The sequence below is a fragment of the Lactuca virosa genome, chromosome 2, assembly GCF_052849685.1.
Source record: "Lactuca virosa cultivar CGN04683 chromosome 2, Lactuca_virosa_CGN04683_v6, whole genome shotgun sequence".
In the NCBI taxonomy this organism is placed as follows: domain Eukaryota; kingdom Viridiplantae; phylum Streptophyta; class Magnoliopsida; order Asterales; family Asteraceae; genus Lactuca; species Lactuca virosa.
Genome location: NC_136427.1, coordinates 134,030,977 through 134,175,155, shown reverse-complemented (window position 1 = coordinate 134,175,155; position 144,179 = coordinate 134,030,977). Strand labels below are relative to the sequence as shown.

At 39.5% G+C, this 144,179-nt stretch overlaps 4 protein-coding genes, 1 long non-coding RNA gene and 1 pseudogene across 5 annotated transcripts; 2 read left to right on the top strand and 4 right to left on the bottom strand.

Annotated features, from left to right (window-relative positions):
• The first annotated feature begins 49,523 nt into the window (after positions 1 to 49,523).
• Positions 49,524 to 51,610, top strand: LOC145159509 (putative serine/threonine-protein kinase PBL22). Its single transcript, XM_079078513.1, has 3 exons — positions 49,524 to 50,616; positions 50,793 to 50,950; positions 51,032 to 51,610. The coding sequence occupies exons 1-3, from the start codon at positions 49,660 to 49,662 to the stop codon at positions 51,579 to 51,581; spliced, it is 1,665 nt and encodes a 554-aa protein (XP_078934639.1). The 5' UTR covers positions 49,524 to 49,659; the 3' UTR covers positions 51,582 to 51,610.
• Positions 51,611 to 64,844: 13,234 nt separating this feature from the next.
• Positions 64,845 to 65,461, bottom strand: LOC145156516 (uncharacterized). The gene is made up of 3 exons (XR_013736756.1): positions 65,404 to 65,461; positions 65,195 to 65,303; positions 64,845 to 65,049 (listed from the first exon to the last, which is right to left on the bottom strand). It is a non-coding gene; the product is annotated as an uncharacterized LOC145156516 (long non-coding RNA).
• A 27,988-nt stretch (positions 65,462 to 93,449) lies between these two features.
• LOC145157775 (uncharacterized) lies at positions 93,450 to 95,679 on the bottom strand. Its single transcript, XM_079076771.1, has 5 exons — positions 95,398 to 95,679; positions 95,199 to 95,316; positions 94,613 to 95,066; positions 93,944 to 94,373; positions 93,450 to 93,785 (listed from the first exon to the last, which is right to left on the bottom strand). The coding sequence occupies exons 1-5, from the start codon at positions 95,677 to 95,679 to the stop codon at positions 93,450 to 93,452; spliced, it is 1,620 nt and encodes a 539-aa protein (XP_078932897.1).
• Positions 95,680 to 95,859: 180 nt separating this feature from the next.
• Positions 95,860 to 96,750, bottom strand: LOC145157774 (uncharacterized). Its single transcript, XM_079076770.1, has one exon. It carries the CDS (start codon positions 96,748 to 96,750, stop codon positions 95,860 to 95,862), a length of 891 nt encoding a protein of 296 aa, XP_078932896.1.
• A 2,873-nt stretch (positions 96,751 to 99,623) lies between these two features.
• Positions 99,624 to 100,307, top strand: LOC145157773 (uncharacterized). The gene has a single exon (XM_079076769.1). The coding sequence runs from the start codon at positions 99,624 to 99,626 to the stop codon at positions 100,305 to 100,307; it is 684 nt and encodes a 227-aa protein (XP_078932895.1).
• Positions 100,308 to 106,645: 6,338 nt separating this feature from the next.
• Positions 106,646 to 107,547, bottom strand: LOC145157772 (uncharacterized; annotated as a pseudogene).
• Positions 107,548 to 144,179: the final 36,632 nt, after the last annotated feature.

The window sequence follows — 144,179 nt, the reverse complement described above, 5'->3', positions numbered from 1 at the left end:
TACTTTCCAATTAAGTGCTTAATACTCTACTCCAGAAGCTACAATCATAGAGCCAAGTCCTTTTCAACGTCTTAAACCATAAAGTTGCTTACTTGATGGATTTTCATGACCCACATAAGTTCAAACTCCAAAAACGATAATCTACTTCCAAGGAAATGGTCTTAACTCATGCATGAATCCATTAAGACTTCCAATATGGCAACTTTCTGCCTTAGGGACTCATTTAACATTGAGAGTGGCAACTCAAGGCCAAAGAATTAGATTTCAACCATAAAGTTCCATCCTTGGGACCAAAATGAACTAAAACTCACAATGGTAGATCTAAGAGATGAATGATCAAGATCAAAGCTTTATACCTTCATCAAGCTGAGAATGAGTCCTAAATGCCAAATCCACAAGCTCCTCCTTGATTCCCATCTTTGCAACAAGTTCCATCTTCTTGAAATGCACCAAAAACTAACCAAAATGCACTCACAAAGCTCACAACTCTCTTGGATGAAGCTACCACTCGAAATTAGGGTTTAAGGCTCTGGAAATGAACGAGAGGTGCACGCCCTTGGACTTAAGGTGCTTTAAATAGTGAGCCAACCCAAAAAATTAGGGTTTTAGAGATCATGGACATACGTTGGGCGTAATCCCCGTACGGTGGGCATACGTCCTTCGCACCCGCATGTAACACCCTGTTTGAAAGTACTCGGTTGGGGTCTCGGGAACCAAAGGGTAGGGGCGATTCGGTCTTTTATGGGTTCCGGGTTTCATCTGTAAGGTTTTGGACTTGGAGGTGTCAATGGGAGCGTAGGGCTTCCCGCCACCTTTTCGTGGCTATAAAGTTCGTCGGAAATGAACTTAGAATGAAGGATTTATGACTCTCTGAAGTTATGGGCAAAAATGGCCCCTAATGGAAATAAATGACAAGGCATGACCATGCATTCAAAGTGGAAGGCGCGTGGGTACGCCCAGCGAAGCTGGGTTACGCCCAACGTATAAAAGGGAATGGTCGCGGGTGTTTTTGGCATACGCCCAGCGTATGTCCAATGTCCAGACACCCTAACTTTAGGGCCAACCACTATATAAAGAACTGGATGGCTCAAACCCTAGCCTCCTTATCCGTCCCCCAACCTCAGAGATACCCTAGAACACCTCATCCCCTTATTCTTCTGTCGTTTTAACCTTAAGAAGCTCATGTTGGTGGTGTAAGATTGGAAGAGGAAAATAAGAACTTGGCAAGGAAGAACTTGGGAAGTTGGAGCTCATAGATCTGGGATAGCATCATCCTTTGGGACTCTTTGGAGGTATAAAGTTCATAAATTTACCTAAGAATGTGTAGAGCTAGTGTAGTTTAGTTTTGGAGTCATTTTTGGTCCCAAGAATGGACCTTGTTGAGTCTAAGAGATTGCGTCATTGGGCTTAGCTTTCGGTCCATTTGTATTCTCGGTCTGGACCTGTCCAGCCGTGTTTTGTTTTAGGGTTTAGTATATATAGTGCATGCATGCATTATATGAAAAATGCTCTTCTTGATTATTATTTTGATAGATCTTGTGTTGTAACCCTAGCACACCTCTACAGTAGCAATTCACGTTGAATTCTTCTGAGGTGGAGCATATTAATCATTCGACACTCGTTTGATTCATCTTGATGTTTATCATTATCTATTACTTGTTATCGTTTCATTGATATCTAATTAAATCTATCGATCTTAGAGAATAATTTTCTCATCAATTGGTATCAGAGCAGGAGACTGTGTAATATATACGCATCTCTTCTGTTGGAAGAACAATTTTAGGGTTTCCGCTTTTATTGAATATGTAGGAGCCGTCATCTCTTCATTGACGTTGTTTCTTGCTTTTGATAAAACCCTAATTCAATCTTTACGAGCCTGATTCTTAGCAGATATCTGAAAAAGGTCATCATGTCTCTCGACGATTCACAAACCAATCCGATCAACATCTCCAACAGCGTTGGATCCACAACTAGAATCCCGATTCTATACACTCAAGATTATGAAGTTTGGACGCATCACTTTGAAGACTACATCGTTGGTTCTGAAGACAACGATTATCTTATCTGGGAAGCAATAACATTGGGTCCTTTTGTTCATTCTAGAACGAACAGAACCATTAAGACTCAAACGGAGTACAACAAACTCTTGACTGATGTGGACAAGATTCCTCAAGACGAAAAGGATAAGTTGTTGTGTGATGTTAAAGCCATGAGAATGATCAGATTCGCTTTACAGTCCGATACTTTTTGTTTGGTAACCCTATTCGCCACGGCAAAAGAGATCTGGGATAGAATTAAAGAGCTGTATTCTACTAATGAGGACCTAGAACATTCTATCCAAACTCTATTGCTCTCTGAGTTCGGCGCTTTCCAACAAAATCCAGATGAAAAGCTTATTCATACATTCGATCGTTTCAACCATCTTTTGAGCAAGATGATCAAGCATGGTATTGGAAGAGAAGTGATCGAACAGAAGGTCACATTTCTGAATGGTTTGAGACCCGAATGGATGGCTGTGGCATCAACTGTGAAGGCTCACGAGCTGTTTAAAAGCTATTCATTGGCGAAGATGGTGGGTATTCTCAAGTCTCATGAAAATTTCGTGACAAAGGAAGCAAAAGTGGTGTCTAGTATGGGATCCTTGGCCCTTATCTATAAGGCGAAGAATGTGATAAAAGATGAAGAAGAGTCAGAAATGTCGGAATGTGATCTGACAAGCGAAGAGTATGCAATGATGGTTTCCAACCCGAAGCGATTTGCTCGCAAAAAGTTCCTCGTTGCCAAGAACCGAAACTGACAGGGAAGCTACAGCTCAGAAAAAGCGAAAGAGGATATCAAAAGCAATCCTCCGAAAGAAGAAGAGAAGAAACAGAGCAAACTGGTGGGAGACTCTGGATACGATTACAACTTCTGCCATGGTAAGAACCACTTTGCCAATGATTGCATGTTAAGAAAGCTATCGGAGAAGGAGGATGAAGATGATGAAGCATATCATATGTGCAAGCTGGAGGAGATAAAGAAGAAGAAAGCCACTAACAATTCTATGAATGCTTTGATTGTGCAGGAGAACGTTGTTGATGATGAGTTCGGTGGCGTGGAGGTCTGATCTACAGACTCTGAAGATGAAGAGGTACGTAAACCCACGCATGGCAGGGCATTTGTGGCAAAAGAAGATAGTACTGAGTTTGCTGGGAGATGCTTGATGGTGACAGCTGGAGTGTCACAAATAAGGGGCTACACAACCGAAGGAGAGTATGATGAGGAGAATCGGAAGGAAGATAAGTGTTTTGCTGCCAAACCTGTGAGTGAAAGGATCAATGACTGCGATCAGTTGATCAAGAAGGTACAATCCATTCTCGAATCACTTAAAATACCTGTAACAAACTATGAAAAGGAATTAAACGAATTAAAATTCAAATTTTCTAGTTTAAGTGGAAGTCTAATGCAAACACGCCTCACAAATGCTAACTTAACTGATCAACTTAGCAGGGTGACATCCAAGAGTGAGGAGCAAAGGATGTGGATCGAGAAGACGGAGTTAGACTTAGTTAGAACGAGAGATGAGTTGATATATTTACAACGTGACAATTTGAAGTTTTTAAAACAAAGGAATATTTTTTTTAATTGCTAAACGTCTTTACACTAATATTACTCAGTTACATTTGAATTGTGACATTGGCAAAAAGGTTCACAAAATGATTTTTCCGTTTCTTGAATTTAAAGAGGATGAAGTCGATGTAGATTGCTACAATTGTGAATCTATTGTATCATCAGATGAGGTTTCAGATGCTTACAGGATTGGTCTGGACAAAATTGAGTCCTTTATTGAGTCCAAAGACCATAAGGACATGCTTAGGAATTTATTGGACGAAAATGACAAATTGAAAATATAGACCAAAACCATGCAAAAATTTGATTCATTGAGTACCAAATTAAGTTCAGAAAATAAGATGAATATGGAAAATACTACTGAATTTGATGAGGACAGTGATATGAGTGAAATTTCTGAATGCGATTAGGTTGACTGCTCTGAATTCCTCAAAAGCAAACCCAAATCGGCAAAACCACTCATATCTGAAAACTCAGTTGCATTCGCTCGTATGTCCAAGGACAAGTCCAAAGTCCTTAAAGAAAAGGCAGTGGTATATAAAAAAGTGCAAACAGTGCCGAATCAAGTCTATTCCACCACAGGAGTTACCAAGAAGCAAACAGTTGAGCTGACTTCTTTGGTAGATGAAGACAATGCTGATGGGTGTGATAATTTTTTCTGTTCTGCTCCCATTGACAATGCAGACGAAACAGTAGGTCTGTCGGAGCAAACCTCATGGAGAGTCAAGGGTAGATATGTGGCTGAACCTCTAAACAAGCCTTCAAGCTTTGATAAGCCAAGTACAAGCGGTACTAAAGAAATTCAAAGTCAACCGGTAAAGGCTTCAAAAGAATCATCTCCAAGCGAAGCTCATAAAGATGAACCGAAAGCAAAAGCAAAAATTCACAAATCTCAAAAACAACTTGCTGAGCAAACTCGTCAAAGGAACAGAAGGTACCAGAAGAATCTCAAAGAGAGAAAGCAGTTTTGGAATTCTCAAAACACTAATCACGTTCACAAGGTATCGAATCCATAGGCGAAAGTAAGCCCTCAGACAAATAAAGGTCCATGTACTCACTGTCAGTCTTGCAGCCAAACAAACAAAAGAAAAAATTTCGGTGCCGAATCAAGCAGTAATATGAACCGAAAGACCAACTTCGATCCTAAAGTCCATCAACAACCGAAGCCGAACCCAGTAAAGGATATCGAAGGAAAGGGAAAGCTAGTCTCGCACCCTGAAGTTCATACCAAGAAGATGTCAGCTAACCCTAGGAATCTAAAGACTAGTTTAAATAAGAATCAAGGTCTTTACCATCAAAAGAAAAGATGAAACCACTTTAATAAAAAGAACATATTTGGTTGATCTTTCTGTTGTAATTCCCTGCCCTGTAAAAGGCTCACGAGGACCCAAGAAACTTTGGGTTCCTAAATCTGCTTAATTTTTGCAGGTTATAACTGACGAGCAGTTCGACGATGAATGGTACATTGATAGTGGCTGCTCACGTCACATGACAGGTAGGAGGGAAGACCTAAGGGATTTTCGGTCCCTTAAGGATGGTGGATGTGTCAAGTATGGAAATAACTCTTATGGCACAATCAAAGGCTATGGAATGATCACAAACGGTGAATTCTTAATCCGGAAGGTAGCATATGTAGAAGGATTGCTGCACAATCTCATCAGTGTCTCTCAACTGGTTGTGGGAACTGGCTTGAAGGTTTCGTTCGATGATGAAGGTTCAGAGATTGTTCAAAAGAAGAGGAAGACTATACTGTTAAAATCCAAGTGAAAAGGAGAGATGTATCCTCTAAATCTTAACCCAATTCGAGGAAAGCCAGGTGTATTCCTTTTATCAAAAGCACACTCTGACAAAAGTTGGCTATGGCACCGAAGGCTCTCACATCTCAACTTTAAGGACATCAATAAGTTGGTTATTAGTGATCATGTACGAGGACTTCCACTTCTCAAATTTGATAAGGAACACTTGTGTGCTGCATGCGAGATGGGAAAGCAAAGCCGAAAGAGTCATCCCACACATATTAACACAAAGATCATTGAACCACTTGAACTTCTACACATCGACTTATGTGGTCCTTCAGAATTGAAAGCATCGGTGGTAGTAAGTACATTTTAGTAATTGTTGATGACTTTTCACTTTTCACCTGGGTTTTCTTTCTTAAACAGAAATCAGAGGCGACTCCAAAGCTCAAAGCATTTATAAAGCAAGTGGAGCTTCAACTGCGAAAGGTGGTTAGAAATGTCCGAAGTGACAACGGGTTAGAATTCAAAAATCAAGAGTTCGAAGAATTTCTTGTCGATAAGGGAGTATCTCACAACTTCTCTGCTCCCTACACTCCACAACAGAACGACATAGTTGAAAGGCGAAACCGCTCTTTGTGTGAAGCAGCACAAACCATGCTTAGCTTCACTTCCTTACCCTTGTACTTCTGGGCTGATGCAATAGCTGCTGCCTGCTATACCAAGAACCGATCCTTCCTCAATAAGCGATTTTCCATCACTCTATACAAAATCTTGAATAATCGCAAGGCAAATGTCAAGTTCTTCCATGTGTTCGGTTCAAGGTGCTTTTTTTTCAACTCCAAAGAGAACCGAAACAAGTTCGATGTAAAGGCAGATGAAGGGATTTTTCTTGGTTACTCGGTAACTTCAAAGGCATATAGGGTTCTGAATAAGCGCTCAAAGAAAATTGAAGAAACCTATTATGTCACCTTTGATGATGATTACGTGAAGAAACTTCAATCAAGTAAAGGACCAACGGAGGAAATCTTTCCAGCATCAGGTTAAGTCTCGGTCCCAATTTCCAATCTATTTGAGAATACATGTTGCTCTTTGATGAACCAGATAGAGCAATTCATTCTGAGACAAAGGCAGCTGACAACAAGATCGACAACTTGAAGAAAATTATCGATGAAGCAGCAAAAGAAATGGAAAGAAAACATCAAGGACCAACCAAACAGCCAAGTCCAAGTGAACCTCCAAAAGAAAGTTCTATATTCCAGGGGAGGGTTCATCCTCATCAGATAACTCTGATTTGTCTCTCCAAAGTGAAAATCCATCAACAGCAAAGACCCATGAAGTTCCATTCGAGGGGGAGTATTCTGAACTTGAAGTTGAAATCGTCTCATCATTCGAGGGGGAGAATCATAATATGAATGATGATTCAGATTCTCAATCAGAATTGGAAGAAGAAATTAATGCCGAATTGGATCCTGCCTATGATCCAAACTACCATCCTCTCACAAAATGGACAAGAGATCATCAAAAAACTCAAGTTATCAGTGAATCATCTGAGGGAGTTCTTACTCGGTCTCAAATAAAAGCAAAGCAAACTGCTCTGTTCTCTCAAGTAGAATTTTGCATGTTTAATTCATTCGTCTTGAAAATAGAACCGAAAACGGTTAATATTGCACTTGATCACTCCGATTGGGTACAAGCAATGCAAGACGAACTCCATGAGTTTGAGCGAAATCGAGTTTGGAGATTAATTCCCACACCGAAGGATGCATCTGTAGTTGGCTTAAAATGGGTTTTTAGAAACAAAATGGACAAAGAAGGGAATGTGATTCGTAATAAAGCAAGGTTGGTTGTGAAGGGATATTGTCAGGAAGAAGGTATAGACTATGAAGAAACCTTCGCTCCTATAGCAAGGTTAGAATCAGTGTGAATGTTTTTGGCATATGTTGCACACAAAAACTTTGAAGTGTTTCAAATGGATGTCAAGTGTGCCTTCCTGAATGGAGAACTAGAGAAGATTGTATATGTTGAGCAACCACCAGGTTTCGTGAACGAAATTTATCCTGATCACTGCTATATTCTGGATAAAGTCGTCTATGGTTTAAAGCAAGCTCCTAGAGCCTGGTATGAAACCCTTACTCGATTTCTAAAAATGTCCAAGTTTAAACAAGGTTCGGTTGACCCAACCTTCTTTTGCAAGAAAGAGGGTGACCACTTAATGATCGTCCAAATTTATGTTGGTGAAATCATCTTCGGTTCCACGAATCCTAGCCTAACAGCTGAATTCAGGAAGTTGATGGAGACTAAGTTTGAGATGAGCTCAATGGGTCCAATTAACTTTTTCATTGGCTTGAATATTAGACAGGGACCCGAAGGCATATTTATCAATCAGGAGGCTTACACGAAGACCCTACTAGCTAAGTTTGGCATGATGGGAGATTCCAAGGTGAAGGTTCATATGGCATTTGGAACGAAGTTAACACCATCTTTGGAGAAACCGGCTGTTGATATGACTCTCTATCGGCAAATGATAGGGTCTCTAATGTATCTAACAGCTAGTAGACCAGACATTATGTTTTATGTTTGTTATTGTGCCAGGTTCCAAGCTAATCCACACGAACCTCATATGGTGGCTGTTAAGAACATCTTCAGATATTTGAAGTGAACCTCTTCTCTCGGTCTGTGGTATCTTGCTAAATCAGGCTTTTTCGTTCAAGCATTCTCTGATGCTGATCTTGGAGGATGCGGTTTACACCGAAATAGCACTACAGGAGGATGTCAATTCCTATATGGTAAACTCGTCAGCTGGCAGTCCAAGAAACAAACATGCGTTTTACTCTCTACAGCCAAAGCTGAATATATTGCTGCAACATCTTGCACTTCCCAGGTCATTTGGATCCAAAGCCAATTAAGAGATTATGGCCTAAATATGAAGAAGATTCCTCTTTATTGCGACTCTGAAACCGCCATCATGATCTGTCATAATCCAGTGCAGCATTCCAAGACAAAACACATAGCACTCAGATATCACTTCATCAAGGATCACGAAGAAGATGGGAATGTAGAAATTCACTTCTTTCGGTCCTCTGATCAATTGGCTGACATCTTTACTAAGGCCTTGGCTGAAGCATCGTTTAATAAAATACTACAAGGCTTAGGAATGATGGAAGCTGAGTCCATTCCAAAACCACACTCATTTCATTAAGTATAACTTTCGCTTTCGCTTTCTTAAAAATTCTCTAACAACCGAAATGAGTCGAACGCTCGGTCTATTTCGGCTCCTGATTTTTCGGGAACCGAAATGAACCGAAGGCTCGGTCTATTTCGGCTCCTGATTTTCCGGGAACCGAAATGAACCGAAGGCTCGGTCTATTTCGCCTCTTATAATTTTTCAAAGCGAGCGATTATTTCATCTTATGGTTTGGAACTTACATATCCTTTGTATATTATGTATATCTTTTGCTTACTCTACTTTATGTCTTCAATTAGTTCATAAAACTCAAAAATATTTTTCTTTTCTGTTTTTCCTTTTTTTCATAATTACTAAAATCAACAAAAATATTTTTCTTTTACTTAGTTTAATTCTTTTTCTTTTCTTGAGTAATTCGAAAATTCCTAAAATATTCTACTTCAGTATCACAGATGCACTTACCTGATGGAGCTAGGGCATGTATAATACTCTTTATCTATATACTAGCTAAGTGTCCCTAGAAGCATGCTGCTGCATGTCGACCGAAGCCTCCAAGACTCTGAGTGAAGCCTTACTGATTCGATCAATACAAATCGTTTCTTCCCAACAGGCTGATAAAATCACTCAAGTCATGAGCTACCTTACTCTTCTTACATTGAGTTAAGAGTTATCTGCTTGGTCCATCTTAATAGCAGAGGTACTTTCGGTTCTTTAAACCCCTATTCTTATTTCTCCATCTCATTTCGGTTCATAATCGTAACCCTAGAGACTCTCAGCATTTACCACTGAGGTTTATGGTTACACAACATCTGTGTTGATGATCTTAGTTTCGTTGCACCACGTGCTAAGTGAGACCCAAAATCCAATGCCTTAAACAAATTGACGGTGAACACTCCACAGTTCTAGTTTCTCACCCATGAATTAACGAAACCACTTTGATGGTATGTACCTTGAAATTATTATTTTTTTGTGTGATCTTGATGAATTTGTCTAACACCAAGACTTTTCTTCCCAAAAGATCTAGTTTTAAATTTTTTTTAAGATTTCAACATAAATATCACCAAGTCACTGAATATATTATCTAACCTACTTGTTTAATAGGCCACACTGGTCTCACAAGTATTTCATCCAACTTTCAGTCATATGTCAAGTACTGCAGTTTGGTTGAAGTGAAGCCACCCCTTATAGCCTCAATTTGAAAAGATGCCTTTCAATGTTTCTTAATAAACATTTTATCGTATTTCAAAGGGAAACCACACAGACACTTCTAAGTCTCTCTTGACTTTGAAGGAAGCGATTCATGCCCGGGATCCATAGTTTCGTGTCTAAATAGATATCACTTAAATCCCACGAATACTTTGCTTTACTTCTTTTCTATTGGCACATTCTTGCATGAAGTCTTTCTGATTTTCACAATTCTTGTTCATGGTACTAATGGCAATTTTTCAGATTTGATGCTTCGGCTATAAATGCTATAGTGGTATATTATGTTTAGGTGCGAACATTGTCAGCCTTATATGAAGCGAAATGGTTTGTCACAGCTTCAAAAAGAATTTGAAATGTTTTCGAAATTGGAAAGGTGGTAACAAGATAAGATTTCAAATCCAGTTACGGAGCCAGTTGTTACTCCGCAACAAGGGGGGGAAGATTTGCAAAACCCTCCCAAACAAACTTCTACAATTCTGAACGGCACTACTAAACAGAAGGGTAATGAAGCTTCGGGTTCTAATGTGAAGGACAAAGCGAAGGGTATCATGGGTCAGAATGATGATGAATAAGAAACCGAAGAAGAAAGGGAGAAAAGAGAGAAAGATGCTCATGACACTTTGGTTTGTAGACAAGCTCTCTTTCCACTATGGTCATTAAAGAAATTGATCAAGGAAGCGATTGAGTCCCCTAACACTCATTGGCTTGAACCAGTCGTTTCTTTTGACTGTGAGAATACAAGGGATTCTCAGTTTGACATGCCTATCACCCGTAAGACCTTTGTATTTCACTGTTTCGATTCAACTGTCAACGTTCCTTCTCCTGATCCGAAGGTTTATCGAGAATTAATCAACTACTACCTTGAATTCTCTCAACCACAATACCTGACATGGAGTGCTCAAAAGATTACATCAGTTAAGGTGTTGAAATCGACTCCTGCGGGTTCTTTTATAAATATCAAATTCAAAGTAACCAGAGGATCAGACAGTTCGGTCTATATGATCTCACTGGCTGATCTACCGAATCTGAATCCACTTGATTGGATCATTCTCAACAATATTTTGCTAACTGATCAACAGCAGTATGAGCCGATTATTTCTCACATCAAGAGAATGTTAGCCTCTTACATCATGGAGGTTGCAAAGATGGATCAAGAGATTACAAATGTTTTGAGGAAGAAGCCAACCATCAAAACATGTGGGAAGACTGGCGATGTGAACAGAATGTAGATGGGCAAAATTGATTCAAAGTATAACATTGTCATGTTCACTAGAGGCGAATGTCAAAGATTTGTGTTAGCTCTCGATGATAAACACTTGTTCTCCACTTCATGTTAGGAGCATATTATTTATATCATACATAGGTTCAAACTGAATAGTGAAAGTGATAAGAAGAATTTCACGGATATGCTTTGGTGGTACATTTCGTTTCGACAAACTCTTCTTGCCATCATACCGTTGTTATTCAAGACGGTGAAGAAAAGTACTCTTGCTAAACCAACTCGATTTCTCGCTCCAATTGACGGAAAGGGGGATATTTTTTAGTCTAAGTGATTGCGTCATTGGGCTTAGCTTTCGGTCCATCTGTATTCTCGGTCTGGGCCTGTCCAGTCATGTTTTGTTTTAGGGTTTAGTATATATAGTGCATGCATGCATTATATGAAAAACGCTCTTCTTGATTATTATTTTGATAGATCTTGTATTGTAACCCTAGCACACCTCTACAGTAGCAATTCACGTTGAATTCTTCTGAGGTGGAGCATATTAATCATTCGACACTCATTTGATTAATCTTGATGTTTATCATTATCTATTACTTGTTATCATTTCATTGATATCTGATTGAATCTATCGATCTTAGAGAATAATTTTCTCATCAGACCTTTATGGTGAAATCTCGTTGTGAGCTTAGGGTTGCCACCCTCAGGGCTAAAAGGGTCGCATAAGCAGTAAAGTCTCCATATTGAATGTCTTAATGGGTTCATGCATGAGATCTAGCCCTTTTCATGGAAGTAGAACATCATTCTTAGAGTTTGCGCTTGTTTGGTCCAAGTAAAGTCACCAATTCAGTGACTTTATGGATTAAGACGTGGAAAAGGACCAGGATCAGTGATTTTAGCTTCTGAAGTGAAGTATTTAGCACTTAATGAGAAATGGACTTAACAGGGGGTTTACGTTGAGCGTACGTGAAGGTACACCCAGCGTACGCACCACTTAGTCAGTACGCTTAGCGTACGTGGAGGTACTCCCCGCATACTCTGTCAGCTGGGCTTCGTGCTATTGGGCCACGGTTTGGGCCATGCTTTGGGTTTTGGGCCTTATTTTTGGATCATACTGGGCCAGGGGTAAAATGGTCATTTTACCCCATTCATGGATTAAGGATCGTGGTATGGGACCCAGTTGCTAATTGGGTATATTGATCGGTATTGATGATTCAGGAAGTGGGCGGGGCAGCAGCTAAGGATTTCTTCAGGATGTTTCTGCATTCGAGGTGAGTCTTCTCACCATACCAATGGGTCTAAGGCACCAACTCCGACCCATTTTATGATAGTTGGTATACTTGTTTTGTAGAGGTGTGTGGCATTGTTATGCATTGACATGTGGTAGAGATCGCTTTTACAACTAGTGGTAGAGATAGCCTTAAGGGCTAATGGTAGAGATAGCCTTCAGGCCTAATGGTAGAGATAGCATGTATGGCTAAGGGTAGAGATAGCCTTTGTTGCTAATGGTAGAGATAGCTTTATAGCTAATTAATATGTGTTATGTGGTAGAGGTAGCATTTATAGCTATTTGATAAGTATTATGTGGTAGAGGTAGCTTTATAGCTAATTGATATGTGTTATGTGGTAGAGGTCGGTTTATAGCTAATTGATATGTATTATATGGTAGAGGTAGCTTTTAAAGCTGGCATGCTATGTGGCTTGTGTGTGTGGGGTATGCTCAGGGGAACTCACTAAGCTTCATGCTTACAAGTTTGTTTATGGTTTCAGGTACTTCAGATTCCAAGGGCAAGGGCAAGGCATGATGGCACGGCGTGCACTCTCTCCTAGACATTTCTGGGACACTCTGATGATCAGAATGAAAGTTGTATTTGACTTATGCTTTGAAAACAATTATAACCGGATTTCTTAATGTATGACATTATGTTTGCTTATTCTAAAATGAAAATTTTACTTTCAAAATTGGGTCATTACAAGTTGGTATCAGAGCCAGGTTTGAGGGATTCGGGCATACCCTCGGGTGTGTCAGGACTCAAACTAAGAAAATAGTAAAATTATTTTCAAAAATAACGTAAAAAGCTTTTGAAAGAAAGGAAAAGATGAGAGTGCAATGCGCGTGATCAGTCGAGCCAAGTAAGTAATTCCCCAATGTGCTAGCCATGTTATTTTGATATTCGAGCTTTGATGACCATATGGAACTTGCTATGTGTATGCTTTTAAAATTATATACGGTTAGGGGCTTATAGCCTTAGAATGATTGATTTAGCCTTATTTCCTGTTCCTTGTCTGGTTGTGGTTCTAGGGTAGAATCTTTTATTTGAAAGTCTATTTGATCCTTTTCTGTGTATAATTTGCATGCATAAAGTCAACCTATTATGATTGGTCTGATTGATATGAGTAGAGCAAATCTTAGGACAACCTGAGATTGATGTATGCGACAGTATGTGGAATATGGTTTGGTTTTGGGACGAACTGGGGTTATTAGGTAGGGCATTGGGGAAAGGTACAGGTAGGTATGGAAGGTAATATTGGGCCCGTACTACTGAAAGCACAGGACCTATACCCGAACCAATGTTAGATCTGACGACTTCAAGGAGGACCGGTGTGGGGAGATCCCTTTTATGGAAATCCTAATCGTTATGATTTATGACATTTCAGTTCAGCATGGTGATGGCACGATTGGGAGCAGGGGGATCAAGATCGGGATCTGGATCCGGGGCAGGATCAGGAGACACTACCGATGTGATTGATGAGAGGTTGCGCGAGCTTATTGCAACCGAGGTTACCAGGGGCATCCTTGACGCTACCCCAGTCATTTTTTGGATGGTCAAGGAGTGAATTATGGAGATCATGGAGGAGAGACTCAGATCATTCAGAGTCGAGATTGTCGCGGGCCAGATTGGGGCTCGAACTCCCTCGTTCCGGCAGTTCAAGGCGTGTGGGGCACCAGAGTTTTTCGGGGCCAGGGACCCCATTGTTAGTCGATGCTGGGTGGCGGATATCGAGAACGCCCAGCACATGAGTTCTTGCCCGGATGCGGCAAAGGTGGAATTTGCTTCTTGCATGCTGAGCGACGGGGTTCGGGATTGGTGGGGCGAGGTTACGAGTCAGGTGGGAGCAGCCGGTGTGGCTGAGATGACCTGGGCCGAGTTTATTCGGCAATTCGACTTGGAGTTTGTACCAGCCATTGAGGTGCAACGGCTTGTAAGGGAGTTTCATGACCTGCAGCAGACCACCGAGACTGTGGCGGAGATCACCCCCAAGTTTCGGGAACGAGCTTTGTTGATTCCGTAGTATGCTACTGATGAGGAGATGTGGAGGATGAGATATCATTCCATACTGAGGGATGACATCCGGGAGTTTGTGAGATTTACAAGGTGCAAAACCCTGAATGAGATAGTAGAGAAGGCCTAGGAATGGGAAATGGAGTTGACTTCCGCACCAAGCGGAAGGCGGAGCAGACGCAGGAAGAGGGGGGTCTGGCTAAGAAGACAAAGACCCCAGATACTTCCAGCAAGGTTCAGCAAGGTCAGGGCCGGTGTGCCAAGTGCAGTAGGGTGCACAGTGGAGCTTTTCGTATCACAGGCACGGGATGCTATGCATGTGGCCAGCAGGGCCACTTGAGCAGGGACTGCCCCACGAAGGGCTTGATTTGTTTTCACTGCAACCAGATCGGCCATAAGCGGGTCAATTGTCCGAGGTTGCAAGGAGGAGGGGGAGCGGTGGCGGTGTCTGCACCCGCCACTATGAGGATTACCGACGGACACCCTGCAAAGGCGGATACTCCAACGATAAAGAGTTGCGCATTTCATTTTACCACTGAGGAGGCTCAGGCAGCGCCAGACGTTGTGGCTGGTACGTGTCTATTATTCCCTGCTCTTTTTTATTCATATGTATGATGTGTACGTTATGCTGGTATAAGGACCTTTTTGGTCGATGGTATGTCGGTACATGTTTTGCTTGATTCGGATGCTACCCAACCGTTTGTGTCTCTTGCGCTTAGCAAGAAGTTCCGGGATGCGCCGGGAACCTTGGTTTCCCGATCGAGGTAGAGATTGTAGATGACCGCACGGCGAGTGTCGTGTGAGTGATATTAGTTGAGCAACTAGATTCATTGGCATTGTTGGGATCCTAGAAGTTCTAGATGGTTTTTAGGATTCATGTTGATTGGAAGGGTTATTCATGGTGCTCTAGCTCTGTTAGGCGCCGGGTGTCAGCAGACTGTCAATTGGACGGGAGAGGGTTTGGGGAATCCTCCAATTCTCGCATGCCGAGCGGACCTAGTTGAATCTAAGTGAGGGAGAATCATTCAGATATCTAGAATGGAAGTGAGTGTGAGACGAGGATGCATTTCACATCCCTGTTGGGGAGGAAAGGCGGCCTTAGGGGCTGACTAAATATAGGATATCAAGGGATGGGAGTTCGGGAAACTCCCCAAAGTTGGAATCGCGTCTTCTTGACGCCATATAGCAGGATTTGGAGGAGGGATCCAGGTAGAGTTCCAGTAAGTATTTGAGTTCAGTTGGGAGGATACACCGCGTGGGCGCTCAGCACTGAGATGCGTTCGGATTGATTGGCGAGCAATAGGGCTTGTCAGTGATCATGTTTGTACGGGAAGTGTTCTAAGTCTACGGATGTAGCTGTAGCATTCATGGATTAGTTCAGATAACTTAGACGAGGGTAGACCAGATCGCAAGGTCATGGGGAATCCACAGTTTAGGTGGAATCAGGATTGGAAAAGATTATTCGATCAGATGTCTGTGGGCGAGCGGGATGATTATGAAAATTTGGAATGGAATTGGTAGAAACTGTTAAAGAAAGGGTTTGGACCTTGAGTTTCAAGATCTTGTGGATAAGAGGTACGTGACTCAGGAGGGATACGGCTGTATGGTCCTGATATTTGACCTCTTGGGAACCTGGTGGTTGGACCAGGTGCGAGACTGGTAATCTTGGGGATCGGCTAAGGGTAATCTTTTACCGGTCAGGTGAGGGTAATCGGATATTATGTTGCATAATGGATCTTGAGGTAGTCGCGGAGTATCGACCCGTTTCGGAGAGGACTCCGGATCGGGGTTCGCGCAGATTCGGTACAGGATTTTGATTCCGCGAGATGGAATTCGGGAGCATAAGGATGCCAAGGGCATCAAATGCAAAATACCAGGGAAATGAGTGGGTTGGTTCGATGGTATCTCATGCCATCACAATATGTCTCGAGTGGTTCTATCAATAATGGGACCACGACATGTTGGAACCAGGAAAAGACGGGTCAGAGGAGGTCGGGTATGATGTAAACTATAGTTGTTCTAGTATCATTCATCTTCGCGTTGGGTTTAGTGGCGACGGGTTGTCAGCCTATCATGATCGTATGGATCAAGGATGGAAGGGGACGAGAGAAGAGGTATCGTCAGGGCAATTATTGTCAGACGAGGTGTCCTTTGGAGGCCAGATGAGGTTGCTGAATGCGTGTCTCTGGCTCAGCAATCGGGAAGGTGACCGGTGTTTCGGATAGTTGGCAGGCGAGTTGGGACCGGGATGGTCCCGACCGTTCTTCAAGAAAGCATCCATGTGGCCGCCATAGGAGTAGAAGTGATCTTAGTGATTTGGAGTTTGTGTATGGAATTGGGGGGGGGGGGGTCATTCGGTAGTCGAAGTTGGTCGGTGACTTTTGTTCTCTAAGAAGCCTCAAGGTATTATGAGTGGGAGTATTCTATCTAGACAGGTCTCTGGTGGAATCCGTTCAAGGATGATTCGATGTGGGCAGTCTATTAGGGAGACAGATCATCTCGAGACTTTAGGTTTTAGATGGAGCGGATGTTATCAATTTGCAAGTAAATCGTTCATCTTCGGGTTCTAGAACCCTGCGAGGGTTGGTTTTGACTGTCTTAGGAAGACTGGGGTATTCCCGGTTTGTGGTCGTGATCCTCAGGTAGCCTGGTATGTCGGGGATGGTGTTGCATAACTTCGAGGACGAATTCTAGTTTAAGTGGGGGAGAGTTCTAACACCCTGTTTGAAAGTACTCGGTTGGGATCTCGGGAACCAAAGGGTAGGGGCGATTTGGTCTTTTATGGGTCCCAGGTTTCATGTGGAATGTTTTGGACTTGGAGGTGTCAATGGGAGCGTAGGGCTTCCCGCCACCTTTTTGTGGCTATAAAGTTCGTCGGAAACGGACCTAGAATGAAGGATTTATGACTCTCTAAAGTTATGGGCGAAAATGGCCCCTAATGGAAATAAATGACAAGGAACGACCATGCATGCAAAGTGTAAGGCGCGTGGGTATGCCCAGTGTAAGCTGGGTTACGCCCAACGTATAAAAGGAAATGGTCGCAGGTGTTTTTGGCGTACGCCCAGCGTACGTCCAGTGGCCAGAAACCCTAATGTTAGGGCCAAACACTATATAAAGAACTTAATGGCTCAAACCCTAGCCTCCTTATCCATCCCCCAACCTCAGAGATACCCTAGAACGCCTCATACCCTTATTCCTGTGTGGTTTTAACCTTAAGAAGCTCATTTTGGTGGTGTAAGCTTGGAAGAGAAAAAGAAGAAGTTGGCAAGGAAGAACTTGGGAAGTTGGAGCTCATAGATCTGGGATAGCATCATCCTTTGGGACTCTTTGGTGGTATATAGTTCATAACTTTACCTAAGAATGTGTAGAGCTAGTGTAGTTTGGTTTTGGAGTCATTTTTGGTCCCAAGAATGGACCTTTATGGTGAAATCTCATTGCGAGCTTAGGGTTGCCACCCTCAGGGATAAAAGGGTCCCATAAGCAGTAAAGTCTCCATCTTGAATGTCTTAATGGGTTCATGCATGAGATCTAGCCCTTTTCATGGAAGTAGAACATCATTCTTGGAGTTTGGGCTTGTTTGGGCCAAGTAAAGTCACCAAGTCAGTGACTTTATGGATTAAGACGTGGAAAAGGACCAGGATCTGTGATTTTAGCTTCTAAAGTGAAGTATTTAGCACTTAATTAGAAATGGACTTAACAGGGGGTTTACGTTGAGCGTACGTGAAGGTACGCCCAGTGTACGCACCACTTAGTCAGTACGCTTAGTGTACGTGGAGGTACGCCCCGCGTACTCTGTCAGCTGGGCTTTGTGCTGTTGGGCCATGCTTTGGGTTTTGGGCCTTAGTTTTGGATCATACTGGCCAGGGGTAAAATGGTCATTTTACCCCATGCATGGATTAAGGATCGTGGTATGGGACCCAGTTGCTAATTGGGTATATTGATCGGTATTGATGATTCAGGAAGTGGGCGGGGCAGTAGCTAAGGATTTCTTCAGGAAGTTTCTGTATTTGAGGTGAGTCTTCTCACCATACCATGGGGTCTAAGGCACCAAGGCCGACCCATTTATGATAGTTGGTATACTTGTAGTGTAGAGGTGTGTGGCATTGTTATGCATTGACATCTGGTAGAGATCGCTTTTACAGCTAGTGGTAGAGATAGCCTTCAGGGCTAATGGTAGAGATAGCCTTCAGGGCTAATGGTAGAGATAGCCTTCATGGCTAATGGTAGAGATAGCCTGTATGGCTAAGGGTAGAGATAGCCTTTGTGGCTAATAGTAGAGATAGTTTTATAGCTAATTAATATGTGTTATGTGGTAGAGGTAGCTTTTATATCTATCTGATAAGCATTATGTGGTAGAGGTAGCTTTACAGCTAATTGATATGTGTTATGTGGTAGAGGTAGCTTTATAGCTAATTGATATGTGTTATGTGGTAGAGGTAGCTTTTAAAGCTAGCTTGTTATGTGGCTTGTGTGTGTGGGGTATGCTCTGGGGAACTTACTAAGCTTCGTGCTTACAGGTTTGTTTATGGTTTCAGGTACTTCAGATTCCAAGGGCAAGGGCAAGGCGTGATGGCGCGGCGTGCACTCTCTCATAGACATTTTTGGGACACTGTGATGATTGGAATGAAAGTTGTATTTGACTTATGCTTTGAAAACAATTATAACCGGATTTCTTAATGTAGGACATTATGTTTGCTTATTCTAAAATGAAAATTTTACTTTCAAAATTGGGTCGTTACACCGCGATTCCTTATCCAACACTACGCCGGGCGTACTCACCAGGCTGCCACCTTGCATGCATGGGCTGAAATTCAAACTTTTCCATTCATGGACTAATTCTGCCAACAACTTCAAAGTACTATAACTCATTCGTTCTAAGTCCGTTTCTGACGAACTTTATATCCACGAAAAGGTGGCATGAAACCCTACGCGCCTAGCTACACCCAAAGCCTTAAAACCTTCTGAATAAAACCCGAGACCCATAAGAGACCGAATCATCAGATTACGCTTATACCCTTGGCCTCCGAAGACACAATCGAAAACTTTCAAAACCAGGTGTTACAACTCTCCCCCACTTAAATTAGATTTCGTCCTCAAAATCATGCATCACCATCCCCGACATATCAAACAACCTGATCACATCTGCTCCATCTGGAAACTGAAGTTTCGAGTTGGTCTGACTCCCTGACAAACTGCCCACACCGAATCAGCATTGAACTTATTTCAAAAAAAACCATCCTAGATAGAATACTTCCCACTCATAATACCTTGAGGCTTCCTGAGAACAAAATCACTGATCAACTACGACAAGCAATTCCACACACAGACCCTAAATCATTGAAGTCGCTCCTACTCCTCTTGCTGCCACATGGCGGCTTTCCTGAAGAACACCCGGGGACCTCCCTGGTCCCTACCTGTCTAAAAATTGTCCGAAACACCGTACGCCTACCCGATTGCTGGGCCAAAATACACTCAGCAGTCCCCTGTGACCTCCGAAGGATACCTCGTCTAACCAAAACTGCCCTATCTCCTTCAATCCATTTGATCCATCCGATCGAGATAGGCTGACAACCTGTCACCACTGAATCTGACTCAAAAAGGTGAACACTACCAGAATAGCTATAGTCTTATATCATACACGGCCTCCTTCGACCTACCGTTTCCTGATTCCGACATGTCGTGTCTCTATTACGCATAGAGCCACCCGAGACACATCATAATGACTTAAACTACCATTAAACCAACCCGTTCACCACCTTGGAATTCTTCCCTCGATGCCCTTGGCATATAGATGCCCCACTTCCCATCTCACTGAAACAAAATCCTACACGAATTCCGATTCGGGTTCCTATCCAAATCCGAATTGTTACTCCGATCCTATCCCAAGATCCTCGAATCGGCACTTGCAGAATGCACCATGACTTCCCGTCATCCTTTACTCGACCGATTAATAAATACCCTTAGCCGATTCCCTGAGACTTCCAGTCTCGCACCCGGTCCAACCACCAAGTTCTTATGAGATCCAATATCATGGCTACCCATCCGTAGCCCTACAGAAACATGCACTACTCGTCACAAGATCCTGTATCACAAGGTCCAACCCTTAGCTTAGCAGTCTCTACCGGTTCCATCCTAAATTCCCATAACCATCCGGGCTCGCCCCCAGATAACTGATCGGTCAATCCCCTCTGGTCCTGATCCTGACTAAGTTATGGCTCCCCTACAACCCTACTAACTAGCCCGCCCTAGTCCAAATCACCTGAGAGAATCCGCAAACGCTACGGACCCCCGCAGTCTTACAACATTCTCTACTACTAGTGAATGCTACGGCTCCCCCGCAGTCTTACAACACTACACCCTAACTTGACCATTAGTGAATGCTACGGCTCTCCCGTAGTCTTACATCACTTCCCCCTTGCTTCTGCCCTGGATACCTTGACGGTTCTCCCCCACTTAGATTCAGCTAAGTCCGTTCGGCATACGAAGATCGAAGGATTCCCAATCCTCATTGTGTTCCAATGTTCACCTTACTGACGGCTGGTGCTTACCAAAGCTAGCACACCAAAAATATCCCTGCCCCAACAACATATCTCCTGAAATCCAGCTAACACTTCTTGTATCCCAACAATATCAATGACTTCAAATGCTTAAAATGATATCACACTCAGGTCTCGCTGTCCAAAGGACAGATGATCTGACCAAAACCTCAGCAATAATTCTCTCTTCCCTCGGTAATCCCGATTGTTCTTCCAAACACAAATACTCAGGCTACTGGAGACTAGTCATAACTCCGTCGTACCAGCCCTTGAACCAACCCCGAGATAACTGGAGTCGGTGCATTCACTGGTCCTCCCTGATCGTCAGGTAGTCGACCTCCTTGTCACCCACCTGCTCGCAATGACAATATTACGGTCTTGCCCCCTATTGGTTGTCCCTGCTGACGTGGCCAAACCTGCTACGCCAACCCAGATCACCGAGCAAATTTCGACAACGACTCGGAGCAATCGCTGTATATGCAGCCCATTCTGCGAGATACGTCCGTCTGAAGATTCCTCAAAGGTTTCTCGGCATGCTGACTGGCACCTGATACTCTTGGTAACTCAGAAAATAGCAGAAACCCAACCCGAGATCTAGCTTATCACACTTCCCAAGCGATGCAATTTTCCGATACCCACTGGAAATGGCCGGAGATAGCATATCCACAACATCTGGAGGAAACCTGACCACCTCCACCTGGGTTACCTCGACCACCCTGAGAACATGATGCAACACTTCATCTCGATCCCAATGACAATCCAATCCCTTGTAACGAAACTCCATCGCGTAGTTCCCGTAAGCGTTGCACCGAATCCGGCCCTGCTGGCCTCTCAAAAGCTGATCCAAACTCCTGGATCCCTACCCGAGATCCTCCACTATAGGCACCCGATCTGGTCCCCTATTCCAAAGGTGACCCAAATCAATCCCTACTCTCGAACTCTAGAAATCATATCATTTAGGATCTCGCACCCTGACATACTCACCAGCTCAATCGTCCACGGCCGATCTCCAATAGATGGAGCAACATCTACTCTCAACCAGCTACAAACTACCCCCAATACATAGTCTCTAACTCCGAAAGTGCAATAGATCGCATCATCAATCCTTGCCGCCTAATACAAGAGATCCAAGGCGAACTCAAAATCCTAGCAGTCCTTCTGCTAACTGGCTCTCCACCAGAGCCGGGACCAAACCCTAGTCCTTCCCCTTGCGTTCTCATCCGCATTCTGCACCGTAGCTATCCCCACGGTCAAATCATAAACAAGAATTCGCCTTCCCAGGCTTCTTAGATTCTCCAAGACTTTCCCCGTTTCGAGTATGGATCCTGTGCTTTCAGTAGTACGGGCCCAATACTACCTTCCACACCTATCCATACTTTCCTTCAGAATCATCCTGAATCCTCTAAATCACCTACTCCCCTAACGTACTAAATGTCTGCTAAACAGCAACACAATATTCCGCGAAGCACCTCCTTGGCTCTCCTAGGTTCCCAACCTCACTGATCTGCCCCACTAAGCTCGTTGGAGCATATCCTAGGCCTTCCTAGGCTCCCAACCTCACCCTGCCCTCAGCTGCTGAAAGATTCCGATTAATGTCAACTAGCTACCTCATGAATATAGCCACATTTAGCATAAATCAGATAATCCTTCAAGTAAAAGTCTCATCCCTAGAACGGTTGGACTCAGACAAGAGCTACGTAATAGGGTCAAGTCCATCACTCTGAGATTATCCATTCTGTGCTACATGTGACTTAGCATTTTCACTTAGTAGCTAACTCACATTAATAAGAGTCCTACAAAGCACAAAGCAAGCAGCATTCAGGTAATCGGTAAATCTAACCAGCATATACTAGACAAGTTAGTCTATCCACCCGTACAATCCGCAATCAGATAACACCTGTCACTAATCTCATCCTGGGCTCTCCCTAGGGCACCCTCCAACCCACGAAGCTATCATCGGACATTCAGTCCACGTACCACAACCCATGCTCTCACGTCCACTCTCACTGTCGGTTGCCTTTATGCATGCAAATTGTACACCGAACAGGAAACGAGTCCTAACTGTATATACAATTTTAAAAACATACACTTAGCAGTTACCAATATCAATAATCATTCTCATTCTAGCATGGCATCCAGTATCTCCAAGACTACATACATCACATAACATGCCAATCTATCGTTGACTACTCAGCACTAGCATGCAAGTCTACCAGCTCATACAACATATATAGGCATCTCCCCTAGCCCTAACTAGCATGCGGTTCTCAGATTCATAAATCAAATCATAATAGATAACAATTGTGGTTATTCTGGGAAACTTACTTGAGCTCGGCCGATTGCATGCACCACAACCTCTCTTATCTTAGAAATTCTTTACTTAAAAACATTACTTTCTTTTGAAAACTTTACAGATCCTCAGTTTGAGTTCAGACTCACCCGAAAGTATTTCTGAATCCCTCAAACCAAGGCTCTGATACCAACTTGTAACAACCCAAAAATTCAAGGGTAAAAATTTCATTTTAATATAATCAAACATTGATACCATTATTTCAAACATTTCAAATCATCATTGAATATAACATTTATCAGAGTTCATCACAAAATCATTTATCGTGGAAATCATAGGTGTGTGCGCTGCAATCCTTCCGATCCCTTCCTTTCCAAAACGTTGATACCTAAAACCATAAACAAACCTGTAAACACGAAGCTTAGTGAGTTCCCCGGAGCATACCCCACACACAGTCCACATAACACATATCACATCAGTTATAAAAGATATATCTACTGCATACCACGTATCAATTAGCTATAAAAGCTACATCTACCACATATTACAGATCAATTAGCTATAAAAGCTACCTCTACCACATATCACATATTCATTAGCTATAAAGTTATCTCTACCATTAGCCACAAAGGCTATCTCTACCCTTAGTCATAAAGGCTATCTCTACCATCAGTCGTAAAGGCTATCTCTACCATCAGCCACAAAGGCTATCTCTACCCTTAGCCGTAAAGGCTATCTATACCACATATCACTGCATAAATATGCCACACGCCTCTACACAGCAAGTATACCAACTATCATAAAATGGGTCGGCATTGGTTCCTTAGACCAATCGGTATGGTGAGGAGACTCACCTCGAATGCAGAAGCTTCCTGAAGGAATCCTTAGCTGTTGCCCTGTCCACTTCCTGAACCATCAATACCGATCAATATACGCAATTAGCCCTAGCCCAGTATGATCCAAAACTAAAGCCCAAATCTCAAACCAAAACCCAACACTAGGTAGGCTTTCCAAGCCCACTAATGGTCCACTAATGGCCCAATTTGCTCAATTGGACACAATCCCTCTAATGGGCCTTACCCTAAGCCCAAACATATTCTTGGCCCAAATTATCTGACTTCTGATGGCCCACTAAGGCCCAAGGAGCCAAAGTCCACTGCATGGCCTAAACCGAGGCCCAAAACACAATAAGCCCATACTGATGAGTACGCTGTGTGTACTCCTATGTGCGCTAAGCGTACAGGCCAAATGATGCATACGCTGGGCGTACCTGCACGTACGCTCAACGTACTCCCCTGTTAAGCCACTTTCCCATTAAGTGCTTAATACTCTACTCCAGAAACAACAATCACATATCCAAGTCCTTTTCAACATCTTAACCCATAAAGTTGCTTACTTGATGGCTTTGCATGACCCACATAAGCTCAAACTCAAAAAATGATAATCTACTTCCAACGAAATGGTCTTAACTCATGCATGAATCCATTAACACTTCGAAGATGGCAACTTTCTGCCTTACGGACTCATTTAACACTCAGAGTGGCAACTCAAGGCCTAAGAATCGAATTTCAACCATAAAGTTCCATCCTTGGGGCCAAAATGAACTAAAACTCACAATGGTAGATCTAAGAGATGAATGATCAAGATCAAAGCTTTATACCTTCATCAAGCTGAGAATGAGTCCCAATTGCCAGATCCACAAGCTCCTCCTTGATTCCCATCTTTGCAACAAGTTCCATCTTCTTGAAATGCACCAAAAACCATCCAAAATGCACTCACAAAGCTCAAAACACTCTTGGATGAAGCTACCACTTGAAATTAGCGTTTAAGGCTCTGGAAATGAAGGAGAGGCGCACCCCCTTGGACTTAAGGTGCTTTAAATAGTGAGCCAACCCAAAAAATTAGGGTTTTGGAGATACTGGACGTACGATGGGCGTACGTCCTTAGCACCCGCGATTCCTTATCCAACACTACATTGCGCGTACCCTAGCTTACGTTGGGCGTACTCACCAGGCTGCCACCTTGCATGCACGGGCTGAAATGCAAACTTTTCCATTCAGGGACCAATTCTGCCAACAACTTCGAAGTACTATAACTCCTTCGTTCTAAGTCCGTTTCCGACGAACTTTATATCCATGAAAAGGTGGCATGAAGCCCTACGCTCCTAGCTACACCCAAAGCCTTAAAACCTTCTGAATAAAACCAGAGACCCATAAGAGGCCAAATGGTCAGATTACGCTTATACCCTTGGCATCCGAAGACACAATCGAACACTTTCAAAACCGGGTGTTACAATAAAAATAAAAATGAAAAAACTATGTTTGTGTATATATTAAGTAATGATTAGCATAGTTTAAGGAAAATTTCTTTTTGGAAAACACACGTGTATTCATTTCTCATTTCTGTCGGTACGATAAAGGCTTTTGCGACAAAAATAAATGAGTGGTTGAGAATTATTCTCTCATTCTCAACCTTTCTTATTTTCTCAATTGAACACACACACTCACATATATATATATATATATATATATATATATATATATATATATATATATATATATATATATATATATATATATATATATATATATATATATATATATATATATATATATATATATATATAGGGGCGCGTTCAATCGAGAACATTTTATATCACGAGAACATTTGAGAACAAATTTGGATCACACAATTTTTTTAATTAAAATTATAAAATAATATTCATATAAATCAAAAACTTGTTACAAACAATTAAAAAACCCACCAACTAACACCACTCACCACCCACCACCACTACCTACCACCCATCACCACCACACATCACTAACCACCACCACCAACCACCAACCACCAACCACCACCCACCACCTACCACCCCTCACCACCCACCACCACCACCAACCACCACCCCCACCACCTACCACCACCACCACCACCCACTATCCACCCACCACAACCACCACCACCCACCCACCACAACTACGACCCACCACCATTGTAATGACGTGAATTTTCAAAACAATTTTTTATTTTTCAACCATAACATATCTCATATAAATCATCTCAACTCAAGTGTATCAAATGTTATCACGGTAAAACATATCCCGGAATCGCAAATACAAAATCCTCTGTCAGTGTGTACAAATCATGCCGGCGCCTTCCCGTGATCCTCGCTAGTACGTGAAACACATATCACATAACACGGTAAGCATAAATCCTTAGTGAGTTCCCCAAAATACCACATACAACACATAAGCCACTCGAGGCTATAACTCGGTATGACCCTTCGGTCAATGTGTCTCAGTGTGACCCTCCAGTCCCGTAGCTCGTTGGACCCTCCAGTCCAGTCTAGCTCGTTGGATCCTCCGATCCGGTCTAAATCGTTGGACCCTCTGGTGTGGTCTAAATCGTTGGACCCTCCGGTCCGGTCTATATAACTCATAGCATACATATATCACAATGCACATAGACTCAAACATACACATAACACATAAGACCCTCTGGTCTGCACATAGATACCACTCTAGGTATGTATAGTGAGAAGACTCACCTCGTAAGATGTCTAGTAAACTCTCATTCTCGATATCCTCGATCTAGCCTCCGCCTAGCACAATGATAATAATTCTAATCAATACTCTCTTTACGTCCTTTTCTTCTAGAGAATGGGTAGAAGACCATTCTACCCCTCCCTGACCTCTCTTAATCAGTTTGACCATACCCTAAGGTCAACTGAAGTCAACTCCAGTCAATGGTCCAATTTTGACCAGACTCGTTGAGTGCACTCCTGTGACTCGGTGAGTTAATGCGCATCCTCTGAATCCTTCTAAGGCCTCACTCGGATCGTCAAGTTAACCTCCCAACTCGACGGGTTACCACTGGTCACGAATCGCGGGGCAACCCGATCCGACTCATCGAGCTCTCTCATGGACTCGGCGAGTTTCCTCCATGGAAATACTCATTTGACCTTCTGAGGTCAGATCTGTTTCTCTAACTTATAGATCTGACCTTCTAACCCCAAAAATCACGTAAAGGTCTGAACTTGAGGCTCATGCATGGTGTATTTTGCTCTATACACCATTATGACTCCATTGAAGCTTCATAGCTTCAAGGTTCCAAAGTTACTCACTCAAAGCTACCTACTTTCTATTTCTCTGGACCTCACAAGGTCCAGATCTACAAAATAACTCGAAAAAATAGGGTTTGGATGCACCCAAAACCCCATCCAAATGGTGATACAAGCCCTAACTCAACAACCAAAGGAAATCTATTCAAACACCAGGGAGACAAGAGCTTGTACCAGATCTGAAGCTTAAATGAAGATGAAGCTGATCCACCAACTCTCCTCTGAGATCCTTGCAACACTCTTGACCTTCTTCTTCAAAGAAATGACTTCCAATTAGCCTCTTTCCTCTTTAGCTCACAATTAACTCTAGGGTTTCTCTCAAGGGACGAAGACACTGGTGGGAAGGGCCAAGGAGGCTATATGTGCCTTTAAATAGGCCCAAGCCCGAAAGAATTAGGGTTTCTGCCAACAGCGCTGACTCGGCGAGTCAGCATGTCGACTCGTCGTGTCCATTCATTTTCCACGTCACCAAGTCGCGATCCTACTCGACGAGTTAAGGCGCCAACTCGTCGAGTCACTCCTCGTAACTCAAAATAAATACTTAAATTATGATACCTGGAAATCCGGATGTTACAATTATCCCCCACTAGAATCAGACTTCGCCCTCGAAGTCTTGCTCTGTAAACAACTCTGGATGCTGCTCCCGCATCTCCTTCTCCGGCTCCAAAGTCAGCTCGGACCTTCTCCGATGCTGCCACTGGACCTGAACCAGAGGCACCTCCTTGTTCCTCAGAACCTTGATCTTCCGATCCAAGATCGCGATCGGCCTCTCAATGTAATTTAGGCTCGCATCCACCTGAATATCCTCTAGCGGTACTACTGTCGTCTCATCGTCTATACACTTCCTGAACTGGGATACGTGGAAAGTATCATGAATTTGGCTCAACTCCGCAGGTAGCTCTAAACGGTATGCTACCTTACCCACTCTTGCGGTCACCCTGAACGGACCAATGTATCGGGCCCCCAGCTTGCCCCTCTTCCTGAATCGGATCACTCCTTTCCAAGGAGATACCTTCAGGAGTACGAAATCCCCAGCCTGGAACTCGAGCTCGGATCGCCGCCTATCCGCATAACTCTCATGGCGGCTCTGGGCTGTCAGTAACCTCTGTCTGGCCTGCTGAATCTGCTCGGTCGTCTTCAGCACTATCTCAATGTTGCCCATAACTCTCTACCCCACCTCTCCCCAATAGATGGGAGTTCGACACCTCCTCCCGTATAAAATCTCAAAGGGAGGCATACCTATACTCGAATGGTGGCTGTTGTTGTAAGAAAACTCAGCCAAAGGTAGGTATGTGTCCCAACTTCCCCCGAAGTCCATAACACATGCTCGAAGCATGTCCTCGAGCGTCTATATCGTCCGCTCACTTTGTCCATCCATCTGTGGGTGGTAAGCAGTACTGAAGTGAAATCTCGTACCCAACTCCTCATGGAACTTCTTCCAGAACCTGGAAGTGAAATGTACATCACGGTCTGACACAATCGAGATCAGCACTTCATGCCGCGACACCACCTCCCTCACATATATTTCTGCCAGCCTCTCAACAGAAGAGCTCTCACTGATAGCAAGGAAGTGAGCGCTCTTCGTCAGCCGATCCACAATCACCCAAATTGCATCAACACCTCTCGCGGTCCTCGGCAATTTGGTGATAAAATCCATACAAATTTGTTCCCACTTCCACTGGGGAACCTCTAATGGATGTAATTTGCCATACGGACGCTGGTGCTCGGCCTTAACCCGGCGACAGGTCAAGCACCTCTCTACTACCCATGCAACATCCCTCTTCATACATGGCCACCAGTAGTCTCTCTTCAGGTCCAAATACATATTAGTGGCCCCGGGATGGATCGAGAATCTCGATCTATGCGCCTCCTCCATCAGAGTGCTACGTGCCCCACCCGTATACGGCACCCAAATCCGTCCACGAAAGGTCATAAGCCCTCGGCTATCCGTCACAAACTCGGATACCTGCCCAATCACCCTCTCTCTTTTGCGGTTCTCCGATCTCACAGCCTCTGCTTGGGCCTCTCGGATGGTATCCAATACCGGAGTCAACACCGTCATCCTCATGCATATATCTCGAATCGGGTTACTCTTCGTCCTGCGGCTCAGAGCATCGGCTACCACGTTAGCCTTGCCCGGGTGGTACAGGATCTCACAGTCGTAATCCTTTACCACATCCAACCATCTCCTCTGGCGCATATTCAGGTTGGGCTGATCCATCAGGTACTTCAAACTCTTTAGGTCCGTGTATATGGTACATCGAACCCCATACAAATAATGGCGACATATCTTGAGGGCGAACACCACTGCCCCCAACTCCAAATCGTGGGTGGGATACCTCCTCTCATGAAGCTTCAGCTGCCTCGATGCGTATGCTATCACGTGCCCGCTCTGCATAAGCACCGCACCCAACCCCGATATAGACGCATCACAATACACCACAAAGTCCTCCATTCCCTCCGGAAGGGCTAACACCGGGGCTTCGCATAATCTCTGGCGAAGAGTCTCAAACGAGGTCTGCTGCTCGGGACCCCAAGTAAAAGCAACGCCCTTCCGGGTCAATCTGGTGAGGGAACGGCAATCTTGGAGAAATCTCTGATAAATCTCCGATAGTAGCCGACCAACCCCAGAAAACTCCTGATCTCGGTGGGGGATCTCGGCACCTCCCAACTCATGACAGCCTCAATCTTGGCCGGATCGACCAATATCTCATTCTGCTTAACGAGATGTCCCAAGAACTGGACCTCTCGTAACTAGAAATCACACTTGGGGAATTTGGCATAAAGCCTCTCCGATCTCAGCACTCCAAGGATCTCCCTCAAATGCTCCTCATGCTGCTCTCTGGATCTCGAATACACTAGAATATCGTTGATGAACACAATCACCGATCGATCCAACATCGGCCTGCATACTCGGTTCATGAGATCCATGAACGCTGCTGGTGCATTGGTGATCCCAAAAGGCATCACCACGATTTGTAATGCCCATAACGAGTCCTGAATGTCGTCTTCTGGATATCATCATCGCGCACCCTCATTTGGTGATATCCAGACCTCAAGTCTATCTTGGAAAACCAAGACGCTCCCTGCAACTGATCGAACAGATCGTTGATCCTCGGTAGTGGATAATGGTTCTTGACCGTCAACTTGTTCAACTCCCGGTAATCAATGCACATCTTGTGTGAACCATCCTTTTTCTTAACGAAAAGGATCGGTGCTCCCCACGGCGAGCTACTCGGTCGGATGAATCCCTTCCCTAACAGCTCTTGAAGCTGTGAGGATAACTCATGCATCTCCGGTGGCGCAAGGCGATAGGGTGCCTTGGCAATCGGCGCTGCCCCCAGAACTAAAGCGATGCGGAACTCCACCTATCTCTCGGGAGGCACACCCGGCAACTCCTCGGGGAAAACATCCGGAAACTCTCGCACTATCGGTAGCTCACCGACAAAATTCGGCCTCTCTGCGGCAACTCGTGTATCCATCACATAGGCTACAAACCCTCTACAGCCCTGCTGTAGACTCTGTCTCGCTCTGGCAGCCGAGCAAAATGCTGACCCAGATCGGGTACCCTCGCCATACACCGTAAGTACTCCCCCACTAGGGTCTCGTATGGTCATCAACTGTCGCTCGCAGTCTATAACAGCTCCGAATCGGCTCAACTAGTCCATGCCCACGATGACACAGACATCCCCCATCGCAATCGGTACTAAATCCATCGGGAACTCAACACCGAAAATCTCGAGTACACATCCTCGAATCACATCAGTAGCATAAATCGCTCGCTCGTCAGCTATAGAAACTCGCAGAGGTCGACTCAATGCCTCTCGTCGGATACTGATGTGCTGACTAAACGCTAATCACACGAAAGACCGACTCGCACCCAAGTCAAACAACACCAAAGCAGGTACAGAACTCACAAGAAAAGTACCTATGCATATCACAAAATAAGCACAATATTTCATACTCAGTATACGTAAATGAAAGAATACATACCAGCCTCGACATCGGGCGCTGCGCGGACCTCCTCCGCTGTCAACTGAAAGGCTCTCCCGCGAGCCCTCGGTACCTCGGCCTTTGCTGGCCGACCCTCAATAGCTCGTGCTGTGGCAGGGGCAGATCCATGTGCGGATCCCTGAAGTAGTTGTGGGCACTCGGCCTTCCGATGGCCCGTCTGGTTGCAGTGAAAGCATACCGAAAATCCCTTGGGGCAATCCCTCGCGATATGCACCTCCTTCCCACACTTGTAGCACACACCTGCCCTGCACACTCCCTCATGGCTCTTGCCGCACTTCCCACAAGTGCGGCCCCTCTGACCTCCGGATCTCGAGTCGGCGGGCTTTGCCCGCCTGGCTGTCGGTTGAGACTGTACCGGCCGCCTATCCCTCCTCTGATACTCGGCCTCCTCCCTAGCCTGAGTCTCTAGCTCAATCTCCCTCTTCCGGGCATTTGCCTGGAGCTCGGAAAATTTCCGGTATGTCGAGTTCGCCACGAACTCATGAATGTCTCTCCTCAGTATGCTCAGATATCGGCTCATACGTGCCTGCTCAGTAGACACGTGCTCAGGGCAAAACAACGCCCTCTCATGAAACATTCGTGTAATCACAGTCACGGACTCCGTCCCCTGCTTAAGGGACAAGAACTCCTACGCCAACCGTTCCCTCTCCACCGGGGGAACATACTCATCTCGGAACATGGTGGTGAACCTCTCCCAAGTCACCGTTGTAATCTCTGCAGGAGTGAAGTCTGCCGACACAAACTTCCACCAATCCTTCGCTCCCAAGCGAAGCTGGTTCAGCGCGAACCGTACCCTCAGATGCTCAGGACATGAACATGTGTAGAAGCATCCCTCAATGTCAGAGATCCACCTCATCGCGGCTATTGGATCCTGAGTCCCATCAAACTCTGGTGGCTTCGTGTTGCTGAACTCTCGGTACAGCAACGAGTCACCCCCCTATGGCCTGGCAGCGGCGACGGCTGCGGTGGCTGCAGCAACAGCAACCTCGGTAAGAGCGGCATACCGCTCGTAAAATGTCTCAATCAATGTGGTCTTGATAGACCCAAACATCTCTGGAATCTCAGCTCGGATGGCTGTGGTCACCTCCTCGTGAAGCAACCTACGAATCTCCTCGTCACTGGTACCACTGGTACCACTGCCTCCTGGGTTGTGGTGCGTCCCAACCATGATGTCTCTGAAACACAGCACAAAAGAAATCAGAGACTCGCTCGAGTATACTCGCACTCGATACTCAACCCTACTTGTTCCTTAGTATCCTAAGGATTCTTACTTGGACTGCTCACTAATCCGGTGTTTCCAGTAGTACGGGCCCTATACTACCTTCCACACCACATTAGTATTCACCCCAAGTCCTCCTCCTAGGATCCCAGATCACAAGTACTCTATATCTCGCTAAACACAGGCTACCCTCCAGTAGACCTATCATAAGCTCCTCACTGCTACCTACTCACTCTCGAAGTAACTCATAGTAGCAGTAATCTCCTAGGCTAAGGCATCACAACTCAGGCCACTCTAGTCCTAAATATGAATACCTACCCTACTCTAGCATGCATGGCACATCACATAATATCTCATAACACATAATGTAAGGGTATTTTGGGAAATCACCGTTCGGGCGCTGGCTGATCGTACACAATGCTCCTTTATGCTTTTCTCAAAATCTTTTACTCTTTTAGAAAAATTGTTCCTTTTATGAAAAATTTTCTCAAATCCTCAGTTTGAGTTCAGATATGCCCGAGGGTGCACCCGAATCCCTCAAACCAAGGCTCTGATACCAACTTGTAACGACGTGAATTTTCAAAACAATTTTTCATTTTTCAACAATAACATATCTCATATAAATCATCTCAACTCAAGTGTATCAAATATTATCACGGTAAAACATATCCCAGAATCGCAAATACAAAATCCTCTGTCAGTGTGTACAAATCATGTCGGCGCATTTCCGCGATCCTCGCTAGTACGTGAAACACATATCACATAACACGGTAAGCATAAATGCTTAGTGAGTTCCCCAAAATACCACATATAACACATAAGCCACTCGAGGCTATAACTCGGTATGACCCTCCGGTCAATGTGTCTCAGCGGGACCCTCCAGTCCTGTAGCTCGCTGGAACCTCTAGTCCGGTCTAGCTCGTTGGACCCTCCGGTCCGGTCTAAATCGTTGGACCCTCTGGTCCGGTCTAAATCGTTGGACCCTCCGGTCCGGTCTATATAACTCATAGCATACATATATCACAATGCACATAGACTCAAACATACACATAACACATAAGACCCTCCGGTCTGCACATAGATACCAATCTAGGTATGTATAATGAGAAGACTCACCTCGTAAGATGTCTAGTAAACTCTCGTGCTCGATATCCTCGATCTAGCCTCCGCCTAGCACAATGATAATAATTCTAATCAATACTCTCTTTACGTCCTTTTCTTCTAGAGAATGGGTAGAAGACCATTCTACCCCTCCCTAACCCCTCTTAATCAGTTTGACCATACCCTAAGGTTAACTGAAGTCAACTCCAGTCAACGGTCCAATTCTGACCAGACTCGCCGAGTGCACTCGTATGACTCGGCGAGTTCATGCGCATCCTCTGAATCCTTCCAAGGCCTCACTCGGCTCGTCGAGTTAACCTCCCAACTCGACGGGTTACCACTGGTCACGAATCGCGGGGCAACCCGATCCGACTCGTCGAGCTCTCTCATGGACTCGGCGAGTTTCCTCCATGGCAATACTCATTTGACCTTCTGAGGTCAGATCTATTTCTCTAACTTATAGATCTGACCTTCTAACACCCAAAAATCACGTAAAGGTCTGAACTTGAGGCTCATGCATGGTGTATTTTGCTCTATACACCATTATGACTCCATTGAAGCTTCATAGCTTCAAGGTTCCAAAGTTACTCACTCAAAGCTCCCTACTTTCAGGTTCTCTGGACCTCACAAGGTCCAGATCTACAAAATAACTCGAAAAAAAGGGTTTGGATGCACCCAAAACCCCATCCAAATGGTTATACAAGCCCTAACTCAACAACCAAAGGAAATATATTCAAACACTAGGGAGACAAGAGCTTGTACCAGATCTGAAGCTTAAATGAAGATGAAGCTGATCCACCAACTCTCCTCTGAGATCCTTGCAACACTCTTGACCTTCTTCTTCAAAGAAATGACCTCCAATTAGCCTCTTTCCTCTTTAGCTCACAATTAACTCTAGGGTGTCTCTCAAGGGACGAAGACACTGGTGGGAAGGGCCAAGGAGGCTATAAGTGCCTTTAAATAGGCCCAAGCCCGAAAGAATTAGGGTTTCTGCCAACAGCGCTGACTCGGCGAGTCAGCTTGTCGACTTGTCGAGTCCATTCATTTTCCACGTCACCAAGTCGCGATCCTGCTCGACGAGTTAAGGCGCCAACTCGTCGAGTCACTCCTCATAACTCAAAATAAATACTTAAATTATGATACCTGGAAATCCGGATGTTACAACCACTACCACCACCAATCACCACCAACCACCACCCGCCACCACCATCACCACCCACCATCACCACCCAACCACCACAGCCCGCCACCACCATCCACCTCCACCTCCCATCACCACCACCCATCATTACCCACCACCACCCAACACCCACCACTACCCACCACCCATCATTACCCACCACCCACCACCACCTGCCACCACCCACCATCCACCCACCCACCATAACCACCATTACCACCCAAGTACCACCACTACCCACCACCACCCACCTTCACCACCCATCATCATCACCCAACCAACACCACCTACCACCACTACTTACCACCCATCACAACCACCCTCCACCACCACCCACCATCACCACCCATCACTACCTACCATCACCAACCAACACCCACCACCTATCACTACCCACCACCCATCACCACCCGCCACCACCACCACCCACCCACCACAACCACCACCCATCACCCACCGCCGCCACAACCACCCACCATCATCACCACCCAACCACCACCACCCACCTCCACCACCACCCACCACAACCACGCCACCTCCACCACCCATCATCACCACCAGCCGCCACAGGCCCCGCCCCCACTTACAAAAACCACCACTCGTCACCACCAACCACCATTATCCACCAATCACTACCACCCGTCACTACCACCTACCATCACCACCCGCCTCCACCACCCATAACCACCACCACCACCGCCACAACCACCCCCACCCGCCACAACCACCCCCACCCACCACCACCACCCATTTACACCACCCGTTACCACCACCCACCCACCACAACCACAACCACCAATCACCACCAACCACCACCCACCATCACCATCACCACCCACCATCACCACCCAACCACCAACACTCGCCACCCATCACTACCCACCACCCACCACCACCCACCCACCCACCACCACCACCACCATTGCCACCCAAGCACCACCACCCGACACCACCATCGACCTCCACCACCCATCATCATCACCCAACCAACACCGCCTACCACCACTACTTACAACCCATCACAACCATCCTCCACCACCACCCACCATCACCACCCATCACTACCCACCACCACCCACCACCGATCACTACCCACCACCCATCACTACCCACCACCCACCACCACCCATCACCCACCACCACCACAACCATCCACAATCATCACCACCCAACCACCACCACCCACACCCACCCATCACTATCACCACCACCACCCACAACCATACCACCTCAACAACCCACCATCACCACCCGCCGCCACAAGCCCCACCCCCACCTACAAAAACCACCACTCGTCACCACCAACCACCACTATCCACCAATCATTACCACCCGTCACCACCACCTACCATCACCACCCGCCTCCACCACCCATCACCACCACCACCAACCACCCACTTACACCACCCGTTACCACCACCCGCCACAACCACCCCCATCCTGTAACGCCCCGTTTATTTAAATAAATTAATAAATGTAATTCCCGGATTAATTTGTGAAGAATTTTGATAGTTAAGGGTTGTTAGTAAATTACGGAGTTGATTTGAGAAGAATTTTAGAACCGGGGGTATGTTTGGTAATTGTTAGGCCATAGATGGGCCATCGTTTGGGCCTAGATGGTTTTATGATATTGGGCCCTTAGAATGAGACATGTTGGACTGGACTGAACAATTGGGCCAAAGGTTGGGCTTTGAGCCATAGTTGGACTTTGGGCCTTTGGATTGGGCCTTGGGACTGAGTCAAGCTAAGTTAAGGGTAAGCTAGTCTTTTACACCAAGCATGGAATTATGGATATGCGATAGAACCCAATTATTAATTGGGTGTTATTTTGGTGTTGACAGTTCGGGAATCTGTCATCCAGCAGCTAGGGGTTGAGTCTGCGGGACTTCAACAGTTTGGGATTGTGTCTACGGGACTTCAGCAGTGTGAGGTGAGTTTCCTTCCAGTAGGAACGAGTCTACGGCCACAATGCCGGCCCGTTTAAGTTAGCAGTAGTTCCGGACTTCAGTCTGATGTAGTAGTTCAGTATGCTTGGTGTCTTTGTGATACAGGCATGGTATGTGTTATGTGTTCCGGACTATGGTCCGATGCAGTATGCAGTATATGTGTTCATATTATATGCCATGATCATGTTATGCTATGTTCAGTCAGTTCCGGACTTCGGTCTGATGCAGTAGTTCAGTGTGCTTGATGTCTCTGTGATTCAAGTATGTCTTTGTGTTATGTGTTCCGGACTTCGGTCCGATGCAGTATGCAGTATCTGTGTTTATGCTAGTAGTTATGATTATGCTATGCTATGTTCAGTCAGTTCCAGACTTCGGTCCGATGCAGAGGGCAATGCCCTGGTTAGTTCCGGACTTCGGTCCGATGCAGTTTCCGGAATTCGGTCCGATGCAGTTTCCGGAATTCGGTCCGATGCAGAGGGCAAGGCCCTGGTTAGTTCCGGACTTCGGTCCGATGCAGAGGGCAAGGCCCTGGTTAGTTCCGGACTTCGGTCCGATGCAGTTTCCAGACTTCGGTCTGATGCAGTGGGCAAGGCCCACTAGTTGCTTTATATGTTATTGTATGGTATGTGGTAGTTTGGGGGAGCTCACTAAGCTTCGTGCTTACAGTTTCAGTTTTGGTTTCAGGTACCCAGTTTTCAAAGGAGGAGCTCGGGAAGATTGCAGTGCACACACCATTTGTTCAACCTGGGATGTTTATACTCTGATATACTTGACAGTTGTTATAATATTTTGAGATACGTTGCTTATGGTTTTATATGAGGTTTATTGACTTTGGTTTTTATTATTAAATTAAACGAAATTTTCAGACTGTGTTTTTGGGACGTTACAAGTTGGTATCAGAGCCTTGGTTTGAGGGATTCGGGCACACTTTCGGGTGTGTCTGAACTCAAACTAAGGAAGTGGTATAAAGTTTTCAAGAGAAAAACTATGTTTAGAAAAGGATTTTGAGAAAAGAAAACAATTTTAGAAAAAGTATAAAGAAAAGAGTTTTAGAAAAAGTGGAAAGAATTTTGAAAAGAGAAAAGGGTGTGGTGCATGCAATCAGCCGAGCTCAAGTAAGTACTCCCAAACTACCCATACAAGTTTTAGTTATGTTTATCAGTTTATGAGAATTGCATGCTAGTTAGGACTAAGGATCTAGGAAGGATGCCTTATGTGCCTATTATATGTGTATCAGCTTTATGAGAATTGCATGCTAGTTAGGACTAAGGATCTAGGAAGGATGCCTTATGTGCCTATTATATGTGTATCAGCTTATTGAGAGATGCATGCTAGTACAGAGTAGCCAGTATGATAGCTAGAGTAGTATATGCTTTAGTATGAGTACTCAACGCCCGAATGCTGCTTGCTTTGTGCTCCTAGGAGTTCTAGTTGTTTTTCACTAACTAGTAAACGAATATGTTAAGTTACATATTGTAAGGACTAAATAATTTCAGAAGGTTAGGTCTAGCCCTATTTTGCAGCTCTTGTCTGAGTCCAACCGTTGTAGGTTAGGATCTCTCATTCGAAGAATTATCTAGTCTGAGTAATATGTAATAGTATTCGCGAGCTAGTTAGGGGAAGAAAGCAGGAACTTCTTATGCAGCTGATGGCGGAGAGTGGGTTGGTGATTACCCTAGGGCAAGCCTAGGATGAGATTAGCATGAGATCATCGGTAGTAGTAGAAGGGACTTGGTGGAGTCGAGGCAGTGCTTGAGGAAAGTACGGATAGATGTGGAAGGTAGTATGGGCCCGTACTACTGAAAGCAGAGGATTCGTACTCGAATCAAGGAAGGCTGAGATGAACCTAGGGAACTTGTAGTGTGTGAGATCCCTCAAGTTTAGATGAGTATTGTGATGTTAGTGAGCGTATGTTGCCGAGTATAGTGGCGCTATATGGTAGACCAGATGGTAGTTTTGGTGTCGACGAGGGATCAGGCTCGGACTCTGGGGCCGGGCAGATTGATGATCAGATGAGGGAGTTCATTCCATCAGAGAGTTACGCGCAATATCATTGACCAGACTCCTGTGATCCTTAGTGTGATCAAGGAGGGCATTATAGAGATTTGTGATGAGATGCCGAGTGCATTCTGCACTAAGATAACAGTCATGATAGAGAACCGTACGTTGATGTTTCGGGAATTCAGAGTTTGTGAGGCTTCATATTGTCATGGGGGTTAGGGACCCCATTGTTAGCAGCAGATGGTTGGCAGATGTCACCAACACTTTTCGTACCAGACATTGTCTCGAAAGGAGACAAGATCTGACTTACTTCCTGTCTCCTGATGGATAGAGCACGAGATTGATAGGAAGAGGTTGGTAGTGATTTGAGTGATGACGTGGTTGATGCTATGTCATGGGATGACTTCCAGACTAGATTCTGGGCAGAGTGTGCCCAGGCGATTGAGGCGCAGCAGTTGGCGCAAGAGTTGTTAGATCTCCACCAGACGACTGAGACTGTGGCAGAGATCACTGCCAAGTCTCGGAAAAGAGCTTATATGGTACCACAGTATGCAGCAGATGGGGAAATAAAGAAGGTAAGTTATCAGAACATACTGTAGAATGATAGCAGGGAGATCGTGAGTATCTCGGGGTGCAAGACCCTGAATGATATGACTTCTAGAGCTTGAGAACGGGATATGAACTTGGAGCACATTGGTAAGAAGGAACCAGATCAGTTGCTTATAGTGAGGGGTCTCGGGAGGAGACCGTAGATGTCAGATCAGCATATGAGAGGCCAGCGGGGTCAGATTCGGTGCAGCACTTGCGGGAAACTGCACAAGGGAGCATTTTGTTCCATGGGTTGAGTAAGTGTAACCCTTAGTTAACCTCCGTTTGTGTCTGAATTATATTTTTAAGAGATGTCATATGCCAATTGCATACCGAGAAGCATTAGCGAATAGTGATAAACCAATTCCCCAGATTACGGGATTGGGAAAGTACAGCGTCATCTTGGTTTATTCCAAGACTGAGGAGCAGCACGAGAAGCACCTGAGGGAGGGTCTAGAGACTTTGAGGAGGGAGAGAATTTTTGCAAGGTTCTGCAATTGTGAGTTCTGGTTGCGCGGGGTGCAATTTCTTGGGCACCTTGTCAATCAGAAGGATATTCTTGTCGATCCGGCCAAGATAGAGGCCGTCATGCAGTGGGAGATTCTGAGGTCTCCAATTGAGATTGGGAGCTTCCTGGGTCTAGCGGGTTATTACAGGAGATTTATTCAGATTTTTAGAAGTTGTGTGATCTTTTGGATTAGCTGGTGTTGAAAACACTAGCAATGGTAAGTGTGGTTTCTAGCAGATTGGTCATGGGTGGTCAGAAGGATTGGGAATTCTTCCAGTTTTGTGTGCAGTAAGGCATTAGCTGAATCAAAGTGGGGGAGAATCGCCCAAGGATTCAGAAGCGGGAGCAGTTTTGAGACTAGGATAAGTTTTACATCCTTGTCTGAAAGGAAGACAGCCCATGTGGCTGTATGGTTCGAGGAGAGTGTGATATGGAAGTTCGGAAAAACTTGTCAATGATAAGATCGCGTTCTCGGAATGTTTGCTAGCAAGCCTTAGGGAATCCGGTTGGGGATTCCAGTCAGGACATGAGTTCAGCTGAGTGCGGGTCAAGCGTGTGTTCGACCCAGTATAGATAGAATTAGAGTGTTGTAAGTCTGCGGGTGTAGCCGTAGCATTCATTAGCAGCCAGATAGTGATAGAGTGCTGTAAGTCTGCGGGTGTAGCCGTAGCATTCACTAGCAGTCAGATAGTATCAGAGTGTTGTAAGTCTGCGGGTGTAGCCGTAGCATTCACTAGCAGCCAGATAGTATCAGAGTGTTGTAAGTCTGCGGGTGTAGCCGTAGCATTCACTAGCAGCCAGATAGTATCAGAGTGTTGTAAGTCTGCGGGTGTAGCCGTAGCATTCACAAGATTAGCAGATAGTGCTAGAGTGATGTAAGTCTGTGGGTGTAGCCGCAGCCTTCACTAGGTTGGTAGATAGTGTGACTGCGTTGTTAGGACGCGAAAAGAACCGTAGTACCCACCAGTTCGGGTATAGCAGTGAGGATATGGAAATCCACAGATTGGATTTCGGAGTTTCCCAGATGGATTAGACTTGGTTAAGCCAATGATAAGATTGTAGAAGCGCCACTACAGAGAAGAGAGCAAGGAAGCAGTGGACTGCTTAAGGTCATTTATGACATAAGACTACCAATGGTCATGTAGCAATCACTTTTAGCTTTGGGTTTGGTGACGTCAGGATTCGACGCATGGAACCAATCAGTTAGATCAGAAGGCCATTAGGGCCACAGTGACAAGATAAATAGTAGCAGCTAGATCCATAGAAGGATTTCGTTCAGAAGTCATGCGAGGCGGCTAAGCAGGGAGTCCTTTGGCTCCGCAGTTGGGCTGGAACCCGATAGTTCAGATGATTGGCGGAAAATTGAGACCAGGTAAGTCTCGGTAGATGTTGGGAAGCAGCCATGTGGCAGCATACAGTTTCAGGCAGTTCAGTGTTTCGGGCAGTTCAGTGTTCAGACAGTTCAGTGTTCGGGCAGTTCAGTGTTCAGGCAGTTCAGTGTTCAGACAGTTCAGTGTTCGGGCAGTTCAGTGTTCAGGTAGTTCAGTGTTTCAGACAGTCAGTGTTTCAGGCAGTTCAGTGTTTTCAGGCATATCAGGGATTCAGACAGAGTAGATGTAGACTGTTGTGAGGAATCCGTTCACCAGTGGAATTTAAGGCTTTGCAAGGTTGGTCATGGTTACCCTAGAAAGGCTAGGGTGTGCCCAGGATGGTGACCATGTTACTAGAGTGGTTTGAAGTGAAAGGAATGGTAAGGAATGATTTCGAGGACGAAATCTAATTTAAGTGGGGGAGAGTTGTAACGCCCCGTTTATTTAAATAAATTAATAAATGTAATTCCCGGATTAATTTGTGAAGAATTTTGATAGTTAAGGGTTGTTAGTAAATTACGGAGTTGATTTGAGAAGAATTTTAGAATCGGGGGTATGTTTGGAAATTATTAGGACTTATTATTAAAGAGAATAATGGAATCAGGGGCAAAATGATAAATATTGGGTTTAATTTGAAAGGATCCCATGAGGAGGGACCAGAATTGTAATTATGGAAAAGTTGTGATATGGATGGGGTATATAGACCCGTCACCCATTCTGGAACCCTAACCCCAACAGTTCTCAACAGCTGCCATCCCTCCACCTTATATCCCCTCGGGCCGGCACCTCCACCACCCCATTTTTCCGATCAACGAAAGGTTGCCATGCGAACACCGAGCCTCCACCGTTCTTCTTCTCCTTCTCCTTCTTCAATCGCCGCTTTTCTTCGTTGTTCCGATCAAGCGAGACCACCGAAGTTACCGTTCCAGCCGACGCCCCTGCCGCCACTGAATGCCGCCATACAGCGTTGTGGTTGATTCCGACGATGACGCGCTGAGGACGTGGGTGGGCGACCAATCTACCGCTGCTGCGGCCATCGTTAGCAGTCACGACTCTTTTTTTGTTTCTCCGGTGCTGCGTCTCAGCCGTGGTCGCCGCCCAGTCAAGCTCCTGCCACCGTTTTCTGCCGCCGTTGTTTTGTGTTGATGTTGCCGTCGTGTGCCACCAAGGGGTGGCTGAGTTCGTGTTACTACAGAAAATGTAGGTGGGTGTGGATCTATTGCAGTTACGTGGTGTTTGGGTGTTGTCTAGTCGGAATTCTCGAAGAACAGCCACTGCCACCACCGTGAGGTGGTGGCTGTCGCCACGAGCCACCGCCGGCCACCGCTAGGGTGGTGTGTGTGTGTTAGTTAGCGTGTGTGTGTTAGTGTGTGTTAGTGTGTGTGGATTACTTTTGGATAAAGTTTTGTAATTGTAATTAGCTTTGGTTAATAATAAAAATAATAACCACCACCGTAAGGTGGTGGCCGCCGTCGTGAGCCGCCATGGACCACCACTACCCGAGGTGGTAGTGGGTGGTGCCCCACAAGCAAAACCCTAATGGACCTAGCCAAAACCCTAATGGGCTTAACGATTAATTTTGGGCCTATTGGGCCATGTTTGAGTGGAAACCCTAATTAGGGTTTAGAACACCCTAATTGCAAGTATTTGGGCCTTGGACTTATTGGACCCACTTTTGGGCCATTGAGATTGGATTGTGTATTAAGCCCAATTTCTCCATGTCAATTATCAAGTAGAGTAAAGGACTTAATGGACTAAGTCCTTAATGGGCTAAGTGAGAAAACCCTAATATTCAATTGGGCTTTGTTTTGGGCCATCCAAGAATAATCAAATGGACTAGAGAAATCAGTTGGGCCTTAGAGTAAGGCCTATATGAAGGATTGGGCCCAATTTGGAAAATTGGGCCATAGATGGGCCATCGTTTGGGCCTAGATGGTTTTATGATATTGGGCCCTTAGAATGAGACATGTTGGACTGGACTGAACAATTGGGCCAAAGGTTGGGCTTTGAGCCATAGTTGGACTTTGGGCCTTTGGATTGGGCCTTGGGACTGAGTCAAGCTAAGTTAAGGGTAAGGTAGTCTTTTACCCCAAGCATGGAATTATGGATATGCGATAGAACCCAATTATTAATTGGGTGTTATTTTGGTGTTGACAGTTCGGGATTGTGTCTACGGGACTTCAGCAGTGTGAGGTGAGTTTCCTTCCAGTAGGAACGGGTCTACGGCCACAATGCCGGCCCGTTTAAGTTAGCAGTAGTTCCGAACTTCAGTTTGATGTAGTAGTTCAGTATGCTTGGTGTCTTTGTGATACAGGCATGGTATGTGTTATGTGTTCCGGACTATGGTCTGATGCAGTATGCAGTATATGTGTTCATATTATATGCCATGATCATGTTATGCTATGTTCAGTCAGTTCCGGACTTCGGTCTGATGTAGTAGTTCAGTGTGTTTGATGTCTCTATGATTCAAGTATGTCTTTGTGTTATGTGTTCCAGACTTCGGTCCGATGCAGTATGCAGTATCTGTGTTTATGCTAGTAGTTATGATTATGCTATGCTATGTTCAGTCAGTTCCGGACTTCGGTCCGATGCAGAGGGCAAGGCCCTTGTTAGTTCCGGACTTCGGTCCGATGCAGTTTCTGGACTTCGGTCCGATGCAGAGGGCAAGGCCCTAGTTAGTTCCGGACTTCGGTCCGATGCAGTTTCCAGACTTCGGTCTGATGCAGAGGGCAAGGCCCTGGTTAGTTCCGGACTTCGGTCCGATGCAGTTTAGATGCAGAGGGCAAGGCCCTGGTTAGATCCGGACTTCGATCCGATGCAGTTTCCGGACTTCGGTCCGATGCAGTGGGCAAGGCCCAGTAGTTGCTTTATATGTTATTGTATGGTATGTGGTAGTTTGGGGGAGCTCACTAAGCTTCGTGCTTACAGTTTCAGTTTTGGTTTCAGGTACCCAGTTTTCAAAGGAGGAGCTCGGGAAGATTGCAGTGCACACACCATTTGTTCAGCCTGGGATGTTTATACTCTGATATACTTGACAGTTGTTATAATATTTTGAGATACGTTGCTTATGGTTTTATATGAGGTTTATTGACTATGGTTTTTATTATTAAATTAAACGAAATTTTCAGACTGTGTTTTTGGGACGTTACACACCCACCACTCTCCAAGACCACCACCACCCGAAACCAACACAAACACCCCCACCCACCACCACCACATGTGATTATATGTATGCATATGATTTACATGGATACGATTCGTTTTTGTCTAAATAAATCATATGTGATTAGATACCTTTTATCACATATGATTAATTACACGAGAATAAAAAAAATCTATATTATCCACATAAATCACATGTGATTAGACACATATAATCACATCTGATTATATATTTTAATCACATATGATTTATGTGAACAACATGCATTTTTGCGTTGTTGATTCGTTAGTTGTTCTCTTATATTTAATCACATTTGATTATATGTATGATGTATCTAATCACATATGATATATATTGACAAGATTAAATTTCACATTTTCTCTTCAACAAAATTTTTTATGTTTTTAATCACATGTGATTTATGTGGACAATATTTATTTTTGCGTCGATTCAATAATTTTCTCATGTATTTAATCATACATGATTAATGTGGACAAGATTCGTTTTTTTTTCATATAAATCATATGTGATTATACACAAAAAAAAACTATTGAATCGAGAAAGCGAGAATGAATTTTGTCCACATAAATCTTTTGTGATTAGATACGTAAAATCAAATGTGATTATATGTATTTAATTATATATGATTTATGTGGACAATATTTATTTCTCGTTTTCCATTCAATAGTTGGTGTCGTGTATTTAATCACATCTGATTATATGTATTTAATCATATATGATTTATATGGACAATGTTCATTTTTATGTTTTCGACTCAATATTTAGTCTCATGTATTTAATCGCATATGATTTATGTAGAAAAAAATATATTTTCGCGTTCTTGATTCAATAATTGTTCTCATGTATATAATCACATATGATTAAATGTATCTAATTACATAGGATTTATATGGACAAAATTTACTTTCGAGTTTTAGATTCAATAATTTCTCACGTATTTAATCACATGTGATTATAAGTATCTAATCATATGTGATTTATATGGACAAAATTGAATCGATCTTGTCTATATAAATCATATGTGATTAGATATATATATATTAACATATTATCAAATATACGAGAACAACTATAGAGTCGAGAATACAAAAATAAATAATGTCCACATAAATCATATATCAATTGATATAATCATATTTGATTATATCAATTTAATCACATATGATTAATGTGGTAAAAGAACAACTATTAAATTAAGAATACAAAAATAAATCATGTCTACATAAAACATACGTGATTAGATACATATAAGCACATGTGTATTTAGTCACATGTGATTATATTTATTTACTCACATATGATTTATATGGACAAGATTCGTTTTTGCGTTCTTGATTTAGTAGTTGTTCTCGTGTATTTAATCACAAGTGATTAAATGTATTTAATCAAATACGAATAAAATGGTCAAAAAACCATTATTGAATTAAGAACGTGAAAATGAATATTGTCCACATAAATCATATGTGATTAAATACATATAATCACATGTGATTATATGTACCCAATCACATATTATTTATTTGGACAAATTTCATTATTTCTTTCTCAATTCAATACTCATGTACTTAATCACATGTGATTATATGTATCAAATCACATATGATTTATATTGATAATATTCGTTTTCACATTTTTTTATTCAATATTTTTTCTCATGTATTTAATCATATGTGATTGTATGTATTTAATCACATATGATTAATGTGGAAAAACAAAAACTGTTGAATCGAAAATGTGAAAATGAATCTTGTGTACAGAAATTATATGTGACTAAACGTACAAGAACAACTATTGAACGAGAATGGGAAAGCGAATATTCTCCATATAAATCATATATGATTAGATACATATAATCTCATGTAATTAAATAAACAAGATCAACAACTGAATCGAGAACGCCAAAATAAATATTTTCCACATAAATTCTATGTGATTAGATATATGTAATCACATATGATTATATGCATTTAATCACATATGATATATGTGGACAATATTTATCTTTGTGTTCTCGATTCAATAGTTGTTCTTGTGTATATAATCTTCTGTGATTATATGTATCTAATCACATATGATTTATATAGATATCATTATTTTTTGTCCATTTACATCATATGTGATTAGATACATATAATCACATATGATTATATGTATTTAATCAAATATTATTTATGTAGAAAATATTTATTTTTGCGGTTTCAATTGAATAATTGCTTTTGTGTATTTAATCACATGCGATTATATGTATATAATCACATATGATTTGAGGTGGACAAAATTCATTTTTGCTTTCTCGGTTCAATAGTTGTGCTCATGAACTTAATCACATGCGATTAAACATATAATCACATGTGATAAAATACATGAGAATAACTATTCAATCGACAAAGAGAAAATGAATTGTGTCCACATAAATCATATGTGATTAGATTCATATAATCACATGTGATTAGATGTATTTAATCGCATATGATTATTTTGGATAATGATTTGTTTTTGTGTTCTTGGTTCAATATTTTTTATCATGTATATAATCACATGTGATTGTATGTATCTAATCACATATGATTTATATAGACAAGATTCATTTTTTCCAAATAAAATCATATGTGATTAGAAACATATAATCACATCTGATTAAATGTAATTAATCACATATGATTAAAGTGGAAAAAAGACATTTATTGAATCAAGAATGCAAAAATGAATCTTAGCCGCATAAATCATATGTGATTAGATACACATAATCACATGTTATTATATGTATCTAATCGCATATGATGTATGTGGACAATAGTCATTTTTGTGTTCTCGATTCAATAGTTGTTCTCGTGTATTTAATCACATGTGATTATACGTATCTAATCACATATGATTTATGTGAATAAGATTCAAATTCGCATTCTCAATTCAATATTTGTTATCATGTATTTAATCATATGTCATTTTATATATTTAATCACATATGATTAATATGGACAAAGAACAATTATTGAATCGAAAACACAAAAATGAATCTTGTGCATATAAGTCATATGTGATTAGATCATATAATCGCATGTGATTTAATATATGAGAACAATTAACGAATCGAGAATGTGGAAATGAATCTTGTCTGCATTTCACACTAAAAAACAAACTACATTTTGCCTTTCCTTGTTCACTCTACCGGATTAGGGTAAACGTAAACAATATCATAAAACAAGTAATGCCTACATAATAGGAGAGTTAGTGTAACTCACCTCCTTGAACTTGAAAATCAGCTAGCATGAGCAAGATGGATCATTTCCTTTCTGAGAACCTACACAACAATCATAACATTATTTAGCTTGTGCTTTGTTGTATTACTCTTATAAAACTTATGTATATATTTTCTTATTTTCTCTTTGATTGTAGTGCTCTTTTAGGATCTGTTTTCTTACATTTCAACCCATTCTTAAATTTCGATAAAATAATAATGGTAAATATCCCTCTTTTATCTTTTCAGAAATATAAAGATCTCGTTCTAATGATTTTTGGTTGATTTTATATTAAATATACAAGTTAGTAACTTTAAGCTGTCACATTCTGGACCATTCAACACTATTGGAATAAACTGTACCAATCTACTAAGAATTACATCAAACCCTTTATATATGGGAAACTATACATCCATATCTAACTATAGGCTTTGGAATTTTGGCATTTGGAGTTCTGATGAATTTATTATGATTTTTTGAAGACAATGCATGAAATCTGTGACAGCATGGACCAAACTGAGAAGATTGCCAATTTTACCCCTCAAGGATTTGGAATTTCGAAATGTGATTCAAAGTTTGAAGAAACTAGACACAATAATATTTCCAGAAAAATAAGTCTCATGATTTTTAGGTGTTCCTACTGACTTACACGAATTTTAGAAGTTGGAGGACAGATTTGGGAAAATTGATCATAATAGCTTTTAAATCACTTTTGGTGTTCTATTAAGTACTTAATGGTTAAGCCTTAAGTTTATCACTTTTAACATGATTGTTGGTTACTTATTAGTCTATTGAGATGTGAAATTTAATTTAACATAAGGGCCTTAATGCTTAGCTTGATAAGGGTTCAAAGTTAAGGATTTTCACATAAAAGGCTACTTTTACACTTATTAGGTTCTTTCAGACAATATGACAAACACTTTGTATGCATGAAATCCTACAATGATAATCAACTCTCTAATAGAATCCAATCCATCCCCTAGAACTTACTATTTTCAATAAAAAAACAATAGAACTTACTGTTTTCATTAAAAACAATCTAACTGTACACATAATTCCTCACAAAAGCAAGCAAATGAACAAGCAAGTTCATAATCCATCAACAACAGGAAAAGATACCGGAATTTTTCAAATAAAACGTCTTCTTATGTGAAATCAAGTATTAGACACTCAATTAGTCGTTCATTATAAGCTTAATTTCATGAATTTCATGATAAATCTAGTCAATTTAGGTTTAAAAACGCAGATGTAAAGACTTGAAAAAAATACTGCCTGGAAGCTCTCATAGAACGTGTTTGTAGACATTAACTTCACAGTAGATTGAGACTTGCAGAAGAGATAGTTAAAGATGAGCTTCGTTGATGGTGATGGTGAAATCAAATCAAAATCCAACATGAAAATCAAATCAAAATCCAGCATTAAAATCATAACAGAATCCAACGTCATTCATCCATAGCATCAGAAAACTTAACATCTACATCTATGATAATCGATACAGGTACATGAAGAATACAGCCTGGAGATAGGGGTCGTCGGTGAAACTAGCGAAGGCGGAAATGTCGTTGCAGATCGGAGCAAGGTAGATTGATTGTTGAAGATCAGAGAGGGTCGAGGCAAAAATAGGACGTTATGTTGATGAGTAGAAAGAAGAAAGAAAGTGGCTTGTGTTTAATAGTCTAAATTTTTTGAACTCATTGCCTAAAAATGTTTTCAAATGTTCTCATGGGAAAAATGTTCTCATTCGAACATAGCTATATATATATATATATATATATATATATATATATATATATATATATATATATATATATATATATATATATATATATATATGTGAGAGAGAGTATGAATGTCGGCAATTTGTGTAGCTGGAAAGTGAAAAAGCGACGCCACTATCACCCCCACTTTCAATATCTACCACAATCTCAAAACGCAATAATTCTCAATAATGCCTTTTCATATTTTTAGTTCTTGAACTTGCAAATTTGGAGGCATATTTCCACATATATCTTGATAAGATAAAATATAAAAGATACACGTTCGTTATAGGATTCTCTAAGCCACGTCAAAAATATAGGTACACGCTTATAACTTTTTATTATCATCATTACAAAAAACCATGTCTTCGTCGTCCGAGGTAAACCTAGAAGAATGTCAAATTCCACTGGAGGAGATCATCCGGGCGACAAAACACTTCAGTTCAGAAACTCAGGTCGGAGACGGTGGATTTGGTATGGTCTACAAAGGACAACTATCTGAACAGTGGAAACACCGCTTTGTAGCCATCAAGCGCCTTCATCCTAATAGTTGCCAAGGAGACACCGAGTTCAATAATGAAGTCAAGATGGTTTCAAATTTCAACCATCCAAACATCATCCCATTCATCGGTTACTATAATGATGCAAATGAGAAAATTGTTGTTTACGAGTATGCTACTAACGGAAGCCTTGATCATCACCTCCAAGACCCAAATAAGAAGCGTTGCCTAACATGGGAAAAACGCCTGAAGATTTGCTTGGGGGCAGCAAGAGGAATAGAGTACCTGCACTCTGGTGTTGGGGAGCACAAGAGAGTAATTCATAGAGATGTGAAGAGTGCAAATATTTTGCTTGATGATAATATGGAAGCCAAAATATGTGATTTTGGTTTGTCAAGATTTTGTCCAAGAAATCAGCCCAATACCCATGTTCGTACAAGGGCTTATGGTACAAGGTTTTACATTGATCCGATTTATAACGAAAGAGGTATGCTCTCTAAAGAGTCCGACATATACTCATTTGGTGTGGTAATGTTTGAAATGTCAAGTGGGATGATGGCTTATCATGCAAGGCGATTTGAAGAAACTAAGGATCAAAAATATATGATCGACATAGTCCGAAGCTATTATGACGACGACGAACTAAAACATGTTTGTGAACTGGACAAGTTAATAGATACCGATATCAAAGGGAATATTTGTATGAGTTCTTTTCATAAATTTAATGAAATTGCACATGAGTGCATTAACTTTAACATAAAGAAACGCCCGACGATGGATAGGGTCATCAAGGCGATCAAGGAATCACTTCGTATTCAAGTAAGTCTTTTATTCTATATTTTTAAGGAAATATATTTTCATAGCAAGAATGAAAACTATCATGCATGGGATATATAATATGATAAGTTATTCGATGTATAGAATTTTTTAACGACTTCTACTAAAATTTGGCCTCATAAATATTCCATAACTTGAGCTTTCAAATCGACAAGCAGGAGAGCTGGAAAAACTTTTATATGTTGGATAAACTGAGCATTCAAATCGACAAGCAGGAGAGTGGGAAAAATTTTTATATGTTAGGGCCAAAGGATATAACCATTACATGGCAAGAATGTGCTCGATACTGGCAATTGGGACATATACGGCAATCAAGGTCTCTCTTTTTCTCTTTATGGTCACATTGTATGTTGTTATAGTCCATTTGGCATTCATATATACGTTGTCGTTTGTGTAGGTTCCCGGAGGTGTGGATACTTAGAGAAGTATGTTGGCTTGAGATCCATGGCAAAATAGCAGTTGTGACGCTGTCAGAAAAGAGTACATATGTCGCATATCTTATCTTTCAAACTACCGAGAATTGCAGGGGACTTGATGTGCCAGCAAATTCAAGCATAACTTTTGGTGGGAAAAAAATGGAGACTGAAAATGTTTATCTTCAAAGACCAAAGGCTAGTAAAACATGGCAAGAAAACTATGTGGTTCCTCATAGGAGAAAGGATAATTGGATGGAGATTAAGTTGGGAGAATTCGAGTACAAGGAAGGAGATGACGGGGAAATTGACATGGCGTTTGTGGAGGTTACCAATGGAAACCGAAAGAGTGGTCTTATCGTGGAGGGCATCGAGATTCGGCTTAAATTAGGGATGTCAAAAACCCCCGCGGGACCCCGTTCCTGTGAGACTCCGATACCGCACGGGACTAATTTTTTTTTAAATTCGGGAGCAGGAGCGGGGGCGGGGGCGATATTAACTCCCGTTTATTTTCAGGACCGGGGGCGGGAGTGAGTATTTCCGTCCCGTACTCCCGCGGAGACCCCGTTTATATATATATATATATATATATATATATATATATATATATATATATATATATATATATATATATATATATATATATATATATATATAACTTTAGTGATGTTTTATGTTTGATCAATTATTCATTTATCAAGGGCTTACATGTTTGTTTATATACAAAAGTTATTAAAAATAGTATTTTTAGCGTAAAACAAAGCAATTTTTTAGCAAAAAAAATCCATTTTTAAGCCTATAAACCGGGAGTACCGGGGGAACGGGGGCGGGACCGGGGGCAATGGAGGTAACCGGGGGCGGGACCGGGGGCTGTGTAAGCGGGGGATCCGGGTGCGGGACCGGGAGCGGGGGCAACAAGTGATTTCGGGAGGGGGGCGGTGGCAACCATTTCCGCTCCCGTTTGGTCCGGTTGACATCCCTAGGCTTAAATAACTTTGCAATTACCTTCTTTTAACCATTATCTTATAATATTTATTCAAATTATAAAATTAATATACTACTTCGTTATTTAATTAATAAAATATATAACTTAGTAATAAAAGTATTTAGTATATAATTTCTAATTTTAGTTATTGTAAATTACGCCCATCATTGTTAACAAATAATAATGTAGTTTTATTTCTATTAATATTTATCTATTTGTGTTGTATTTTTAATGTATGATGCTATCTACCAGCATGAGCCTTATAGTGTAAAGGGTCGATTTTTAATGTATTATATTTAGAGTTAGTTTGCCGCGTTTTGCTACGGATATAAATTTAAAATAAATTGGGAAATCTTAAAAAAGTCCTAAAGTTTTAGCTCAGTTTATGATTTAGTCCCAAATTAAATTTCATTAACGAAAAATGATAGAAAATCGGCTATAGTAATCACTTTTATCCCTTTTACTGTTTTCAGCAGGTTACTGCTTAGGTGGAGTGCAAAGTGTACTTCTTAGTTGAGGTGGCGTCTGAGGTGGCATGCCCTTACTATACAAACTAAAAAAATCATATTTTTTTGGGAAAAAAAGGGGGAAGGGGACTCGAACCCTTGACCTCCCACTCATAATCAAAACAACTTACCATGTGAACTAGAAGTAGTTATTGTTATATTTTCTTTAAATTTATTTATTAATCCTTATAACCTTCGTCTTCCTCGATATGTATAGACAGACGAACCTGCAACTTCTTGTTATCATTAATCTCTCAACCAAACACACGACCTTACAGCTTCTTCTCATGGAGATTCTATTCGGTCAACATAGGAATCACATCTGGTTATCTAATCTACTTCACCATAAAACCTAACAGATTTTTTTCTTTCCCCCTTTCTTTCCTCCATCACTCAAATCAGAAAAAACTCAAGATTCCCAAACGCGAACATTTGGAATGGCGAGATGGTCTGTCGATATCATGGGGGATATTAACATTGGAAACATTAGCATAGTGGCGTCGTTTAAGGGAGAGAAGAATGAAGTATAGAAAATTCTTCGTAACTCATTTAAATCGAAGGAGACTTCAATCAATCCGAGTTTGAATCATACATAGATCAGACGATTTTCTTTTGTTGGTAACGTATTGTTCCAAATAACAGTTCCACCACCGGGAACTACTGGCCTATTAAGAAGAAGATGAAGCTCGATGTTTCTTGTGGGTGGTCAGAAACTTGTATGGTGAACATATTCCCAAGCTCAATCGCTTCACAACCACCGTGAGATTCAATTTTCATTTGTTTCACCTCATCCAAATCCTTCAATTTCAACTCCTTATTTTGTTGGTTCATTTATAAATTAGGGTTTTAAGTAAGCTAGAGATGATAAAGGGAGGATACCAGGTTTAATGTGAGTGGGAGGTCAAGGGTTCGAGTGCCCCTCCCCCTCTTTTCCCCAAAAAAATATGATCTTTTTACTTTGTATAGGAAGGAGATGTCACCTCAGATGTCACCAAAGCCCAGAAATACACTTGGCACTCCACCTCAGCAGTTACCTGCTGAAAAGGTAAAAATGGGTAAAAGTGATTACAATAGTCGGTTTCCTATCCTTTTTCATTAATGGAATTTAATTTAGGACTAAATCATAAAGTGGCCCGAAATTTTAGGACTTTTTTGGAGATTTCTCAAATAAATTCAAAGAGAAAATGGCTTTTTAGTTTGTAAAAACAAAATAAATGTTTAAAAACAATACAAAATAGAAAAATGTTAAATTGATAACAAACAAAATAATAATAAAAAGATCTAAAATAAGTTGTCCAATTAAAAATAATAATTTTAAAGAACTTAAAATTCAAAGATATTAAAAAAAAGATAAGAAAAATGTACAATGTTATTTGTTAAAAAAGATGTAACCTAAGTTGTAAAAATAATTTTAACAAAAGTTGTAAAAAGAAATTGTTAAAAAAAGTCCGAAATGAACTAAAAGTCACTTTAAAAAAAAGGTTATACAATATTTAAGAAAAACTTATCGAAAGGGTTTGTATAAAATTTGTAAAAAATACTGAAAGTATGCTAAAAGTATGATATGGGTGATAGTTATAGAAGGTAAATTGTCAGAAAGTCTCAATATTTTGGAAGAAGTTTCACTTTAGTCAAAAAAAGGTTGAACATAAAAGCCCCAATTATTTAATTTTGGTTCAAATTAACAAAAAATCATTTTTTTTTCTTTTAATAGGAAATGATATATTATCATATAAAATAGAATAATTGGGGTCCGGACTAAAGTGTAACTTTTTCCAAAATATTTTGATTTTTCTAACAATTTTCCGCTAGAGAAAACCAAAGTTTGAGAGGAAAAGAGCACATCTCTGTGACTAGTTATAGAAAACCAAAGTTTGAAGGGAAAATGATACATCTGTATAACTGTGAAAAGAAAAAAAAATATTTGAATTATGTAACCAAAATCATTAAAATACAATTAATATGTGCAAGATAGAAAAATAAGGTGCAAGCTTTAAAAACCATTTATGAACATTGTTTTTTGATATATATATATATATATATATATATATATATATATATATATATATATATATATACTAGAAAGGTTTTCGGCCTGTGCTTAGCACGACCCAACAATATAGTTGAAGGAAATCTTCTCGATTACATCAAAAGCTCCCTCATAAGGATACATCTTGATCTTCATAACAAAGGGGTTGTTAAAAAGCATTCTAATATTGATACATCATGAATTGAAAGAACAAAGAGCTAAATCTACCTGTTTACAAAGTTTTTGATTTTAGAGTTGCAACTACATCGATAATGTAGGTTACATATGACTACTATTAGTAAACAATAATTATTTGTACTTTGCTATTATAGGTAAAAAAATATAGTACATAAACTATCTGCAAGAGTAAAGTACGTTGCCATTATGTTGTAACTGAAACCGGAATTTAATTATAGGGCATACCTATAGCACCAGAATTTGCATTTGGAATCCATGGCAATGATATTGTGCATTAGAGCTCAATGCACATAATGTAAATTGCAGTTCTTAGAGTAGTAATATTGTTTTCTTAGGGCAAGCAAGTAAAAAGCCCATTAATTATTTTTGGAGAAATGACATTGAGACAAAATGATAGGTAGAGCAATATCAAAACTTTGTTTAAACAAAGGATATAGTAGGATTGTATTGTTTAAACAAAGAATGTTATTTTTATATCATATTAAGAAATTTCTTACTTTTCCAAAAGTTTGAGCAGGTAGTAGTAATGGTTTGAAATTTTAGTATTAAACAAAATAAAAAAATAAAAAAATAAAAAAATATATAGATAGCAACGTATGATACTTTTGCAGGTATGGTGCGATAAGAAACAATTTTCCATGATGAAGTTGCATCGCATCAACGAGATAATTGACGACATCAATCGGAGTTTCTTGACAGGCTTTCCCAAGAATCTTATATGGGTTTAGGAAAGCACACTTTCCCATACGTTTCCGAAGCATTAAGTGTAGAAGGCTACAAACAATATTACAAAAAATTTACAATCAAGTAATATCTTATAAGCAGCCTAAAAAGAAAATATCATGAAAAAAAATAATAGTAAAATTTGAATGCACTTACATCTGCCAAGTTGTTATGATGGACAAATTAGCTGTTTGTTTTTTCAACAAACGATAATATTCTTCATATGTAACTGAAAAATCAAACGCCCCAGATTCGAGATGTCCAGCATCGGCTACCACATGAACCACTAGGTTGGTCTTCAAAAGGTCACGAAGTGATTCTATTGGCCTTGGTTTGTTGATCTTTTGGTTAGGCATGTTTTTTTTCCATAACAGCCTTTGTGGTTGATGGTCGCGCACTTGTGGTCTGAATTTGTTGTTGTGATGGCGCCTTGCTTTGTTGTTCCTATTAATAACTCATTTTAATTAGCGAGAACATCGTATATGCCATTCTTAAACATCAAAATATTTTATTTGTCGGCCTAAATATAATATTTTGATGTTTAATAGGAGCATATAGGGAATTCTCTCATTTTCAGAAAAGGTATATATGGTAGATAAAAAATTAAAGGATAATGAAGATGTACCTTACTAAGAACAATTGCGATCCGCGGCTATTGAATTACAGTGCCAACTGCATCTTCTAGGATGCCAACTTCATTTGTCATCACAGGAACAGGAATACCTTTATATCTTTCATCTATGTTGTCTATCATAACTTTCAAGTGATTTCTCGTAGAGGAAGTGAGTGAATTAACCCATCATTATAAGAGGAAGTGAGTGAATTAACCCATCAGTATAAGGAAAGACCATCCCTCTGGCACATTTTTGGCTCATATCACCATAAGGTAACACCAAATCACAATGAGTAATAGTCTGCAATCATATAGCATGTAGAGTATTTCATGTGTCAGCATGTTAGAAAATTTGATATAAAACATAATTTGACAGCAAAGTTCAAAGTAAAATGATATCAAGAAATTCAAAAAACATAAATCTAACACATTAAAACAGAAAATTATGCTAAATACAAAAGTTTGGAACTATTTTAATATATTTTCTATCACACATGAACCATTATTGTACATTTGTATAGCATAGTGACTAATTCTGCATTTCTATACACTTTTCGTTCATATCACCATAAGATAACACCAAATCACAATGAGTAATAGTTTGCAATCATATAGCATGTAGTGTATTTCATGTGTCAATATGTTAGAAAATTCAATGTAAAACATAATTTGACAGCAAAGTTCAAAGTCATATGATATCAAGAAATTCAAAAAACATAAACCTAACACATTAATACAAAAAAATATGCTAAATTCTGCATTTCTATACATTACATGTACCTTTTTTGTAATTTTTTCTGCATAGTGCCTTCTTTTGTAAATTCAGGGATTTGTAATTGTTTCTTACAGGGACCATTTATGTAAAAAAACTTACAAGGACCATTTCTGTAAAAAAAACTTACAGGGACCATTTCTGTAGAAAAAACTTATAGGGACCATTTCTGTAATTGTTGTAACATAAGGATCATTCTGTAATTTTTACACAAGTTCTATTTATCTAGTTTTATTGTTTGCTCTGTACAGCATATACATAACACATACAGGGGAATATTTTGTAGCTTTTTTGAAACACTTGGACATTATAGAAGACTATAATCAGTTATCAACTCTTATTCAATTATGTATCTATTTTCATACTTTGTTTTGCCCGAAACAATAAACAAGTGAATTTTATTATTCTTTTCCCAATTTGTACCACATAATTATAATAAATTTATGTAATCAACTAATTGAGTTGTGGATTTTATTAGTTGTTAAAGGTTGATGCTATAATAAAGAATTACCTTTATCGTATCTAAGGCATCCAATGTCGATGTCGAGCCAGAACTATTGTTTTGAACACCGAAGCACACATTATTCGGGACTTGGTTCCTAGACTCTTGCATTGCAAACAATGTTCTTAACTCTTCCAATTGGGTCACAGCTTCGTCTAACTGGACCTGCATCTTACTAACAACTTCTTTGTCCACGGCTTTCCTCTTTTTTTTCAAGTCCTTGCATCCCCTTTCTTAAGCCAATATCATGCCCCACCGCCCTAGTGCGACCGGGGTGCTCCAGTCCTATTGCCAAAGTCAAGAAATCCTCTCCGGGACCCGGCAACAAATCACTGTTGGATATTTCTTTTTGAACATGTATCTGTTAATGCAAACAACATAATAGTCAATACAATTACTTAGACAAAAAAGATTAAACAATTTTAAAAAACAAAATTAAGAACAATCTTACAAGCTTTTTTACTATGGGTTCCATGTTAGGTGGTATTATTTTTGACCCTAACTCATTTTTAGATCTTCTCCCCAACACATAATCTAATGAACGCTCGCTTTTTATCTCATACAACTGTGGCGGTAGCTCACCCGATGCCTTCTCTTGTTCCCACTTAGGTTTGTTGCCCCGATAACCATGTGGGCCTACTCGGGCTGGATTCGTATTACACATTGAACTCATCTTTGCTTTCTCACTTATATCCTGCCAATGAAAGCAACAACCACAATTATGAAACTGCAACATAATGATTAATATTATCAAGAGACATTATATCCTACAAACCTGGAATTCCTTTGATGATATCCTTTCCTTAAATTTTTGCAATGCAGTCTTCTCCAAATATAAGTAGGTTTCAAGTGGATTTCTCTCATTCTCATTGGTCAATAAATTATTTTTAAGCCTCTTCTTGTATGATCTCCACTTGTGGTTGCAAGTCATAAGCACATATGCTCTGCGTTTTTCATCATGGATATTCCAACATTTCTATTTTTGTTTATTTTTAAAAAAAAATAACTATTAGTAACATATATTAATCAAATGAAAGGACATGTAATGTATATTAGATAACAAACCTTGATGGTCAACCATAAGTTCTCCTTTTAATTTCTGGCACTTTCTTCCAAGTCGGATATTCGATAGAAATTAACTTTCTCGTAACAACCCCGCAATCATTGGCGAACTTATTTTGCTTATGGCCACAATGCTGACCAAGACTGTTAAATTCAACTTCTTGTGGCTCTGTTATATCCATTAGACATGTGGTTGTTCTTTTTTTCCTCGGTTGTGGTTGTGATTGTGGTATCGGTTGTTGTTGTGGCTGATCATTCATCATCTTTATTGTAGATGATTTGCAAATGGCTCAACCACCTACCTGAACAGATTACAAAAACAATTCAACATGATATCACAATGCTTACTTGGTGTTTTGATTGATACAAAAGGCCTGTATACTTATGATTATGAGGAATGGTTTTGAGTTTAAAAAATGAAACATTGTAGATCCCATCATTGTTATTATTTTGCAAAACTGTCAAAAATCAGCAAATAATAGCAACTAACTGAAGTGTTTTCATGAATATATACATACATACATCCACAAATTTCTAAAAAAAACCTTCAGGTTTCCTATTTTGAGTTTCATGTTCTGTTCTCAGGTATTCTCGTTTAAATCAGCATCAATACATGATTCATGCATATATAGATCCATAAATTTACAAAACCTCAAGTAACCTCTGCAGTAAAATTTTCAGAAATCAAGTATCAACATGTAAAACTTACAAATTGCAAGAGTAGAAAATGTTTAGCAGTGGCAAAAAGAGGACCAAACGGTGTGGTAGCTAGTCAAATCGCCGGTTGGTTGCTGCGGTGAGAAGAATGGGAGTGAAAAGGTGTTTGGGGTTTTGATTTTACCCAAAACTTGTGGCGGGTTATGCAATTTCCATGGCGGGATATCTAAAAGCTTTAGACTACTCGGAGTGGGCAACGCCCACTCCCGTTATTATGCCTCATAACACGTGATAACGCCAATGAACACTGCCCCACCCTCCCGTTATTACATGTTAAAGGCTTTCGCGTTACTTCCTGTTACCACCATCACATTTGGTAACGGCGTTTTTTTTGTTTTTTTGCCTTGTAACTCGTGTGGGCGTTGCCCACACCCACCTCTCTTACCAAAATTTATGTCAGGCCAAATCTAAAAAGTAAATGGCTGATTTCTTTTTGTACGATGTATAATTTCATTACCTTAAATAAAAGCTTGTCCTTTATATCTTAACTAATTCACTTACCATATTGCCCACGTTAATTAGAATAATAAGATTAATAATTTAAACAGTAAAGTATATAGAAATCCTTGAATTTATATTTAAAAAACTATGATTCCTCGTATATATGTTACGATATAAGCGAAATATAGTTGGTGGTAAATTATTAATTAGTATTAAACAGATAATAGAATAAAATAAAAAAGAAGGTGGCTGTTAATTAATTCCTGTAATAGTGAGGTAGGTTTTGGAATAATTCAGCGAAGTACTTTGTTTACCACATTTTTATAATTTAAAATTGTTGCATGCGTGTATTTATGTCTTTATAAATGTATTAGAATCACATTATATATATATATATATATATATATATATATATATATATATATATATATATATATATATGTTTAGGTTCTATGGAAAACAAAAAACCTTAAAAATCATAAAAATGCATAAAAAAAATACTTACAGATCACAACACTTTTTTTGAATTTTTTTTATAAAAAAATCGCAACTTTTTATTAAAATTCGCTGAAAAAAAATAAAAAATCATTATTTTTATAAAAAAAAAGTTTTAAAATTTTTTTCAGCGAATTTCTTTAAAAACCTGCGATTTTTTCATAAATAATGTCAAAAAAAAGTTTGGTGATCTCTAGGTATTTTTTTTATGCATTTTTATGATTTTTAGGGCTTTTTTAGGGTTTTTTTGTTTTCCAAATAACCATTCCCTATATATATATATATATATATATATATATATATATATATATATATATATATATATATATATATATATATATATATAGTTAAGTTCAATTGAGAAAATAAAAAGGTTGAGAATGATGGAATCATTCTCAGCCACTCATTTATTTTTGCCGCAAAAGTCGCCGTCGTACCAGCGGAAATGGGAAAGGAATAGACATGTGTTTTCCAACAAAACATGTTTCCTTAAACTATGCTAATCATTACCTTAATATATATAAAAACATAATTTTTTTCGTTTTTTTTAATTTTTAAAAAGATATTTTTATCGAAAAATGATTTTAAATATACCAAAATTCATAATTTTTTATTCTCTACCAATAGATATCTATATTGATATAGTTTTAAGATAAAATAATTTTTTTTTATATTTTCAGCTATCGTTATTCATAAATGAATAAAAATGCATCAGGTTTTTTACTACAGTACATTCGTTATTCACTGATGAATAAAAAGTATGATTAATTTTTTTTACAATTTAAGTAGCATTCATATATGAATATAGCATATAATAAACATAGTATATTCATATTTAAATATTAGACGATGCATTCACTTGTGAATATTACATAGTATATTCACTTGTGAATATTAGATGGTATATTCACTTATGAATATTAGATAATATTTTCATATATGAATATTACATAGTATTACATGGTATATCACATGTGAATATTACTTAGTATATTCACTTGTGAATATTAGATGATATATTCACTTATTAATATTACACAGTATATTCATATATGAATATTACTAGGTGTTTTCACAAATATATATAATTTTTATATGTTATTCACATATGAATAACATACAGACTTGCATATTTGTTTTTTTTAATAATCATATACTGATTCAGGTGAGAAAACATATTCATATATGAATATAACGTGGTAATTTAGTTTATGCATTTCATCAAACAGTTGGAGTGCATACAAGTTAACTTTTTTAAAAATGTTAAAAACATGATACTTTGACTATTTAAATCTTAGAAAATAGTAGATTGATAGAGAATTATATGAAATTTTTCAATAACAAAAACGATTTGATCTTTTTCTAACCTCAATTTTGAAGTTTTATTTGATAATCGATGTTGAATGAATGATATGAAGTGGATTTTTTGTTGATTATCGATGATGTTGATCTAATGACGTTGGGAGTATAATTAATCGCAGATGTTGAAGATCTGATCGTATTCAAGCAGAATTGAAGGTTGGATTAAAAGAACCAAAAACGATTTTTTGTTGTTAACTGTTGAATCGTGTTGATAAACATGTTATTGACGAAGATCGATGATTGATTAACACTGGATGATGTTGATGATGGTTTAATTGAAGAAATTTGGATGATTGTTGAGGGTTGGAGGAGAAGTTTGGATGATGAACGATCGATTTGAAATGAGTTTGAACTGTTATCTATTTCTATACAGTTACGTATTTGAGATTGAAGGTTATTATCATATTTACAAGTTTGACACCGTGTCTTTTTATGCTTAGATTAAATGATTGGCTGGGAATGATTCCCTCGTTCTCAACCTTTTTTTTTCTCAATTGAACCCTCATCTCTCTCTCTCTCTCTCTCTCTATATATATATATATATATATATATATATATATATATATATATATATATATATATATATATATATATATATATATATATATATATATATATATATGATTATTTGGGCTCTTGACTAGGGATGCAAACGGGGGTGAATATTGGCGAGGACTACAATCCATGTCCCTGTACCCGACCTCTAATCTCCATACCCATCCCCGCCCCGACCCGCCATATCCCCGACTGGTTCGGTAGGAAAATTCTCGTCGGATACGGGAACCCAATGAATACCCGTTTTGTTAATAAATTATATTGTTTTTTGTAAATGTAAAAAAATTTTAAAAAACATGGCAACAATAATAGAAAAAAAATGTTAAAATATTCATACTTCTACTTATGAATTTTACAGGGGATTTAAAAGTAAAACAACAATTATAAATTCAACTCATACATATCAAAATCTAGAGTACTTTGATCCACACATCTTGTAATGATCATGCAAGTGTCTTGTTCCATTCTTGCTTTTTCCACTTAATTTCTTCCCACAATAGTTGCATATGTGCCTTATCAACTCCATTGATCTTTTGCTTTTTAAAATGACACCAAACTGCATAACCCAAACTTCTGTTTGATTGTGCTGGTTGTTGATATTGATTGTCACTAAAACTACACATTACATATAATAAGAATTACAAAGACATAACTTCATTTATACACTAAATTATACAATAATTTAAAAAGAATTACAATTTTTTTCTATTGTACAACAAAATAGCTATAAATCATGTTATTCACATTAATTTATTCATGCATACCAGATTATACAAACATTAAAAAAGAATTACAATTTAGTTTATGATTATCGATTACACATACCTTAGAAAATTTTCAGGAAGATCATCTTAAAACCACCTCATCATCAAGATATCAACCCATAGTGTAACCAACACTACTGAAACTTATTAGTTCCTTGAGTTTCAAGCATTAAAACTAACACTGTTAGTTCCTTTAGTTCAATTAGTTGATAGAATGATAGTCCACATATAGTAAAAGATGAATCTAGCCTATATACCTCCCTCTTAACTTTATATAGATATCAATAATAAAAAACAGTGATTCAAATTAAACTAATAAGATAGAAGTCCATCGGGACCCTGAAAAATGAAAACTACGAAATTCCATTGCAAACATAAGAACACATACAACTCACACACATAGACATTAAAGGTATAGAAAATCGATTCCTGTTTAGCAGGTTAGAGAAATAAAGTCGGAAATCAAAATTCAGCAACTGAGGTCAAATGCATAAACTAAAACCGAAAAACAAGCAACTAAATTCAAAACACACCCGGTATCTATTGATAGAATTGAAATGAACAAAATCTATTTCAATCAGAATACATTAAAAAAAATGATCGAAGCAAGTCATTCATGAGAAATCGGATAGATAATACATAGCATCAATGAGTTATACATGATATAACTACTGATGAGATATTGATTTTTACCAAGTAGACATGAGATTAGATTGAGAAATCGCTTACAGTAAGAGGAACGATGAACAGGTATAGGTGCAACACAATCAATGAAAAAAACTTACATGAGGTTTGGATTTTGGAGTGGAAACGGAAGATCGTCCATTTAAGACTTTAAATTGTTCTTTGAGGAGTTCAAATTTATTCCTGAATCTTGATTTCTAGTAAGTTTGTGTCCATATCTAGGGTTTAGGGTGAGGGAGAAATCGACAATAGAGGAATGACCAGTTTTATTCTTGAAGACTAGAGACATTAATTGAATCTTGAATCGTGAACCTGAAAGGCTGAATCGTGAGAGAAGAACGAAGAGTCGAGTACGACTCCCGAGTCTCGAAGAGATGAAAACGCTGGAAAGTGGAACCATGGAAATTGGAATCGTTGCTTGACTATAATTACTAATATATGTATATATATATATATATATATATATATATATATATATATATATATATATATATATATATATATATATATATATATATATTGGGGTTTAAACGGGGCGGATAGTACTATGCTCATCCCCGACCCGTCCCCGCTTCGGGTAACATATTTAATCCCCATCCCCGATTCATTACCCGCTAAGTCGGGTAATCCCCGACGGCCGTCACGGCCGGGCAGAGGCGCCTGCAGTGAGGACAAGTAATCTCCAAAATAGTCATTCACTAGCTTTATTAATTTCATAAAAATAAGAATCAATGGTGCACCAGATTTTATAGTGACCTGCTAAACAACCCTAAACTAGATCCTGTAAATTATGAATAAGTATCCTAGTATAAACATATAACTAAACAACTGGATGACAATCCTTGTTCATATAAAATAATCACAATAACTTTCCTATTTTATTGCTTAGCCTTGAAGCTACCTTACTTGTGCCTTTGATTTGTCAGACCCCCGAACCAGATGGCGGAAACGTCCGAGGGTTCGTGTGACTTAAATTGAAATATCATCACAATGCATATACATGAAACATTTTTTTGAATTGAGTTTCTCTTCTTACAAGACCATACAATACATTCATTTCATCATATTATACCATAACAGTGTCATCCAAATATAAAACAATTATATAGTTTTTCTAGTAAACATTCAACTAAAGTGCATAGGTTTTAATTGTCAAGTATAGACTATTGAGGAAACAAATCAGTTGAAATTGATTATCTTGTAACTTCAACATGAATGCAACGTTGTCGTTACTATCATTATCAATACCAATACCTCTAGAATTGGTAACAACGATGCCAAAAACTGACTTAAGAATTAAGATCCAATACACATGACTAAAGAGAAAAATGATGTTCTCAAAGTAAGTTCCATGAAAAAGCTAAGGTAGGTAGCTAACCAACTACAGCATATTATAAAGAGATTATAATATAAACTAACAAGTAACAAACAATACAATTGTCACAAATCATATTATTTATGGTCTGGTGTTTTTCAGTTTTCACACAATAGTAAAAGATAAAACCATCCATCAATTCATTCATCATCCGAGTCAACAACTTGGGGTTCCCGTTCCGGATGATGTTGACACCTCCGTGCTGCAAACAGGGCACACCTGCACCACAAATAATAATAGTACAACTGTCTTCTTAATAATAATAATAAAAAAATGGGGAAATTAAACTTTCCATAAGAAAATTTCCAACATTTTACAAAACTAGACTTACAAGTTGACATATGATATTGAGTATATGACATACCTTGTTGATTTGTAACCAGTTGGTTATGCATTCAGAATGGTAAGAGTGTTTACAAGACAGCAAGATCAAGTTTTCCCCATCTTCATAATCCAACCGACAAATAACACATCTGCAATCAAAATTAATAAACAAACAAATAGTATCAGAATAAATAAAATAAACCCTGACTCATGAAAAAAAAATAGAAGAGTTTGTTTGTTGTGTTTTACGTATCACTGCTTCCGTTTTGATTATTCTGGATCTTGTATACTACTGAGCGCAAAGAAGTTATATTAATTGGTCACGAAGGCCCAATAAGCATGATTTGAGACTTTCAAGCCCAAATATTTGAATATTTACTTGTTTTAGGTATAGTATAATTGTTGGAAAGTTTGATTGAACGACTGTTAATTTCGTATCGGCACGAGGTCGGTTGGTTGTTTATAACGATATTTGGAATTTTACGTATATTCATCTTTTTATTTTCATGAGTTGTAGTTTGGTATTTTTTTTTTACTCAAATATCTTAATAATAAAATAATTGGCTCAAAATATTGGTTTGACCCTTTTCAGCCCTTCTTTAATAAAAATGACAATTTTAGTCCCTTATTTTGAAAAAGAAACATTTTAGGTCCTTAAACCATTTTCTTTACATTTTTGACCCATAGACTTGTTTTAGTGATGTTTTTAGTTCAAAATTTACTCTTTGGCAGTTTCAGCCCTTCCAGCAAAGAGTCTTTCGGTTAAAGTCCAACTTTTTCACCACTTTTACGATTTTGGCCCAAATTCCAAAAACTTTACATTTTTTTATCCTTTTTGGAAAAGAAAAGCATTTTAACCCTTGAAATAGTTTTGTTTACCCCTTTTACCCCTTGTTTCGAGAATTGTACCATTTCAGCCCCTTAAAATCGTATTTTTGCAAATTTTTGGGGATATGGGCCTAATAGCCCAAAAATTAGCCCATTAAGCTATAATTTACATTTCTAGTCCTTTAAAGAGTATAATGTTCATAAAAACATTTAATTTTACTGTTTTGACTCTTTTAGTCCTCAAGAAAACCGTGAATGACAAATTTCAACCCAACTTTTGTTTATTTCACAATTATAGCCCAAAAACGAGTTTTATGTTGCATTATGTTTATTATGACTTTAGATAGAAATTTTTCTTGACTTGTTTAATAAAAAGTATATTAGATCATGTTTGTTTCCCTTCTTGTGCCATAGATCTCGAGATTTCTTCCCTTTTTGTTACATATTTACCACACAAACACATAAAATCACACATACATACATGAAATCACACATAACATACACATACACATAGATCTACACATTTTACTTGTATTCTCCCCCATAAAACTTAGGAAAACCGAAAAGAGAGGGGTATGGACTCACCTTTGCTTGTTGTTTTCGATTTGAAGAGGAAAGGGGAGAGTTTGATGCTATTTTTCGGCCCTAGCAAGCTTTCTTGGGTTGATTTCGAAGTTAAGAAGCTTCTAATGTGTAGATCACGAAAATGGTGTGAGTTAGGAGGAAGTTTTGATGAAATAAAGAGACTAGGTTATGGATCTAAACAATAACTTACCAATGATGATGATTATTGTGGAATAACTTCCTTGAAGAGCTTCTAAATCTCGAAAATTTGGAAGGAGAAGTGAAGGAGTTGTGGTGTTTTCTTGAGAGAGCTTAAGTGAAATAATTGTGTGTGTGTGTTGATACTCCTCTCGGCCGAAGATAAGAAGAGAGGGAGAGAGAGAGATAGAGAAGTGAAATAATGGTGTGCATGGAAGTATGTGATGGTGCATGGAAGACCAAAATGGAATAAGGAGGTGCCTAACCCTCCTTATTTCACTAGTTTCTATTTTTTTTTGTTATCCTCTTGGGCCGAGAAAGAGAGAAGAGAAAGAAGATTTTTGGGCCTTTGGTGCTTAAGTCCATAATATGGACCCACTAAGAGTATTTTATTTCATTCTAGGCCCATTATGGCCCAAAATGTTAAAATAAAAGAAAGTGGGTCCAATTAGAGCCCATATAAGAGTTCTAAGCCAAAAATAGTCAAATTGGAAGCTTATTGGTCCATTAGGCCCAATAAGAAAATCCTAGTCCAAAATGGACTTGAACCGGGATTTTTAAGGTTTCCATCCTTTGTTGACTACTTGAATGTTTGTGTAGAGTATTTGATGGAATTTTTGTGATCATTGAACAAGCGTCATACATGTTTTCAAAGCTTTAACTACAATGTTATCTTTGTTAAGGGTTTTACAAGGTATCAGAATTCCTGGTTGTGACATCATCCCCCCGTTAGAGGGAATTTCGTCCTGAACTTCTTTTTAAAGCTAGATTCGAGAATGTGAGAATAGATGAGGGTACTTCTGCTTCATTTGGTCTTCGCATTCCCATGTGAATTCTGGTCCACGTTTCGCGTTCCACCGAACTTTCACAATCGGAATGCGACTTTGCTTAGTACGCTTCACTTCCCTGTCCATGATTTCGACTGGTTCTTCGATGAACAGGAGATTCTCATTGATTTAGATTTCTTCTAATGGAATGACGAGAGTCTCGTCAGATAAGCACTTCTTTAAATTGGAAACATGGAACACGGGGTGTACACTGCTGAGCTCAGCGGGTAGCTGCAGTCTATAAGCCACTGGACCTATTCGGGCAAGAATCTCGAAGGGTCCAATGTATCGAGGGTTTAGTTTTCCCCGTTTCCCAAAACGAATCACCCCTTTCCAAGGAGAGACCTTTAACAACACCCGATCCCCGACTTTGAATTCCAAGGGCTTTCGCCGTTTATCGGCGTAGCTCTTCTGTCTGTCTCGTGATGATTGCAGTCGGGCTCTGATCTGAATTATCTTCTCGGTCGTTTCGCGTATGATTTCTTGTCCCGTGAATGCATTGCCTGGTGTCTGTCCTCTTGCTAGCTGAGTGTCACCTACCTCAGTCCAACACAATGGCGATCTACATTTACGCCCATACAATGCCTCGAATGGAGCAACTTTGATGCTTGAGTGATAACTGTTATTGTATGAGAATTCGATCAAAGGCAAGTGGGTATCCCATGACCTTCCAAAGTCTATCACACATGCGCGAAGCATATCGTCTAGCGTTTGAATGGTTCGCTCGCTTTGACCATCTGTTTGTGGGTGGTAGGCAGTGCTCATGTCAAGTTGTGTTCCCATAGCTTTCTGAAGCGATTGCCAAAAGCGTGAAGTAAACCTACTATCTCTATCTGAGATGATAGATATGGGCACTCCGTGGAGTCTCACGATTTCCTTGATATAGATCCTTGTCAAACGTTCCATCTTGTATGACTCTTTTATTGGCAGGAAATGAGCGGATTTTGTTAACCTGTCAACTATTACCCATATGGTATCCAAATCATCAGTCGACTTGGGTAGTTTGGTCACAAAGTCCATAGTAATCCTTTCCCATTTCCACTCGGGAATTACAGGTTGTTGTAGCAATCCCGAGGGCTTCTGATATTCCACATTTACTTTAGCACACGTGAGGCACTTGCTAACGTAAGTGGAAATTTCTCCCTTCATGTTAGGCCACCAATAATGTTGCTTGACATCCACGTACATTTTATCTGAACCCGGATGGATGAAGTATCACGTCTTGTGGGCTTCATTCATGACTACTTCTCTGAATCCCCCAAGTTTAGGGACCCAAATGCGGTTCATGAAGTAATATGCTCCATCCTCCTTCACTTCGAAATTCTTTTCCATTCCTCGTAACGCTTCGCTTGTTTTGTTTTCTGCCTTCATGGCATCGAACTGGGCTGCTCTGATTTGCGAGGTCAGGTGGGATTGGATGGTTATGGAGAAAGTCTTCAAACGACGATTCGAGTAATCCTTTCGACTCAAGGCATCAGCTACCACGTTAGCCTTACCTGGGTGGTACTTGATTTCACACTCATAATCGTTTAGCAGCTCAACCCATCTTCGTTGCCTCATGTTTAACTCCTTTTGATTTAAAATGTGCTGGAGACTCTTGTGGTCAGTGAAAATGGTGCACTTGGTACCATAAAGGTAGTGCCTCAAAATCTTCAAGGCGAAGACCACAGCTCCCAATTTGAGATCATGGGTGGTATAATTCACCTCATGTGTCTTTAATTGTCGGGACGCATAAGCTATCACCTTCCCACGCTGCATGAGTACACAGCCTAAACCCTGATTCGACGCATCGCAGTAAACTATGAAGTCCTCTGTTCCCTCTGGTAGTGATAATACCGGTGCACTGTAGAGCGCTTGCTTCAGAGTTCGGAATGCAGCTTCTTGCTTATCCGTCCATTCAAAGGGTACGCCCTTTTACGTAAGCGAGGTAAGTGGCTTGGCTGTTTTGGAGAAGTTCTGAATGAACCTCCTGTAGTAGCCTGCGAGGCCTAAAAATTGGTGAATTTCTGTGGGCGTTGTTGGGATCGCCCATCCTTCAACGGCTTTGACCTTAGAAGCATCCACATGTATCCCTTCCTGACTAACAACATGACCCAAAAAGTTCACACTACGAAGGCAGAACTCACACTTAGAGAGTTTTGCGTATAACTTTTCGGTTCGCAGGGTTTCCAGAATTTGTCGGAGATGTCGGCCGTGTTCCTCTTCGCTTAGAGAATAGACTAGAATATCGTCGATAAAAACGATGACAAAGTTGTCAAGGAATGGTCGACAGATTCGATTCATTAGGTCTATGAATGCAGCAGGGGCATTCGTTAGACCGAAGGGCATTACGACAAATTCATAATGTCCATAACGAGTTCGGAAGGCGGTTTTGGGGATATCCTCCTCCCGGACTTTGAGTTGATGGTATCCGTATCGCAGATCTATCTTAGAGAAGTAGCTTGCTCCTTGGAGTTGGTCAAATAGATCGTCGATTCGCGGAAGTGGATAGAGATTTTTGATAGTGAGCTTATTTAGTTCCCTGTAGTCAATACATATTCTAAAGGAACCGTCCTTCTTCTTAAGAAAGAGGACTGGAGCTCCCCAAGGTGAGAAACTGGGTCAGATGAATCCTTTGTCCAAAAGTTCGCTGAGTTGGCTGGACAACTCTTGCATTTCCGCAGGAGCCAATCTATAGGGCGATTTGGCGATGGGTGTAGCTCCTGGCACGAGGTCAATTCGGAACTCGACTTGTCTTTCTGGGGGTATCCCCGGAAGATCTTCAAGAAAGACATCCGGGAAATCGCAAGCCACTGGGATGTCTCGAATATTGACCTCTTCCTTGGACTTATCCACTATATGAGCCATAAACGTCAAGTCCTTCTTTCGTAGATACTTCTGTGCCTTAATGCATGAGATAAGACGAAGGTTCGTGCTGGGTTTGTCTCCGTATATAATTAGGGTTTCGTGATTTGGGAGGTGAAGGCGAACGACCTTCTCGTGACACATAATTTCAGCATGGTGGGGGCTTAACCAGTCCATGCCGATAATCACATCAAAACTCCTAATGGAAACATGCATTAAGTTTATTTGAAAGACGTGATGACTTAAGGTCAGAGTACATCCTATGTAGATTTCCCCAGTGGATTCTGTTTTCCCATTAGCCATTTCCACTGTAAAGGTTTCATTAAGCTTCTGGGGTTGTTGTTTTAACAAGTGTTTGAATTTATTACTCACAAAGCTTCCTTCTGCCCCGGTATCAAATAGGATGCATGCATAAGTGTGGTTTAGGAGAAACGTGCCGGTAACAACAGCGGGATACTGAACCGCTTCTCCCTGACCCATGGTTAGCACACTTCCTGTTCCTCCATTCTTAGGGTTGTTGTTGTTGGGGCAGTTTCGACGGATATGCCCAGTCTTTCCACATCCATAGCAGGTGGGGCTTGATCCTGCATTATTGCCGCTGTTGTTGGTGTTGTTGTTGTTGTTGCGGTTGTTGTTATTGTTTTTGTTGTTTCCTTGCTGCTAGTTCTGGGGAGGATAGGTCCTGCAATATTTTGCCGTGTGACCCTTTCGATTGCAACCGGTACAATGCATCTCCTTGCATTTGCCATTATGATGGAGACTGCACTTGTTGCACTTTGGGAGATTCCCAGAATACTGCCCAGGGGCACTTGGAGTAGCTGAGACTGGAGCATGTGGTGTGGAGGGAACTTGGGTGGTTGCAGCATTGACTGTCACTGTTTGTTGCTTCTTTGACGACTCTGAGCCTTGTCGCCCCTTTCTCTTGTTATTCTTTCCTTTCTTGTTGCCACTCTCCTTCTTGCCTTCAGTTTCCCCTGGCTTCTCGCCCTTCTTGTTGTTGTGGTCGTACAGTTTCTTGGCAAACCTCTTGGCACTGTCGAAGGTTTCGCGATTTGTAGCTATCACATTTCCTTGAATTGGGGAGGTTAATCCCCAGATGAATCGTTCGATTTTCTTTCCCTCTGAAGTAATCATGTCAGGGAACAACAGTGACAGTTCGCTAAATCTTGATATGTATGCATCAATGTCGGAGTTGCGGACGGTGAGATTCCATAACTCTTGCTCCATTTTCTGAATTTCGCCTCGCGGGCAGTACTCGGCCATCAGTATTTCTTTCAACTCCGCCCACGGCATGGCGTTGGCTACGGGGAGAGTCATGGCCTCTACATGTCCATTCCACCAGGTGAGAGCTTGGTCAACGAATGTGCATGCAGCAAACTTCACTTTCATCTCCTCGGGGCATTCACATATCTCGAATACCGATTCCATCTTTTCAATCCATCTCTTTAGGGTTATCATTCCCCTTGTGCCATTAAATGTTCGTGGCTTGGCATTGGTGAAATCCTTGTAAGAGCACGTCTTGGTAGGTCCTTGATTTATTCCGTTGTTCGAACTTCCAGCCCCTTGTCCATTGCCTCCGCCATTGTTCCCTTGGTGGATTTGCGCCATGGCTGCAGTAACCGCAGCAGATACAACTACTTGGAATGCAGCTGAGTTGACTTCGGGTAGGGTTGGTCCAGGGTTTCCAAGGGTTGGTCGTTGTGGCATCTTTCTGTCATTGAACGGAAAGATGTTGAGTGCCTATGATTTTTGTGAGATTGTGGTCCTATAAACTAGGTGTATTGCATGTACTTAAGTGGTTTCACATGTTAACATACAATCACGGACACATAACGCATAACAGATAACAACATCACAATAGAACACATATATTTTCCATTAATAATATCCATACTTTGATACATGAAAATTTGCTCGAAGGAGCGTACATAAGTGGTGCAAGTTCGGCAGCATAACGACTCCATGAGTAGTGTAATCACTTAAACATAGAGTCGATGGTACATAGCATAGATCATATAAGCATAATACTAAGGATGGATATGACTAGCCCTAACACTCTAAGGAGCGCTCGACGGCGGCAGTGAGGTCATATACCAAAGTGTTGTGCCAACAACTGGGCCATCTCTGTCATTTCTCCAATGACTTCATCTCTTTCCTGGTTGGCCTGCATCGCTCGTGCTTCCATGGCGAATAGTTGTCGCCGCAGAGCGGCAATCTCAGCTTCCGGAGAATGATTCTCTCTTGTGGAATTTCCTGGTAGGGCAGGGGGTTTCTGTTGCGTCTCGCTGGTAGGTGGTGTGACGGGTTCCTCGTTTGTGTCTTGTTCTTCCTCCATATCGTCATCGGTCCCATCGAACTCGTAGTCCGTGTCCGTGTACTCGTCGGGCCCAACGCCGTGTGCTCCCCCCTGATCTCCCTCGGGTTCGTCCTCGATCATTCCGTGGGCCACTAAGGCCTGATGAAACTGAATGCCCTGGTGCTCCCCTTCCATGGTGACTGAGAGGAGGTATATGAATAAACTATTATTACTCCTAAGATGTTTTAATTATTATGCATTTTGAGTTGATGTTCTTTTCTTGGTAACAGAGGGGTATGTTTTTAGGTTTACCGACCATCGAGGTTTCCCCGGGGCATGTGATAGTTGTACCTTGGAGAAAATGTAGTTGATCAGGCTACATCCATCCCCTTAATACAACTAGGAACAGTCCCGACTTAACCGAGATGTCGGTATTATCTTATTTGATTTGGTATTATGTTCTTTTTCCTATATCGCACAAGTAAAGATGTTTTATCGTTGTGTTTTATTTGTTTTGTTCAGAGTTGTTTTAGTCCCTCTTTGGTTTATAGTTGCATATCAATGTGTGGCTAGATATGCCAGTTCACTATAAACAGAGCTCTAATACCAACCTGTCACACCCCCGAACCAGACGGCGGAAACGTTCGAGGGCTCGCGTGACTCAAATTGAATATCATCACAATGAATATACATGAATCATAACATAAACTTCACCATGCATTAATACATTACAACTGACATTGTTCACATCCAGTACATTGTTTAAATATTACATATCCATAGCATCAATTGTTTGAGAGTTTTCAAAACATAACATCCTAACGTACTTGATATTACCCTTCAGCTTACCTGTTACCTGAGAATACAAGTTATTTTGAAAACGTCAACATATGGAATGTTGGTGAGTTCATAAGCAGGGTTGTGATAAAAATGATTTGTGTAGTTTATAAAACCCAGAAAATCCGATATTTTCTGAAAAGACAATTGTTTATACCAAAATGTGAAGATCCATAAGTTGGTGCATGAATGATTTCAAAACGTGTATAAATGGGAAGTTTTGCATTATAGTTTTTGAAAAATACAAGCGAGTGGTGTTGATTTCCTTGAAAAACCCGATGTTTTCCGATAACATAACATAATTGTTTCAAATTGTTATACCGTCACAACGAATGATTTTTGATTACTCTTCCTTGATTACTCGGGTAGTTTTGGATTTATTATTTACGTGAGTCGTTATAACCATGCATAATAATGACTAGTTCGTCTGTCTTGGCATCCCAATGAACGCCGGAATTGATCTTAAGATTTTGTCACCCAAGACTGGCCGAGTCTAACTGTAGCAAACAGCTGAGGTGTGGGGGAGTCACCCCCCTTATAGATCTATACACAAACTCTCGCTCTCCTTCCAGGAGACTTTGATTATAACTACAGACTACGAACGACCCTTAGAGGTGTTGCCCGTTATTACTCACTTAATCCAAACGAAATTGATTACTATTGATTAACGACCTGTATTTGATTACTCGAATTGAAGGTAAGCCTAACAAACGAGGAGAAGAGGATTACAAGGTCCTGCTAATTACGTGTGTTATTTAAGGATGTTGGGTATACGAAGGACACGTTGGCCCATTTCGCATTTGATTTATTTGGACCTTACTAGCAATGCTAGTGGGCCACTGAGGCCCAATAGCACTTGAAAGCCATTGAGGGTCCCTTAAACATGTAATTGGGACACAGGAGGCCCAATAACATTTATTTTTATTCGTTGGGCTCAAAAGTTATATTAATGGGTCACGAAGGCCCAATAAGCATGATTTGAGACTTTCAAGCCCAAATATTTGAATATTTACTTGTTTTAGGTATAGTATAATTGTTGGAAAGTTTGATTGAACGATTGTTAATTCCGTATCGACACGAGGTCGGTTGGTTGTTTATAACGATATTTGGAATTTTACGTATATTCATCTTTTTATTTTCATGAGTTGTAGTTTGGTATTTTTTTTTGACTCAAATATCTTAATAATAAAATAATTGGCTCAAAATATTGGTTTGACCCTTTTCAGCCCTTCTTTAATAAAAATGACAATTTTAGTCCCTTATTTTGAAAAAGAAACATTTTAGGTCCTTAAACCATTTTCTTTACATTTTTGACCCATAGACTTGTTTTAGTGATGTTTTTCGTTCAAAATTTACTCTTTGGCAGTTTCAGCCCTTCCAGCAAAGAGTCTTTCGGTTAAAGTCCAACTTTTTCACCACTTTTACAATTTTGGCCCAAATTCCAAAAACTTTACATTTTTGATCCTTTTTGGAAAAGAAAAGCATTTTAACCCTTGAAATAGTTTTGTTTACCCCTTTTACCCCCTGTTTCGAGAATTGTACCATTTCAGCCCCTTAAAATCGTATTTTTGCAAAATTTTGGGCATATGGGCCTAAAAGCCCAAAAATTAGCCTATTAAGCTATAATTTACATTTCTAGTCCTTTAAAGAGTATAATGTTCATAAAAACATTTAATTTTACTGTTTTGACTCTTTTAGTCCTCAAGAAAACCGTGAATGACAAATTTCAACCCAACTTTTGTTTATTTGACAATTATAGCCCAAAAATGAGTTTTATGTTGCATTATGTTTATTATGACTTTAGATAGAAATTTTTCTTGACTTGTTTAATGAAAAGTATATTAGATCATGTTTGTTTCCCTTATTGTGCCATAGATCTCGAGATTTCTTCGCTTTTTGTTACATATTTACCACATAAACACATAAAATCACACATACATACACAAAATCACACATAACATACACATACACATAGATCTACACATTTTGCTTGTATTCTCCCCCATAAAACTTAGGAAAACCGAAATGAGAGGGGTATGAACTCACATTTGCTTGTTGTTTTCGATTTGAAGAGGAAAGGGGAGAGTTTGATGCTATTTTTCGGCCCTAGCAAGCTTTCTTGGGTTGATTTCGAAGTTAAGAAGCTTCTAATGTGTAGATCACGAAAATGGTGTGAGTTAGGAGGAAGTTTTGATGAAATAAAGAGACTAGGTTATGGACCTAAAAAATAACTTACCAATGATGATGATTATTGTGGAATAACTTCCTTGAAGAGCTTCTAAATCTCGAAAATTTGGAAGGAGAAGTGAAGGAGTTGTGGTGTGTTCTTGAGAGAGCTTAAGTGAAATAATTGTGTGTGTGTGTATTGATACTCCTCTCGGCCGAAGATAAGAAGAGAGGGAGAGAGAGAGAGAGAGTAGTGAAATGATGGTGTGCATGGAAGTATGTGATGGTGCATGGAAGACCAAAATGTAATAAGGAGGTGGCTAACCCTCCGTATTTCACTAGTTTCTATTTTTTTTCTTATCCTCTTGGGCCGAGAAAGAGAGAAGAGAAAGAAGATTTTTGGGCCTTTTGTGCTTAAGTCCATAATATGGACCCAATAAGAGTATTTTATTTCATTCTAGGCCCATTATGGCCCAAAATGTTAAAATAAAAGAAAGTGGGTCCAATTAGAGCCCATATAAGAGTTCTAAGCCAAAAATAGTCAAATTGGAAGCTTATTAGTCCATTAGGCCCAATAAGAAAATCCTAGTCCAAAATGGACTTGAACCGAGATTTTTAAGGTTTCCATCCTTTGTTGACTACTTGAATGTTTGTGTAGAGTATTTGATGGAATTTTTGTGATCATTGAACAAGCATCATACATGTTTTCCAAGCTTTAACTACAATGTTATCTTTGTTAAGGGTTTTACAAGGTATCAGAATTCCTGGTTGTGACACGGTTACCTGACAATACAAGTTATTTTGAAAACGGTCAACATATATAATGTTGGTGAGTTCATAAGCATGCTTGATATAAAACTAGTTTGTATTGTTTGTAAAACCCAGAAAATCCGATATTTTCTATAACAAAGACTGTTTACGAAAAAGATGTGATGATCCCATAAGTGTATATGTATCTGATTTCAAAACATGTAAAATTGAATGTTCATCATAATTGTTCTTTGTATTGTAGTTGTTGTATGTAAAAGTGAATAATGTCGTTCCCCGGAAAACCCGATGTTTTCCAATTTAAATAGTATGATAGTTTTGTATTATTGTATAAATCACTTTGCATCGTCATAGTGTATGAATATGATTTCTCATGAATGATGATGTGGTAATGGATCTCTATGTGAGTCGTTATAACCATGCATAATAGTTACTAATTCACCCGTCTTTGCATTTTTCCAAACGACGGTTTTGATCAAGATTTTGACACCCTAGACTGGCCGAGTCTAACTGTAGCGAACAGCTGAGGTGTGGGGGAGTCACCCCCATATAGATCTATACACAAACGCTCGCCCTCCCTCCAGGAGACTCTGGTTATAACTACAGACTACGACCGACACTTAATTGGTGCCAACCGATAATTCTCACTAAATCCCTATTATTACCCCATGAATTTGAATAACATTGATTACGACCTGTTTGATATTTATATGAATATGAATAAAGCCTAACAAACACAAAAAGGACAATTGTGGCCCATGAATCATGTATGTTATTACAGACTGTCGAGTATGCGACGGACACGTTAGCCCATCAAGCATATGATAATTGATTTGGACTATATTAGCAATGCAAATGGGCCACGAAGGCCCAATAGCATGTAAAAGCTAATGAGAGTCCATTAGGCATGTAATTGGGTCACCAGAAGCCCAATAAACTTGTGTTGATTATATTGGGCCCAATAATCGTGTAACTGGGTCACTGGAAGCCCAATAAGCACGAATAAGAAACATTGGGCCCAACCGTCGTATCATTTATAGGTTTATCGATATAAGTTGTAGTATGGGATTTGGTTCACACTTAGTGTTTACTTTCGATGTTAAAATACTCAATGTTGGTTTATAACGATATTCTTAGTTTTTATAAAAATACCATTTTTAAACCTTCATGTTGTAAAAATTTATATCTTTGGTCATATTGTTTAGAAATTTACATATTTGGCCCAAAATGTTTATTTGACCATTTCAGTCCCTTTTTCATACAACATTTACATTTTCAGCCCTTAATGGTGCTAAATGACACTTTTAGTCCCTTTTGATGAAAAATGACATTTTAGTCCATTAGATTATTTAACTTGGCATTTTCGGCCCAAATAAAATCTTAAATTATAATTTCAGACCAAAATACATCTTTTGACATTTTCAATCCTTATTTGCTAAAAATTTACATTTTTGGCCCATTTGCCGTAAGTTTTACACTTTTGGCCCACAATCTAAAAACTTTGCATTTATAGTCCAATTTAGCAAAAAGGGTCATTTTCAGCCCCTGGAATAGTTTAATTATGTTTTAGACTCATACTTTTATGAATTTACAATTTCAGTCCCTAAAATTCTTCATTTTCGCAATATTTGGGCCCAAAATCCGTGAGGCCCAAATATAATCCCATTAAGCAAAAAATTTATATTTTTGGCCCTTTGAAAAGTATTATTTTCATAAAAATCAGCTTTTATATAAATAACTACTTTATAACCCTCATAAAACTAAAAATTATCATCTTTCAACCAAATCTTTGTTATTTTTGCAAAAAATGACACTTGTAAAGATCTTTGGCTTTGTTTTTCACTTCTTAAACTTAAGGACTCTTAGATCTATGATGTATGTTGTTTATTATGTTTTTGTTTATGAATCTTTCACATTTTAGCTATAGATCTCAAAATATAATAAGTATTAACACATTATCTCAACATAAACCAAAGAAATCACATATAACATGCAAAATCACATAGATCAGCACATAGCACTTGTATTCTCGCCCAAAAACAAGTAAAAACTGAAAAAAGGGGGTATGAACTCACCTTGGTTTTCTTGGTTCGATTTTGAAGAGAAATGGAAGAAGATGATGTGATTTTTCGCTTTTATAAACTCTCATTGTGTATATCTCGAGTTCTATGGAGTACTAGAGTATGGATCATGAAATAAAATGTTTAAGAAGAATGATCTAGCTTAAAATGAAGTTTATGTATCTAGAAGTTATGGTAACTTACCAAAGATTTGATGATCTAGTGAAAGATCCTCTTGGATGCACCTTAGTTCTTTGGGAATTTGATGGAGGAAAGGAAAGACTTTTGAGAGTGTTGGGAGAGTTTTTGCAAAAAGGATTGAAGGAGTGTGTGTATGGGTGTGCCTCTTGTCTCTCGGCCGAAGGAAAGAAAAAGAGAGAGGGAAAGAGAGAAATGCATGGATACATGAGATTGTGCATGGTTATTTGTTGGGTAATTCCCTAATTAACCCATAAACAAAAATGATGTGTCATAATACTATTTATTCATTCTTTTCTCTTTTTTGTTTTGCTTGGGCCGAGAATGCCCAAATGGGATGAAGGAAAATGATTTTGGGCTCAAATCTTGGCTTTGATCGAATTTCCATAGGCCCAATATTATTTTTCCGCCCATTGGGCTCTTAAGGATGGTTCACGGCCCAATTGGCATAAAAGACTGGGTTTGTGGCCCATTAGGGTTGATGAAATTTGTTATGGCCCAATAAGGCCCATTAAGGTAATTTATTTCATTTTAGGCCCATGATGGCCCAAAAGGTTAAGCTTTATGAACATGGATCCATTTGGAGCCCATTTAAGACTTTTAAACCCAAAACAATCGAATTGAGAGCTTATTGGCCCATTAGGCCCAATAAGGAAATCCTAGTCCAAAATGGACTTAGGCCGGAAATTCTTTACGGTTTCCGAGCCATAAATTGACTTTTTGTAATGTTTTGTATGAAGTTTGGGCTTTACTATTGGATTTTGATGAAAGTTTGTTGTCATTGAATAACATCATATGCGTTATCAGGTTAAGGTTACAATTTGTTGCCATTGATATTGTTTACAAAAGTATAGAATTTCCTAGCAAACTCGCTAGTTGTGGCATCATCCCCCCGTTAGAGGGAATTTCGTCCCGAAATTCTTTTGAAACTAGGTGTGAGAATGCGAGAATAAGTGAGGGTACTTTTGTTTCATTTGGTATTCGCGTTCCCATGTAAATTCCGGTCCACGCCTTGCGTTCCATCGAACTTTTACAATTGGGATGCGACTTTGTTTAGTACGCTTCACTTCCCTGTCCATAATTTCAACTGGTTCTTCGATGAACGGGAGATCCTTGTTGATTTCGATTTCTTCTAGTGGAATAACTAGAGTTTCATCAGATAACCATTTCTTTAGATTGGAAACATGGAACACGGGGTGTATGTTGTTGAGCTCTGCAGATAGCTGCAGCCTATATGCCACCAGACCAATTTGGGGCAAGAATCTCGAATGGTCCAATGTATCGCGGGTTTAGTTTCCCCCGTTTCCTGAAACGAATCCTCCTTTTCCAGGGAGAGACTTTCCATACTACCCGGTCCCCAGTTTGAAACTCCACGGGCTTTCCCCGCTTGTCGGCATAACTCTTCTGTCGGTCTCGTGATGCTTGAAGTCGAGCTTTGGTTTGAATTATCTTCTCAGTTGTTTCACGAATAATCTTTGGTCCTGTTAAAGTATTGTTCGGTGCTTGCCCTTTTGATAGCTGAGAGTTGCCCACCTCAGCTCAGCATAGAGGTGACCTGCATTTAAGACCATATAACGCTTCAAAGGAGCAACCTTGATGTTTGTGTGACAACTGTTATTGTATGAGAACTCAATCAAAGGCAGTGTGTGTCCCAAGACTTGCCGAAGTCAAATCACACAGGCTCTATGCATGTCTTCGAGCGTTTGAATAACGTGCTCGCTTTGCCCGTCCGTTTGAGGGTGGTAGGCAATGCTCATGTCTAATTGTGTTCCCATTGCCTTTTGTAGTGACTGCCAACATCGTGAAGTAAATCTACTATCTCGGTCCGAGATAATAGATTCTGGTACTCCATGGAGTATTACGATCTCCTTGCTGTAGATTCGGGTCAGTCTTTCCATCTTGTAAAATTCCTTTATTGGCAGGAAATGAGCGGATTTTGTTAACCTATAGACTATCACCCAGATAGTGCCCAATCCAACTCTCGTAACAAGTTTCGTTCCCCTTTAACTTCGAGGGTTTTATCCATTCCACGCAGTGCTTCCTTCGCGATATTCTCCGACTTCGTTGCCTCCAAGGCCGGTCGCCGGTGTTGACAGTGTTTGTTCTTGTTTCGTGAGCAGATGAGTATGTTATTGATGGAATTAAATAAATGGTTGGCTAGGAATGGTTGGGAAAACTCGGTTCGTGGGGTCCATGAATACCGTGGGGGCATTCGATAGACCGAAGGGTATCACAACGAATTCAAAATGGTCGTGACGAGTTTCGGAAAAACAGTTTTTGGAATGTCCTCTTCTCGGACTCGGAGATGATGATAACCGGGTCTTAGATCTATTTTGGAGAAGCAACTAGCTCCTTGAAGCTGGTCAAATAGGTCGTCAATCCGAGGAAATGGGTATCGGGTCTTTGATAGTGAGCTTATTTAATTCCCTAAAATCGCTGCACATTCTGAAGAATCCGTCTTCTTGACGAACAAGATCGGAGCTCCCCAGGGTGAGAAACTTGGTCCGATGAGTCCTTTGCGCAACAATTCCCTCGATTGACTGGATAATTCCTGAATTTCGGTGGAAGCTAACTTGTAGGTTGAATTAGCAATTGATGTGGCTCCTGGTATTAGGTCGATCCGAAATGAGGTACTCTTGGAAAATCTCCAGGAAATTCATCAGGGAAGTCGCAGGCCACTGGTATGCCTGGATTTCCTTCTTTGGCTTTATCTACAACGTGGGCGAGGATCACATAGTTCTTCTTGTGCAGGCACTTCTGTGTCTTGATGCACGAAATGAGGCGAATATTGGTTCGAGGTTTTATCACCATAGATTATTAGGGTTTTGTGGTTGGGGAGGTGAAGGTGAATGACCTTCTCGCGATACGTAATATCAGCATGGTGGGGCTTAACCAATCCATGCCGATCATCACATCAAAACTCCTAATACTTACTAGTATCAAATCCCTTTGGAATGAATGGTTGTTTGGTGTTAATGTGCACCCTACATCAATATTTTTGGTTTTCCCATTAGCCACCTCCACCGTGGAGGCTTCGTTTTGATTCCGGGGTTGTCGTACTAGTAAGTGTTTGAATTTGTTTTTAACGAAGCTTCACTCAGCTTCTCTATCGAATACGATGCATGCATATGTGCTGTTAAGGAGGAACGTACCGGTGACGACAGTGGGGTCCTGAACCGCCTCTCCATGTCCCATGGTCAAGACTCTTCCCGATCTTCCGTTCCCTTGATTATTGACATTGGGGCAGTTTCGCCGGAAATGCCCAGTCCATCCACATTCATAACAAGTGTGGCTAGCCCTAGCGTTGTTTCTGTTGTTGTTGTTGTTGTAGTTGTTTGGTTTTTGGTTCTGTCGTGATTGAGATTGGCAGTATCGGGTGGTGTATCCTTTCTTGTTGTACCTGTTACAATACGACTTCTGATAGGCTTCCTGATGACGGAGATTGCACCTGTTGCATTTCGGAAAGCTCTTAGCATATGATCTTGCTGGCGTCGGTGTAGCAGGTGTCATGGCCATAGGGACAGTTATAACATGTCGTTTCTTTGAGGACCCTGGGATTAGCTGTCCCTTTCTCTTACTCCCAGACTTCCGTTTCCTGCCCTTAGGTTTGGGGTTTGGAGTACCTTGATATGTTGTTACTCGTTGGTTTTTGGGGTTGTTACTTCGGCTGGAGTGGTCGACACTCTCCCCGCTTTGGTTGGTGTTGCTAGCATTGAGCTCTGCCATAGTAGCGGTCACGGCAACGGTTACCGCAGCTTGGAATGTAGCAAAGTCCATCCGCATGACTGGTGTCTCACCGGCGTGCTTGTTATCCTTATGGAATGACATTTTCCGCTGTATGATGATAAGGAAAAATCATAAGTAATAATGATCATTTCTGGTTGTACTTCATAAACCTCGTGTTTCGTCGTATGATTCACAATGTGTCCATTTACGTCCCCATGATGTATTTATGATAGCGAGTAATCGTAGAGTTGGCTCGAATATTAAGTCTATCCATAGAGTATATAGGTTGTTTTGGTTATGACATGAATTCGTGTGATAACATGAAATAAAGAAAAAACATAACATATTTCACTAATAATATCCGCTTTAATAAATGAAAATTTGCCCGAAAGGGCATACATAAGGGTACAAAGTTTGGCAACATAACGCCTCTTTGAGTAGTGTGATCACTTAAACATAGAGTCGGCAGTACCTAACATAGTGCGCGTAAAAGAAAATTAACACTAGTAGAGGGGTCTACTGATCCGGAGTGCGCCGAGATGTGTCGGGTGGTGGGGTTGATGACGTGGATGCGCCCTGAAGACGCGCCACCTGTTGTTCTGTGGCTCGGTGTCGATCCTCTCAAATTGCTTGACGTACATGAAAGTTATGGATTACTTCCTGAGTTTCTCGTTCCGCTCTTGCCACTGCGGCTCGCATCTGATTCAGTTGCTCGGCTGTGTCCTAGGCTAGGTCGCCAGTGTTCCGTAACCGCCTCACCATGACAAGAAGTGCCCGGTTGGCTGGCCCTCCGTCTCTCAGGTCATAGAATTCTCTAGCCATCCCATATGGGGGCCGCTGCCCCTGCTGCCTACTCCATCTCCAAATATCAATGCCCCATGGAGGCATGGGGCCATTTGGGCCCATACGATGCGCGGGCACCCTAATCGGGTAAAGTGGGTTGATGACTTCGGACTCCGCGTCCGAATCACCATCGTCGTCATCACTGGGTTCTTCTTCCTCCAAGTCTACTACTGGCTCGGCAGGTCCGCCCTGAATTTCCACTTCAAGTTCCTCTTCAGACTCCTCCTCGGGGCCTTCTTCGGGTTCTTCTTCTTCCAAGTCTACCATCGGCTCAGAAGGTCCGCCCTCGACTTCTATTTCAAGCTCTGTCGCAGGCTCCTCCTCGGGGTCTTCTTCGAGTTCTTCAGGTTCGAGCCATCCTGCATTCCCTTGTTCGGGGAAATAGGGATCCCCGGGGTGATGAAATCCTGCCATAGCGTTTGTAGGAAAATGCATAAGTATCTACACATAGACTAATCCTTTAGTATTTTAGTTAGTTTAATTTTGGATCTTATATGCTTTCTCTTCTTGAACATAAAATTTGAGTTTTGTGTCATCGATGATCTCAATCACACTCGGGCACCTGACAGTCACACTTTGGCTGAATGTAGTTGATCAGGCTACATTTACCCCTAATATGACTACATGACTGTCTGAGCATAATTGGAAATGTTCGAATTTCTCCAAAGACTTTATTAAGTGTTGTTATATTGTTATTTTTGTTGGATAAGGTGTCTAAGTCCATAACTATTTTTGGTATGTACTTGACCCGACCCGGCATGGTCCATTTGGGTTGCATGGCACCATGCAATTGGATAAACTAAAATGAGAGAAATAACACTTATGGTTTATTAATATATTATAAGTTCTAATATATTAATAATATTATTTAATTATTTTGATCAAGAATTAATTTAGAATTAATTAAGTGATCAAAAGATAACTAATTAAATATATGCGTAGATTATGTAAATCTTCCATATCTTATATAGTGGGCTAAGAGGCTCCATGGATTATCAAGTTGGGTTCCACCCATAGGATGCTCCATGGATGCTCCATGGGAGTTACAAACCCATGAGTCATGGAAATGAAGAGTCATGACACATTAGGGTTTACATGGTGTAACCCTAGATGTGTCAACACTATATAAGAAACCCATTCTCCACCAAAATCGGACACATAAGAAACAAGAGGGCTAGAGCCGATTTTGCAAGTGTAAGATTCTCTCAAAGTTTACTCCTTTGCATTTGGTGTTGTGTGAAGCATTTGAGGCATCACACTTGGGGTGCTAGGCTCACAAGGTTTCAAGGATCATAATCAACAACAAGGTAAGTTATTCTATCTTTCATTCAAGTTAAAAATGTTCCCCATGTATGCTAGATAGGAATATAACCTTGGAATTCAACTTTGCATGATTATTAGACAAACATAGATCCAAGGTTATTAGGGTTGCATGTACACGTAGGAAGTGTTAGAATGCTCAAAACCCATCAGTGGTATCAGAGACTAGGTTTGTTTGTTGTTTTTTTTTTGTGCAAACAGCTTGAAAAGAAAATCGTTTTTCTGTTTTTTGCTCGTATGAAAGTTTGCACATTTGTTGCTGGAAATGGACTAGAAACATTACCCTAAACTGTTTTGATGTTTTAAAGCTTGTTTTAGATGGTGTAATGTTTATGCTAATCCATTTACAATGGCAATTATTAAAATTACAAGTTTTTTTTAAGTGTAATTTTTGATTCTTGAAAGTGTTCATATTCATGTTCTTGAACTTATGAAGATTAGATGATCATAGGAATTGTTTGTAACCTTCATGGTAGTTTAATTCATGATCATAATGTGTTTTAATGGAGTCCATAACTTGTCCTCAAGTTATGGAAAACCAAAAGTCTCACTTTTATTAAAGCCATTAAAAGAACACAAGAGTTATAAAAATGAAGAGTCTTCATTTTTATTACTCAATTAATTCATAAGTTATAAGAAATGAAAAGTTTTGGAAGTTTACAAAACTTGCCCTCAAGTTTTGGAACATGTAAAGTCTTGATTAAAACTTTAGTTCCAACCCTTAGAATTTTAAAAGTTAAAATTCAACCCTTATACTTTATAATATTATAAGTTACTAATATATATATGTATAACGTCAAGTCGTCTTACCGCTAGTACGCCTCATTCACGAAGCCGGTCTATAAGGGGGGTATAAGGTTGTTGCCTATAAAATGGCAACTTAATGGGTGTCCACTCTCACCCACCGCTTCCTTGATCGGTGGAGGGTCGTTAGCCGAACGGGTAAGACAAGGACTTATAAATTCTCATTAAAAGTATGATGAATATTATAAAGTAACTAAATGCTTTTATTAAATTCCCAATCTTAGTTACTTTAGGAAAATGTGAATAAGGTGCTAATCCATGAAATTACACTTTACACTTTGTTTAAGTCGTTGGTGGAGCGTGTGTGGTTAACCGGCACACTAACTTGGACTTAACAAGGTATGTAAAGGGTGACTTAAAGTTTATTATAGGTCGGTGGAGCTCGTGTGGTTAACCGGCACATCGATTGAGTAATAAACATTGAGTGTACCAAGTGATTTGCATGGTTACTTCACACCTCGTTTTGTGATCCTCGGTATCCCAGTCACAAAACTTGGAGGGCACACTCGAGATTGAAACATGCCTTTGAAAAGTTCATTGAATCTCAAAAGAATCTAGGAATTTCTAAGAACCAATTAAAAACCTAATATTTATATTTCGTTTTTCATGGTGGAAATTGGTGAATCGTCATTCACCTACCTTTCAAATATGTTATAGCTTGGATTACGGCATACCTCTTCTAAGTTATAATATATTGTGATTGGATCCTAGCCTTAATATTACATTTGGGTGTTTTATTAAGGACTCTCTTAATATCTAAACTAATCTTGTTCTCTTCTTTCAGATGTCTTCAAACAATGCTGCTTCTGGCTCTAATCCTAATGGCTCCTTTACCCTTATGAACTTGTGTGGGAAAGTCACTTTTGATGGATCCAACTTCAATGAATGGATCAGAAACATCAGGATGATTACCCGCTACGAGGACAAAGAATATGTCCTTGACAAGGAGCTTAAGGAGATTGATGAGACCACTGCAACTCCCCAGAAGATCGCTGACTTCCGGGCACATGAAAGGGATGCTACAAAAGTGGCATGCATCATGTTGGCCACCATGACAGCGGAACTCCAAAAGTCCTATGAGGACTTCTACCCTTTTGAAATGCACCAAGATCTGATGGAAAGATACCATCAAAGTGCACGACAAGAGAGGTATGAAATCATATGCTCTATCATAACAACCATGATGAAGGATGGGGAATCCGTCACGAGCCACATGCAGAAAATGCAAAGGTATGTGGATCGGTTGCTGAAGCTTAATGTGAACTTCCCTGAGGAGCTTGCAATAGATATCATTTTGCACTCCTTACCATCGTGCTATGATCAATTCCACATGACATATCACATGAATAAGGAAGAGGTCACACTCAGCAAACTTCAGGGACTCCTCAAGACCGCAGAAACAGTTCTTAAGGGTAAGTCAGTTGTTAACACTCCTACTCCAAACTCCGCCCCAGTTTTGGCAATCGGGAAAGGTAGAGGGAAGAAGAGAAAGAGCTCTTCGAAGGGTACCAAGGCTAGGACCCTTGATGGCTCTTCTTCAAGTGGAACCAAGAAAGGTTTTGTCACTCCTTCTTCTGACCCTAAAGAGGCTGAATGCTTCTATTGCCATGAAAAGTCACATTGGAAGCGGAACTGCCCAAAGTACCAACAAGATGTGAAGGATGGGAAAGTTAAACCCAACCATGCAGGTATTTACACTATCTTATCTAATAACTCACCCCATTCTAACTCTTGGGTCCTTGATACCGGTTATGGTATTCATATCTGTTCTGATTTGCAGGGACTAAGAAGAAGTGAGAATGTGGAGCATGGAAGAATAAACTTAATCATGGGGAATAGGAAAGCTTTACCTGTCACCAAGATTGGAGTTTATACTTTATCGCTAAGTAGTGGGTTTAGTTTAGATTTGAATAAATGTTGTTATTCGCCAGAAATGGCAAGAAATATTATTTCCTTTCATGATTGTATAAACAAGGTTTCACCTTTTCATTTGATAATGAAGTTGGTTCGATTAATGCTTTCTTTAATAATGTTCTTTATTTTAAAGCATTACCTTGTGACGGTGTGTATGAAACTGTATATGTGGTTGATAACTTAGGAAATAATGTATTGTGTATTGATTCTGTTAATGATAATAACTTGGATAAAGCATCATTATGGCATTGTCGTCTTGGACATATAAGCAAGAAACGCATAGGCCAACTCCAAAAGGATGGAGTATTGGAGTCATTTGACCTAAAGTCAGATGATAGTTGCGAATCATGCTTACTTGGAAAAATGACAAAGTCACCCTTCACAGGTTCTTGTGAGAGGGGTGAAGGTTTGTTGGATCTTATACACACGGATGTGTGTGGGCCCTTCAAACATGCCACAAGGGATGCTAATCGTTATTATTTGACTTTTACTGATGATTACAGTAGATATGGATATGTCTACTTAATCAAGCATAAGTCAGAGACTTTTGAGAGGTTTAAAGAGTTTAAACAGGAAGTCGAGAATCAATTGGGCAGGAACATTAAGATGCTTCGATCCGATCGAGGTGGTGAGTATCTTAGTTCAGAGTTCCTCGACTATCTTAGGGAATGTGGGATTGTCTCACAATTGACACCTCCCAGGACACCGCAGTTGAATGGTGTAGCTGAGAGGCGTAATCGAACCTTGTTGGATATGGTTCGTTCCATGATGAGTCGAGCTTCGCTACCAATCTCATTTTGGGGGTATGCCTTAGAGACTGCCGCCCATATCCTTAATCTAGTTCCCACAAAGAAAGTTGCCAAAACTCCTCATGAGATGTGGACTGGTAAAGTACCCAAACTAGACCACATTAAGATTTGGGGTTGCGAGGCTTTCGTGAGACGCGAGACTCATGATAAGCTCGAACCTCGAAGTGAGAGGTGTATTTTCATCGGCTACCCACAGAAATCCTTTGGTTACCTCTTCTACAGACCTAGTGAGAATGTGGTCTCTGTAGCTAGGAGGGCTTTCTTTCGAGAGAGAGAGTTCATAAGCCAAGGAGACAGTGGGAGGCAAGTTGACCTTGAAGAAATTCAAGAGTCAAGTGGTGAAGGAACTTCAAACCCTAGCACTCAACTTGAGGAGGAAACTCCTGTTGAGCCAATTGACAAGTCTGTACATCTGAGGCGTTCCACAAGGGTTAGGAATGCACCTGAGCATTACTATGGATTCCATATTACTGCGGAAGGTGATACACTTATCAGTGATGAGACACTGATAGGTCTGGATGAACCTAACAGTTACGCGGAAGCCATGGCAGGCCCTGAGTCAGCCAAGTGGAAAGATGACAATCAAGTTTGGAACTTGGTTGAGAATGTACCAGGTCGTAAGACTGTAGGGTGCAAATGGATCTTCAAGAAGAAGACCGACATGGATGGTAATGTACACACTTATAAGGCACGACTGGTTGCAAAGGGTTTCTCACAAACTCCGGGAGTTGATTATGATGAGACCTTTTCTCCAGTGGCCAAGATTAAGTCTATTAGGGTTCTGTTAGCCATAGCCGCATTTCATGACTATGAAATATGGAAAATGGATGTCAAAACCGCTTTCCTTAATGGAAAGTTGGCTGAGGATGTTTACATGAGTCAGTCAGAGGGTTTTGTCAACACAGAGTACCCTAATAGAGTGTGTAAGCTTGAGAAATTCATTTATGGGTTAAAGCAAGCACCTCGCAGATGGAATCTTTGCTTTGATGAGAAAGTCAAGGAATTTGGCTTTTCTAGGAGTGAAGATGAATCTTGTGTATATGTCAAGGCTAGTGGGAGTATAGTTAGCTTTTTGGTATTGTATGTGGATGACATACTACTCATAGGAAATGACATCCCAATTCTGCAGGAAGTTAAGTCCTGGCTTGGGAAGTGTTTCTCTATGAAGGACCTAGGAGAAGCTGCCTATATTCTAGGGATAAGGATCTTGAGAGACCGGAGTGAAAGACAAATTGGACTTAGTTAGAGTACCTACTTGGATAAGGTGCTGAAGAGATTCGGCATGCAGGACTCCAAGAAAGGAGAGTTACCCATCCAGAGTAACGCCAGATTGAGTAAGACACAAAGCCCTAGTACTGAGGCTGAGATAGCATAAATGAGTCGAATACCTTATGATTCGGCTGTAGGATCGATCATGTATGCTATGACGTGTACTCGACCTGATGTAGCCTTTGCTTTGAGCATGGTTAGCAGGTATCAGGGGAACCCTGGCAAGGCACACTGGACTGCAGTAAAGAATATCCTCAAGTACCTATGGAGGACTAAGGACTGGGTCCTTACCCTCGGCGGGAGTGAAGACTTGAGAGTTGTAGGGTATAGTGATGCTAGCTTTCAGACTGATAGGGATAATTTCCGCTCTCAGTCAGGCTGGGTCTTTACCTTAAATGGAGGAGCAATTTCTTGGAAGAGTTCCAAGCAAGAGACAGTGGCTGATTCAACTTGCGAATCAGAGTATATAGCAGCTAGCGAGGCAGCAAAGGAGGCGATATGGCTGAAGAACTTCATTGGAGACCTTGGAGTTGTACCAGCTATTAAAGAGCCAATGGAAATTTTCTGTGATAGTGAAAGTGTAGTTGCCTTAGCCAAGGAACCAAGGGAACACGAGAGATCCAGACACATCGACATAAAATACCATTTCATCAGACATCGAATAGAAGAAGGACTCCTCGTGGCAAAGAGGGTATCATCGGATGAGAATCCAGCAGATCCCCTCACGAAGGGACTGACTCGGGTTAAGCATCTCCAGCATGCTCGAAGCATAGGGCTGAAGGATGATATTAGATTTAGTAGTTAGATAACCTTGAAATTTGTAAAGTGTAATTGACATTAGATGATGAATAAAAGGTGTTTTATTTATGAGTAAAGTGTTGCTATCTCTTGTCGATCGTTTACTATATTTCTTTTGCATGTTTTGACTTCCAGAATAATTATGTTTGGTATATCATATTATTCGAACCTCCACAGTCGGTCATATGTCGGAAGTAGGTATGAATCAAGACTGTCATGATTGGTTGCAGAGGTCTAAGTTGTTGGACATGGCTACAACACTCATGAGTGCTCATAAGTTATGAGCATTGGACTCAACCCACGCTCACTGGAATCACTTCATGGAATTTATCTCGAGTGATCGTGAGACGGTAATATCATATAAGTCTTCAAACCTAGAGATATGATTTGTTACTTATGAGTTGGTTATGCATTGATTGTACGTTAACGCATTGGTAACTCGATGTTATAAAACGTGCTCTTGTGTATAATTCAATGAGTGGTAGAACAAACATATGAGTCGAAGTTTATCTGTTCCTTCTTGGATTAGAAGCTGATATCTGGGCCCCTCGATGATTTTGTTTTGACCTATGTACCGGGCCCGGTCAGAACTAAGTTGATGTGTTCAATTGAGTTCTTTGTCAAACAAATCGGAAATCGGGAAACAAACTGCTGGACAATAAGTAAGACATTGTTCCATGTATTTGTCCGGCTGATATCTAGAACAGAGGATTATATGATCACTTATCTTAAATGGCGTATCATCATCTTCTCAGTTCCGAGAGACCTTGAAAGAGCTACGATTGCCGATCGGTTCCTGAAGTATTGCAGTTATAGTTATTAGACTTATCCAAGTGGGACACTGTTGGATAAGGTGTCTAAGTCCATAACTATTTCTGGTATGTACTTGACCCGACCCGGCATGGTCCATTTGGGTTGCATGGCACCATGCAATTGGATAAACTAAAATGAGAGAAATAACACTTATGGTTTATTAATATATTATAAGTTCTAATATATTAATAATATTATTTAATTAGTTTGATCAAGAATTAATTTAGAATTAATTAAGTGATCAAAAGATAACTAATTAAATATATGCGTAGATTATGTAAATCTTCCATATCTTATATAGTGGGCTAAGAGGCTCCATGGATTATCAAGTTGGGTTCCACCCATAGGATGCTCCATGGGAGTTACAAACCCATGGGTCATGGAAATGAAGAGTCATGACACATTAGGGTTTACATGGTGTAACCCTAGATGTGTCAACACTATATAAGAAACCCATTCTCCACCAAAATCGGACACATAAGAAACAAGAGGGCTAGAGCCGATTTTGCAAGTGTTAGATTCTCTCAAAGTTTACTCCTTTGCATTTGGTGTTGTGTGAAGCATTTGAGGCATCACACTTGGGGTGCTAGGCTCACAAGGTTTCAAGGATCATAATCAACAACAAGGTAAGTTATTCTATCTTTCATTCAAGTTAAAAATGTTCCCCATGTATGCTAGATAGGAATATAACCTTGGAATTCAACTTTGCATGATTATTAGACAAACATAGATCCAAGGTTATTAGGGTTGCATGTACACTTAGGAAGTGTTAGAATGCTCAAAACCCATCAATTTTAATATAAGCACATAAGTATGAAATTTTTATTTTTATTCAGAGTTATTTATTCCCATTATGTTTATAGTTGCATATCATGTATGGTTAGGTATGCTAGTTCACTATAAACAAAGCTCTGATACCAACCTGTCACACCCCCGAACCAGACGGCGGAAACGTCCGAGGGCTCGTGTGACTTAAATTGAACTATCATCACAATGCATATATATGAAACATACCACAATCATCACCAACATTACATAGTACAACCATCATTGTTTACATCAAGTACATTGTTTACATTACATAATCCATAACACAAATTGTTCGATGATTGACATTTCAAAAGAAATTTCGAAAACACACTTGATGATTCTTCATTCTAACGGTTACCTGAGAATACAAGTTATTTTGAAAACGGTCAACATATATAATGTTGGTGAGTTCATAAGCATGCTTGATATAAAAATAGTTTGTATTGTTTGTAAAACCCAGAAAATCCGATATTTTCTGTAACAAAGACTGTTTACGAAAAAGATGTGATGATCCCAAAAGTGTATATGTATGTGATTTCAGAACATGTAAAAGTGAATGTTCATCATAATTGTTCTTTGTATTGTAGTTGTTGTATGTAAAAGTGAATAATGTCGTTCCCCGGAAAACCCGATGTTTTCCAATTTAAATAGTATGATAGTTTTGTATTATTGTATAAATCACTTTGCATCGTCACAGTGTATGCATATGATTTCTCACGAATGATGATATGGTAATGGATCTCTATGTGAGTCATTATAACCATGCATAATAGTGACTAATTCGCCTGTCTTGGCATTTTTCCAAACGCCGGTTTTGATCAAGATTTCGTCACCCTAGACTGGCCGAGTCTAACTGTAGCGAACAACTCAGGTGTGGGGGAGTCACCCCCGTATAGATCTATACTCAAACTCTCGTCCTCCCTCCAGGAGACTCTGGTTATAACTATAGGCTACGGCCGACACTGAATTGGTGCCAACTGATAATTCTCACTAAATCTCTATTATTACCCCATGAATTTGAATAACATTGATTACGACCCGTTTGATGTTTATATGAATATGAATAAAGCCTAACAAACACGAAAAGGACAACTGTGGCCCACGAATCATGTATGTTATTACAGACTGTCGAGTATGCGACGGACACGTTAGCCCATCAAGCATATGATAATTGATTTGGACTATATTAGCAATGCAAATGGGCCACGAAGGCCCAATAGCATGTAAAAGCTAATGAGAGTCCATTAGGCATGTAATTGGGTCACCGGAAGCCCAATAAACTTGTGTTGATTATATTGGGCCCAATAATCGTGTAACTGGGTCACCGGAAGCCCAATAAGCACGAATAGGAATCATTGGGCCCAACCGTCGTATCATTGGGCCCAATAATCATGTAACCTTTTGTAATGTTTTGTATGAAGTTTAGGCTTTACTATTGAAATTTGATGAAAGTTTGTTGTCATTGAATAACATCATATGCGTTATCAGGTTAAGGTTACAATTCGTTGCCATTGATATTGTTTACAAAAGTATAGAATTTCCTAGCAAATTCGCTATTTGTGACATGATTAATTTGACCAAGTTATCCAAGCTTATCAATAGCTTAGGATATCCATAACCCTTCATTGTGATCTGACCATAAGTAAGTGGTGTTATCAACATCATCATTTGAAGATGGAATGCCGATAGAAAATGGGGGTAGTTCATCAAACTGATCGTACTCTTCCTCGTCCACAACATCATCAACACCAAGTATATGCCGTTTGCTATGCATGACGATGTGCTTTCCCGATTCCTTTGGGTCCTCAACATAGAATACCTGGGTAGCTTGTTTAGCTAGAATGAATGGCTCTAATACATAGCCGTTTGTGGAAAGGTCAACAACTGTAAAACCATCATTGTCAACTTTAACACCTCGTTGGTTGTCAGCCCATTTGCACTTTAACATAGGTATAATGATGGAATCATATTTCACTTCCCATATTTCCTGAATGACGCCATAATATGATTCTTTGGCGATCCTCGCCCTTGTATCATGATTATCTCCATATACTTCGGTTGAGGCTATTAGTGTTACACCACTATTTTGAAGTGTACTTTTTCCATCTTGTTGGTTAGTGTAAAATGTATAACCATTAATGTGAAGTGTACTTTTTCCATCTTGTTGGTTAGTGTAAAATGTAAAACGTATCCTTGGTACGTTGCCACAAGATCTTCAGGACCATTCCCTAGATGTACTACAGCTTGATCCATATTGTTCATGTCATAACTTGCTTTCACTTTGTCTTTTAACCATTGTGAGAATGTTTTGTTATGTTCAGGAATCAACCATCTTTTGCTCTTGCCACGATTCAACATCTCTAGTGTTCTTTTGTGCTCGTTTATATATGGAGCAATGATTGTCATATGTTGTAGGACTGTAAAATGTGCAAGTTTGAAGTCTTCTCGATTTGGAATGATCTTTTTCAATCCAATTGTCCCACTCCCTACAAGTCTACCCTCATGTCGAGATTTTGGAATGCCAATACTATTGACACCTTGTAGATAGTCAGTACAATATTCAGTTACCTCCTCCGTTGCGTATCCTTCAACAATACTACCCTCTGGTCGATGTCTATTCCTTACATACCCTTTTTAGACGCCCATATATCTCTCAAATGGATACATGTATCGTAAGAATACTAGCCCACAATACTTTACTTTATCTATCTAACAATATGAGATGTCAAATGAACCATGACATCAAAAAATGAAGGTGGGAAATACATCTCAAGCTGGCATAACGTCAAGATAATATCACTTTCCCATGAATCTAATACCTCGGGATCAATAACTTTAGAATGAATCATGTTGAAAAACAAACATAGCTTTGTGATTGTGTGTCGAATGTGGTCTGGAAGTATTCCACGAATTGCAATGGGAATCATATGTCCCATTAAAACATGACAATCATGGGACTTCATACCAAATAGTTTTAGCTCTTTCATTGACACTGACTTCTTAATGTTAGCCGAATAGCCTGATGGAACCTTTACACCATGTAAGCATTTACAAAATTTTGTTTTCTCATCCTTTGACATGGTATAACAAGCTACTGGCAAATACGTACGCTTTCCAGGATCCCTAATAGGAGCAAGCTCGGGGCGAATTCCCATTTCAACCATGTATTCTCGAACATTAATCTCGTCTTTTGACTTTCCCTTGATGTTCAACAATAAGGCTAAAAAGGTTTCACAAACATTTTTTTCAATATGCATAACATCAAGACAATGGCGAACCTGCAAGCGCTTCCAATATGGTAACTCCCAGAATATAGATATTTTCTTCTAAATAATTTTGGGAGGAGTTGTACCTGTACGTTTACGTTTACGTTTTCCTTTACCATTACCTTTGAATTTTCCGAATGTGACGTTTAGATTTTCAACACGAGAAAATACAGTTTCTCCTTGTAATGGTTTTCTTGCTGTACTCTCCTCAGTTTACCATTGAAAACCTTTTTTCTTGCGATATGGGTGATTTTTTGGAAGATATCTTCGATAATCCATATATACATTTTTCTTGCAATTTGTCAACCATAACGACTGTGTGTCATCTTCACAAATTGGACATGTATTTGCTCCTTTTGTGCTATATCCAGACAAATTTCCATATGCTGGAAAATCATTTATGGTACAATAAATCATGGCCCGAAGTTGGAAATTTTCCCCACTATATGCATCATACACTTCGACACCCGGACTCCACAATTTTTTCATGTCCTTAATTAATGGAGCTAAATAAACATCGATATAATTTCCCGGCTGTTTTGGACCATGAATTAGTAATGACATCATGATGTATCTTCTTTTCATGCATAACCAAGGTGGGAGATTGCAGATACAAAGAAGAACTGGCCATGTACTATGACGACTGTTTAGGCTTCCAAATGGATTAATTCCATCAGAACTAAGTCCGAACCGAATATTTTTAATCTCTCAACCAAATTCTTTAAAACTGGAATTAATATTTCTCCATTAAGGGGAATCAGCCACATATCTTATTTTTTCGTCTATTTTACAATCGGCATGCCATCGTATTAATTTTGCATCTTTGGCGTTTGCAAATAACCGCTTTAATCTAGGCACAATAGGCAAATACCACAGTACTTTAGTAGGTGGACCGTTCTTTTTCACATTATTGGTTTCTTCTGTATGATTATTCTGCTTATACCGTGATGTACTGCATGTGATACACTTATCTAGATCTGCATATTGGTTTCTATATAACATACAGTCTTTTGGACATGCATGTATTCTTTCGATTTCCATTCCCATTTGACACATTAGTTTTTTTGCTTGATATGTTGAAATAGGTAACTCGTTATCTTCAGGAAGCATATCATTCAAAAGCTTTAGAAGATTTGTGAAACTTGTATCACTCCAACCATTGTTTGCTTTTAGGTTAAATAGTTTCAAAACAGCAGATAGTTTGGTATACTTCATACACCCAGTATACAATGGTTTTTCCGATTCGTCAAATAATTGTTGAAAATTTTCATAATCCTTTTCAGCAACATTGTCCTCCCAATCATGTAACATTCCAAATAAGTCATCGTACTTGTCCTTCTTTGAATCATTGTTATCTTCATTAAACTCTGAAACAACCTCATTACAATCAACCAATGTCTCCCCATGTCGTGACCAACATATATAATCTCTCATAAACCCACGAATTATTAAATGTTCTTGTACTTTGGCAGAATCAGTGTACATACAACAATTTTGACAATCTACACAAGGACACCATATGTAGCTTTCTCCTTTATTCACCCGATTTTCCTCTCCGGCTTTAAGAAACCCATCCAAACATGCCAAATATTCATCGCATGAACGTTTAATTATATACATCCAGTAACTATGATCCATCGGTTATTACATAAAAGATATATGAATAACATGCATGTAGGATAACATATGCATTTAAAGGCATATGTAATGTACATAATACAAAGTTAATCATACAAAAATATAATCGAGTGCTTGAAAGTAATAAAAATACATTGTTTTTATTCGTTAGATAAGATGAAGAATATATTTATTACGGTTCAATAAGTTTAAATATGTATTCCTATGATTCAAATATAATGACGTAGATTTAAGAAAACCAATATACTTAATTATAAAATATAATGAGTTATTATGTAAACCAATATATTTTTCTATACCTTTATAAAATTTTAAAACATTTGTCATAAATTTTTAACGTTTGTATAAGTTAAAAATATACCACATTCTACACATAAAAATATACCATTTTCCATGCATACGAATATAAATAGTTTTCTAGAATTAAACATATAAACTAATAATCATTATTGATGATATTTTGTAATATAATTGTTTTTATATATTTATAGATGTGCTTAACGTTTAATGTTTTGTTATTATTTTTTTTTAATTTCAAACAAATAAAAAAAATTTAATATTTTAAAACAACTTGATAAAATAATATAATATTTTAACATAACTCCTATTATCATTATATTTGTGATATATTAAATGACAATTAAAATAAAGACGTTAATTAAGGAAGAAGTCGTAAAACATTATATAAGTCAATATAAATATTAACTTTAACGTTGTTTAATATATATATTAAGGGATATATGGGATAATCTAAGCCTAATAAATATTATGAAATTATAAACAATTAATTAATATTTAATAAAAAAAAAAAAAACTATGGAAATTTACAAATGAATTATACGTATTATATCAATATTTTAGGGGTTTGATAGGGGTTGACTAACTAACATACTTTTGCACAAATCTCATAAAAACCCATGGCGGGACTTTTACCGGAAGGTGGGACTTTTTCCGCCAAATATTTCATCTATCTTTAACCCTTGATAAACGCCCATTCTATACATGATAATGAAAAAAAAGGCCGAGACCGAGAGGAAAGACTGATAACGGAAGAAAGATTCATCGTCTCTGTTCATCTACTATCCTAAGTGTGAATATAAGGAATGCAGAAGGATCTTGAATCTTACATTGATTTGAGGTAATAATTCTTTAGTGTATGTCCTATTCAACTAAAATCAAGTTTATTGAAACCAAATTTAGGTTTTACGGTATTTTGTCAACACAATTTGAGATTTTCATTCTTAACACTTTTTGGATTTTCAATTCTACTTACATGTAAAGAAATTTTATTTTCTGATTTGAGAGTAACCTTTGAATGTGTTGTTGATTGTTTGTGCCAGAGATGAAAGGGATTGTGTCGATGATATCTTCAATTCCAAGGGATATTCCGAAGGCTACAACGAGACTAGAGATAACTTTGATTGTTGAGGAAACCGAATCTTTGCAATCTTCTATGTCCTTAACAGCTTCAGACTCTGTTAAACTTTATATGTCAGTTTTCAAATTTTAAACATTAACCGACTCAGATGTGAAAATTTGAGTAGAATAGGGTTAGAAATACATACTTAAGACTTAATGAAGAAGAGTATGTGTGCTTTAGCCTACGGTTTTCTTCTCCTTCATACAAGATTTATCTATTTTCTGTACATATAAGTAAACAGTAAACTTATGTTATCATATAATTGAATGGAGTTGTAAAGAAGCGGAATCAATTAGAAGTATGCACTTAACTAGGATTAGAGATACTTACAAATCAGCTTCTATCTTTTTTTGCTTGATTTTCTGTGTATGCTAATTGATGAACAAATACAACTCTGTTCATATGGCGTATGTGCTTTTTACGTGTGTGTAAATGGAACAATAAATAGCAACTAAGTAGATAATCATTTGAATTAGTGGTAATTATCTTTCAATCCATGTTTTTATCAATATCTTTTTAGCTTTAAATTTAAACTTTTATTCATGATCAATTAAGTATTTGAGTAATGTTTATCTTATCTGTTTATTTATTTATTTATATTTTTTCATAGTGCATGAATTTCAACGTGATAAGGATATTAAATATTGAAATACGCAGTCATTATCATCTCCGGTGTTCTTTGGAGCTGCTGGCATAATTTCTTGATCTTCTCTGGTTCTATTTGTGCTCATTTTTAATTTCTTTCTAGATATTGGTGGGTTTTTTTTGGATTACTGACCATTTTGTCCCTGCTTGGCGTTTTTCAGGACAGAGAGAATAAGCCTCAGTTCTATTTTAAAAAAAAGGGTCATATAATTGTAAGGTTATAAAACAGTTTTTTGATCAAAATAAAATTTCATAGTAATGTGAATTCTTAAAATTGTTGAAAGTCATATATATATATATATATATATATATATATATATATATATATATATATATATATATATATATATATATATATATATTTGTAGAAAATAATATTGTTCGTTTTTTTCATTTAGGAAATAAATTAAGGTTAGATCACATCAAAGTAAAGGAATTGAAAACGGAGAGTTATCCTCTCCTGGAATATCTGTTTTATTCGTTAGATTATTGGGTTATTATCCATTAGCTTGTCGTTATCTTTGTTTTCTTGTTAATCAAGAACTCCTTGTATTTAAACCATTTTGATAGTTGAATAGACGATAACTTTTTAATCCACTGAAATTTTCATGGTATCAGAGCAGGCTTCACAGGCTTGCAACGAACCTAACCGGAGATGACCGGTGAGAAACCAGAATCCTCGAAGGAACCTGATGGGACTCCCATCGATTCCAATTCTCCCTACTACATCCATGCGTCGGAGTACCCCAGGCAGATGCAAGTTAACGACGTCCTAACCGATAGCAACTATAATGACTGGGCCTAGGAGATGAAGAACTTTCTTTTCGCCAAGAACAAGGTTGGGTTCATAACTGGGTCAATTAAGAAACCAGGAGAAGATTCAGCCGTATACATGCCTTGGATGCGTGCAGATGCAATGATCAAGGGATGGATAACTACGGCCATGGAAAAGGATATCAGAACAAGCGTCAAATATGCAGACACATCGAAGGAGATCTGGGATGATCTGGACGAGAGGTTTGGAAAAGAAAGTGCTCTAAGAGCATATGAGTTGAAACAGTCACTCACCATCACGAGACAAGAAGGAACATCGGTTTCAGCTTATTACACCAAGCTACGGGGACTGTGGGACGAGATCCAGACCATATCACCACTTCCGCGCTGTTCATGCTCCAATTGTACCTGTGATATTGGCAAAAGGCTTAATGTGTTCAAAGAAAAAGAAAAGCTCTACGAGTTCCTCATGGGCCTTGACAGTGAATACTCTACAATCAAGACGCAAATTCTTGCCATGAAACCCACACCCTCTTTAGGAACCGTATATCACCTGGTGGCTGAGGACGAACAGCAAAGGGCAGTTTCGGTATCCAAGAAGACAAGCACAGAGGCTACACCATTTCAGACCTACACTCCAGGAAAGAAAGAAATCACTGCAGATTTCAGCCAACAAAGGAAGAAGTCTGTATCAAAAGACATTAAGAAGGTGACATGAGAAGAGGTGGAGCACTGCAACCACTGTGGTAAGAATGGTCACAACAGAGACGGATGTTTCAAAAGAATCGGGTATCCCGATTGGTGGCCGAATAAAGCGAAACAGGAAAAGAATAAAACAAAGGCAGCATTCGTTGATTCAGGAACTAGTCCTATTCCAGGTCTATCGAATGAGCAATACCAGAACCTGATCAAACATTTCTCTAAAGATGGGTCAAACAGCAACACCACACCCACAGTAAACATGGCTGGTAAGGTCGAAATTGATGATTCATGGGTCGTTGACTCTGGTGCTACTGAACATATAACATATAAACAAGATTTGCTAGAAAACAAAATGAGAAATCCATTGGAACCATCAGTTACAATACCCAATGGAGATCTTGTTTCCGTTGATGGAAAAGGAAATTGCACTTTGCAGAATGGAATCAAAATTGAAGGGGTCTTGCATATTCCACAATTCAATTGCAATTTATTATCAGTCAGCCGACTGACTAGAGATTTACAATGTGCCATAACTTTTCTTCCTGATTTGTGCTACATGCAGGACTTACACTCGAAGAACTTGATTGGCGCGGGTGAGTGCAAAGGTGGTCTCTACCGAATGGGCTTGGCAGCAGAAAAAAAGAGTGCTATGATGACAACTGTTGATGTTGAGCTGTGGCATAAGAGGTTGGGTCATGCCTCCGAATCAAAGTTGAGCCAAGTCGATTTTTTGGAGAATCATTCTAGGAAATTAAAAGAAAGAGTTTGTGATTCATGTGTAAAAGCTAAACATACTAGGCTTCCATTTACTCTTAGTTCAATAAAAACAAATAGTTGTTTTGATTTGTTACATGTTGATGTTTGGGGCAAGTATCGTACTCCTTCGATTTCCGGTGCTTCTTATTTGCTTACCATCGTAGATGATTTCAGTAGGGTTGTTTGGGTTTATCTTCTTAAACACAAGAATGAAGCAAGCAGCTATTTAATTGACTTTCACAACATGGTGAAAACTCAATTTGAAAAACAAACCAAGCGAATAAGAGCAGATAATGGAGGTGAATTCATATCAGGCTCCATGAGAGATTTTTATGCTAAGGAAGGAATCATATTGGAAACCACATGCCCACATACCCCACAGCAAAATAGGGTTGTGGAACGAAAACATAGACACATTCTTGAGATCGCAAGAGCGTTGAAGTTTGAGGCCAATGTGCCAATCAAGTTTTGGGGAAAGTGTGTTCTCACAGCCACGTACATTATCAATAGATTACCCTCAAAGGTCATTAAACATAAGACCCCATATGAAGTCCTGTTTGGACAAAAACCTAATTATGACCACATGAAAGTATTCAGATGCTTAGTTTATGCAAGAAACACGGAAACCAAGGGAGATAAGTTTGAAGTGAGGGGGAGACCAGGCATGTTCATTGGATATCCACAAGGCAAGAAAGGATATCGAATATTTGACCTTACCGATAAGAAGATCATTGTCTCTAGAGACGTCAAGTTTGTGGAAAATGTTTTTCCTTTCTCTGATAATATAGAAAGGAATAATAGCGAAGCAAGGCTCGATGATTTTCTAGGCAACACTGTCGAAGAAAGTGATGAACTAACACGAAAGGAGGCTGATCAAGGTTTACTGAGCGAACCTGAATTAGACCTGGGTACATGTGATGAGAACGAGACCACTATTGATCTAAACTTGTCCGAAGATCCAGCAGATCATGTTACAGAAGACACAACTGATCAAATGCAACCCACTGAAGAACAGAGAGATAAAAGAAGCAAGTCTAGACCCAAATATCTTGATGACTTCATTGTGGACTTGCCATCTTCGGTAGACCATGCATCACCCAACGCCAATCAACAATCTTCGACGATACATCCTATGGTTAATTTTTTGTCTTATGATCGGTTTAGCGATTCACACAAAGCTTTTTTAACTTCAGTTAGCTCAAACTATGAGCCGAAACATTTTAATCAAGCTATGCAGGATGTTAAGTGGAGAGAAGCGATGCAAAAAGAAATAAATGCTCTTGAAGAAAATGGAACTTGGTCACTTGAGGAGTTGGCAAAAGGAAAGCGTGTTATAGACTCCAAATGGGTCTATAAGATTAAATACCAACCAAATGGCGAAATTGAGAGGTACAAGGCACGGCTTGTTGCAAAAGGTTTCACTCAGTTGGAGGGGGTAGACTTTCATGACACTTTTGTTCCGGTGGCGAAACTTGTTACTGTCCGAACCTTACTTGCTGTGGCTGTAAAGAGAGACTGGATCATGCATCAACTTGATGTCAACAATGCATTTCTGCATGGAGATTTGGATGAGGAGGTGTACATGAAGATACCTCAAGGTTTTAGCAAAGAAGGTGATATTAGAGTATGTCGGTTGCGAAAATCTCTTTATGGTCTCCGGCAAGCATCACGTAATTGGTATCACAAATTTACAACGACTTTGCTCGCAATCAATTTCAAACAATCGCATGCGGATCATTCACTTTTCATATACAAGCAACAGGGAAGTTTTGTTGCAGCCCTTATATATGTGGACGACGTCGTTATTGTCGGGAATGATGTTTCTAAGATACAAGACACAAAAATGTATCTAGACAAAATGTTTAGCATCAAAGATCTAGGCCCATTGAAGTATTTTCTTGGACTAGAGGTGGCTCGAACCTCGGATGGTTTGGTTTTGAGTCAACGTAAGTATACTTTAGATATTCTTGAAGACAGTGGGATGCAAGGTTGTCGACCTTGTAGCTTTCCGATGGAGCAAAATCTGAAACTAGATCAAAGCAAGGATAGTCCTGTTGTTGATGCTAGTCAATACCGGCGTTTAATTGGAAGACTTCTTTATTTACAAGCCACTCGGCCGGACATAGCTTTTTCGGTAAACATTCTGAGTCAATTTGTTTCTGATCCAAGGCAAACACACTTGAATGCAGTGCACCGAATTTTACGGTATTTAAAGGCAACACCAGGTCAGGGAATATTTTTTCCCAAAGGTGGAGGAATGAATCTTGCGACTTATTGTGATGCAGATTGGCTTGGTTGTCCTGCCACCAGGCGTTCTCGTACCGGGTATTTGATTCTACTTGGAGGTGCACCCATCTCCTGGAAAACCAAGAAGCAGTCCATTGTTTCCCGTTCTTCATCAGAGGCAGAGTATCGAGCCATGGCAACGTCTGTTAGTGAAACTTTGTGGTTACGTTGGTTATTGAAACACTTGGAAGCTCCTCCCGTTGGTCCTACACCTTTGTTTTGTGATAATCAAGCAGCAAGGCACATAGCTAATAATCCTGTGTTTCATGAACGAACTAAGCATGTTGAAATGGATTGTTATTTCGTCCGTGAACGAGTTGAGTCCAAAGAGGTTCGTCCAATGCATGTTCACACTACACATCAAGTTGCTGACTTATTTACTAAGGCTTTGGGTTCACAGCATCTTCATTTTTTGCTTAGCAAGTTGGGCATTCAGAACTTACATGCTCCAACTTGAGGGGGAGTAAAGGAATTGAAAACGGAGAGTTATCCTCTCCTGGAATATCTGTTTTATTCGTTAGATTATTTGGTTATTATCCATTAGCTTGTCGTTATCTTTGTTTTCTTGTTAATCAAGAACTCCTTGTATTTAAACCATTTTGATAGTTGAATAGACGATAACTTTTTAATCCACTGAAATTTTCACAAAGAGACTTGGAGAAGAAAGGCTACTTTCCCATGTCTGGGCTACACACGTGACTACAGACTTGAACTACTTGAATTGGTGCTTTGCTCTTCTTTGTATCAATAAACTTGTTGCTTATTTTTTTATAGATAATTAAGTTATGCTATCTATAATGGGTTTTGTAGAATAGTGTATGAAGTTAAATGCAAGAGACCAAATTGTTGATCTCTTTACGAATTTATTTTGAAAAATTGTTACAATTTGAGGTAGTGCTTCATGGTTTCCTATGATCAATTGTTCATGATACCTTTTGTAAGTTGTCCCAATAAATTTAACCTATTCAAATATGTTTATTCGTTTACTCATCCATGATTCCATGTGTTTACTCTTCTATTTAGGATTTTTATCATTAATGATTTTCTTTTTAAAAATGAATACGTTTAAATCCTTTTTATGTAGGAGGTTCTTTATAAAACTGATTATGTTATGTTAAATAACTTAATATGGTTATTATGCATAGAAAATATTAATATTAATATATCACTAAAATAAATACCACATAAATGATATAACAGTGGAAAACCATTTTCAGGGAAAGAAGGGGTAAAAATATAATTTGTTGCTGCCCAGGATCAAATTGGACACCTTCAGCGTGGTTTGGCTACTATGTACATTATGTGTATGGAGTGCTATCTATATATTCATAGATCGAAAATAAAAATGTTAGACTAGTCTTGCCGGTGTATATTTTTGTTTCCTTGTTTTTTTTTTTTTTAATTTGTAAGTTTTTTTCAATTATGTGTGAATTCAGTTTTTGGTTGTTTCTTAATTGGATCTTCATTTCTGGTATTCATATGGGTTTGTTTATACATTGAGACCTTTAATGCAATTGTGATTAAACCGGTTGTGTAGGGTGCTGTCTTGATTTAGATAGGTTGCTTTCTTTTTTTGGATCCTGGATCAGAGTGTTGTGTTGCTGAGATGAGTTCATCCCTTTGACAATTTTGCCCCTGGTTTTGTCTTGCATCTTTGTGGTGGTTTCTTGATCCGTTTTTCCTGTGTTCTTTGGAGCTGCTGGCATAATTTCTTGATCTTATATGGTCTATTTGTGCTCCTTTTTAATTTCTTTCTAGATGTAGGTGGGGTTTTTTTGGTTTACTGACCATTTTGCCCCTGTTTGGCGTTTTTCAGGGCAGAGAGAATAAGACGCGGTTCTACTTTAAAAATCATGGGTCATATGATAATCACATAATTTGTGCTTTATATTAAGATAGAACCCGATTGTGTTCTAAAAACCGAGTCACAAAACCCTACAACTAAAAGGCCCAGTTGTTTTAAGAGGAACTGAGTTCTTTAAGTATACCATAGAGCCCAGTTTTTTGCTTGAAGCCGGGACATATGGTACTCTCCTTTATCAAACACGGTTTTTGCATAATATAACCCGATTTTTTTCGAAACCGGGTCCTATTAAGCGAGTCTTGTTTTCCTTTTTGTAGTAGTGCAATTTCGATGGATGTGATGGTACCGGGAAACGATGCATCATTTCTGGAACCGGTGAAAATGTTGGGAAACAGTGTATATGGAAAGACGCGTTCTTTTACAAACCCATCTAACGCGCGCTACGCGCTCCGAAAAAAACAGGGTTTTTATATATAACAATGATATATATAACGACCCAAATTTTCTTCCGTCAGTAAGGTTAGTTCCATTACTCGATTTATCCTTTTATTCTAAAATAAAAATAAATTAAATAATATTTAGTGGAAAAAAATATATAATAACAATTTAGGGTGAAATAATTTAATTATATGGTTGTAATTCATGGAAGGGTGTAAATCTAAGTTGAGGGGTTGAGATGTCATAAAAAGAAACATATAATATCAAGTTGTGTAGAGTTAGGGTAGAAAAGGGCTAAAAATCGAAATCCTAGGGGTTGGAAGGTGAAATTCGGATATAACTCTCAAGGAATTAGACCGATTCTTTTTCCTAAATTCGTTCCCCCTCGTGCGAATTAAGAAGCGATCCCACGCCCTCAGTTCCAGCTTACACCTTGTTCCCGAGTTTCATTTAAAGGAAAGAAAAATAAAAAAGAGAAATGTGGAGAGAAAAGAAAAGAATGGAAAGGAAAGTAAAGTGTATTTTTTTGTTTCCGAGTTCAAGAGAAAGGAAAGAAAAATTATTTTTCTTTGTGTTCCCAAGTTGGAAGGAAAAGAAATGAAAACTAAAAGTGGACAATTATACCCTTGTCACATTTTTTCCATAATTTCAAATATATACCACACGATTTTCTTGAAAACAAAATTATGCCTAAACTATTATTTTTTGCCAACTATTGCCTACATCTCGACTTCTTTAATTATTTTTTTCACATGATTATTTATACAAAAATCATTAATGCATTATTCATTATTAATCACAATTCTAGTATGTTCTTCGTTTGTATAACTTTTTCAAACAAAACCAATATAAAGTGAAACAGAAGTCAATAAACCGAAACCAAAAATAACATAAATGTATGAATAATCAAACAAATTCATAAGAAACCAATGTAAAGTCAATTCAAGAATAATCAAACAAATTCCAATGTATGAACTCAAACCAAAAACCAAAAAGTATGAAGTCAAACTGATAAAAAATCAAAAAACTATCATCCTAAGTAAGTTATTTACTTGCCCCCATCATTTTTTTCAGCAAACTTTTAGTATTTTAAATGGAACTCTAAATAATGTCCCCGCATCAGATTGATTTAGCGACAAAAACATGAGAGCTTCTGCTAATTCATCGGGTTCCAAATCCATTGGCTCTAACTCTTTATAAATTTCATCACCAGTATAAACCCGATGATGAGAGTGTTCGAAGATTTTGTTACCCTCCCTCATAGCAGAAGCCACATCTTTAACTGCACTCATAATAACCTTTTCAAACGATTCGGCTTCAGCTTCAAGTTCATCTTCATCTTCAATTTCATGTTTCCTTTTTTTTACTTTTGTACTTCTTAGAACTTGAATTTTGCACAAGTGAAAAGCATGTAGGAGATAACATTTGAATATCATCAAGACCATCATCATCATTATCATCATCATCATTATTTTGTTGTTTCTCAAGTGTTATGTCATTGCTTGCTAGTAATTGATCCACTTTTTCAATTGTTTCTACTTTGATATCCCCAGTCCTGTTCAATCGAGCATTCTTCTCTTTTGGGGTTTCAGCATGCACCCCTGAAGCCCTATCTTTCGCAAACAAAGCTATCATTTCATTGTAGTTTGGTATTTTTTGGACTTCAATGAAATTGCCTCTGGCTTTGACTGTAACACACAATCCCAAATATAATTATTGTTAAGAAAAATAACATAAATGTATACAAACTAATTAACATGCAATAAAAGAAACTTACATTAATTAGGTTGGCCCACACTTCCTCGTCCGCTTCAATTAGTTGTGTTTCAGAATTCCAACCGAACCCACTCAATGAATTTCCGCGGAACATGTCATACCATTGCGAGAAACATGATTTTAAAGTTTTTAAACGATTCTTGAAATGATTTTTTGTTAAACTTTTCCCAAACTTTTGATTAAGCTCTTGCACCATGTTGGTGTATGCTTGTGGGATGAAGCTCCCACTAATCCTTAATCCTTTCTGATCTTGTGTCATCATAGATTGAATAAAACAATAATCCATCCAATCTGTCCATTTTATTTGTTCTTTCTTAGTAACTTGTTCTTCCTTCATCATTTTGACCTGCATAACATCATAAATAAACAAACCATGCATTGATAAGATAAAAAATACATACTCAGAGGATGTACAAATAATGAGTAAATAACATGTCCAAAAGATAAATAACACAAATAAAGTCAAAACACTAACGATTCATACAAAATCAAGTCAAACACAAAAGATCCATACAAAATCAAATTGAAATGATATAATAAAAACTAGTAGCCACATTTACATATCTATCTCATGGTTTCGATTTGGCACGTAATCAGTCCACATTTGATTTGCAATTAAGTTCCTCATTCGCTCTGCCGCAGCATTACCCTCACTTGTCTCTCTTATATTATGGCACATTTCCTCTCTTGGTTCATTTAACATTACCTGTAGGACCTCATCTTCAAGATTTTTGTCTTGATCTTCTTCTAACAAAAAGTTATGTAAAATACAACATGCCAAGAAAATGTCTGATTGTGTTTCACAAGACTAAAAAGGTTCTTGTATACTTCTAATGATAAGAAACCTTCTCTTTAGAACACCAAATGCCCGTTCTATAGCGTTACGTAATGAAGCATGACGGAGATTAAACAACTCTTTTGCATTCCCAGGACCCCGGGCAGAATACTCTTTCAAATGATATCTGACACCGCGATATGGTGTCATTAGTGTAGTTGTATGAGGCAAACCAACATCTACCAAATAGTATCGACCTACAAATAAGTTGTAATTAGTTATGTATTAAAAATTAGATTACACATAAGAGTAATTTTGGTATTAAAAATTTACCCTTTGGAATTACTAGTTTATCTTCTCTAGTGAGTGCATTCTTTCATATCCTTGAGTCTGATGTTGTACCCTCCCAGCCACTTAAAATGTACGTAAACTTTAAATCAAACGTACAAGCAGCTAAGACATTTATCGTAGGGTATCCCTTGCGACCACGATATCTAGGGGCATCTTTGTTAGGTGCTTTGACACGAACATGTGTCCCGTCAATTGCACCTATACAATTCTTGAAGGAAGGATAAAATCGTTTTTTTTCTTGAATTTCTTTTTGTACAACGTCACCTTTTGGTTGTTGAATATAATGACTTTCCAGTGATATAATTGCTCGGAGAACTCTATGGAAGCACCTACTTGTAGTGGATTTAGAGCGACGGTATAGCCAAGACACAAATCGATTTCTAAAATCATTGCCGACAATGTGCAAAAATATTGCAACATGCTCTTCAACGGACATGCGTTGAGTAGCTCGAAGACCACCAACTTGTTGTAAGATAGTGCACAATTTCTTAAAAGCCTGCTCACTCATACAGATAAGTTCACGACATTGTCCACCATTTGAAAGGCCGTGTAGCAACTGTTCACGTATACGTCGTCGCTTTAAAATAAGTTTTCTAGAAGGTAATTTGGGATGGTTTGTGTTGGCAAGGGGACGATGTGTCAAAATGACCGCCAACAAGAAAATCAGATGAATTACTTGTCTTTGCCTGACTTTGAGAAATTGAGCGGGTGTTTGTAGCTCACTATCCATCGAAAATGTTACCTATTGTATGAAAATGTTATATATATATATATATATATATATATATATATATATATATATATATATATATATATTAATTTAATTGTCTTATTTTATTATATACTATTATAATAATACAATACCTTCATAGTTGTTGAATGATTTTGAATCAATACATATTAAAATCAATTTAATATGTTTTACTTTTATATAATGTGGGTAAAGCAACACTAATAAAAACACAAATTATGCAAATTGTTCATTTACAACCAAGGGCAAAATAGACCAAGAAAGAAAGAAAGATACAACCAAGGGCAAAAAAGTCCAAGAAATTATGCAAATTGGTGTAATACAAGCTACCTGTCTCTTTTCATAGTTGATTCTGTTTTGGTAGTTTAAGGGTGAAATTTTTTTGATTAATATATATTTTGGCCCTTATTCATACTTTTATATGAAAATGTTTCTCCGTGATTAAATGTTATAATCACATCAAAAAGGTTTATTGGAACCCATCATCTTCCATGTTTGAAGAGTGTGTTTCTCCTCAACACATGGTTTATTTTAAAATATAATGCTCCTAGTTTAACTTATGGCCAAGTTTATTTATTTATTTATTTTATGTAATAGAGGCATATTCAATCTATGAGTGATTTATTCAACATGATTGAAAATTTAAAACATCAAATAGAAATCCAATCCCAGTAATAAATCATAGTCACCAAATGGGCAAAATGGTAAAGTAAACATTTCAGGAAGCCAACAAATTATTGAATCTATAAAATAAGAGATCAATATTTAGTCTAAGCATCAAAAAAGTCACAGGAGTATGTAAATACAACAACATAAAGTTATAACAATACCACAATTTCATCCAAAACAAATCAACACTCACTAATTGAATAGTCACAAAGAAATATCCAATTATTACAAGTAGTAACAGAACTATGACAACATGGTTGGGGTTAATCGGGAAAAGTCAAAAAATTATGGAAAAAGCAAACATATAAACTTGTTCACAGATACATTTGCTGAAGCAGAAAAAAATGAAGCAGGAAAATTGTTTGAAGTAGAAAAAAAACATGAACACGGTGATAGCAGATTGCAGGAAAATTGTTTGAAGCAGAAAAAAATGGCAAAATTTGGGGTGAAGAAGAAGAAACTGAACCTGATAGCAGATTGCAGGACTGTCGCTCGTGGTATGCAGAGGTGGAAGAGACGTTGCTTTTTCTGTGTGTGTTGTATGTGTGAAGAAGAAATCGCTATATAGGGGGTATATTGGGAATACGTTGAAATTTATCTCATCAGTGATTCTCTTCTCTCCAAATCACTTCAATTTGGGAGGAAGATTAGGAGAGAAGTTAATTCTCCCAAATCCTTTCCTTTCTTTCTGAATCATTCCAACCAATTAAATCGGGAACACGATCGACAAACACTTTCTCTCAGGTTCCCTCCCTTTCTCTCCAAATCGCTCCTTAAATTCCACTCGGGAACAGGGCGTTAGCGTCGACAGTGAGTGAACAAAAAAAACTCCCGATTTTAGCCATTGTTCTAGCGATCGTCGAGTAAGGAGAAGGAAGGAAAAAAAATTCGATCGACTCCTTCTATATGGGGTGTGTGTCGGCTGGGAAAAGAAAGAAGAAAATGAGGGCAGGGGCAAGGAGTGAAAGTCTTCAAGCAGGTCTCAATTGGTTTTTGTGGGGATGTCGATCACCATAGCAGGGGCTGTGGCTCGGACTTCTTGTTCCAAACTTGTTGAATCGGCCATTCACCTTGGTAATCTCTTGAATTTCCTTTCTAATATGTTCATTCCTTAGTTGGGTTGCAATTGATTTCGATTTTGGGGTTGAATTGCTTCTCAATTGACAAAAATTCTCTTCTTGTACGTAATCTCAATCATAGTGTACTGTATGATCGATTTTCAATCACTGTGATGTTATCTTTGATTGATTTTTGTTGGAAAATCTAATAATCTTCCCTCATATATTGAAATTGGTATTCATGAATTGATTTCAACCTTGGAGACTAGTGAATTGCTTTGGGGTGAATCTTGCTCTTCTTATTTTCAAGTTTTGAGAATAAGTTCCTGCATAGAATTCATGTTTTGAGCACCCTTTATAACCCTAAAAACACCCCCTAGAAGTTTTGATATGTGGGTAATAATGTTGTTGTTTGGACTAGCCAAGATTGTCAAAAGTCGAGCTTGAAAGTCCTCACAACTCTTGGTAGTATTGATTGTATTTTTTGTCTTCAAAACCATGACTTGGAGGCTGAAACAACAAACTTGAAAACCACATAATGTGTGTCTAAAGTTCACTCAAAGTTCATCCCTACATGTATTTTGATTTGAACTAAAATAAGTCTTTATTGGTGTATGTAGATTTTTGGTGTTGGTGCATTAGGGCATCTTACTTTCAATCATCTTTTAGTAAATTCTTGGTCTTTTCATAAACCATGTAACATCCGGATTTTTAGGTTTATTAATTATGTGTTTATTTTGAGATTTATTTGAGTGACTTGACGAGTTGGGAGTCTAACTCGTCGAGTAGGGCCGAGTTGACCACGTGGGATTAGTGGTCTACTCGACGAGTCCGAGAGTCGACTCGCCGAGTAGACGCTAAGTGGTGAAACCCTAAGTTCCCAGGTTTGGGACCTATTTAAGGACAATTATAGCCTCATTTGCGGCTCACAAACCATTCTTCCACCTTCAGAGAAACCCTAAACGGCCATAGAGCTTAAAGAGAGAGTTTAAGCTTGCATTTGAGTGTTTTGTGCATTACTTTTGAAGTGAAGGGGATGATTCAAGCAAGGAACGTGAAGGAGGCCAGTAGATCTGAGGTTATCTTGTCCAGAAGCTTCTGAGAGAGGTAAAAAGTCTCACCTTTCGTCTTGTGGTGATTAGATCTCATGTTTTTGATGACTAGGGCTTTCTACCACCTTTTTGTTGAGATATGAGTACATGGAGTCCCTTTCTAGGTCTAGACTTCAGATCTGGACCTTGTGAGGTCCAGAGGGTCGAAAGGCTCAAGCTTTATTCAGTCACTTAAAGAGTTATTGTGTTTGGTGCCCTTCTTGGAGTTGTGATGGCATTAGAGCAATATATGCCATGCATGGTCATAAAGATCAAAAATTTACGTGACTTTTGGACCTTAGGAGGCTAGATATAGGGTTTGGAGTAATGGATCTGACTTTGGACGTCTGAATGGGAAATTAGATTGAGTAAACTCGCCGAGTCCATGAGCTGACTCGACGAGTCGGTTCGGGTCAGTCCCGGTGTTCACGGCCAAGCGATAACTCGTCGATTTGGGGGTCAACTCGACGAGCTGAGTGGAAACTTCATGAGACTTCTGAGGATACGAGTGGACTCGACGAGTTGCATGAGTGCACTCGACGAGTCGGGTCAAACAAGGACTGTTGACTCGAGTTTAACTTCTGTTGACTTTAGGGTTGGGTCAATCGTGAGTAACGGAGACCAGGGAGGGGTAAAATGGTCTTTTACCCACTTCCCAAGTAGAGAGAGAAAGAGTAACCTTTGGTTTAATTAGATTTGAGAATTTGAGTATTGATTAGAGATATTTACCCTATGTGTTAGGCGGTGGCTAGTTCGAGATTCAAGTATGAGGATAACTGCTTGCTTGCTTCGAGGCGAGTCTTCTCACTATACTATGAGTAGTGATCTATGTGTGACCAAAGTATCTTATGTGCTTATATTAATTGTTGTGATATCCTGCATTATGTCTTTGTGATTTATGTTGTATGTTATGATGAGCTTACAGAGTTAGGACCGGAGGGTCCACCCGAGTTATGGGACCGGAGGGTCCCACTGAGACACAATGACCGGAGGGTCTTACAGTGACATAGCCTTGAGTGGCTAATGAGCTGGGTGTGTGGTATTTTGGGGAACTCACTAAGCTTCGTGCTTACCGTGTTGTGTGTTATGTGTTTCATGTTTTCTCAGGATCACGGGAAGGCACCGGCTTGATTGTACACACCAGTGACAGAGTTTTGTTTCGAGGATTCTGGGTTTTAATCAAACAATTATGGAGTCGCGATTTGTAAATTAATAAACGAGATTTCGTGAAATGTGTTATGAGATTTATATGATTTTAAACGAAAAATTTATTCGAAAATTTACAGTGTTACAAGTTGGTATCAGAGCCTTGGTTTGAGGGATTCGGATGCACCTTCGGGTAAATCTGGACTCAAACTGAGGATGTGAGAAAAGTTTTCAAAAAGAAAAGATTTTTCTAAAACAAGTAAGAGTCTCTAGGAGAAAAACGAGAAGGAGCAGTATGTACAATCAGCCATAGCCCGAACAGTGATTTCCCACAATACCTAAAATTGCTTACTTTATGAGATATTATTTATGCATGTTAGAGGATAGGCTATGTATTTAATGTTTAGGGCTAGAGATACCTGATTTGTGATGCCTTAGCCTAGGGATTGTTGCTATCTGTTTTGTGCCTTAAGTATGTGCTGAGTAAGAGTATCTAGCGGGAATCTTTAAAGAGGGAGTTCTGAGTCGAAAGATAATCTAGGAGAGATACCTAGATGAGCATTTGAGGAGTCTACTGAGAAGAGTAATTCGATACCATGAGAGATGAGACAGCTTGAGTTCAGTGATGCCTTTGAGTCGTGAGGAGAGCAAGTGGAGTTGTGTGCTCGAGTGGTGTGTTAGTATCGGTGGGGGTCATTCGATGCCCGAATGCTGCTTGCTTTGTGCTTTGTGGAACTCTTGATGATGGGAGTCAGTTACCAAGTGAATATGACGATATTTAGGAGGTAGATGGCTGGCATCATAAGGAGTTCTTCAGCAGCTGATGGCAGAGAAGTGTGAGAACCTCGGAGAGCCTAGTGAGTAAATGGAGTCCTATGAGTACGCTGTTTGAGGAAGAGTATGCACCGGAGGGTGAGCATGCGTGACGAGATTGGTGATCAAGAAGGTTGAGCGGCTACGTAGGAAATCTGGGACAATCTATGTGGAAAGTATGGGTAGATGTGGCAGGTAGTATGGGCCCGTACTACTGAAAGCAGAGGACCCATACTTGAAACAAGGAGAATTCCAGAGGTTCTAAGTAGCAAATTGAGAGGAGATAACATGGTTCGGGTACCATGATTCGTAGCAAATTGAGAGGAGATAACATGGTTCGGGTACCATGATTCTTAGCAGATTGAGAGGAGATAACATGGTTCGGGTACCATGATTCATAGCAGATTGAGAGAAGATAACATGGTTCGGGTACCATGATTTGTAGCAGATTGAGAGGAGATGACAGGGTTCGGGTACCACGATTCGTGGCAGGTCGAGAGATGATCACATGGTTTGAGTACCATGATTTGTGGCGGTTAGGGCTTCTAGTTTTAACAGTTATCCAGTTGTGATTGATTAGACGGGGATCAGATGTGATGGAATGTGGGGCTTGGAGGCCATGTTGAGTGAATCTCATCAGAGCGTACCTTGGGAGGGAAATTGAGTTAGCTTCCGAGAGATTTTACTGGTGAGATGCTAGATAGAGTCGCAAGACTCAGGGATGTGTAGAGAGGGTGCTTTATGGAGGATTGCGGTCTGAGTTGAGCAATCGGACGAAGGTGGAGATGTCACTTTCTGTGACAAGAGTTGCGCTATTTTCGTTTCTTATGAGAAGTAGAATAGATAATGAGCTTCCGGTTTCTGAGCTTGGAGGTAAACCCTGTGGGTAGCATTGGTTGCGATCTTTTCACCAGATTATCGGGGCAGTATGTTTCCGCAAGGCAATATTATAGCATGAGAGAGTCATCAGTGGGGACCAAGATGGACAAGAACAAGGATGTACCCTATTTGAGTATAGTAGGGCATATGTTAACATCAGTGTTGGGTGATCAAGAGGAATATATTGGGACGATGGCTCTCTTTGACTATTATGGATATCGAGTGTAGGAGTGAGGTCTCTGCTCTCATGATAATTCTCATGATGGGACGTTGGTTGGGGAGTCGAAGATGAGGAGTGAGATAGCTCATTATTTTCAGATTGAGAGTCATGGCTACTACGGGACAGTTGAGATGTCCGGTAGTATGTCAGTATGAGATTATGGATGACACGTTGGGAAGTTTCCAAGGATTTTATCTGAGATTCGGGATATTTGGAGTTGTTGGTCTCTATCGGAAAGATCATCGAGCGTTGCGTAGTACTTTCCAAGAGTAAGTGCGATGTACCTGGTGGAAACAGTCTATGGAATAGACTATGGTGTGCCAAATGGTGATGGTTCGAACCCTGAGTGGGGGAGAACTGGATATTTTATTAAGTGGATCAGAGATTTGTTCAAAAGCGGTTAGAGAACTGAATATAGAGACCTGCGGTAAGGATCATGATACCAGGGTTATTGGTGGTCGAGGCGAGGTGCAGAGCGGGATAATGCATGTTGTACGTGTTCGGGAAGGGATAGTGTCTCCACGGCAGGTGGCCGTTGGTCAGAGAACTTGTGGTAGTTAAGAATTCTTTAAGGTTATAATGGTGAATTCGAGGTGATTGGCTCGTAAGGACAGTTTCGGCAGTTGAGAATTTCTGGTTCATTGTAAGGGTTGTTATATGCACTTGGGGAAGGGCAGAAGTTGATTGGGCAACCAACTTCAGGATCATCATGAGTATTTTTGCATGAGTTTAGAGCAATGGAGGAAGGAGTTTCGGATTTTCGCCAACGTGTTCTGAGTCATTGGCGATTCCTCCGTGTTTCAAATTGGGAGTTGGGATATTTCGAAGTTACGAGTTGTGTGAGAGGAAGATCAGTTGTGAGAATTCTGAAAGGATGCATTACGGGATCAGGGTATGATGTCGTAAGTAGGAGATCAGTGGCTGAGGCAAGACCTCGTGAGATTCTGTGATGGTGTATCGAGATATCTGAGTAGAATGCCTTGAATTTCGGGTTATTTTGAGACTTGAATTACGAGATGGCCAGTGGAGTATCTAGTGACTATGGTTCCAGCGGGAGCCTTCCAACTAAGTGTCATCGCACGGGAGTATCCAAGAATGAGAATTGCAGCGAGAAAAAGTGTTTGGTCATGACGGTTGTCGTCAGGAGTGGTAATGCTTAACCTGGATGGGTGTGTGTACCTATCTATGTTGGACCATGGAGTATTCATTAGTGAACTCAGTGGGGTGATAACTCGAGGATGAGATGATGAGGTAATAAGAGAGTGAGTAGATTTGAGTGGGAGTAACCACTTGGGATTGTCAAGGGAAAACCTTGGAGTGAGCCCATGGCCAGTCAGCGAGAGAGTGTTGTGATACTACGGGGAGGCGCAGTATTCACCAGTCAGCGAGAGGGTATTGTGATACTGTGGGGAGCTGTAGTATTCACCAGTCAACGAGGGAGTGTTGTGATACTGTGGGGAGCCGTAGTATTCACCAGTCGGCGAGAGAAGTGTTGTGATATTGCGGGGGGCCATAGCATTCATGAGTCAGTGAGAGAATGTCGTAGGTCTACGGGGAGCCGTATTATTCGCTAGTCAGAGCATGACACAGAAGAGTTTTAGGCTTGGGTAGCCTCATTATTTGAGTTTTTGGGAACCTGGTGGTCGGACTAGGGGCGAGACTGGGGTCTCCTTAATGACCGGGAACCGTTATATTTTGAGTTAAGGTGTGGTTATCACAATCAGAAGGAATTGGAGAAGTGATGTACGCGCGAGTTGCGGGTCCTGGGTCTTGAGTTGAGTGCTTCATTGGGACGAGTGGTTTCAATTCTGGGTCGGACCAGACTCTCGAGTTTGAGTTTGGCTCTAGCGGTGTATTGAGTAGGCAAAAAGAGATTCCGGATTCAGAGATGGGTTCCATTTTGAGGGGTATTGTTTGTCATATGGTGTCTTAGACCTGAGTGGGTCAGTTCGTTGGTACGGGAGGTACCGCGAGGCGCATAGGACTAACGAGTAGTAGACGAAAGAGGTCGGGGAGGAGACGATATTCAGTTGGGATTGTAATATTTTCTGGGGACAAAGCGAACTTCGTGACTTGTGTGTCACAATGGGCCGAGATAGTTATTATGAGGAGGAAGCCAGTAAGATTCTTTGATGTAGGCAATGGGTAACCTTGGAGGTTCAACTGTTGGGTCGGGATCTGGCTTGGTGTTTAGTGTTAAAAGGGATAATTGAGAGGAAGTTGGGATTTATGATTATTAAATGTTAGAGGATAATTCTGAGTGAGCAGGATCATTTTCTTGTGTCTGAGGGCAGGGTGTGGAGAGTCCATGGTTCGAGATGGTTTCTGATAGCAGTACCGTGGATGGGTCCCTGGTGAGTTGTGACCTATCTGTTTCGTTGGGAGTATGATCTGAATCGATTAGTATATCTAGTATGAGTGATCGGTAGCCAGTAATTGGTCAGTGACTTGTTTCTAACAGTCGCAACGAGAGAATCAGAGGAGCAGTGAGTTATCTGGGTCTGATGTTCAAAGAGCGTTTAGCACCGTGATATATTATGAGGGCGGTCTGGCAGGGAGAGATACATTAGAGTTTTCGATTCCTGGAGAGCCAGGATGAGTATCGTAGTGGCAGAGGGGTCTGTCCTTTTTCGGGCATGGGAGTTTCCTGGTTAGGTTCAAGTGTCTTGGGAGAAAATTATTGTATGATATGAGATTCCTTCGGTGGTACTTTTCGGATCATTGAGCCGATCTTTGTGTTGTCAAGGAGCGATTTCGAGGGCGAAATCTAATTCAAGGGGGGGGGGGAGAATTCTAACATTCGTATTTTTAGGTTTATTAATTATGTGTTTATTTTGAGATTTATTTGAGTGACTCGACGAGTTGAGAGTCTAACTCGTTGAGTAGGGACGAGTTGACCACGTGGGATTAGTGGTCTACTCGAAGAGTCCGAGAGTCGACTCGCCGAGTAGACGCTAAGTGGTGAAACCCTAAGTTCTCGGGTTTGGGACCTATTTAAGGATACTTATAGCCTCATTTGCGGCTCACCAACCATTCTTCCACCTTAAGAGAAACCCTAAACGGCCATAAAGCTTAAGGAGAGAGTTTAAGCTTGCATTTAAGTGTTTTGTGCATTACTTTTGAAGTAAAGGGGATGATTCAAGCAAGGAACGTGAAGGAGGCCAGTAGATCTGAGGTTATCTTGTCCAGAAGCTTCTGAGAGAGGTAAAAAGTTCTCACCTTTCTCCTTGTGGTGATTGGATCTCATGTTTTTGATGATTAGGGCTTTCTACCACCTTTTTGTTGAGATATTAGTACATGGAGTCCCTTTCTAGGTCTAGACTTCAGATCTGGACCTTGTGAGGTCAAGAGGGTCGAAAGGCTCAAGCTTTATTCAGTCACTTAAAGAGTTATTGTGTTTGGTGCCCTTGTTGGAGTTGTAATGGCATTTAGAGCAATATATGCCATGCATGGTCATAAAGATCAAAACTTTACGTGACTTTTGGACCTTAGGAGGCTAGATCTAGGGTTTCGAGTAATGGATCTAACATTGGACGTCTGAATGGGAAATTAGATTGAGTAAACTCGCCGAGTCCATGAGCTGACTCGACGAGTCGGTTCGGGTCCTTCCCGGTGTTCACGGCCAAGCGATAACTCGTCGAGTTGGGGGTCAACTCGACGAGCTGAGTGGAACCTTCACGAGACTTCTGAGGATACGAGTGGACTCGATGAGTTGCATGAGTGCACTCGACGAGTCAGGTCAAACAAGGACTGTTGACTCGAGTTCAACTTCTGTTGACTTTAGGGTTCGGTCAATCGTGAGTAACGGAGACCAGGGAGGGGTAAAATGGTCTTTTACCCACTTCCCAAGTAGAGAGAGAAAGAGTAACCTTTGGTTTAATTAGAGTTGAGAATTCGAGTATTGATTAGAGATATTTACACTATGTGTTAGGCGGTGGCTAGTTCGAGATTCAAGTATGAGGATAATTGCTTGCTTGCTTCGAGGCGAGTCTTCTCACTATACTATGAGTAGTGATCTATGTGTGACCAAAGTATATTATGTGCTTATATTGAGTGTTGTGATATCCTGCATTATGTCTTTGTGATTTATGTTGAATGTTATGTTGAGCTTACAGAGTTAGGACCGGAGGGTACCACTGAGACACATTGACCGGAGGGTCTTAGAGTGACATAGCCTTGAGTGGCTAATGAGCTGGGTGTGTGGTATTTGGGGGAACTCACTAAGCTTCGTGCTTACCGTGTTGTGTGTTATGTGTTTCAGGTTTTCTCAGGATCACGGGAAGGCACCGACTTGATTGTACACACTAGTGATAGAGTTTTGTTTCGAGGATTCTGGGTTTTAATCAAACAATTATGGAGTCGCGATTTGTAAATTAAATAAACGAGATTTCGAAAATTTATTCGAAAAATTAAATAAACAAGATTTGTAAATTAAATAAACGCGATTTGTAAATTAAATAAACGAGATTTGTAAATTAAATAAACGAGGATTCTGGGTTTTAATTAAACGAAAAATTTATTCGAAAATTTATGTGTTACAAACCACTTAATTTATGTCTTAATACCTTCGTTCAAGCATTTGGTGTGTTAAATCGTGTGTCTTTGATCCTTTGTCGAAGATTATGAAACATATCGTGATTTTGGCAATTATTGGAAATTTGCACAACATCTTTGCCCCATCTTGCGAGGGATGTACCTGCTAATCTGAGCAGAATTGGCTGATGTCCCTATCTGGATAAAATGTAGGAAATCGAGTCTAGTTTTCAGAAAGTCCAGATTCAGCTCAATCGGAGTTACGGATTCTGTTTTATGCCCAAAACAATGAATAGTGTTCAAGCTGTGAAACTTTAAAAAATGTAACCCTTTAAGAAATTAAAGGTGTTAATGAAACTTGGACCCCATTTTGATGATTGTTTGGTATGTGTGGTTATTAGGTGAAAACTTGAAAACTTCAAGAAGGGTCAAGACTTAAAGTAAAAAGGAGAACTCGCTTCAAACACAAGGTGAGTCGACAATTTTTGTTGACTTTAGTGCATAACCGAAAACCACATCTCCTAGGTGGATTGTTGATGCAAATTAGGAATCATGCTAGATTTATAAATGCTTGTGATAATTATTGAAAATATGTTGTTTGCATCTTATGTATGGTTATTCCTTGGTATCGGTTGATATGGTGATATTCATGTTATGTGATAGTTGTAAATTGCATGCAGATATGATGTTTCATGAATCGGTAGTTATATGCTAAAGTATGGTGACAACATAATGAACTTCATCATATGATAATTGCTCGTTTAAGCTTCATGAGTAACATGATTATTTTGGTGTATGCATGCTTTTGCGGGGTATAATTGTGACATGGGTAGAACCTTGCAAGTCTAACAGGTTGAAAGAGATTAAGCCTTATCGGTTGTTAGTTGCACAAACTTTCTATATGGTCATGTGCACCTCGGTGCACGGGAACTGGAGTGGTGTTGGCTTTATGGTGTGGCCGGATCAAACATCACGTGGGAATCGGGAGGTGTATCAAAAGAATTGACACCGTTTGTACCGATCCTGAACGACACCGTAAAGTACTTGTACATTGCAGGTCGGAGTAGCGAAAGTGGAAGTCTTGGGATTGGTGTATTCGGGTGGAAGTCATGAGCCACTTAGAGCACTAAACTGGTTGAGCACACGAGTAGTGAACGAGGTTAAGTTTTTGGGTAGACTGTCTCTAAGAACCCCAAAGTAGTTAATCAGTTGAATTAAAAATTACATGTAGTAAACGGTGAATTAAAATTTATGTAATAATCGGTTGAGTTAAGTTGAAATCTATATGGTTCGAATAAATTATGATATCATGTTATTTGTTTTTCTTGACTATGCTATTATCATGGTTTGCATGGATGACCCTTACGGGAATTGTGTGTTTTCTTTTTGGTTGTGTACAACTTGTCGGCTCACGAGGTGGTTGCTGACACTTGTTTCTTTGTTGAATGCCTTTTGATTGGTTCAGGTAGCTTAGGAGCATGGCTTGGTGAGATTGGGTTCCTTTTGGGTAGTTAGTTTTAATAAAGATGCCACTTGAACACGTTTGACTTTTATTTTCCTTTGAGCTCCTTTTTACAATAATTAAATGGTTGAATGTTTGTTTATGAAAATGGTAACGTGTGGTTTTGGGAATGATTGGAAAAAACATATAAAGTCTTCCGTTGTATTTTTCATTTTAAAAGGATTGTTAAAGTTTACAAAAAAATTTGAGTAAAAATCACGACGTGACAATATATATATATATATATATATATATATATATATATATATATATATATATATATATATATATATATATATATATATATATATATATATATATATATATGAGACCATGGGTCTTTTTGTGAAACATAAACACCCAATCCTAGTCATTCATTTTGCAGCTTAAAAAATTATAAAAAATTTAAAATTTAAAAATAATATCAAAATTCCGAAATTTTATATATATATATATATATATATATATATATATATATATATATATATATATATATATATATATATATATGAGACCATGAGTTTTTTGTGAAACATAAACACTCAATCCTAGTCATTAATTTTTGCAGCTCAAAAAATTATAAAAAATTTAAAATTTAAAAATAAGATGAAAATTCTGAAAATATTTTTTTAATATTATTTTCGTCATTTATTTTTGTTAAAAAAATTGAAATAAAAAATAAAAAAGGAGCTTTTTATGTATATATGTGAATATTCTAACATTTTAGGTGTAATATTCTAGTAGAATATTAACATTTTCTAACAATTCTAGTGGAATATTAGAATATTTTAGGAATGTTTACAATTCTAATAGAATATTAGAGTGTTCTAACAATTCTATTTGAATATTTATTATCTCGTATTTGGTAGAATATTAGGATATTCTAACAATTTTAAAAAATAATCATATAACGCAAAAAACGATAATTTAAAAAAAAATTCATTTCATTTTATTTTATTTTATTACATTAAACAAAATGAAGAAATTAATAGTAAAAAAAACATTCAAAACTTTTTATTTGTTTTGTATTTTAGAATATTTTTTGCTAACAGCATAAAGAATTGGCTAGGAACGCGTCTCCCTCATTGTAACATCCGAAAATCATGACAAAAAATTTTCATTTTTAAAATCTATCCAAAAATCCATAAGTTACATCAAAACATAGTTTCTCAAAACCATGAGCATAAATTAGAGTATCCAAAAATCATAAGTCATATAAAAATCCAGGATGATGTGCACAATCACACTTTAGCCTTGCCCCTATCCTCTGATGTTCCTGAAACCGTAAAATCAAACTATAAGTTGAATCTTAGTGACCCCCCCCCCCCCCCCACATACTATGCTCGATAGTAACAAGTACAATACATGCAATATGGTTTGTTAGCCCAAGGGCTCAACCCAGTCGTCCAGGGTTGTTGGCATGTTGCCTCAACCCAACCATCTAGAGTTTTTTGGCTTACAGCCTCAACTCAACCATCCCGAGTTTGTTGGTCTACCGCACGAAGCAGTACCACCTCAACCCAACTATCTAGGGTTTGTAGGCCTCTCACCTCAACCCAACCACCAATATGTTGACATATGCAACAGATAAACAATAATCGGCAAGTACAGGTAACCATACAGTTCTACCAATCCAACATGTTACTATAGCTAGAAACATCATATATACCAGGATGCATAACACAACCTAGTGGGCCGGCATTGGCGCCTTCGATCCACACACTAGTACAAAAAGCATTTGTTGATGCGGTTAAAATGATTAATTGATGCGGGTATTGAACCGCACCAAAAAATATCCCATCAAAAAATACCCTTATTTAATGGTTCGGTTCTAAAACCACACCAAAAAATAGCCAAAACCGCCACAAAAAATAGCCAAAATCACACCAAAAAAATAGCTAAAATTGCCTCAAAAAATAGCCAAAATCGCACCAAAAAATAGTCGAAACCGCCTCAAAAAATAGCTAGCTAAAACCGCACCAATTAAACGGTTCGCCATTGATGCACACCACGCTACTTATGAAGCTTTATTTTCTTGTATTTTGGTACGTTCGGTGAGTATTTTCAATCAAAGGTTTAATCGTAATTTATTTTTCTCCGAAAGGGGTGGTTTTAATCTCTGCAATTTCTTTTTCTCTACCAATTAAAAATATATTCCTGGGAAATCACACTTCATCGATGTTGTTTTCAATTTCTTTTTCAACATCTTAAAACTCACTCTGCAAAAACTAGCTCCATACCCGTTGATTGAAAGTCAATGAATCAAACATCACAAGTCTTTGGATCCTTTTTTGGAGATATATCACGGAAGAAGAGGCATTTGCATAGATTCAAACAAAGAAAACATCATTAAAACTTAAAATAGGACATCCATTTACAATTAATAAGAGAAAAATGGAGGCACAAATGCCGTTAATGAAAAAAAGATAAATAATGGACATACCTCACACGCGTTTTCAAGCATGGAATCGACAAATCTATAATTATGAGAAGAGGTTACATATCCACATTTATATAAAAGAGGGAAGATTGAATGAAAATTTTGAAAAAATGAAATTTTGAACGAAATTTGAGGGATCTAACGTGAAATGAAAAATTCGAATGAAACTTTTAGAGGAAAGATTAATAGTGCGGTTCAATACTTTTTTAGTGTGAATTGTTTTGTGGTGCGGTTCAGTGTTTTTTAGTGCGATTGTTTTTGGTGTGGTCGTAATTATTTTTTGGGGCGGTTTCCACATGATTTTTTGGTGCGGTTTCGGGAAACCGTATCAGAAAATGCTTTAATGGTGCGATTTTGGGAAACCGCACTAACAAAGCTATTTTATAGTGCGATTCTTTTATTTTGTGATGCTATAGATATTTAATAAGACGGTTTTTAGAAGTGACCACATCAAAAAATAAAAATCACTCGCACTATTAAATGACTTATGTGCTAGTGACACGTACAGTGGGGAAAACTCACCTCACAAACTGGAAGATAGTTAAACTAATCATTGCCTCTACAGACAACCTATACAATAAACTGGGATCCAGTCTCAATCTACCATTGAAATTACCCCAAATGACCTAAAGTTAAACTTGGTCAAAGTCAACGGTCAACGGTCAAAAGTCAAAGATCCACATCAGACCAAGTACGCCATGCATACTCCAGCTCTCTTCCCTGCGTAGAATGTTGCTTGGCTCTTACGGGGCAATTTCAAGGCTACACGTTGCATACACATAAGTATGCCTCACATACTCATGCTAAATCCAAACTATCCATTAAGCACTTATTTCCTTAAGACCTCACCCAATACTAAGATTTAACCCTAAAGAGCATTCTAAATCATAAAGTTTCTAACTCTATGTCTTTGCATGGCTAGAAAGTGTCCAAATCTAAAACCCTAACTTATCACAAAATCCCAAGCTCAAGTAACGAGACATCTGAACCTGCTCCGAAGCAGCATACTCGGGGCAGAAAAATGCTCTATTTTTGAACAACCTGGTGATCTCCGTCACCGAATATGTCGTATTCCGCAATGATAGATACTCATGGGCTAACCTCTCCCTCTTAACCAGTGGTGAACATCTCGGTAAACTTGCGACATCCCGAAATTTAGGGCTAATATTGTAGACGGCCAATTCACCGTGAATCTCGTGATAATCTGAGTTATTGAGTTGTAGTGCATCTAAAGTAAAATAAATAATTGTATTTCAATTATTTTATGATATCACATGATACATTACTTCCACATGTGTAAACTGTCAACCGAATCAAACCGCTTAAATGACAACGCTAATTAATGCGTTTGAAAAACTGAAATTTCGTATTAAGCAGTTTTGAATAAAACAAACATAAAAATATTATAGTACATGTTCCCCCGTTTCCGAAAATATAAAGAATGTCCAAAACGGAGTTCGTATGCAAAAGATACGACCGTTTTAAGAAAAACAGACGGTAAAACACTATTTTTCTTTAATCGCGTAAAATCGAATCGATCCGCTGAGGCACTTACGCTTTGCCGACGGGATTTCCATGAACGTTTTTGGAATCAGACTATAGTCTATTATTTAATTCTGTAGTCGAAATATTTTTAACGAAAATATTTACAAAAGTCGCAAAAAACGGACGTTACAATTATTTCGACGCAAAACTTCGAACGCAATTTCCCGGAGTTCTGTAACTCCAAAAATTAATCCATTTGATGTTCCGGAATCCTTGAATTAAAATCCTTCAGAAAAATTTCTCGATGCACGGATCCCGATACACCAAAATAAGTTAAGTTTTTGAGCATTTAATGAACATACAACCCAATGTGGGATCCACTAGGCTTGTAGGAACCAAATATCCAGATCATTCTCACCCCTTACCCACGTATTCTTCCTTCATCCTTGACTCTATCATCTTACTTACACTCCTTCTAAATGCTACAAGGCATGACTTGTGATTAGAAAGAAGGTATGGCTCATAAGAGGAGTGTGTGTGTTCATGGCTATAAAAAAGAAAGTATCTTCTTCACCATTTAGCACAAACAATTCACAGCTTTCTATTCTATTAGAAAACTCTTCCCCTCTCACCCTACATTTTCCTCTCTCGGCTTTTTTTACCACCGTAAACCACCAGCCTCCACCACCTTGTAACCTCCTGAAATCATCGCGCAACCACCACCATCTTCTCTCTCACCTTTCTCTCCTCAAACCCAGCCCACAAACAGAAGGAAATGAGGTAGCAACAAGCTGCCACCCCATCACCTTCAACCACCCAATAGATAAAAAATCTCCTTCAAATACCGCCTCACACCTCCCCTTCCCTCCATCTACTGTTACTACCGACGAAATCAAGAAAAAATGGGAAGCCAGCCAAATTGTCGGCCTCCACCCACCACCATGTTGGGTTAATCGGATATTTTGAGTACACGTTTTTTTATGGAAACTTTCTTTTTTAGCAGAATTTGAGTTAGATTAGGATTTTATCTCTTTTAGTATAAATAAGGGCATTGACTTTGTTTTTTTTAAGTATTCCAGCAATAAAGTTTTGTTTACATACTAATCTCAATCTCAAAGTTTCTCTCATGTTCTTTCCTGTTCTGATTTCATCCTTAGGCACCAAGGTAACACTAGTTTAATATCTTACACGTGGTATCAAATCGAGGTGAAGACGGTGCCGGTTTGAGAGTCGACTTTCGAAGGGTAGGAGCCTTCAGGTGCGGGGTTGCCATCGCAACGGAAGCACAGTTGTTTTGTAGTGGTTTTTTCTGTGGGGAAACAAACCCAAGGTTTGATCGCACAAAAGGTTCGGGACAGCAGGGGCTGTTTAGAGACTGTTTTACAGCAAAAGACGGAGATATAAAGTGTTTTCAGTTCGACTGTTGTCGTGTGGAGACGGGGAGCACCGTTCGGGATGACGGGGGTGACCGGTGATGAACATAGGCGGTCCGTGGCTGTTAGTTACGATCAAAGAATAGTTTGTTTCGAGACGTTTTCAGCAATGGGTGATGCTTTCGGCATTTGTTCATCGGTTTGGTCATGATAAGGGGATACCGACGTAGGTGTGTGAAAAGCGGGCAGGAAGGATCCGTCAAAGCAGGTGGCATTGGATTCAGTTCGTTTGGAAGATTGAAAGAAAACGATGAAGTGGGTGGCTTTGTTTTCTTAGTCGGTGGATATGCCTCTTTGAAGAACGGTAATCGAAACAAAGGAAGAGATTGGACAAACAACACAGTGTGAACAGTATGGCAGTGGAAGTTAAAATCGGGTGGCTTTGGATGTGGTCGGGGAGAGGTCGTTGATCCGGGAAAAGTCGAGATGCTAATGAACATGTCCAACGGGATGACATGGTATATGTCACATGTGTTGTCACCAATTAAAATGGGTTGTTTGAAGACTTTAGATGTGACCGACGTGAAGTTCGGGTGTTCGGGAAAGATCAAGAATCGGGGATGGTTCGAAAAGATGGTGATTAAACGATGTTGTGAACGAGTGGTATGACCAATCCGATTAAGGGGTGATTGTTGGGTTAATCGGATATTTTGAGTACAAGTTTTTTTATGGAAACTTTCTTTTTTAGCAGAATTTGAGTTAGATTAGGATGTTATCTATTTTAGTATAAATAAGGGCATTGTCTTTGTTTTTTTAAGTATTCCAGAAATAAAGTTTTGTTTACATAGTAATCTCAATCTCAAAGTTTCTCTCGTGTTCTTTCCTGTTATGATTTCATCCTTGGGCACCAAGGTAACACTAGTTTAATATCTTACACACGACTCGTCACTCAAACTGCCGCCATCGACCACCCTGTATTGTTGCTCCCTCTACCGTAAGTCCATCCATCACCATTTAGTTACTAGCCTCGTTTGTAGATCACCAAAAACCATAGGGCCATTCGATCGTTTTTTTTTGTTTTTTTGTCTTCTCATCCTTCTTCTTCGTTTACGTAGGGACGTCATAGGGGATCAGGAGGTAACGACCCTATTGATTTAAATCAAACATGGATGCAATTTAAATAAGTTCAGTCCCACATCTATAAAATCGCCCAGCTTTATCCCCATTCTCGAAAAAAAAATCCTCAATCTCACTTTAAGGTGAGTGTTACGGTCCCACTTTTACATATTTTCGGAAGGGGAGGGGGATACTTGTACTATATATATATATATATATATATATATATATATATATATATATATATATATATATATATATATATATATACATGTGTCTAAATATTTTATTACTACAAAGAACATCGTCATTTTTATACGATATAAATCACACAAAAATATTATTTACTACTCCACTACTTACGGTACGTGGAATCTGGTTTGATGGGCCTCAAAGGGTTGTTGGATTTCAGAACGACTTAATTGCTAAAATGATTTTGCCCTCCGGTGTTTCATGTCTGGCCCTCGTCTGTACATGGTAGTACGTGTACTAAGTAATATTTATCATACTAAATACACATGAATTATCATTATTTTTTGTAAACACATTTCTACCAGACTAGCATATAAATAACTAGCATACTCATGCATATCTGCTCTATAGTCAGCATATCAGCAATATCAGGTTATCTAACCAAAAGGCCGACCTTGGTGCCTTCGACCCATAAGTACAGTGAGGAAAACTCACCTCAAATGCAGAAGCTCCCTGAAAGAAAATCCTTAGTTGCTGCTCTGTCGGCTTCCCGAGCTATCAATACCAACAACACACTCAATTAGCAATTGGGTTCCATGCTATAATCCATAATCCATACTTGGGGTAAAATGATCATTTTCACGCCTGACCCAACATGAACCAAAACTGATCCACTAATGACCCAATTTTCCAAATTGGGCCCAACCCCATATAGGCCTTATCCTAAGGCCATAATTTTCCTTATTACAATTCAGATTACTTCAAACAGCCCTCGAGAAAAACTTGTTCAAAGACATAAATCGAAAGTCAAAGTCTACGGTCCACATTGACCCAACTCGCCGAGTTGTCCTTCAACTCGTCGAGTTCTCCCTAGACTGCACAGATCGGGAAAAACCAAGTCAAATCGCCGAGTTGACCAAAAACTCTCCGAGTTCCTCTATCAATTTGAAAATGTCGGGGAAAACCGAGCCAACCTGCCGAGTTTATCCAACAAGTCGCCGAGTTCGCCAGAAACCCACCTCTTTTACATTAATCACTTAATCCACAAGGACATGACTCCAAAACATAGATCTGACTTCCTTGAGTTGGAAAAACCATGTAAAGTTGCCAACTTTATGTTCATGCATGCCTAAATGAAGCTCTTAAGCTTAGAATGAACTTAATAATTTACTTAATGCATGCTTGACACCAAAATCATCATAAATTTTGCACCTTTAAGCTCAAGGGTACCAAAACCAACTCAGATCTGAAAGAACAACCCCTAAAATGAATTTACTCCATCATTATCCCAAAAAGAGGCCAAAACACAACAAAACCCAAAATAAGGAGATCTAATCATTTATAAGTCAAGGTATGAACTTGATACCTTAAAATGACTGCAAGAAATGGAGTGATTTTGGATCCAAGACTTCCTTCTCCAAGCTAGAAACTTCAAGATCTTCTAATTCCATCACAATGCACACCAAACTTCCTTCCAAGGCCCCAAAAACTTGACAATAGAGGCTACAACTTGATTTAGGGTTTGGACAACAATGGAGGCTTATAAGGAGGCTAATAAAAAGGACTTAAGGACTTTAAATAGGGTGTAAGACCCTAAAAATTAAGGTTTCCTTCCCAGCTGCCAAATCGTCGAGTTGAGGCTCCCCAACTCGTCGAGTTGGTTCATTAAACCCTCGCGATCTATCCATCTTCAACAGAACGAGTTAGTCTCTCCAACTCGTCGAGTTGGCCTAGAAATAGGGTTATTCTCAATAATTTCTCTTCAAGATTTCGGATGTTACAACTCTCCCCCACTTAAATTAGATCTCATCCTCAAAATCTCTTCTTACTAACACTCATAACCAAAACAAAAATTTGAGGAATGCACCCAAAAATTCTACACATAAACGACCTTCCCAAAACAATCAATCCCAAATAGAAACTGCCAACCTGAAGAAGAATAACCTATAATCCCATGCAAAGACCCAACCTTATATATATCCGAACCTGGGTATTGAATTGGTCTGACTCCTTGACAGACCTCCCAAACTGAACCAATTGCTAAAACCATGACACTTATCCATCAAACAATCTATTCATCCTTTGATGATAACAATTCCATAAACACACAAGAGATATAAAATACAGACTTCCTCGACTGTCGGGCCGATACTTTACTACTAAGAGCCCGAAACCTCATCACTCGCCCTTCATGCACAAGATGGAGCCATCCTGGAGCACATGCACATAAACTACATTATGAACCCAAAAATTGATGCCTTTGACCTACATATTTCTTAACCCCCTCCGCTCTGGATACGAACCTTGCACGTACCCACTCGCGATTCCCAACACGAGTTTCCATGAAAAGCCTGCTCGAAAATGGCTACTCATGATACCTCGTCACGGAACCTCCCCTAAATCTGATGAATATCCATTGAATCTGCCCCCAGTCCCCAACTGGGGCACTACCAGAACCATGAAGAATGATCCTCAAAACACACCGACCGCGAACTTAACCCAAAACAGAACCATGCGATGAACCCAAAATCTTAACAATCCTTGACTCTTTGCTATGTCATTACCAACCGCTGCTTCGACGAGCATCGACGATCAAACCATGAACTTCTGCGATACACCCAACCCTTACTGGCTCCGGTGCACCCCCACCTGAGCATCCACTCGATACAATCACCAAGAATATGATGACTTACGATTGCATAAGAAATTTCCAACTTGAGAATCACAAATCTAACAATAGCTTGCGAACAACTGGAATTATACTGCATACAACCTTCTGAGACTTTCTGATACTTGACTGATACTTCTCTCAATCCTTACTGATTCTCTTATCCAACCAAAAGATTTACGACTCGCCCGACCACCGACAACGCGTCCACACTGGAAGCACTACCAGCAGAAGAAATGAACCATCATGATCACTAGGCCCACAGCCTATGACTAGAATACCCCTACAAGGTCCTCAGCATAGGCCTGGATTGCCTCTAAGCTCACAACATGAGTCTGGTATGCCCTCCCTGGCCCTCAACCCATGACTGGAATGCTCCCGCTAACCTACCGATACTGTCGTCCTCACATCATTGGCCCAACACTCCGGGCCTGAAGATACCCACCTCATTCCATTACCTTGAAGGGACCTGAATAACTCCCTTACAATGCCAACTAAGCACTACAAAATAGCTACCAACAAAAACCTTACGAAATAAAGTCGCACACAATCCGCGGATAGCATAATGTTGCACCCTTGGTCCAAATCGAAAGATAAAAAACAAAAGAACCATGCACATAATTCCATCCAAAAGGCCCACTGCCATCTTGCTCAGCTCACACGGAACACCCCCATACACATACTTAAGAGGCCTAAAATCTCATCCGAAGAGAAAAGAAACACCAGAGATAATCGAAATGCCACCTTAATCAAAACAGAAAAACATCTTCATGATCGGTCAAAACAAGACCCCATACTGGACTGAGACTGAATGGATTCCATCACTACATCACTAGCTCAAGAAAACGTCCTGAGATGATCCTAAAGGTTACCAAAACCTGAGTCTGCTATGAACAAGTTTCCACTCTACCATTGAGGGTAAACACACCTGAAGACCGAAGGAACATAAAATATGTTGAACAGGAGGGTAGCTGACGCATTCCTTGACCTTTAACTGGCACCACTTAAATCCTTCGAAAATTCCTGCTGAAAAATAAATTGAACGACCAACGGTCTGGGACACCTTGACACCTAAACAAGAGAAACCAAAACCCACCTGGAGCTGAACATACCTGCTTCTGAAAAAGGGTTCACCGACCAACATCTGCCCAACAAATTTGAAAGTAGCAAACCAAACAGCGAACGGACAGAACCCTGAATGATTGACGCTCAACATGAGAATCCCAACTCTCCCCCAATTAGAACTCGAACCACCGCCCACTGGTGGTGAAACCAAAACATAACCCAAATAGCCCAACCGGGTACAACCATACTTGACCACAAAATGAATAACATGCGCAAAATAGACCTCCAGATACAGATCAAACGAACCCCAAGAGAAACCTGAATTTCAGCTGAAAACCTCTGAAATTCCCAATTATAACCACTTACAAAGCATAGGCAGCCACCGATCCACGATCCCAACATACCTTCCCTGCTTGCACTCCCAACGACAATCCGGCGCCTAACCTTCCCATCTCCTGAGAATATGGATTCTTGCTTGCCTCACAACATACTTATGCTACATCGATCCACCTGCACACATCGACACTGACATACTGTCGCCAACCACCGTGACCAACAGGCGTTGAGCTGAAAATTACAACTTAACTCTAAAGGTCACAAGCCTTCTCATTCCTTCAAACTCGGAAAGCTGAAAGGGCACAACCCTTGCCATAGATAAAGGCATTCCAATCCATCAATCAACCATTCTAGTTCCAGCTGCAAAACTCAAGACGAACATAATCATCGCTCCCTTCCTGAGTCCCGCGACCCGCATTCCCGACCTCGAGCAAAACCCCCGAAGCCTCAAACCAAAACTCATTTGGTCCGCACCAAACAATCCAAATCCATAATGCCACTGGGCTCACAACACATACCAGGACCATCCCCATGACTGAGCAGCTACAACCAAAAGATTGACAGGAATAGAACCACTGTCACGAATCATGGTGTCCAACCATGCTATCTTCCCTGACCAGCCCTTAGAATCCTAGAGATCTTCCTTGATTCGAGTATGGATCCTATGCTTTCAGTAGTACGGACCCAATACTACCTTCCACACCTATCCATACTTTCCTCAAGAATTATCTTGGTCCTCTAAGACCTAGTCATAAATACCCCTGAAACCTACTCAACAGCGAAACAGACACACTTGAATACTCCCTAGGCTATCCTAGGATTCCACACTTCTCTTCCAGCAGCTGCTGAAGAACTCCTCATAATGTCAATTAGCTATCTCATGAATACAATCACATGCAACAAAGCTCAGATAATCCTTCGAGTAACAGACTCGTCACTACAACGGTTAGGACTCAGAGAAGAGCTACGCAATAGGGTCAAATCCGTCACTCTGAGATTATCCAACCTTTTTCGCATGTGACTTGACATAGTCACTTAATAGCTAGCTTACATCACTCATGAATTCCACAAAGCACAAAGCAAGCAGCATTCGTACAGAGGAGCTGACTGGCACTAAAACACAACAAAATTAAATAGATCCTCACACGAAACCCCCAATCTCCAACTCCCAACGTCTCGGGTGCATCTTCGACCTGCTGTCACTCTTCCAATAGTGGCTAAACATTCCTCACGCTGACCCGCTATACACTGCACCTACTCTGAGAAGGCTACTGACCATCATCCAACAATGCGACTGGCCGACACACCCCACACGACTCACCATACCACTAGTTGCCACACGACCCTCCGTTGGTGCCAGATGACTATCACATGAATACAATCGCATGCCCCACAATATAAACAATCTTAGGCTAAAAGATTCAATCCCACAACGGTTAGGACTCAAACAAGAGTTGCGCAGCAGGACCAAACCCCTCATCCTAAGATCATTTAAACCATGTAGCATGTGACTTAGCGTATTCACCCAATAGTCAGTTCGCATGCGAAAGAGTCACACAACAGCCAAACAAGAAACTTTATAGGAACTAAGGCATCATATAATCAGGAAATTCTATCAAGCAATTCCTGAAGATCCCTAGCCTATTACTAGCATGTTGTTCTAACATAACATATCATGACATAATCTCAAATAACTGTGTGGTAATTTGGGGTCAACGTATTGGCTCCGACTGATCGTACACATCGCATCCTCCTTGTTTATTTTGAAAACCATTTGAAAATTGTTTTAAAAACCTTTTTCCATAGCTTGAGACTGGATTCACACGAGTGCTCCTCAAATTGACTCAAACCAAGGCTCTGCTACCAATTTGTAACATCCATAAATTTTCATAAAATTTAAACTTTTCAAGACAACCCTTCTTCTATAGAAGTGTTTACAAAAACTATTGTTCACAAAACATTATTTAAAAATTAAAATCTCTTTCAACATAGTTTTCAAAATATTCACATTATCAGAGTTTCCCTAAAATCTTAAGTCCAAAATGCGAGGTTGTGTACGGTCATGCCTTCACATTGCCACGATCCACTGATGTACCTGAAACTATAAACTAAAACTGTAAGCACGAAGCTTAGTGAGTTCCCCCAATGCACAAACACCCAAATAGATAACATATACAAATAAGAGCATGTATTGGGTCCATAACTAATGTCTGGATTACCCTTGAGCCCACAGTATAAGTCTGGATTGCCCATTAGGCCCACAACTCATATCTAGCTTGCTCCCGAGCCCACAACATAAGTATGGCTTCCCCTTGGGCCCACAACTTATGTCTGGCTTGCTCCTTCAGTCCTTGGACTGGAATACCAATGAATAGCCCTCATTACGAGTCTAGCATACCACCCGGTCCTCAGCTCGTATCTGGAATGCCACTGAGCCCACAATATGTGTCTGGTTTGCCCTACCCGGCCCTCACCTCATATCTGGAAAGCTAATGAGTCCTCAGTATGAGTCTGGCATCCCTCCCTAGCCCTCTGCTCATATCTGGCATACTCCAGGGTTTGTTGGCTACAACACAAAGCAGTACAACCTCAACCCAATCCACCCAATATGTCGACATGTAATAGATAATATCATATACAGATAAATAGACAGTATGACAGGTAGTCCTACAGATCTACCAGACTAGCATATAAATAACTAGCATACTCATGCATATCTACTCCATACTCAACATATCAGCAATATTAGGTTATCTAACCAAAGGGCCGGCCTTGGTGCCTTCGTCCCATAAGTACAATGAGGAAAGCTCACCCCAAATGTAGAAGCTCCCCGAAAGAAAATCCTTAGCTGCTGTCTTGCCGGCTTCCTGAGCAATCAATACCAACAACACACCCAGTTAGCAATTGGGTTCCATGCTATAATCCATACTTGGGGTAAAATGACCATTTTTACCCCTGACCCAATATGAACCAAAATTGAGGCCCAAAACCAAAAGATCCACAAAGGCCCACTAATGGCCGAATTTTCCAAATTGGGCCCAACCCCATATGGGCCTTATCCTAAGCCCATAATTTTCCTTATTACAATTCAGATTACTTCAAACACCGCTCGAGACAAACTTGTTCAAAGACATAAATCGAAAGTCAATGTCAACGGTCCAAGTTGACCCAACTTGCCGAGTTGTCCTTCAACTCGTCGAGTTTCTCCGTCAACTGCACAGATCGGGAAAAACCAAGTCAACTCGCCAAGGTGACCAACAAACTCACCGATTTCCTCTATAAATCTGAAAATGCTAGGGAAAACTGAGCCAACTCGCCGAGTTTATCCAATAACTCGTTGAGTTCGCCAGAAACCCACCTCTTATACATTATGCACTTAATCCACAAGGACATGACTCCAAAACATAGATCTGACTTCCTTGAGCTGGAAAACCGTGTAAAGTTGCCAACTTTACATTCATGCATGCCTAAATGAAGCTCTTAAGCATAGAATGAACTTAATAATTTACTTAATGCATTCTTGACACCAAAATCCTCATAAAGTTTACACCTTTAAGCTCAAGGGTACCAAAACCAACTCAGATCTGAAAGAACAACCCCTAAAATGACTTTACTCCATCATCATCCCAAAAAGAGGCCAAAACACAACAAAACCCAAAATAAGGAGATCTAATCATTTATAAGTCAAGGTATGAACTTGATACCTTAAAATGATTGCAAGAAATGGAGTGATTTTGGATCCAAGACTTCTTTCTCCAAGCTAGAAACTTCAAGATCTTCTAATTCCTTCACAATGCACACCAAACTTCCTTACTAGGCCCCAAAAACTTGGCAATGGAGGCTATAACTCGATTTTGGGTTTGGACAACAATGGAGGCTGATAAGGAGGCCATAAAAAGGACTTAAGGACTTTAAATAGAGTGCAAGACCCTAAAAATTAGGGTTTCCTTGCCAACTCGTCGAGTTGGTTCATTAAACCCTCGCGATCCATCCATCTTCAACACGACGAGTTGGTCTCTCCAACTCGTCGACTTGAGCTAGAAATAGGGTATTCTCAACAATTTCTCTTCAAGATTTTGGATGTTACAAGTATACTATTATTATCTGTAAGAACCCTGTATTCAAACTTCATGATGGAATATAAATGTTGTTTTAATTATCGTTGTAACTGTGCTATATATTCAGTTTATCTGTGATCCATGGACTTAGTCGCACTCACGACATGTTCTGCATTGGTCGGGGGTGTGACAGAATGGTATCAGAGCTAAATTGGCTATAGAGAACTCGTATCCTAGAAAGAGGAAATACAACTATAACAATAGACTCCTAATAAAAGTATTATTATTAATAACACCACTTCTCGACTGCCTACGGTACGGGGAATCTGGTTTGAAGTGCCGCATAGGGTTGCTGGATTTCCGAACAGCTTAAATACCAAAATGGTCTTGCCCTCCGATGCTTCATGTCTAGCCCCTGTCTGTGCTCAGTAGTTGGGAAGTACAAAAAAAATTAATAATACTACAAACCCCACCAACCATAATATATAAGAGTTTATATATACTCTGACCCACGATGAGAACTCTTAATAAAATTTTAAACATCCCTTCAACTAAAACTACCAACTCAACCCTTTAGGTCAAAAGCCTCAACTAAGTTTAGTACCGTACATAAGTCATACCATAAATAAATCCGGAATGTGCACCTATGTTGTTTATGGTCGGGCTGGTGCACTACCAACCTTGAGCAAGAAGTTTGACAGACTACAAAAGTTGATAGTTTTAGAGATTGAAGAATGTTTCCAGATTCGCTACAACAAAACTACCCTTTAGGTCAAAAGCCTCAACTAAGGTTAGTACCGTACATAAGTCATACCATAAATAAATCTGGAATGCGCACCTATGTTGTTTATGGTCGGGCTGGTGCACTACCAACCTTGAGCAAGAAGTTTGACAGACTACAAAAGTTGATAGTTTTAGCGATTGAAGAATGTTTCCAGATTCGCTACAACAACCTAGTACCTTAGAATCCATATATACATTTTAAAACACTTATACATTTCAAAATCATTAGCAATTAAGTTCCCCTTTCCATTATTTGGAAATCTAGAGGATTTCTGAACTAATAACCTATTCCTTATCATTTGGAAATCTAGAGGATTTCTGAACCAATCACCTTTTCCTTATCATTTGGAAATCTAGAGGATTTCTGAACCAATCACCTTCTCCTTATCATTTGGAAATATAGAGGATTTCTGAACCAATCACCTTCCCCCTAGCAGTTGGAAATCTTGAGGATTTCCGAATCGATCACCCTATCATTTAGAAATCTATAGGATTTTATGAACAAATTATAATAATACACTATCATAAAATGCAACTCATACATACTTGTTTAGGACTTCATAGTGTTAACACAACTTAACGTGTCCGTTTTGAACATATTAGAACGATGGCTCCACGAAAGGAACCACGAGTTCGTCCACCGCCAACTCCCCAAGTCAACCGGAGGGAAGTCCCACAAGTAATTCAAACGTCAGTAGAAAATCCGAACCGTGAACAAACTACTAATGCAAGAAATGTAAACACAACATTCCAAATGGACCCCACCATGATGCAAAACATGCTTGCACAAGGAATTGCTACAGCCTTGGCAACATACGAGGTAGCCTAAAGCAGAAACATTGGAAATAGTGGAAGTCGCACTCCAATAACTCACCAAAACAACCCCGGACACTGCTCCTACAAGGAATTCATGGGTTGTTTTTCATATCAGTGCATGCCCCCAATGACTGTCGGGTCAAGTACGCTACCTGCACACTGATGGACTCATCTTTAACGTGGTAGAATAACCATGCAAAGTCCATGGGAATCACTGAAGCTTATGCCATGGGTTGGGAACCACTGAAACAGATGATGATCAGAGAATGATGTCCTCGACAGGAAATCCAGGCTCTATAACAAGAGCTTTGGAATCCGACTATGCAAGGATCTGAGATAGCTGCCTACACCTCCCGATTTAATGACCTTGCTAACCTTTGCCCAGGAATGGTACCCTCAGAAGATAAGAAGATTGAGAGATACATATGGGGACTAGCATCACCAGTCCAAGGTTTGGTTACTGCATCTAGACTATCCATTTTCGATAGGGCTAAGCAATTGGCCTATCAATTGGCTGAGCAGTGTATCCATCAGGGTACCATGGCTCCACCAGCAGAAAAGAACCATACTTGAAGTACCAAAAGGAAGTTTCATGGGAAATCAAAGGGGAACTCCAAGCATCACAAAATTTAACCAGAACCTGTGGTTGTCTATGCCGCAATTACCAACACTCCCACCCCAGCTAAGTCCTATACTGAGACTTTACCTCATTGTACAGAGTGCAATTTCCACCATGTCGGAAATTGTAGGGAGGTAATCTGCAAGTGTAACATGAGAGTCATATCTCGAGGTACTGCAGAAAAGCCCCAACTACTACGACAGGAGGAAGCCGTAATTGTTTTGAATGCAATCAAACAGGGCATTTTAGGAAGGACTGCCCGAAACTGAAGAATCAGGGTGGCAATAGAAGGGTACTTATGATCACTACTGGAGATGCTCTTCAGAAACCGCCTGTAGTTATTGGTACGTTTCATATCAACAATGTTTAGGCTTTGGTATTAATCGATACTAGTTCCAATAAAAGCTTTATCAACCATAGGTTTCGAAACAAGACAAAAACATAAAGATCGCAAACCTAATGAAACTTACACAGTAGATATGGCATTCAACCAAATAGAAAGCACTTTAGAAATACTCACCAATTGCCTTCTCACCCTGAATAGTCACGTCTAAGGACCCTTGCTGGTAATCTATGCTTGCTAGGTGTATACGTTAAGGTTGTATATAAATAAGATTCTATAGACTTAGGATTTGTGACTCTGATTTACTTCCTTTACCTTGTTTAGATGTGGGCTTATGTTAGAATCACTTATTCGATCGTCTATTAATTCTTGATTATATATGACATGTATGCACAAGGCAATTATAGAAGGACTATGCATGAATCAAGCACCACGAAAATTTATTACTATTCATCAAAGCCCCATGTACTATCGGTACGAACTCAATTTCGGGACGAAATTTCCTTTAACGGGGAGGTAATGTGACATCTTGGAATTTAGGGCTAATATTGTAGACGGCCAATTTAACGTGAATCTTGTGATAATCTGACTTATTGAGTTTTAGTGCATCTAAAGTAAAATAAATAATTTTATTTCAATAATTATATGATATTAGATGATACCTTACTTCCAAATGTGTAAACTGTCAACCGAATCAAACCGCTTAAACGACAACGCTAATTAATGCGTTTGAAAAACTGAAATTTCGTATTAAGCAGTTTTGAATAAAATAAACATTAAAAATATTATAGTACATGTTTCCCAAATTCTGAAAATATAAAGAACGCCCACAACGGAGTTCGTATGCAAAAGATACGACAATTTTAAGAAAACTGACGGTAAAACACTGTTTTTCTTTAATCGCGTAAAACCAAATCGATCCGTTGAGGCACTTACGCTTTGCTAACGGGATTTCCGTGAACATTTTTGGAATCAAACTATAGTCTATTATTTAATTCCGAACACGAAATATTTTTAACGAAATATTTACAAAAGTCGCGAAAAACGAACTTACGACTATTTAGACGCAAAACTTCGAACACAATTTCCCGGAGTTCTGTAACTCCAAAAAGTAATCCGTTTGATGTTCCGGAAACCTTGAATTAAACTCTATCTAACGGAACTTTCATAAAAAATTCTCGATGCACGGATCCCAAAACACAAAAATAAGTTAATTTTTTGAGCATTTAATGAACATACAACCCACTGTGGGACCCACTAGGCTTGTAGGAACCAAATATCCTGCTCATTCTCACCCCTTACCCACGTATTCTTCCTTCATCTTTCACTCTATCATCTTGCTTACACTCCTTCTAAATGGTATAAGGTATAACTTGTGATTTGAAAGAAGGTATGACTCATAAGAGGAGTGTGTGTCTGTGTTCATGGCTATAAAAGAAAGCCTCTTCTTCACCTTTTAGCACAAACATTTCACAAATTTCTATTCTATTAGAAAACTCTTCCTCTCTCACCATACTTTTCCCTCTCTCGGCTTTATTTTACCACCATAAACCACCTGCCTCCACCACCTTGTAACCTCCTGAAATAATCGAGCAACCACCACCATCTTCTCTCTCACATTTCTCTCCTCAAACCCAACCCATAAACACAAGGAAACGAGGCAGCAACAAGCTGCCACCCCATCACCTTCAGCCACCCCATTGATCAAAAACCTCTTCCAAATAGCGCCTCACACCTCTCCTTCCCTCTATCTACTGTTACTACTGCAAAATCAAGAAGAAACGGGAAGGCAACCGAACTGTCGGCCTCCACCCACCACTACTCGTCACTAAAACTGCCGCTATCGACCACCTTGTATTGTTTCTCCCTCCACCGTAAGTCCATCAATCACCATTTAGTTACTAGACTCATTTGTAGATCACCGGAAACCATAGGGCTATTCGATCGTTTTTGTCTTCTCATCCTTCTTCTTCGTTTACGTAGGGACGTCACAGGGGGATTGGGAGGTAACAACACCCCTAATTTAAATCAATGTTTTTTAAAAACCGGTTTTTTAGTTGAACCGGTAAGGTGAACGATTCCCGGTTCGACCGCCGGGTCAACCGGTTTCTATATTTTTCATGCTTTTCCTATTTTCCTACATATACATACATATATAAATTATGAATTTGATGTTTACAAGTTCAAACATTAAAAATACATATAAAAATAAGTTGTAGGTGAATCCAAATACATTAAAATAACACATAACCTTAAGTTTTAGTGTTTTACATTAATCCGTATACGTTAAAAAGAAAATAAAATATAATACCGAAATAAAATATAGTTTTAGATGAATACAAACACATTAAAAAAACTTTATAACATTTACCACACGTTTTTATTCAAAGAAAACTAAATATATTTGAAAAAAATCACAAAAATTTATTATGTAAATGGTTCTTTTTCATGTGTTTTTATTCGGTTTAACCGATTCAGCCGATTTATTTTGACCGGTTCAACTGAGTTTTTCCAAAAACCGTCCGGTTCAATCCGGTTTAGAAATCGATGTAAAATCGGTGATAGTTAAATCGCTCCCTCTCCTGGTTCCCGGTCCAACCGGTTCGACCAGGCGGTTCAAACCGGATTTTAAAACATTGATTTAAATCAAACACGAATGCAATTTAAATAAGTTCAGTCCCCCATCTACAAAATCGCCCAGCTTTAGCCCCTTGCTCTCGAAAATTGTTTACAAATCTAGTCCCAAACACCTAAACTACCATTTAAAATGTTCAAAACTTACCCCCATTTTGTAAAAGCCTTTCAATTTAACCAATTTTAATATAAATTTATTTATAAAATTTTTATATATTTTATTTATTTATCTATTTTAGATTAAATAAAACATTGGATTATTAACTTTTTACAAAATATTAATTATATTTTGAATTAAATCAATTTTGGATTTATTTACAAATTTTGGAAAATATTAAGTTTAAATTTTTAGATAAAATTTATTTAAATGAATTATTTAAATAAAATTTGGATTAACAAAACCTTGCAAATTATTAAATAAATTCTTTTGCATAGCTAAAATACCAATTACCATCCCCATATTAATTTAAGTTAATATTTCCGTAGGAAACTAAATTATCTTGGAATATCGCGTTCACGGCAATACATCTCGGTTTTCTCGCATCCATTCTCGAAAACAAATTGTCAATCGCACTTTAAGTTGAGTGTTACGGCCCCACTTTTACATATTTTCGGGGGGAATACATGTACTAGTTGTACCATATATATATATATATATATATATATATATATATATATATATATATATATATATATATATATATATACATGTGTCTAAATGATTTGTTTATACTAAGAACATCATCATTTTATGCGGTATAAATCACACAAAAATACTATTTACTACTCTACTACTTACGGTACGGGGAATCTGGTTTGAAGGGCTGCATAGGGTTGTTGGATTTCAGAACGGATTAATTGCTAAAGTGATCATGCCCTCCGGTGTTTCATGTCTGGCCCTCGTCTGTACATGGTAGTACGTGTACTAAGTAATATTTATCATACAGAATACATATGAATTATCATTATTTTATGTAAATACATTTCTAGCTTGTGAAATATTTGTTTACATACTTATATGTTATAAGTAAACAAAATCGTTTTAAACATCAATATTTACATATTTTATGTTGTTAAAATAATACAACTAATAAAAATAACATATACATTCCGACTACAAATGTGCTATGACTGTATAGACGGTTATCAACTTGGTAGTTTCAATATACCTCATACATACACAAAAATATATAAGTTTATATATTTATACAAGTTATAGAACTTGTATCGTAGGCTTTATATATGCTTGTGTACACTATCATAAGTTTTATCAACTGTTTAAACAAGTATCGTACACTTTTACGTTTACGCTTATCAAATATACTTGTTATTCATTCTTTTATCCATATCTGCGGTTCCTAAGTACAACCTTGGCAGATAACTTTATTCGTATGTCTGTATGTCTGTTTATCCGTTATCCGTACAATTTCATTACTATAAACTTAACTAGATTTCATTATCTAGAAACCACAATTTATATTTCTGTTTTTATCAAACATTTTTCAAAACATAATTTTGTTTACAACAAAGGCAATTCTTTTTGAATCATAATAAAAGTATCTTTATTAAAGAAAACTTGTGACACTCACCAACCTTTGTGTTGACCCTCAAACTTACATGTATTTCAGGAGATCATTAGCCAAGCGTTCAGACAGAAGATTAGTCGTGGATTACAGACGGCCTAGCTATCTAGTTTTTATTATCTACCTACCTATTTAAGGAAACTACTATACTATTATTATCTGTAAGAACTCTGTATTCAAACTTAATGATGGAATTTAAATGTTGTTTTGTTTATCGTTGTACTTGTGCTATATATTCAGTTTATCTGTGATCCATGAACTTAGTCGCACTGCTGGCATGTTCCGCCTTGGCCCAGGGTCTGACAAAACTGCTCCCATGTCACTACGCCTTTCTCCGTATGAGAATAGGTATTGGTCACCAGCTTCCACTAGTCCTTCGCCCCCCAAATGAAGAAGGTTCAAGGCGCACCTGACCTTCTAGTCTTCTGGACACGAGCAAGTGAAGAAACAACCCTCTACATCGAATAACCACCTCATAGCACTGATCGAGTCCTTGACCCCGTCAAACTCCGAGGGCTTCATGTTGCTAAAGTCCCCGTACTGAAATGACCCCCTCCCTTGGAGTCCTGCAGCAGCAACAACTGTAGTGGTTGCGGCAACAACAGCCTCCCTGACGTCAGCATAACACTCGTCAAACATATCAATCATGGAGGTCTTAGTAGACCCGAAAACATTAGGGATCACCTCCTTAACATCCATGGTCACCTCAGTGGTGATCAGCTCCCGAATCTCCTCATCTGTTAATCCTGGCCTCTCTGGGCCGCCATCTCCTAATCCAGAACCTCTAGTAATCTTAGTACTAAAAACAAACCAGAATATATCAGTAAAGCCATAACTCATATTGTAACATCAATACGAAATCACTACATCTTTGGGGTTCGTGACTTTCTTCATTCGCGTACGGATCCTGTGCTTCCAGTAGTACGAACCCATACCACCTTCCACGCCTACCCATATTTGTCTTAGAGGATCGTCGTGAACCACCCATGTATAAAGCCTAAATACTAGGATATGCATACATCTAATACTCACTCTCCCTGAATTTGGCGGTGATCTCCGACACAGACTCCGATGTCTTCTGAAGGTCCTGAAACTCCCTCACTAACCTCTGCACCTAAATAACTGATGCAAACTCCCAATCAAACCTCTGAACAAACACCTCCCACATCATCACTATCACTCCCGCTGTCCCTACCTCACGAGTCACCTCCCCCCACCAATCCCATGCTCAATCCCTCAGCATATAAGATGTGAACCCCACCTTTACCGTGTCGGAGCAAAAGCTCGTACGCTGAGCATTCTCCATGTCAGCGATCCATCGGCGACTCGAGATGGGTTCCTTAACCCCAAAGAACTCGGGTGCTTCGCACACCTTGAACTTCCGGAATAAGGGAGTTCGAGTCCCGATCTGTCCCGCAGCAATCTCGGTTCGGAAATATCTGAGCCGCTCCTCTATAATCTCCATGTCCCCTCCTTGATGGTACCGAAAATCACCGGGGTGGCGTCAAGAATACAGCGAAAAACCTCGGC

Coding starts and splice junctions, on each gene's coding strand:
- LOC145157775 (XM_079076771.1), bottom strand. CDS start 95,679: ATGATGTCATTACTAATTCATGGTCCAAAACAGCCGGGAAATTATATC. Junction 94,374..94,612: donor ACGTTATGCCAGCTTGAGAT/GTATTTCCCACC, acceptor AGGTGTCAATAG/TATTGGCATTCCAAAATCTC. Junction 93,786..93,943: donor TAACCAACAAGATGGAAAAA/GTACACTTCAAA, acceptor CCTATGTTAAAG/TGCAAATGGGCTGACAACCA.
- LOC145157773 (XM_079076769.1), top strand. CDS start 99,624: ATGAAGAACTTTCTTTTCGCCAAGAACAAGGTTGGGTTCATAACTGGG.
- LOC145157774 (XM_079076770.1), bottom strand. CDS start 96,750: ATGGATCATAGTTACTGGATGTATATAATTAAACGTTCATGCGATGAA.
- LOC145159509 (XM_079078513.1), top strand. CDS start 49,660: ATGTCTTCGTCGTCCGAGGTAAACCTAGAAGAATGTCAAATTCCACTG. Junction 50,617..50,792: donor AGGAATCACTTCGTATTCAA/GTAAGTCTTTTA, acceptor ATCGACAAGCAG/GAGAGCTGGAAAAACTTTTA. Junction 50,951..51,031: donor GGACATATACGGCAATCAAG/GTCTCTCTTTTT, acceptor TCGTTTGTGTAG/GTTCCCGGAGGTGTGGATAC.